Source organism: Chiroxiphia lanceolata, chromosome 6 (genome assembly GCF_009829145.1).
Source record: "Chiroxiphia lanceolata isolate bChiLan1 chromosome 6, bChiLan1.pri, whole genome shotgun sequence".
Taxonomy (NCBI): Eukaryota; Metazoa; Chordata; class Aves; order Passeriformes; family Pipridae; genus Chiroxiphia; species Chiroxiphia lanceolata.
Window position 1 is genome coordinate 54,867,925 of NC_045642.1, and position 131,286 is coordinate 54,999,210.

The following is a 131,286-nucleotide window of genomic DNA, read 5'->3' on the forward strand; positions in this document are numbered from 1 at the left end:
GTCCAATACCTGGTTCTGCACTGGACAACCTCAAAAGTCACACCACATGTCTGAGAGCATTGTCCAAATGCTTCTTGAACTTTGGCAGGCTTGATGCCACGACCACTTCCAAGGAAGCCTGTTCCAGCGCCCAACCTGAGTGAAGAACCTTTTCCTTATATCCAATCTAAACCTCCCCTGACACCCTTCATGCCATTCCCTCAGGTTCTATCACTAGTCACCAGAGAGAAGAGATCTGTGCCTACCCCTCCACTTCTCCTTGTGAGGAGACTGCAGACCATAATGCTCTCCCCTCAGTCTCCTCCAGGCTGAACAAGCCAAGTGACCTCAGCTGCTCTTCATACAACTTCCCCTCAATGCCCTTCACCATCTTTGTTGCCCTCCTTTGGATGCTCTCTAACAGCTTAAGGTCTTTCTTATGTTGTGTCACCCAGAACTGCACACAATATTCAAGGTGGGGTCGCATCAGTGCAGAGCAGAGTGGGACAATCCCCTCCCTCACCCACCTGGTGATGCTTTGCTTGATGCCCCCAGGACACAGTTGGCCCTCCTGGCCAAGTAACTCGCTGCCAGAGCACCGCTGACTCATATTCGACTTGCCATCGACCAGGACTCCCAGGTCCCTTTCCTCATTCCCCAGTCTGTACATTCGGGGTTGACCACCCCAGGTACAGAATATGGCATTTTCGGCGGCAGCTGCTCTGTCCCGAATGGAGAGTTTCCAAGCCTACAATGGGACACATCGCACAGACAAAGCCCTTGGGGCAGTGAGCCCAGGGTGCCCGTGCCCCATCCACCGGTCTGTCAGGACAGGGCGCTGGGGTTCAGTTCCTCTGCAGGGACCGACCCCGGGGCCAGCCACCCCCCGACCGTGTCACCTTCCCCGCCGGAGGGGATTTCTCAGCTCTCTTTGGCTCGACCCACGGGCCGAGGGGGGCGTAGCCGGGATTTCCCGGTCGGTCCCGCCCCGAGCCCTTATAGCCGGGCTGCCCCGGCGCCTCTGGCAGCTCCGGTGACAGTACTGGTGACTGCCCCGCATCCAGCCCCGCATCCAGCCCCGCATCCAGCCCCGCATCCAGCCCCGCATCCAGCCCCGCATCCAGCCCCGCATCCAGCCCCACATCCAGCCCCGCATCCAGGCCGCCGCCGCCCGGGAGCCGCCGCAGAGTAAGTCCTTCGTGCCAACTGCCCGGAGCTCGGGTCTTTCCCTTTACCCGTCTCTCCCGCTTTTCCCGAGCCGCCGCCCGACTCCCAGCTCGCCTGCTGCGAGTCTGGGGAGCTCAGGGGCTCTCTGCTGCTCCTGAGAGGGGGAAACAAGTGACAGGTGCTAAAGATTGGGTTCCCGGACACAGCAACAGGTTTGAGTCTCACCGGGTAATTATCAGAATGGAGAATAAGTCAGACCGCTGCGAGAAATACAGCAGCTTCAGGCACACCCCAGAGCTAGGCACCGCAAGGGTATGTGTCTGGCACTTCCATTTTGACAGCTGGGTCTGATTTCTGTTGCTTCTTCCCAAAATTTCAGGGTACAGGCTGCAAGCGGTGACTACTGTAAACCCCCTCACCCTCCAACTCTTTCCCCAAAATCCAGATGTAGGTCTTGGACACCAAGGCATCCTAAACCCAGATCAGGCGCTGGGATCCGAATCCAGCATAGCATTTCCTAGCCTCTCCTGTTTGTCTGATTTTCCCCCAAACCACAGAAAAGTAACTGGATTATGAGTCACTCAGCCTGGCTGCACTGGAAAAACACCATTTCAGTGCCTGGATCCTGGATGGTCCAGGGCAGCCTATGTGGTCTGTACCTTACCAGGGTCAGTGTGCTAAGCTGGCACATTTCTGCATTGCCATGCTTTCCATTTTGTGACTGTAGTTTTTCCTAGTCAGGGAAGTACTACTGCCCCTAGGACCCGTCCTTTCCTTGAGCACTGAAAATCCTGTCGAACTTCCCTTCTATCCTTAGGCAGGAGCCCCATATCCACTGTGTGAGCTCCTCTGGCACAAATTGAAAGGTTCAACCCCAGGGTTAGGATCCTTGATGTGCTTAAAGTAGGAGTTCTTTTTGAGGCTGCTGCAAAGTAAGGAAGAGACTTTCTGTGGTTGGAGCATATGGCTGATCTAGAAGCCATGGTCCCTTGCCATCACACCCAAGTTCAGAGCAGAAAACCTGAAGAAACCCTTGTTCTCCAAAGCACTCAGCTGCCTGTCCCCATCAAAGGACTTCGAGGCTTGCCAGATCCAATTGAACCAATCAAATGTGAGCAGAGAGCTTAGGAAAACTGAGGTTTGGGTTTGCTTCAGTCACGTTCTCTATAAAAAGATGCCTGAAAAGCCAAAGAATTTGGAAGTGCCAAGAGAGGCTCCCAGGGAATATGTGTGTTTCTTCTCAGTTGCTGTTAGCTCGAGCACTGAACTTTGCAAATTCCAGGGCTGAAAGCAGGATTTGGCTTTGGGAACAGTAATATGAAAACAAAATTCTAGACAGCAGCAGCTAGTTTCTCCTTCAGAAGCAACAGTTTAAAATGATGCTGCCCAGATTTGAAGCAAGAGGAAACAGTAACATATTACAGTGCATTCTCTCTGCTTCTTTCCAATAACAACATATATGTTTAATTTTCTCTTTCTGTGTTTGAAAAATTCTCTCTAATAGCAGGAGATACTGTTTTACAGGACTGTTTTCAGTTGTGCTTTAGTAATTTAGGGAAACAAAATTCTCATTTAAAAATTACTGAGGCACTGCACAGTTATATCTACACTATTCCCCAGACAGGTGATAACAGGTTTAATGCTGATTTAAAGCATCTCAGGCCAGATGAGATGCCGTGGGATCCTCTGGCAGCTCTGCCACTGCCATTTCCCTGAGTCCCTTGGGTCCCTCATCACCCCCAGCCCTATTGGGGTGCCCAGAGCTGCTGAGGCACATGGACCAAGTCCCCTGGGAAGGCTCTGCTGCTGCCTTAGCTTCTCTATTGGAGACATAAGTTTTATTCCCCCTCAGCTTTTGACTCCACCAAGAGCTGAGCTTGGCCAGCATCAGGATGCTGCTGGACTACATTGGGTGGTGGGTGTCTCACAGGGGTCTGCAGACAGGAGCATGGATGTGAGCAGCACAGTGAAGTGTCAAGGTGGGGCTCTGGGTGGCCCAGCTTGTCTATAGACTGCGATTGCCCAGGCAGAGCCAAGTGGAAGCCAGTGGTGTATCTACTCAATACTTAATCCAGTTACCCAAAACTGTAGGAAAAAAACCACACCTCCTAGGAGGGCTTCCCAACTTGCAAAGATTGGGGCTGGCATCTACATATACTCTTTGCTTTGATTAATTATCTGCTTTTTTAGGAGTCACCACATAGTCTGAGGTTCATTAAACTCAGAGTGTCTGCACTGCTCTACTGCTTCAAAAGACTGTTTGACCCAGTGCAAGTTTCTTGTGTGGGCAGGGATGACCCCACTTCCACAGGGAACAGGTGGGGGAGGAATGGCTGATGCAAATGCAGAGAACAAACTTTGCTAAATAAGTCTGGATTTCTGAGAGGCTCTCGGAGAGTGGGGAATTTCCACTAAAACGAGAGACAAACCCTTGTGACCTAGGATGTCAGTCCGCTTGAGAGGACCAAAAATCCAAACAAATGTTTGTTAATACTGGCAGCAGCTCAGGAAAAAGAAGTCAAAAAAAAAGATCAGCAAAAAATTTCAGAGTGGGGGTAATTAGTCAGTCTCTTCTCTGAGTCTCTCTAGCACGCCATGAGCTGCCCCTCATGAATGAGCTTGTTCCTGAGTGTGCTGCATGAAAGCTGCCTCATTTGAGGAGGAAAAGGAGAAAATGGGAAGCCACTGTGCCAAGAGTCTGGCCTGGGCCCTTCTGTGTCATGGCTGTGCTCCAAGAGTTTCCATTTTCCGTTCTGCCCACCCCCGAAGAGCCCCAGCACAGAGGTACATGCTGTGATCAGCATCATGGGGAGAGCTTGCTCTATCCTACTGCAGATACACCAGCAGTCACAGTACCACTGTCCTAATGCTGCAGGACCTCTGTACAGGGTGGCAAAGGATGCTGTGTGAGCTGTGCTACTCTTCTGTTTGGAAACTGTAAGCTGAATATACTATGTCAAAAACAATTGGAGCTAAAGACTCCCCTGGCACAAACCATACTGCCACACAACAATAATGAGAATGATGTTGATAACAGTAAATTAATAATAATAGTGAGTGGGGAACAATGTCAACTCTCGACCTTAAATCATTAAATTTCCCAAGACTGGAATTGGAGCTCCGTGCCTGGGAAGTGATTCAGCATTTCCCTGGTGTTAACTGCTAAAAGAGTTAGGAGCCTGCTGGAGTTTTAACAATCTCTGGTTTGAAAGCAGAATACAGGCATAGAGGAGCAGCCCATGGCCACCTAAGCCAGAGCCAAGTTCCTGGTGTGTCCTATCTGCCACAGAGAGCAGGAACAGATGCTGATGGAGGCAGAAGGTGCAGTGCTAGCACAGCATTTCCTGCCTGTGGTCCCCAGATGCAACAAGCACCACTTCCTTTTATCTGAGTATTTCTTCCAGAAAGTGTGAGGTTTTCTTCCATTAGGAAGCTTCTTATAGGAAGCTTCTTATAGGAAGCTTCTTATAGGAAGCTTCTTATAGGAAGTTTCCTATAGGAAGTTTCTTACAGTAAGTGCATGGCTATCTAACAATAAAGAGAAGAGATGGAGGGAGGAGTTTTTAATACCATTTGCCATTAAGGCTGAGGCTGCATTTCAAGGTAAAAGTGGGAGCTGGGATTTGCTGCTGGTGTTTCCTACTGCAGATACAAACATAGGCCAACCAGCAGTGGCACACTGATAATCACTGGGCAAGCATTCAAGCTGGCCAAATGTGAGTGAGCATGGTAGCTATTGCATCGACAGCCTTACTTAGATGCTTAAGGTTGTCTCTTTCAGATCATTACCAGGACAAAGTTTTGACATTTTAAAAGCTTTTATCTAGTTTAATCATTCTGTTATGGACTCTCTTATGTGTAGTGTCACTTAAAATGTTTTCAAAGTTACATTGCATTCACCTTGGTATTGAAGAAGAACCAAAGCTGTTTTGAAATCCTCCTTTCTGATCATCATTCATCAAAACAAAAGACCTTAGGCTTTTGGAAAGGGGGAGGTACTTTCTTTGGTTAGAAAACAAACAAACAAAAAAGAATAATAAATGCTTTGTATGAAATAATTGGAGACAGAGAACTCAGCTGAGTCTGTGCTTGAAAAACAGGAAGGAAGGGATTTGGCAAAAATAATCTAAACACAATTATATATTGGGAAATGCAGGCTGGGAAAAGAACCCTACAAAAACTAAGAAAGCCCAAATCACTTATAGAGCATCCTTCTTACCATGACAACTTTTTTTCCCCAGTGGAAATGTGAAAAAAGGAGCTCTTTTCCACTGTTTCTAGGATTCTAGTGGGGCATCCTGGAGTGAAACACAGGGGGTTTCCTCCCTCCTCCCCTTCTCAGCACATGTGTTGAGCACAGCTTCAGCCCTGGCACACTGTTGCTGGCACACTGAGATTAGCTCAATTGGTTAGAGTATGGTGCTAATCATGCCTTGGATGTGGTTCAATCACTCTATGGGCCATTCACTTAAAAATTGGAATTGATGACCTTTGTGGGTCCTTTCTAACCCAGAATATTCTGTAATTTGTCTCTGCTGAGCTCTGGTGCTCAGGCCCCCTCTCCTTGCTCATGCAACTGGCCCTGCAGCCCTGGGGCATGAGGGTTCTGCTGAGCAGCCACCTGACACCGAAACCTGATGCCTCTGGCAGCCCCTGTCATCCCACCTGTCCATAGCAGCACCTGAGGTTTAGTTTTTCACTCTGCCACAGGTCACAGACAACCAGTTTAGCTGAGAACCACCCAGATATTGCACACTACTCCCCCTTATCTTCTTCCCAAATGAGTTTTCATCTTCGTTGCATTTTAAAGGCAAGAGCATTACTAATCCTGAACATGAGCTGGTGTCCAAAGCAGGGAGAAGGGAAGCTCTCAGTGATGCCAGGCTCTAACTGCTCTCTGTACCATCCAGCTGCTACCACTAACTTGCTTTTTCAAAGCTCTACAAGCTGCTGGGAGCCAACAGGAGGAAAGAAAATTAAAATGAAAAGCCACAATCTTCCAACCAGTTTGCCCAGAAATAAGTATCATGGTTTGGATCAGCGTGATACGTATCAACAGTATGAACTTAACAAGGGTATTTGAAGATCACCACTTTGTGGCCTTACAACTGAAGCCAAATTCTTCCTTTATTTAAAGCCTAATTCTTCCGCCCTTACTCAGTACAAGTAAGCCAAAACTTTCTTGCCTGAGAGTTCTTCATACAGAAGTGTTCTGGTCTCCTAGAAAGACACTTTATTTAAAGTGTTATTAGAATAACGATTGGAAACTATGAGTCATTTTATTTATTTGCAATAATTACATAATTATAATCATTACACAAATTGTCATAGTTGTGCAAATAAGTATTTAGCAATACATTAAATTATACAGGAACATAAATAACTCTAATTATGAATTCTGAAAATATGTTGTAACAATAACAAATTCCTGTTATTACTTACTTGTAGTACAGAAGTGTTGGTGGTAGAGTAGGACAAAGCAGGATAATGTCTGTTTAAACAAGGCTAAACCACCCTGATCCTCATGCCTCGTTCCTGTTTTCCCTTAGCAGAAACAGGCCCTGAGGAAGGTGGGAATTGATCCCAATGCCATATAACAGTATGAGAGTTTTGTTGCTCTGAAGAGACACAGGACACTTGTCCCACCCATCCACATTCATGTGCAGTATCCATGCTCACGTCCATAGCTGTGGAAAGCTCTGCTCTCCTGTATCCGTACAAGCTCAAGGTCTCAGACCATCTGAATCACCCTTAAAATGACTCTTTGATTTTCTCTAGGTTCTTTTTTAGACCAGAGAGCTGCTTTCTTTCTCCCAGTTACCTGGGGTGACATTGCTCAGGAGCTCCCCTGCAGAGCTGTGCTCATTCCAGACGTGCAGCATTCTCCACGTTGCCTGCATGTATGCCTTGCCACATTTTTCCATGGTATTTTTCTGACTAACTGTTATAATCTGATCAATTCTTTTTCTGAAATTTACAGGCTAGAAGGAAAATGATGAAAATGTTACCCTTTCTCCAAAGTGGTCCTATTGGAATACGCAGTGGATCAGAGGGTTGCATTGGTCCCAACAGGCAGTTTGAAAACCCTTCGGCATCAGTAGCTGAGCAAGTGCCTGCCTGTTCTGAATCTTCTGTAGATGAGATCTGGTCCAGGAACCAGGAGAAGATGAGTGAAAGGCCAGCGGGAGCCTGCAGAGCTTCACGTGCCTCTTCCATCACAAGCAATGAGAGCTGCATCTCTGCTGGAGACAGCCCTGAAAAGGGCAGAGGAATAACGGGAATCCTTAGAAGTGCATTTAAGAAAATTAAAAAGACCAAGCCACCCAGTGGTAAGTGCTCTTCCATCCTCCTTGTACCACTTCAAGGGACATAGTTACTTCTAGAGGGGCTGCACAAGGTGGATAATTGCCCCCTAGAGAAGCAAGGGCACCAATAGATTGAAGTGACTTTTCCAAGAAGCCTGGGGAAACATGGGCTGAGGGAGACATGATCTCAAGTCATAGACCTTTAGTACCAAGGGCACAGTCTATTGGGAACTGTCAGTTTGCAGGTTTTCTGTCCAAAAGTTATTTCTACCTCTCATGGGGGCACAGAGTTCTGAGGGTGGGTGAGAAACCAAGGCATACCTCTCAACTCTGTTTCTCCATGAAACCACCACCCTGTGAAATCACCGAACCACAGAATGGTTTGAGTTGGAAGGGACCTTAAATATAATCTATTTCCAGCCCCTCTGCTCTCCCAGCCTCCTCTTCTTCCAGGAACAGGAGTAAGCACCACTTGTAGGTCTTTCCTGGGATTGATATATGAACATACAGCTTTTCCAGTCGCAGGCGCTGGTCCTGCAGGATGCTTGGGGAGGTAGAGAAATACTTGCTTAGAGAAACCCAGCACCAGAGAGGAAAGTGTCCCTTGTTACCTCATTCATAAACTTTGCAAGCTGTACCTTAAAATCGGTTCATTTTGTAGCACTGCCTCCTTTACTGTGGGGCTCTTACGAAGTCTTATTGTTTAAGTACAAATTATCTTATTTCCAGACAAGCCTCTACCTGTCCGACTGGTGTCTCCTCCTCCATGTGTCAAATGTTTTCCCTAACTGGTGGTTTTCCTTCTTGGCCTTGAATTTGCTGCTGAAAACAGGCCTTTTGTGCCTTTTTTCTTATCAGTGCATTGCCCCATTCCCAATATCTGCAACCAGAACTGCAGAAAATATTTCAGATGAGATACCACCAATGCCTGGTACAATATGTTACCATTTTTCTGTCTCACCTGGGCATTCCTCACTGAATTCATCCTGGGGTGATAACTGACATTTTCACCATCACTTCCCAGTAACGATTTACAAATTCTCCAGGCGTCTCTCTTCCTCCTCCGTCTCAAGCTGATTCACATCCAGCTTGAAGCAGAAAATCCTATTTGTTGCTAAGTAACTTTTGTTCTATTGAATTTGTATCTTGTATTTTGTGCTATTAAATTTCAGCCCATTTACTATTCAAGTTATCCCATTGTTCCTGTAAAATCCACCAAGCCCTCAGTTTCGATAATGTCTCTGAACTTTGTGTAATCAGCAGATGCCAGTAAGGCACTCCCAGCTTTAATGCCACAGCCTCTAATGAGAATATGAAGTATTATGAGTTTCATGGATAATGTAAACTTTCTCCAGCCAGGGTCCTCCATGCAAACATTACATACCTAACAAAACTTATTTTGGGATATAATTTCTTCAGTTTAACTAATAATTTCCCAGACTGCACTATCTCAAGCAACTGGCTGCAGTTCAGATAAGATAGTTCAATTGTATTTATCTTGCCTGCTAAATGTGTCCTTCAAAACAATTTCACAGGTCAGGTTGTGCTAATCTATTTCTGGAAACCCATGTGGTATTTCCTCTAGCACATCTTATTTAGCTACATCTTTCCATCTGCGTTTTTTCTAGAGCCATGCTTCTGACTGGAGATCATATTAATGGGAAAGGGATAATCAATCAATCAGTCAATCAATAAATATCTTCACAAGGCTAAATTCTGGAAAAAATTATATGTAGCTCATGAATACTTCTCCATATGCGACACACTGGTGATGGGTATTCAAATTGCCATTGCCCCAGTTTAAAGCAAGCTAGGAATAATCTGATCTTTAAATAAACACATTTTCTATATGGTGAAGGAGCCCAAGATCTAGCATTTTGGAAATATAAACATTTTTAAAAAATATTCCAGAACTGTCATTTTTTATAAAACAGAAATTTAAGTCTTCGATCTTGGGTAAAGAAAGGTTGTTCTTTTTTCTCCAGTCAAACAAGTCATGGTTCTCCTTGGAGAGCAAAAGCTTTGTGATGCCACTCAACATCTGATTGCCCTGGAGAAGAGCCTGTCTAGCAGAAGTGAGGAGGGACTGAACACCAGCCAGGAAGACATCGAATCTGTCTATGAAGTTCTGAAGCACAAAGTCTTCAGTGTCTTGAAAGACTCCATGCTGCTAGCGAAAACAAACCCAGACCTGCTGCAGCAGGCAGTGGAGGCTCTGAAAGAGCAGGAGAGAGAAGATCAGAACTACATGTCAGAGAATCCACCTGACCAAAATATGCAATTTAGACCTAGAAAATGGAAAGAGCTTTGGATTGCTACAGTAAAGGAGTCAGTAGAGGCTCGAATGAAGGACACAAGCCGTACTCCTATAAATGAGAACCTCTCTGCAGTTGGCCAAAACCTCCTGCACATGGGAAAGACAATGAAAGAAGATTTGACAGTGGTTGTAAAGTACATTAAAGAGCTTTATCCTCCTGAGTTTAATGTGTTCAGCATATATGCAGAATTCTACCATGATTGTTTTGCCTCCCAGGCAAAGAAAAGTGCTGAGTCTCATCTGGAAGACAAGGATATTTACCTTCTTCTCTCATGGGTGCACAACATTTATCCAAAGTAAGTGAGACTTTTACAAGTTTTTATCCCAATACAGGTTCACTGGCTGAAAAACAGGCATTTGCTTGATTTATGGATTAGTATCACTAGTCCAGTACCTGGCTAGGTTCTGGTACCACTGGTGATGTGCTGATTTACACTAGCAGGCCAGGACAGCTGGAAGGGGCACACTCAAGGCTGCTAGTCTGTAACTGAAGGGCTGATCCCACCATTCTGGCTTCTGGACAACAAACTCAGATGTTTAGAGCTTCACTTGTGGAGTAAATTGGTCAGGTTGATTGCCATGATATCTATTCCAGTTGCACATTTGAACTCACTCTTAGAAAATCTGGAAATTTCAGCTCTCTGGACCACAGGGGAGACAATAAATAGAACAACCTGAGATGCAATTATCCTGGGCACGGAGGATGTTGCTTAGGTGTTACCCACAGTCTATGCTCTCCTCCCAGTTAGGAGACCCAGGCGTGCACCCTTGAGAGAGGACATCATCAGCCAAGGGTCACCCTTCATCCTCACGAACCCTGTATGTCATAGAATTGAAAGCATTCCTTGTTGTGGCTTATAGTACTGGATTGAGAATTAAGGCCTCTCATTTCTTAGGTGGAAACCAGTAATGTTTTTTCTATTCTAAAGTCATTCAACCTTCACCTCCATTTTTTTCACTGATAGAATATAATGAGTCAGTGTTGATCCTGGGAGTTTTCCAGAGCCAGTGTTATGCTCTAGGTCAGGATATTCAGGCCTGAACCAGTATGTGTTTGGAAATCAGTAGCTGTGAGGAGGAGGGCTCAGCCAGAGCAGTGCAGCCCAGCACTGGGGACAGTGCTGGCCAGGGTAGCAGCTGCTTTGTAGGGTGTTCTCAGAGGTCACATCCAGGTGTTCACTGAGGGACCACCTCTCTCCATGGCCAGCAGCAAAGGGAGCAATGAGGAGAAGGAGGAGGGCTGCACAACAGCCTGGCCCCAGCTTCCAGTGTCGTACCAGAAAGAGCCCATGTGTGGGAAGCAGAGCAGTGCGCCCCTGTGGAGCTGGGTGATGTGCAAACATGGGGCTTGGGAGATGTTCAGGGTTATTCTCCTCAGGTCCAGAAGGACAGGTTGCTTCCACATCAGCTCCCACAAGTGTTGTCCTGAGCTCCCCAAGGCTTGCAGGACTGCTTCCTCACAGCTGCTCAGGAGGACCCGGCTCAGCCAGCACGTGGTGGGAACATGACAGCAGGGTATGAATCCACCCACTGTGTTCCCAACCAGCCACAAAACACCAGCTTTTCATCTTCTCACGTCTCTATATTGATGGAGAGAAGTCATGTCCAAGGGCTAGACCCTCCTGCTTGCTTCAGGTCCCCCATGCCCATCAGAGCACAGTGGCTGGTGCTCAGGAATTCAGAAGACCATGACTCCCTTCCCAGGGTTACTTGTGGTCCCACCCTCACAGGTCCCACCCCTGGCACATATTCATTTCCCCCAAGTCCTGCCCGGACTAAGGAAAATGTACATTTCCATCTGTTTTTTTCACTGAGATCCTCGAAAAGTGTTAGTGATTTGCATCAACAGCTGTCTTCAATTACACTGCCCTTGGAAAATGTGATTGTTTGGCTCTTTTCATTCCAGAGATATGAGAAAAGATCATGCTTTAGCCAAGGAGTTGGATAAAGTTAAGCTTGGAAGCCTTTTGCCATCAAGTCTGAGCAAAGAGCTTGAAAAGAAATACCTTGACAGTGAAGAGGTGAGAATCTGTTCAGTCACTCCCCTTCCCTTTACTGCTCCCCTATGACTTCCTGGAGAAGCTGTGACTTGTCCTGAACACACAGTTCTCACCTGTGAGCCATACACCCCACACAACCCTTCCAGGGAGAAGTAAAAGCTTTTGTTTGATTTTGGGACACAGGTCAGCTTTCTGCTAGATGGGACTTGCAGAGCAAACTTCTGCTTAGCCTTGGGAGCCATCAGAAAAGAACTGTTCTGTTCTTGAAAACTGCATGGTAGGAAGGGGAGGGGGGAAATCCAACAACTAATCTTCATGGGCAATTTTCCAGTTGCCTGTTAAATCTCCAGAGGGATTTGTAGTCCTTCTCATAGTAATATCGAAAGGATCCTAAATTACTCCTGGTCTCTGCAGAGGTCCCAGACCATGGGTGAGTGCAAAGCATGGAGAGCTGGTCTTGAAAAATCTGTTCATTTGATGGAGAATTTCTTGGTCTGCAGATGATAAAAGTGGCTCTGGTTTTTTTATCACTTAATAGAAACAAGAAGCAACTTTTACAGTACTCCCATAGCTCAGTGCTTTTGGCATTTGGGACTGGAGTTCCTGGAAAATGAGAAGACAAGTTCCAGGTTTAGATGTAGCTCTGATGGTTTGCATATGGGAGAGGTGGTGTGAGGTCTGCAAAGCCCATGAGTGAGGTACGGGGAGATCAGCAATATGTACCAGACACTGTACAGACCATTTCCAAAGCCTCACTGCAGTGTGCACTCAGAGGGGTCAGAGCAGAGAAAACCTGAGAGCATTTTGTTTCATTCTCCAGCTCTTGTAAGGCATCAGAAGTGCTCATGAAAAAGGATTGCAAAACCAAGTAGCACTGCGTGTGACACACGGGCAATGTGTGGTTGGGGGAACTTGGGCTCTGGCACATGCAGCTGCCTGCAACCTTCCTACTCAAGGCTCCCCTCCCTGCCCTCCTAATCCTTGTGGATGTGGTGGGGTGATGGGCGGGGACACAGAGTTTCATCTTCATTGCTACCTTGAAATACTCAGCTCACTGTTGCATTGGTGGATATTGTGAGGGGGTTGTCCTCGTTGTTGTGAAGTGGTGGGTTAAGCATCTTGTAACAAAGAGCCCTCCCAGCCAGAGCCAAGGAAAAAGTCTGCTGAGTCAGGCAAGAGGTGGATGGGCAAGTACAACCTGTGGAAGGCAGGAGCTGCTGCATCCATGTTGTGGTAAATGCTGTTGTTCTTCCTTCCTTAAAGGTTACTGTCAAAAATTCTCTGAGCAAGTGTTTAGATAAAGAAATCCAAAGATGGAAAGAAGACAAAGAACCAGAGAAGCTAAATGGGCATTTTCAGAGTGAACTCCTAGGAATATTTGTTATCCAGGTAATACAGAGCTATACTAAAAATAGGCAATCTCATCCTTCACTTACTTGGGATTTGAGACCAACCGTGGTCAGTATGGGAAAGCAAAAGGCTAAGTCACTTCTATGGGGCAGTAGCAGAGGTGGGTGGTACAGGGGAGCCAAATCCCCATGGTCTGTCATGGCCCTGGTACACCACATGCTGGAGGCAAACTCCTCTATAGGCAAAATGAGAAGGAATGCTGCCCTCATTCACCCCGTGCAGTCTCTCCTGCACCTGCAGCAGCAGAGAGACAAAAGGTTCCTTGCCAAGCAAGGAATCTGTTGCTTGCTCTCGGGGAGACTGTCACAGGCAGAGCTGCCCTTTTTCCAAGCTCAACGCTTTCCCTCCTCTGCCTGCAGAGAATTAGTCAAGCGTATTTTTCAAAAAATAAACCTTTCATATGATGAGATTGTTGTGATTAAATTGTATTTTAATGCCATCATATGACATTCAAAAAAGAAAAAAAAGAAAAGAACAAAACCAAGTGCCACTTTCGCTACTTCCTCAGCTATTTTACAGACTTTCTTTCATGCTTCTTTCTTCTTTGCCTCTTCCCATTTGAAAATGAAGTTCAAAACTGGCTTGAACCCACTAAATAAGTATAGCTGCTCTGTATGGTGCCTGGCTCAATCGCAGGGGGGGGTGCGGGAGAGCTGGGTACAGTTACCTCAGTTAAGGATCTGCAGCTAACCTGGCTTTTTCAGAGCAGGCAGCATTTAATATTGATCTTACTTTTTTGTTCGTTTTTTTAGAGCATCTACAGTGGCCAGAAGCGAGCCCAGGACATCAGCAGTGCTGTGGGGGAGGAGCTGTCGCAGCGCCTGTTGAAGGAGCTGCCTGCCTTCCTGAGGAGGTGCGGTAAGGCAGCCGCGGGCAGCGGGGCTGGCAGAGCCACCCGGGCGTGCACTCACCCACCTCTCCTCTTCCCATCTCCCCTCCAGCTACAGGGATGCTTTCGAAGACTTTAAGGAGAAAAGTAAGAAGCACACACACTACAAGCCTATACTGATTGCAAATATTAACAACTGCTGGAATTTTAGGTAAGGGTCCAAGAGAAAAAGTTTTCTCCTTCCTCTGCAGGCAACCTATAATAATGTGATAGAGGGGAGGTACTTCAGAGCGAGCAGAGATAGATCCATCTGCCTGCAGAGGAAAATTTGGAGACCTCTGAATTTCTCTCTCTATCATTTGAGGATAGACTATTCTGAGCTTGCTGATGTTTCCTTGCAGAGAATACACAGAGAAAAACATGGCAGAAAAGGACGACGGTAAAGCCGATATCCTCACCACTCTTGGCGATATTGAAAACAGCGGCTTTGATGTGCTGCTTCAACAGCTGTTTGCCCAGCTGAAGGTACTGTTCCCATGCCTCACACCCTCCTGCCCCACGGCTCAGCTGGTGCCAGGGCAGGGCATGTTCTCCTGCTCTGCTATCTGTAGCTCAAATCTCTGATTCAAATCAGCAAAGTTCAGAAGGGCTCTGGGCCAGGGCACAGCATCAGTCCTAACCCACACTACTGCCAGAAAACTCCCACTAACCTCTGCTTGAGCTGTTCCTCAAGCCTTAAGGGAAAATGGGTGCAGTGACACAGGCATGACTGTGCAGGTGACATAACTCGTGCTGATCGCATCTGAGACAACGGGCTGCAGGAGGGAGAGTCTCAGCCTGCAGCTGTTTACTCTTTTGGCTTCTTCATAAAGGTGACCTAAAGGGCAAATTAGGCTTCTTCCTTTTTTTTTTTTTTTTTTTTTTTTTAGTGTATGTAACACAAGCTTTTTAAGTTACACAATTTCGGTGGAGGGGAAGGAGGCTTAGGAGTTCGGAATGTTCAGCCACAATCTCTCCTGCTTTCTCTGTAGGGCCTTTTGGAATGCATGACAGAGCAGGGTTGCTTTTTTTTTTTTTTAAATTTTCCTGTTTATTTACTGTGGCTGAGAAAAATTGAAAACCTCTCATAATGATTCATTTTTTTCCTGCTGATGGTTCCATAATTCTCTAATCAGACAAGATGGTGTGAAAAAAACATTAAAAATGTGGAAATAAAAAATATGAACCTTTTGAGCTCTTGGTCTTCTCCATCATGAGGAACCAAGAAGGGGACATAGTCCCCTCTTTCCCCACCCCTGTAAGCCATTGTCACACACCCTTGCACAGGACTGTGTGCTGCCCTCTCGCTATATAGGATACTGTACATATAGCAATGCTAAATATAAACGTGCATAGGATTTACTTTGAGGCAACTTAGCAGATTTTCCTTTTTTTCAGCCAATGTATAAGAAGTTCACAGAAAATAAGTGGGACTCCAGCAACGAAATTATGAATGAGATCATTAAAACCACCAGCAAACATATTTCAGACTTCCGGACGTTAAGGGACCCTTTTTACCACGTAAGTCCAAGAGAAATATTGGAGAGATTCTGGGCTGCTGAGGCTGCATTTTCAGCTCTGATACTCTGTGACTCCAGCTGTCTTGACCAATACTGAGCTGGTGAGCTGGCCTGGCATGGCATCTGAGAGCTGCTCAGGCAGTGTGCAGTTTACCTAGATTAGGCATATAAATCTTACTCTTCTCTGACAGAAGCAGACTGCTGTAGCTCTGCTGCAGTGTTTGCAGAGGAAACTACCCCTGATGTAAAGAAAGTACTTTAGAGGCTACCCAATATATGGCTTTATTTGTGGATTTGGTTTAGCAGTCCTGAAACACAGATGCAGTTGCATGGTTCAGTCTCATTTCTCCTTTGATTGCCCTAAGGACTGGAGGATATGGATGCAACTGGGACAAATCCCAGATAACTGAGCCAGAACCACATCTTCACTGGTGAAACATCATTGTATAAAACAATATTTGATTTCCTGCCTTTGTCTTTTTAGTAGCCGAAACAAATTGATGATGTTTTGTGTATTAGAGAGAAGAACAGGAAGAGCAGCATGAATTCCTGTTTCTCTCTAATACTGCTGCTTCTCAAGCCCATGGAGATCTTTTCTTCACTTTAAACTCTTCCCAGAAGGAAACAACGTTTGGAAATTCCCATAGTTCACTAGAGTACAAAGAAATTCTCGGCATCTAGGATGTGGCGTAACCAGCCTTGGGAGGTTGGCAACCAGCACCGTTCTGACATGTAATCAGCAGCAGGCATTGGTGGGGCATGTCTTACAGCACCCAAGACGATTTTGTCTCCCATCCAGCCTCATGGTTTGTCTTGTCCCCAAGCAAAAGAGAGATGGATGATTCCCTCCTCTCCTTCCCAACAGGCTATTGTTGAGAAGATCCACACCCGTTTGGTTAAAGAGTACATCGTGAGGCTGCTGAAGAGGAAAGTCAGCCTGAAAACTCCAGCACAGCAGCAAACTCTAGCCCAGCAGATCTCCAAGAATGCTGCTGACTTGGAAGCCTTCTGCATGAGCAATGTATGTGAGTGCTTAACACAAGAGCACAGGGCACAGGCACACTAAAAAACAAGGAAATAAATTTTCTGGGGCCTCTCATTAACCTTTCCAACTCAGTTTAATTTCCTGGAAGGCAGAACCTTAGGCAGAAAGAGGTCTCCAAGTGTCTACAGGCAGGACGGCTCTCCTGCCACCACCCTGCCCCTCCCTGGTTGGAGAGACACGATTTCATCCTCCTTTGCCCCATAGGCAGTTTCCTTTTGAAGGTTTATATTAATAGGACCAGAGGACTTACACAATCTTTTCAGGTTTCAGTGCAACTTCCATGAAGTCTGGGTTTTGACTGTGTTATGGTCCAATTACTGAGATATGCCTCTGCCTGAATTAAGGTGCAAACAAGACCATATGCTGAAAACAATAATAAACAGTAAATGTGAGGTAGAGAAATAGAAAAAAATAGAAAAGAGCTGAGGGAGAGAGAGAGATAGACAGACAGATCAAGCAGAAGACAGTCACCACCCATGGATCCAGCTGTGTTCCACTGGCCCCTCTTCATCCTGGTCTTCTCAGTGGTTGGGGGTCCCAGAGTCATTCTTCTGGAGGTACCACCTTTATACAGTCCAAGTTCCAGGTATCCACAGGGTGGTCGCAGATGCTGTTCCCAAAACTTGGGATGATATATGTATGAACAGTTGCTTCCTTTCCCACACTTTGCCATAATGGGAGTTTTTGTCCAGACACGTTAGGCAGGATGTGCTAACCAGATCTCCCCTCTCAAGGCCTCAAATTAGCATCTTCCTGTCATAATTGTCTCCTTCTGTGCTTATCTCAAGTTCCTGCTCTGGTGGCTTATTTTATGGCAGATTCCTTCTGTGGCCTTGACAGTGTTTTGACACAGGCAACTGTGCTCTTTAAGTCCTTACAGATTTTTCCCTTCTCCCCTGTTTTCCCTCACTCTGCTGCTTTTAAGCCAGACAGAGGCTAAAGCAGGCAGCACAGGATCTCTGGTATACAAGGGATTCCTCCGCAGGAGCCATTGCTGAAACACCTCTCTTTGTCCTCTGAGATCACTTCCCTCCTTCCATGCTTCTAAATTTGCCGGAAAAAAAGCTAAAAGCTAAGCCAAACTCTGTCCTCTACTATCCCTTGAGCATTTGACTGGAGAAGGAACAAGCTTGAGTTTCACACAGTATGGATGGGAGGTCAGGCAGCTGCATCTTGGGAATTCGAATGGCCAGGAAAGAGGTCCAGTTGGGGCTTTTACCTGAGAGGGCAGGGAGTGGATTTTGGCAATGCCTGGAGATGCTAAAGTCAGGGTTGTGTGTGGAGCTGGGAGAAAGCAGCACATGGCAGTGCGTTACGTGGCCTGTCAGACCTTGTACACACACTGGGCAGTGGAGAAACACAAAGAAAAGAAAACGTGGCGGGAGGGAAGAGCAGAGGGAATCTGTCCAGGTGGATGTGGAAACCTCAGTCTTATAGCAAACTCCACACCTCTTGTGTAAGAGGATTAAAAACCATCAAAAAGCTAATCCAATTTTTCTGTGGCTGACCTAGACAGAAACACCACTGAAAAAAATTGAGACACCTCAAATCACTGACCTGTCCTTCCTTCTTCCCCAGAACCAGCCTCAGGAGCCAGCTCTTAGGCTGGGCAGAGATTTGCACCCCCAAGATGCTCTGCTAACCACTTTCTCTTCTGGCAGGGATCTCAAGCCACGTGGCTGAACTCAGTGCTCCCCAAACTGGCTGAAATAATCCGACTTCAGGATTTAGGTGCTATTAAAATTGAAGTTGCAACACTCGCCACAACATACCCAGATATCCGGTAAGAGATGATGAAACAGATTTGCTAATATTCATATGGAATTTTAATTGAGCCAAGAAACAATCAAACAGCCTGAGCCTATGGAAATGGGTGGGAGTTGCCTGCCAGGCTGTGGCCATCCCGGTGCCAAAAGGACAACAAAGGAAAATATGAATAAAAGCCTATTTTCTTATTCCAAATTCTGGCCTGATTTTCTCCTTTGCCTTGGAGATTCCCTTCCCCACCCCAAACGTCCCAGGACAGTGCTGGGTCCTGTGTAGGATCACCAGCTGCTGAACTGGCCCCCACCAGGGACCTCAGTGCCTGCTGTAGGGTGGGGGGCTGCATCCTGATGTGGAGATGTGTGGAAGGAGATAACATTTGCCCGTTTTTTTCTCTTTCACAGCAAAAGGCACCTGGAAGCATTCCTGCACATCAAAGCCAATTTGTCCCGAAGTGAACAAAAAAGCATCCTGGGCTACTTGGCAGACAACAAAGCTTCCACACCACCCAGGGCCATGCTCTTCTCCAACATCAATGTGTCCTAGGCCAAGGCACCCCTGGGCACCCCCTTGTGCTGGACTGTCAGGTGAGCCAGGGATGGAGACTGTTCCCCTGGACAAATACACAGCACACACTGCCACCTTTTCCTATGGAAAGTGCTTTGTCTTAATCTGGTGCTCAGCACCTCTATGGGACTTGTTGTTCTCTGTGTGAAGATAGGAGGAGAGGGCACCCACAAGATGCAGTGCCCGCAAGGACTGGGGCTGCTCCTCACACCAGCCATGGATTCCCCCACAGAGTCTCCTTGGTGCCACCACGTTCTCTGCCTGGACACTGCCCTGGTGCTCTGACTTCCATCTACCTCTCAGGGTGCCATGAAGGCCACGTCGCTGACTCCTCAGCTAGCCCAGACCAAGCAGGCACCTGCTGTGTAGATTTCTTTTGTCTTCTAAAGAAACGGAGAGAAACAAAACTCAAACCAGAATTCAGAGATGTTGGAAAAGTCCCATGTGAGCATGTTTGCTCCCCCTTTGCCTTTCTCAGAGCCATGCAGGGCAGCTGTGTTAGGCTAAAGGGAGAGGCCCCAGGTTTCTGGTGAGGAGGAGCTGTAGTTCAGCCATGGAGGGCTCTTGCCATCCCTCCACACTGCGGGACCCTGGACCCAGGACTTAGAGTGGCCACAGCTGCACACTCTGACTCAGCAGCAGCACTGCCCAGGGCCATCAGAGTTTCTGAACAGGCCCTGGAGAGCACGTGCTTCCTTCACCTCCATGAGGTGGGAGCACCTGACGCCCTGCCAGACAACCCCTCTGCAGTGACTCCATCCAGCGCATCTGCACAGAGTGGCACCCTGCTAACTGAGCTTGAGAGCAAGCTGCCTGTTGCAGTGGATTGTGTAGCATCTAGTAAAACCCTTTGGATATTACTGAAGCCCTTCCTTATCAAGGAGAGGACTTTTCCAGACCCTGTTAACCACACAGTCTTTGAATGGGGTGTAGAACTGGTCTCAAATGCCATCAAAATGTACTGAGCACCCTGTTTTGCATCACCATTCTCTTGCTTGCTCTTTCCCCTCTTGCTGTGAGGTAGATATGATGTGAAAACACAAATGGGTCTCTTGTGAAACTGTGTTTTGTTTCTTACAGCTCAGTCTTTCTGGGAAGCTAACCCCTTGCCAAAACAACACTGTGTTTTGTTGGAGACCTTTCCCTTCTGCTTTTTTTTCTGTTTCAACTTTTGTACCAGTCTGTGGAAAGTCACTCCAGAAGGAAGACACATGATGACTGTGCAAACTATATCATGTATTTATGTGCATATGCAGTATACCACTGGTGTATTTTTGCATCCAATTTTATTTTTTTCTCAGTTAGAGATATTAATTTACAATGTTTATATTTAAACAGTATTCAAATACGCTAGAAAACTGACTCATTTATTCTGTCTCTGGCTGTTGTTTACTGTGTTGCCAGATGTAGTCCTATGTCCTTCTTCGAAGGGCCAGTCCTTCCACTACTCTCAGCCTGCTCTGGTGAATATCACCCAATAGGGAGAGTCTTGCTGGACTATAGACAGGCTGGTAAAGTAGAGGCACCCTCTGTTTGTTCTGTGTATGGGTCTCATAGCCTGGCTTTCCTTGCTCTCCGGAGCAAGGACTGCCATGTACACCGTGTTTATGGTATCTGGTATAACAAGATCCAAAATGTCAGCCTCTAAGCACTACCACAGTCTCAGTGTTGAACAATAAAAAGATACACATTTGACATATGCATTTGCTCTAGCATTGCCTTCCTCCCTCTCTGTTGTCTCCTCTTGTTCATATGAGCCTTTAGGAGATGCAGCCCATCAGGATTTGTCCCCAGCTGGCCCTGCTCACCCCGTTTTACCCTCCTCACAGTTGGTGTTAGCCCCGTGGCATTGCTGCAGCCCCTGTGAGACAGACAGAGTGCTGCAGGCAGCTCACTAGCAGTGGCCAGTGCCACAAACTGGGAGAAGGAGTCCTTTGCCAACAGGTTTTGTGGCAAAATCGTAGCCTGAGTGAAGAACACTGCTTTGGTTTTAGTTTGCTGCCTGGCCATGGGCAGCACAAACCACCCTCTTCTTATGTAAGCACACTCACACAAAACTCATATAGACACATAATTTAAAAAATTATTATTTAAACACTTAGCTACAGTTTAAAGCCAAATGCCAAAATGACTTCTGACAGTGCTAAGCACTCAAGAGAACTGTCACCTATTGGGTAATATTTTCTTTCCCAATTAGTGAAAGGTCATTTTATTGCTACAAAAAATGGACTTTGATTTAGAGATCTGTTAAGGGTCTACAGAAATACATAATAGAAGTATTGTGCTGATCTTTAAAAAAAAAATATTCCAGCTAAGTAAGTACTTGAAGGAAAATAGTGTATCTATTTATGTATCATAATTAGGATGGGTAGGAGAAAATGGTTTTCATACACATTTCATAAGCCATATGGAACTGCATTGTGCAATTCTCCCCCTCTTGCTATAAACCCCCAGCTTTCAGCTCTAATAAGCCCAGGAAACTAATTTATTTATCTTCCCGTATGACTCGACATTTACAATGGCATTTGTTTATATTTGGCATATTACACAGAGCCTAATAGTTCCAGGACATTGCATAAATGTCTTCTGATAACAATGTTAGTTTAATATGATAAATAGCACTCCTATAAACTAAGTAAAATTTTCTGAGGTCGGTGTGGCTGGATTTTCTTTATCATGCAACCTCTGCTGATGCTGATGCCTGCCTCTCCTTGAAGGCACAGCAGATAGCCAAGATTAAAGAAAATAAAATCAATTTTATAGAACAGTTAAGGAAGCTGGTTGCTGGGCGCAGACAGCTCTCCCAGTTGACTGTCATCAGTGCCACCAGGGCATCAGCCTACAACAACCATTGAACTGGGCATGGGCTGAGCTCACACATGCACTCACACACACTCTTAGCTCCCTACCCAGCAGGCACTTCCATCATTTGGCAGGAGACTTGTAATTTTCAGTGCAAAAGACAAAAGGACACAAACCACAACAGGGGTGGATGGAGGCATTCTTCACCTCCTTTACTCCTGCAGGAGCCATCTGTGGCATGCCAAGTCTCCAGTGACACCTGGGGAACTTCTGCCCTTGCTGCAGGGGAAGCCAAAACATCCGGAGTGCGAGCAGGAGTGGTCTGTTAGAACCTCTCTTCTGAGAAATTTTGGGTTCTGATGATCTGAAAATGAAGCCTTAAGCAACCAGAATGCCTGCAATTCCTCCCTTTGAGCCTGGATCTTCTCTCCATAATCCCCTGAGAGATAACAGCACTGGACTAAAGGCCACAGTATTTCTTGATGCGCTGTTTTTGAGAGACACACTAAACCAAAGAGCTTTGGTAGTTGAGCCCTTGCAAGTTCTGCCTGCATCTCCAGGTGGACAGTCCTGGCTTCAGTGACATGCAGTGACATGCCTGGGTGACACAGTTGCTCACCTGCTAATTGTTGTAAAGCAGGAGGAGTATGTGCAGTAAAATCTTCACAAAGGATGTGGCAACAATTTGCCAACATCCATTTTCAAATCTCATATTTACCTTAGCTAGTATGAACTTTAATAGGAGAAACCCTGGAAACCTCAATCCACTGGGAAGAGACCTGAAGCCTGGCAATGCACAGAATGTCCCAAAGGAAAGGTGCACCTGCAGTGAGTGAGACAGTAGAGCCTCTTTCCCCAGGGGAATTAGGGCACACGAGCTGCAGGTCCTGAATCTCCCAGGATGGTTTCACTTGCTGCCCCATCACCTGCCCCTGCTTCACACAGCTTGGGTCAAAAGCCAGTGCTGGGGAACAAATGGGCATGAGACAACATCCCTGAGCATCAGGAAGGAAGGATATTTTGGGAATGGGCTAGAGGCCAGTGACCTTGATTGTGACACCAGCAAAATTGTGTTTTGCCATGCTGTAGATTGAAAACCATGAGAGTAATTTCTGCCTTCCTGCATGACTTATAAAGAGGAAGTGGCCAAACCACTCCTACCAATATTCTTGAAACACAAAATAGCTCTTCTGTAGCCACAATAATAAAGATGGAAGTAAATGTTGGGGGATTTCAAGAATTATTCATCAGTGCAGGAACCACAGATTTCCCCCTTAGCAAAGATGCAAATCCACACTGACAGGAACGGAGGTGAATCCTGCCTCCTGGGAGGAAACCAGAGGAAATGTGATGGAGCAGAGAAACATACCAGGCTGTTCAGGTGATGTTACTAAAGGAAAGTTAATTATGTTTTTCAAAGCAATACAAAGCTTTTAATGTTACCATGAAGGGAATGTTTGTACCTGCTGGATGCAATCTCTCCCTGCTACCAGGGCTTTCTCTTTTAGAAATAATATTTTAAAAAACCTTTTTGAACTGATCAGCTTGGAGACTTCCCTACAGAGCCATTTTTCTTTTCTCTGGGTCTTGTCCCCAAGTTTTCGGTTCCTTCTTTCACCTCTCCACAAGTCTCCTGATATCTCCCAACACTACCCAGTAGTCCCCTTGGACCATGTTCTCCCAATCTTCTCACCCTTCATCCAGCAGATGGGACACAAAAAGGCACATTATATACCAGCACCCAGAAAAACCACCATTTGAGGCAGAGGAATTCATTGCTATTTAGCCAAGCAGTTTTCATCCAAATAAGACAGAGCATTTGAGCTGTAATAACTCTCCTAATGGACTAATAAAAGAGGAAAACTTAACATTTAGCAGAAAAGCTGAGCTCTCAAAAGTACTCATTAATGTTGGAACGGATGTGAAGAGGAAAGATTAGGTCTGAAAGGGAGGAGATTATAACAAGCTCCTAGATAGAACAATATTGGTCCTGGAGTCTTCAAGAGATTTTGAGCCCTATCCCAAAGGCTGGAGGCCAACCCCCAAGTCCCACTGGCAAGAGCAGCGCAGCCTGAGAGTTCAACCAAGCACACAGTTTCGAGAAAATAGCAGGATAAAGTTAACAGTGGTATGTCCTGGCTAACAGAGAGCTGTTTCTGCTGTTTGGTTTCATTGCAGTCCCTTCTACTCTACACCAAGGCTGTAAGAAGTGGTGACAACCACCTGAGCTGTGGGGCAGGGACTGTTATTTTCCTACTTCTGCACAGCAGACCCCTTGTCTTTGGCAAGGTCTCAAATTCACTTATTGTGCCACATCCCCTCCAAAATCTGCATGGGGGCTATGCAGACCCAAAAAGGTTGGTTGAAGCTACCCACTCCCCCTGTGGGGAATGACAGAGGTATTTCCAATTCCCTAAAGGAAGCATTCAGCCCAGCAGGATCCCGGCAGCCACCTGCTTGTGACAAACTTGTGCAGACGCTCCCGGACCACACCAGCCTTGAGGTCAGTAGATGTGAAAGGAATGTCACCTGCAGAGGTCACACTTCATTCAGCAGTGTCATTGCTGTCCTACCTGGGCACAGGTAGTTGCAGAAATCGTCTCTGAGCAGCCTGGTGTCCATCCCTCAGAACACTCAGGAATCACAGAATCACAGAATATCTTGAACTGGAAGGGACCCATCAGGATTATCAAGTCCAACTCCCTGCTCCTCAGAGGACTACCTGAAACTAAACCTTTGACTAAGAATATCATCCAGGTGCTTCCTGAACTCTTGGCAGGCCTGGTGCTGTGATTACTTCCCTGGGGAGCCTGTTCAAGTGACCAACCACACTCAGTGAAGAATCTTCTCCTGACCTCCAACTCAAACATCCCCTGAACCAGATGAGGAAAGGGTACCCTATTCCACTTCTGAGGGATCACAGGTAAGTAAAGAGAGGCAGGTAGAACCCACAGACAACTCCTGTGATCTTGTAGGGCAAAAAGACCCATAAGAGTTACTGAAAAAGGGGGGAAAACTTTTGCACACGCTGGGTGAGCTACACCTGCTCCTGGAGGAACCTTGGCAGCTTGCAAAGATGTCACAGGTAAGATCTCCAGGTTAGTCCTTGACAAAACACAGCGTGAGTAGTAATCCAGATAACCTTTGCTGTGTATCAGTAAGAGAAACCTAGGAGGCTGCAGAAGTAGAGAGTGAAGTGGGAGAGCAGCATTCAGGTACCTGCCATGTGCTGTGCTCAAAAATCCTCTGTTGGTCTTTGTTTAACTGCCCAGCTCAGCCTCCCTTTTCAGATCCATTACAAATATCACCAGGACTAAAGTATTACTGTGGAATGCATGAACTGCCCAAGCTCTCATTTTTGTTTGATTTGATTTCTCTAAGAAGCTTCTCTTGAAGAGCTCAGATTGCATTTACTTGGGGAACATTTTGTCAGATCAGCACGTACAGCACGAAATCAATAGCAGCTTTTGAAGAAAGAGCAGATTCATCCGTCAATCAGAACAACTTCTTCAGCCAACTTTTCTTGGGCGGAAACCACATTGAAGAAAAGGAAAAGTTCTACCTTTCTTCCATCTACCTCAAAACCTCACCCTCCATGTTCCCTGTGGACAAGGAGTAAAACCCCATCCCTCCATGTAGCACCATCTCTGTACAAAAACCTATTTCTGTACAAAATAACACTATATCTATCCAGGTATGATTTCTACTGTCATTTTCTACTGTCTCATAAAAATAACTCTATACTGCAAGCTTCAGCTTATTACTCAAAATGATACTAATTGCCCGTTTTCATGCATTTCAATATAGCTTGACTTGAAAAGCAAATTTCTGCTTTCAGTAGTACACAAGCAGTGCTTCCATGTTAATGTGCAAATTATCATTGAGAGAATCAACGCACAGCAGACTTCTGCAATCTGTTTACCTTTCTATACACAGAAAAAATTCTTCATAGAGATGCTTTCCAGACAGAAATAGAGGCAATAAAATCTATAGGTTTTTGGGAGCGGGAGGTGTGATGAACATATAGATCATTTCTTAATCAAAGGCTCCCACATCACACATGCACACAGTGCCCCCACACAGATGCTACTATCATAACAACTATTTTTCTTACGGATATATCTGCATCCAGCCTTTTGCCCAGTTTCAGCCCTTCAAAGAATGGGTTTCTGGAAATTCAACATTTTTTCTCCACAGAAAGTGGGCAAATCAGGATATTTTTTTTGGCAACTCAAACCATGAAGTCTGGGACCTGAGAGCTGGCTGTTCTGATGTGTGAAACCCCCTTCCTCTTCCCATGCTCTGCCACAATGTGGGCTCAAATGGGTTTTGGTCATCATTCCTTCTGTTGACTTTCTCTGAAAGGAAAACATCAGAAAATTCAGGCCATGCAAGTTCACAGTGTTGTAGGAGCTTTAACATATTATGGCAGAAATACAAACAATGTGCAGAGGACTTCTCTGTCTTCTCCAGGTCTGTGAGCCTTAAACAACCTGTGTTTCAGTTGTGCAATTCCCACCTAATGTATAAAATAATTCAATAATGACAAATCATCAGTCCTGAAATTCTGAATTCTCTGCATTCTGAAGTTTTTGGTATACAAACATATGCAGGGTATGCCTGAAAGAACAGGGTGGGCATCAGCCCCTCAGAGGCTGATGCAACTGGTCTCATGAGCCAGTGACAACTACGTGGTTGTTTATTTTAGGTGTTTCAGCTGCATGTCATCAGGGCAGCCTGTGAGGTCTGGTGCAAGAGGTGTTCTTCCTCTCTAGGACAGGCTAAGGAGTCACCCCAGGGCCAGGGGCAGTGTCACCTCTCCTGGGAGCAGAGTTGTTTGTCAGCTGTTTGTTGCATGAGGGAAGTTCCTGCCTACATATGTAAGGATGGGAAACAACCAGTGCTGTAACCAAGTGGTTGTCCATCTCCTGGATAAGGAGGGAACAGGAAGAGTTCCCAGGAAGAAGGTGATGCATGTCTGCATGTCCTGGGACGATGTCAGAGGACAGCTGATCTGTGGAAGGGAAGGGTGATCTAGAACCAGCACCAGGAAGGGGACCTAGAGCTGGTCTGTGAGCAAAGCTCTTTAAATATTGCCTCTGTCAGAGGCTTCTGATGGGCACAAGCCAGAGAGCAGGAGCAGGAAGAGGCAGGAGGCCTTGCTGGTGGAGAATTCGTGCAGGTGGTGGCATTTTCCTGTTTTTCCTGCCTTCATTTACATCCCTCATGAGTACATGCCATGGTGTTCTCAGGTGTAACAACAGATGGTGCACACTTGACTGTGCTTTTTCTCCTACTTTCACCTGGCTTGGGTGACTGCAGCATGAGGTGACCGGGTAGCAATGGGCTATCCCCAACAGACTAGGGTATTCCATCTTCAAAAACACGATGAAACCACAGTCAGGGGCTGAAGCACCGTGACATAGTGGCCCAGCTCCCCCAAATACTCCTAGTCAAGGGCATGTGAGGTCTGCAAAGGCATCTCCTGAGGGCCCGGGGGGTGGATCTCATACACAGCATGAGTGGGGGCAACTGTCTGGACACAGGCAGAGTCACAGGAGGGACATTAGAAGAGTGAGTGAAAGCTAGAGAGACACAGTCTTCAAGGTCAGATGATGATCAGCCTAGGACATGTGGCAGTGACACAATTAGGTACATGCAAATATTCATTTTCCCTTGAACCACAGGCAAGGCAACGGCTGCCAAAACTAACATGAGCACCACTGGTGACAGATGAGATGTTGTCAATGTTCAGACCATCTGACTCTCCCGTGTTTCTGTGTTTCTGTTTCAGTTCTTTAATGCATTTTCATTTCTCTTGGAAAAAAAAACCAAATGGAGAATAGGTTATTTCCCTCCCCTTATGTAGTATCAAGTATGCCAAGAAATGGTGTGGTGTATTCACACCCTGAGGCAGAGGTTTCCTTTTCCAGAAAGGACTTCTTTGTCAACCTGAAACCCTTCAGTGCTCTCAGCCGCAGCTGTGTTGCACACAGAAGTCAGTCTGAGGCCAGAACTCTTTTGAGGGTAAAGATTCAGGCAGCAGTGTGTGCCAAGCCCAAATTTAACTAAACAGCAACAGGAACATGGAGGAAGGCATGCCCTACCCTGCCCTCCACTTGCCCTCTGCCACAGGAACCACAGCCCTGCAGATACACCTTCCAGTCCCCCTTCCAGTGACCAGTCCCACAAAGAGCATCTTGTCCTAAACCCAACCCCATCTTCAGTCACAGCATCCAGAAAACAGAGGCCCTTCTTGAGTTGCTTGGCCAAAGCTTTTTCCTAGTCCTGATTTTAGCTGCCATCTGCCCATACCAAAGTATTCTCTTTAAGGCAGAGGAGTGTGTTGCTCAGCATATGTCTGCTCTCCTGTCTTATCTGTCCTTCATCCAGTTGAATTAAAGTAATGTCATTAATAAAGATCATCAAACATCCCTTTTCACCTCTTACAGCCAGACCAAACTGTCTGAATGCTGCACATTATGAAGATCAGTTGAGGGGGGTGCGGGAAGGAGATGACCACAGAACAAGAGCCATGGGACAGAAAAGTCCCTGATTTACACCAAGCCAGAAATATGCTGAGCTGTGTCTGCTGGGATCCCAAGGCACTGCTCCCAGTGGGCATTGATCCTGCTCCAGCAGCTCTGCTGGCCACCAGGCACGGGCAACACCAGCACCAGCTGATGGAGTGGAGATCATGGGGATCAGCAACCTCCATCCCCACTGCATCCTGATGGATGCTGCTACCTTGCTAACTCTGACAACAACCCACCTAAGCCAGGAGAGAAAATGAGCTGAGGGGTGTGTTTGTTCAGTGCAGAGAGCTGGCCATAGGGAGCTCAGAGTATGCCCTGATGAGATCCCTGGTGGGATGAAGATCATGGGATCACTGCACGAAGCTGCCTCTTGCAGCCAGTGTCAGGGACACACAGTGTTGGTCTCAGCAGGGACTTCGTAGCTCTGGAAAGCAGATTGATCTTTTTCACTTATCACATGGAGGAGACAGGTAGTTCATCAATAGCGTGAATTTTTGAAGTCCTCAAAGTGGCTGCTCAGCTGTGAAGAGGAGGAAACCTCTGCAGTCTTAGCATAGGTAGCAATTGTATATTTGGCTAAAAACTTCTCCTCCCAAGTGCTACACAGAGAGATCGTGATGGACAAACAGAACACAGAGGTGCACAGGGAGCCCATGGCAGCTGAACATCCCTCACATCAGCAGCTGGGTAATTGCTGCCCTCAACCTCCCTCCAGCCTCCATGGCATCGTGGGTGCTGTGTTTACCCTGCACAGAAGCAAGACAGATGGCAATTTCATTAGCCCAGGAATGCACATGCCCTCTCAGTCCTCATTCTCATGTTTCCTCTGCTCTCTCACTTTCCCTTCCTGTCCAACAGGCACCTTCACCTATATCTCTTTGGGGAAGAGGCTACTGTGTGTGAGGCTGGCTTGGTCCCCAGACAAACCTGCTTTCCAAAACACTTTCCAAGTGGAGCTGTCAAGTGTCTCTGTCAGAGCAGTACACACAGATATTATCATGCTCTAGTCCAGCTGACACAGAAACAATTGTGTGTCCACTAGGTCAGCACACACCAAGCAAAAAATGAGGATATCAGGCATTATTTTTATTGGCTTTCCTCCACACAGTTGAATTGTGTTTGCTTCACTTCGGGTTTGTTTGCTTTAATTTGTCCCTCATTACAGGAAAGCATTGGCAGGAGAACTTTGAGCAATCTCAAGTCTCATTAATAATGGCTGGGACAAATAAAATGCAAACAGCCTGTATAGCTCAGCCAAAAACCTGCAAGTTTAGTTCATATAATATAGTCCATATTGCTACACTTATATTTGCTCTTAGTTACACAAGTGATTTTGTGTCATTTCTTTTTGCATAGATTTAAGCACATAGATAATCTGAAAAGGACCAGCCTCAACAGCCTTTGCTACAGTTTGCTGCCTGCTTTATACCTCTAGTGCAAAGCACTTGCCTGCTACCACTGAAATGTGCCTCAGTTGGCAATGTAAGTGGAATCAAGTCAAGTGAAAAAATTCTTCAAGAAGTGGACAACATTTTTTTTTCAGATCAAATACATAGCAATAGAAGAAATCACACTGTGCTCTGACTGACTCAAACCACACTGATGTTTCACTGGGAAAAGAGGTATTTGCCCTCATTTCTCCTTGGAACAAACATCTATCTAGATGGTCCCTTGTGCCCAGGATGACAGCTCAGTGATGAGTATTTATTCTCTCTGTGCACTGGGGGAAAGAGCTGTGCTGCATTTTACAGACCAGGAGATGAAACAGATGTGACCAGCCCTGGGACACATGTTGTGGTTTTGCAGCAGAATACATTCTGTGCATTCTTCGGCCATCAGACCAGCATAGATTTTCAATCAGGCTGAAGCAGTAAGTTTAGAAATGGAGAAAAGTCTCCCCCCCACCCTCCTTTCTGACATCTACTGTGCAATATTTAGGGCACTGCGATGCAAAAGTCACCAGCAAGGAGATGCAAGCTGGCTCAGGAAGTCCCTGTGTTGCACACTGCCGGGGGCTGGAATGGCAGAGAGCATCCCTGCAGGCATGCCTGGGTCTCACATTCCTTCCATGCCCACCATGAATGGCTGGGGTTTGTTTGGTTTTTCCTTTAACCTTTGCAAAACTGATGTGGCAGGGATAGTAGTGTGCATGAGAAATGGACACCTCATGAATAGTACAAACCAGTTTAATTACACTTCATGGGCAGTTTCAGCTGGAATATAGCCATTCCAGGACTTCCATCAGACAATGCTGTTACCATATATTGCCACCATCCCTATTTGTATCCTGTCCTCCCAGCACCTGTATCATCATCTGTGGCCAGATACATGATGGAACCTGCGTGTGAAATGAAGAGTCCACCTGAAAGAGCAGTTTGTGCTCTGGCATGATCAGCCTCACCTCACCGCCCTTGCAGGAGGACATACATTTCCTTCTGCACTTGCTGCCCCACGCCCCCCTGCATACCTGGGGCCAGTCTTCCCCCTTAGAAACAGTCATATCCAAGGAATAACATAAACAATGGACACAGGAGTCAGAGATGTAAAAAGGTCTTGCACTATCTCAGCAGAGCGAGTCCACAGCTCTGCCACAACAGCTCACTTCCCCTGTACTTTCCCTGTGTCACTGATTTCTCAGTGGACAACTCCAAGTTTTCCTCTTTGTTGCCCAGTCCAGTTTCACTTCTACTTCTTTATCTGAAAGTTTCCAGCCTTGAATGAAGTCAGTGAACTCTTATCACAGGATTTAACAGCGGATTTTCCATTTTCCCTGACCATGTCTGTTCACACCAAGTTGGGATGGCTGAGGTATCCCCTGTGCTGCCGGACACAAGCTCAATCTGCATCTCAATCAACGCAGGTTAATTGGCTACATGGGCCAGGAAATACACGCCAGCCTGTCTGTGCCTCTGTGCCGGGAAAGGACCAGGGTGTGGAAAGCCATTAGGACATGAAACACTGGACATTTTTCCTCAGAAGGTTAGCTCCAGGAAGTCAATGTTTTGGAACAGAATTTTCTTCTCAGAGCTCTTTGGTGTATTCCAGAAAGAGGTTAGTCTTGCTGAAGCTGGGTATCACAGCCCTACAGGTTTTACTTTATTTGTAAATTAGCTTTTGCAGACTGGAACAAGCAAGTTTTTAACTGCCCTTCAGAAAGGAAGGGATAGATAAAGTTCATCATATTCTTAGCCAAGGAGAACACACCAGCAAGCCAGGCTGGACAATATGTGGAGGGAATAACCCAAACTCCACCCCATACCTCAGTGCAGCTGCCCACCTCCACACCTGCCCAAGCCCCCATGTCCCTCATAAAGAAACTCTACAGCTTTGGAGCTATTTTATTTCTGGGGACTCCTGGAAATCCGACAATTTAAATCCCTTTCTTGTATCCAAAGTTGTCTGTGTCTTGCTCTGGAGAGTCTCCCTGGAACCTATGGACTTTGCACTGCTGTAAGCCAACAGCATTCAGGGGGCAGCCCCACGGGGGGCACACTAGGAGAGGATGACTGTCATGTGAAGGGCATCCCCAAACACATGCACTCCCTCCCAGTCACAAATGGGTCATTTCCCCATTAAAATGAAAATTACCATTTTTACCATTAAGTAACCCCAGAAAACAATCTGAGTAATTTCCTCAGTTGCCATCCATGTGTCCCTTCCACAGACTTTTCCTGTCTGCCACAACGCAGCCCTCATGTATTTACTTTCCAATTTGAAAAAAAGCATCTACAGGATCTACAGCTGGAGCCCCTCCCTGTTTTCCCAGCTTTAGCTTCAAATTCTGTTGGCTTGAAACTGAGTGAACAACCTCCAGAAGGAAGGAGGAATGCCGTTGTCATGGGTGCCATGAACTCTCCCAGACCACATCTGGGACATCCTCTGTGTAAGACAGCAGCCTCACCAGCAAGCCCCCATCTGCCTCTCTGTGGCTTTCATAAAGCAAAATACAAAACACTGGAGACAACAAGGAGGGACCCCTGTGCCTGAAATGCAAAGCTCAAATGTAATGTGTGGATGGAGAAAGAGCCGTGATATGCTTGGAGAGAAACGTGTTGAAGCCTCAGGAAACCCGGCAGATCTGTCTCTTTTTGCAGCAGATTCAAGTGGGAAGGACATAAAACTGTTGGGTGAGCCTTGGAGAAGCACAAAGCAATAGTATCCCCTTTGCACTGTGGCCCCATGCCCAGAAAGTGCCCTTCACTGGGGCAGGAACAAGCAAGCTCCCTCCAGCTCGGGGTCTTCAGAGTGATAGGCATGCACCCTACAGCAAGGGTAGCCCTGGGATGTCTTCAAATAACCTGGCAGACACTCACAGCTTCTGGGCCCCTCCCATCAGCTGTCACCAGCACTTGGCAGGCGCCTTTCTCGCCTGTCTCATGGTCATGCACCAGGGAAGAGCCAGCCCAGCTTTGGACCTTGCCAACCCAGAGGTGTTCTGGGAGGGGGTGAGCAAGAGAGCACAGGGGAGAGGCTATAACCTACTGAGGTTTCCAAATGGCATTTGGCAAGCTCTTGTCATGGGCTCAGAGAGAAACTGGGAAGAAATAGGAATAATGAGAAGTTCTCACAGTGACAAGTAACAGAGCAAAGATGAGACATAAGGAGCAACTTTCATATTGTAGGGCTGTCCTCCCATGCAGGGTTGTGATGGGATCTCTGCAGAAACCTGGGTAAGGTGGACAGGCAGGTGACAGCTGTTGCAAGTGACACCAAATGACTCATGGCAGTAAAGGTGACCTTATGGTACTGAACAAGCAGGTGTTCAATAGGCAGAAGAGATTTATGCAAAGGGCTGCAAAATTCTTGTTTTATGTACAAAACAGAGGAGGCAAGGGAGACCCGGGGCAGACAGCTCCGTAGAAATGTTACCTAATGCAAGGAAGAGAGAAAAAATCTCAAATTAAATGCAAGGAGTTGGTAAGAGGGGAAAAAAGTGAACAAATCAGGAACAGAAAATCATGCTATGATAAAAACTCTTGGCAGCCCCAGCTCAAGAACTGTGCACAGTTTGGGTCCCACCACCTTAAAGAGGTGCTAGCAGAGGAGGAGAATATCCAGAGCAGAGACGTGGCAGAGCTTCTGGGTCAACAGATTAGGACTCCTCAGGCTGGAAATGGGTCAAGTGGGGATGAGAGTTTGCAGAACAGTTGAGGACTAAAGGCAGTGGAAAGAGGAAAACCGTCTCTTCCCACACATGAGGTATCAGAGGAAGGCAGTAGATGCACAGTCCAAAAGTAGAAAACTGAAGCTTTTTTTGCACAAGGTGTAATTAGGCTGCAGCAGCTCCTGCTGTAGGATTCTGTGGTTACTAAAAGATCAGCTGTCCACAGAAAACAGCCGGTCAGGGAGGGAGAGGGGGCAAGAGAAACAAAACAACATCAAGGACTCTTAAATACAGACACTGCTCTGGATTAGGAGCTGTGTAAACCACAAAGTTTGGAGTCTGGAAGAGTATAAGGGAGTGGATCATGCCTCTCCAACCACTCCTGCTTTCCCTGGGCATCTACCCTTGCCACTGTTGCGGAGAGGACGCTGGGCTGGAGAGGTGTTTGGCTTGCCCCATGCAGATGTCCTACACCCACTCCCAGACCCCTCAAATGTTTGAGGTTTGTGGATTGGGTCATTTGGCTCCACACTATATGAATTTTGTGTTTATTTGAATAATTTTGATGTAGTTCCCAGAGGTTCGGGAGAAGCAGTCAGTGCTGCTATGAAAGGTCACACTCAGACTCTGCCAAACCTCAGTTGCACCAATTTTCAATTCAAAAAGCAGTGTGGGAAGTCAGATTGGTAAATCAGCCTTCTCATATTTCTTCCAAAAAAAATCTTCTGTTCTCTTTCTTCTTGTCACCCAGCAGAAAAACAAAACAAAGTTGATACTATGTTAAATATAGAAAATGTCTTTACAAGAGAGCATTTATAAATTCCATAAATTGTATTTTTAAATTCCAGTCAACTTTACCTCATAAAAAACTCCCTAATCTTTTAAATCTAGAGTTCTGATTTTATGGAAGCCTGGGGCTCTGCCTCACATCCTTGTGTGCAGCTGGGACATGTGTTTATGCTTCAGTCATGTCAACAAGAACAAACATCCCAAGCAAGCATCACTTCTTGGTTCAATGACTTGAGAAAACAGAGCCTTGTGGGAAATTCCACCCTTGTCACAGTCTCTTGGAAGGCCTTGCTTCCCAGGAAGCAATACAGAAATGTAGATCCTTGATGCCAACAGGCTTCAGAGTGGGAAGGATCATCCAGTGACCCAGGGAAATTCCCACTCTTCCAACTCTGATCTCATCTGGTCGCTGGCAGGGACTTTTTCTTTTCCATCTGGTCCCATCCTGGCATGGTATGTGGTGATGAAAAATACTTCTGCCTTTGAGGAGATGCAAACCCCTCTTGTCTACTCTTAATTATGTTTTCCATCTCTTTGTTTGCCCTTTCTCTTAGTACAATAGGTCAATGTCATAAAATTACAGATGAATAAGAGTGTTCCTCACCCCAACTCTCCACTCCATCAACTTCCCTGTTGCACCATGGTTGGGAACAAACTTTCCAGACGGAGTTCACAGAGCTTCCACCTCCTGTTTATTTTCAGGTAGGTGAGAAGTGATGCTCCATTACACATATGCACTCAGACAAGCTGTAAGTCAGTTTGGCCTGGCGACAGGGCTCACAGGATGACACCACTGCTAGAAGGGAGCTCTGGAGGCCTCCAGTTCACCTTCCCATTCAAAGCAGGACCACTGCCAACACTAAATCAGGTCATCCTATGGTTTGGCCTAGAGAAGTTTTGAAAAACCTCCAAGTGGAGAGTCTACCACCCCTCTGAGCTGCACTATCTCCTAAGGAAGAGGTTTTCCCTTGATGTTGAACCTGAACTTTCCAAACTACAACCTATGCTCATTTTCCCTTGGTCTATCCCCTGCTGATACTGAGAAAAGTTTGACTCTGTCACCATCGTAACCACCCTTCATGTAGCTTGCTATCAAACTGTCCTTTATCTTCCTCTTTGTCAGGTTAAGTAAGCCCAGCTTCTCCAACTTCTGTTCACTGCCACATGCTCTAGACCCATCCTCTGGATCCTCTACTGACCACACATCCATTACTGGGGCAAGTCTCTCCTGCCTGGAGGACTTCAGTGGAGATCCTTCCAGACAACAACTGTGTCTTTCCAAAACTGGTGGCTGTTAGAGGACAGTCTGCTGCCCCTGTCTCCAAGCCCCCTGACATCAGCTCCCAGCACAGTCCTGGTGCTGATGCTAGAGGTGTCAGCCCAGGCTGGAGGACAGCCTTTGCTTTCGGTGTCCAAGAGTCAGCACCCTGGTGCTGAGGCAGTGCTGCCCTGCCTGTGCTGGCAGAGACCAGCTGCCCCAGGAGAACCTGGCCAGCACAGGAATTGTCCCAAGCCCTCACTTATGGCTAGGAGAGAGGTACCCAGCAGCATCCTAGCTGAGGTGAAAGGGAAATTTCATCAGTACTGAAACCATAGGAGCCGAGCATTGTGCAAAACATTCGAGGCTAACATAAACATCTTTGCTTTTATGAAAATGGAAATCAGATGGTGTATAAATGAACCCAGAGTGTTGTTCCTTTGGGGCAGCACTCTGTCATTTCTCCATGGACGGAGGAGCTGCTTCTTTGGAAGCCGCTGGGATCTGGATTTGCCAACCAAATGAGTAAGGGCACGCTGTGCCTTTGTTGGTAGCTACAGCCCTGCTTTGACTCAGTCCTTAAAGCATGCTGAAATATGAGCTTGTGTCATGTCTGGCAGCCTAGACAGTTTCCCAAGCCTTGAATGGACACGTGATTTACCAGAATCACTTCTTTTCCTGCATCCTTACAGCCAGGTCAGCCCGCCCTGCCATTTTCCTGTTATATAGGAGAGGGAAAGCCCCAAACACACATCTCAACCCCAGTAGTTTGGCAGCTCAGTCTCTGCTGAAGAACAGGACACACACAAACCAGACACCAGCTTGGGCTTGCCTGCAGGACCTTGCAGTGAGACAGGACAGACAAACCCCCTGCACCTTCCCTCAGCTGGGACATGCCTGACAAAGCATGGCAGGGCTTGTAGCAGCAGCACCACAGCTTTAAAATGGAAACTGAGGCACAAGCATCGATGTGTGACAGCTCTTCTCTGGGCCATGTGCCTCAGTCTCCCCAGGCATTCTGCAGACTTTTCAGCCCAAAGCTCAGCTGCAGAAGTGATTTATCTGGAGTTCACCCACTCAGGGTGGTTCCCATTCCCAAAACGACCCTGTGCTGGGCAGAGGCTGGCAGCATAGGAGGCACCCACGTGTGTGAGGCAGCCTGGCTGCCGTCAGTCTCTGGGCTATCCACCTCCTCAAATCTCTTATATCCCCCCAACTGCTATTTTGGAGAGACCACATTTTTCTTCCAGGCTCCTCTGCTCTGCTGTCATCCCCTTGACTCCTTCCAGAGATGTTCAACCTAGGTGTACCTGTGGGCTGCCCTGCTTCAACTCCAAGGATGCCTCTTGTGAGCCTGAGCCTCCATGGATGCCTTGGGAAGTGCTCCTCACCCCTGCACTGAGTATACAGGGTGTAGTGCTGCTTTTCTGATCCCCCCCATCATGGGTGGGAGAAAGGATCCAGCTCTGGGCAGAGGAAGATAAGACCAGATATGGGGAGACCAGAGAAACACTGGTTCTCGGGACAGGAGGAACTGGAAAAATGAAGTCAGTGGGATAGGCTGCAGCAGACAGAGATACAACAGGAAAGACCCCAGGGCTGGTCAGTCTAAGGGGGAAGAGGAATTTAGAGGAGGAGGCAGCTCCTCAGGACATAATAATAAAGGCATGAAGAAACCTCCCAGTGCAGTAGGAGAATGCGCAGCATGATGGCTATTCAGCTGAATCATAAATTCCTTTCTCCCTTGAAATTCAAGAAGGAATTACAGAAAGAAAACAAGGTATTCGAATTTCCAGACATGAATATAAAACTGTGGCACAGGCATCTGGGGGAGAAACTGGAAAGCTGAAGCACAGATGCTGGTACCGAGGGGTGAGAAACACCAGGGGAACACAAGTGTAAGGCACATCTGCTCCAGCAGCAGCCTTGGCCAAGCAGCCTCTGTCACCCCCATCGCCACTTTCCCAGCCCCAAGAGCTGCATCAGCACCAGGGGGACACACACACATGTAGAGAGGCCTGCTTGTGATGGTGATGCTGCCAAAAACTAAATGAAATAAGATAATGCTAACAAACTGTGCATCCAACCGCAGCCTAAATAAACCAGAGACTTCCAGAGGTGGATTTCATCCACTCAACATGTCCCAGCATGTTTGGAAAATTGATCATCCTACAGCCACCCACCACAGTGGCCGAGGGGGAGGTGGCTCCCTGGGCAAGAGCAAGCAGTGCTGATCTTAAAAGAGAGGGAGGAATAAGACCTGGGCTTATTTGGTTTACATTGGTAGAATTAAAGAGTTTTAAGCATGAGACTGATACCAAGTCAATATACCAAGACTGTTTTAATCAAATTTTTTCTGCATAAATCTATTTGTTTTTCCTCCATGGCATGAGTTTCCCCTCCCTGAAAGCAGAGCAGCTGGAGGTCACAGAATCATGGAATGGATAAGGATGGAAGGGACCATGAGAGGTCATCTAGTCCAACCTCCCTGCTCATGCAGGGTCCCTGGGAGCATATTACTCAGGATTGTGTCCAGGTGGTTTTAGAAAATCTCCTGTGAAGGAGAATCCACAAACTCTCTGGGCAGCCTATTCCAGTGCTTAGTCACCCTCACGGTAAAGAGATTCTTGCTCGTGTTCAGGTGGGATGACTGAGACTGTTGACTTTAATAAGGCTCTTAACACTGTCTCGAGTACCTTTCGTGTAAATAAGTGAGGTAGAGATGGCTTCTGGCCATGGCTTGGCACAGGTCTGAGGAGCACTGCACCTCTCTCTGGGCGTACAGACCTCGACCTGGGGGTCTGCTCTTGCAAGGCTTCTAGGAGGCAGACACAAAACTGGGTAGAGATCCGTGACCAGAGCAAGACTGAGTGGGGTGTTGAGTACAAGTCCAAAGGAATCTGGTCAGAGGTAGCTTCACTAATGATTTGGATGCTGAAAAGCAAAGAATGCTGAAGAGAGATTCAGGGACCGAAAGCATGGTGGCCAGAGATAGGGGACAGGAAAGAACTGTACAAACACAGGGAGGAAATTGCCCATTCAGTAATGACTCTGCAAAAATTCAAACACTCTGGAGTATCAACAGGTCATGAACAAGTTGTGTCAGCACACTGCTATGAGAAAGGGAGCCTCTAGCTGGGACTTGCAAAAAGGGGTGACACTAGTGGACAACACAGAAAAAAACTCCTCTGCTCAAACTCTGCTGCTGTGCTAAGTCCAATCTTGGCATTCCAGAGTCCAAAAGACAAGGAGAATGACTGACAGACTAGAAATGTAATGTCTGAGTAAGCATTGAAGAAACCAAGACAGCTTAATTTAGGAAAGAAAGTAGGGCTAAACAAAATGTTTGCCCTCAAAGAGCTAAAAATTGGTTCTATAAAAGAAATACAGTAGTGGGAAGGGAAGGCAAGGGAAGGCAAGGCAAAGCATGAAGGCAAAGCAGTCTTCAGGGAAATTCAGCTCCACAATGGCTTTCATACCAAGTCCTGGTCTCATGACTAGGCAGTTCTTTCCTGATCAACCTCAGGAAACTGCTCACTCAATTCTTCCTCATATGTTGTGAATGCACAAGGTTTGCTGACAGCTCCACATTCCTCCAGGGCCCTATTTTTTAAATAGGCAATAGGGGAGATGATGCCAGAGCTCTGCTTCTCGATCCCCAGTCTGCCTCACAGGACATGGGCACTTGGCTCCTGCAGTCACTGTCACCTCTCTCCCCTCCCTGTGACAAATGTTGGACATGCAGAGATATTTCCCACTGTGCCCACAGTAATCTCAGTCCATGTGGCTATCAGGCAGTCTTGGGGAAAACATTTCAGGCGTGCCTATTTTTGATTATGATCTTGTAGCCTGAGCTCCACCTGCCCGGGCTTGTTTGGTTTCAGAAAGAGCCAAGAAGTAGCATCTGGTAAGGCAGTAATCAATGACCATGCAGGCCATAAAGCTGCAGGAAGATCCCCATTACAACCCCACCTGCCCGGGACAGCCTCTATAAAGAAATCACCATAGATTTGTGCTTCAACTCAGTGTACCCTGTTTCTCACTGCATTTCTCCCCTTACAGTGCAGACTCCTGCTAGAGGACTCCCCCCAGGACTGCAGCACCAGCAACATCTGCCGTGCACTGGGCACCGTGCTGAGCCAGGGCCAAGGGACAGCAAGGATAGCTGCAGCTCCAGGATGAGCAAACACTGCTGTGGCTGAGCATTTTGGCTGCAGGGCTTCCCCCAGGGCAGGGAAGGAAGAGGCTCCAGCTGGGAGCCTCTGGTGAGATTTGGCCCGCAGGTAGAGCAGGGATGGGGACAGACCTGGGGCAGCACTTTTGCCAGGCTGAGGTCCCAGGCAGGAAAGATGAGTGAGCTGGTGGAAATTTCATGGGAGACCTAAGTGCAAGCACGACAGGAGAAGGAAGCACATCCACATGGCCCCTCTGCCATGGCACAGAGCTGCTGCCGGTGCTCAGCCCTGCCCTGTATTACCCGGGCTGGAGGGAGTGGAGTGATCCTGCCAGCGAGGGGCTCTGCAGCCCCCAGGGCTGGGGGACCAGGGAGTCACCCCAGGGCCCAGCTGGTGTTAGGGCAGGACTCAAACACGTATTTGTCTGGCGGTGCCTGAAGAGGAGGCTGATCTGCCTCTGCAAGTGAGTCCAGCTCTTCTGTCCTCAGTTTTTAGGCTGAAAGTCGGCAGGACTGGGCTCAAGAACATCAGATACCAGTTGCCAACGGGCAACAGTCGGCACTGGTCCTGAGCCCGTGTTTGGGAGTAGACATCCTCCACATCTTAACCCCGGGTCACAGGCATCCCCCGCGGAGCACAACCCTGACCCCCCCGTCTCGCCCTCCCGGGGGGACCCGCCTGCTCGTCGCCGCCCCACGCGTGGGCTCGGGTGTTTACCCCCATCTAGTGGTGGACCCCGGCTCCACACGGGCGCTCGGCAGCAAGGAGAAGGTATCCCGGGGGTCCTCAGCTTGGCTCGGGCTGAGGCACTCAGACCCCCTCGCTGTTGAGGGGATGAGGTGACACAGGCAGGGCTGGGGCTGGGGGCTGCCCTGAGAGCGGCCCCTCTGCCAGGGCACCTGCTGCTGCAGGGCCAAGGGGTCACACCAGACCCTATTGACAGCTGGAATTAGTGACGGGGAGGGGAGGCAGCAGCACCCTCTGCCCAGGATCGCCTTGGCAGTGGAGGTCTCCATTTTTGCAATTTTCTTCGTGCTGCTGCTCCAAAGGAGACCTGGCAGAGCCCATCACCTGTGTATCCCAGCAAGCAGCCCAAGACCACGTCCCAGGCACCTGCACTACCTGCTATGGACCGTTCATCCTGGAAGAGCCATGAACCATGGCTATAATAAGGCCCCTGAGGCCATCACCTCATGAGTTTGGGCTGAGTCAGCCCTTCATCACCAGGGTACACACTCAGGGGTACACACTGTCAGGGAGGCCAGGAGATGTCCAGCTGCCCCAGCAGCTGAGGCATCTCTGAGGGCAGGCAGGTCACAGTACAGAGTGGAGGAATGGGCACTTTCCTGTCCCCTACTCTGCATAGGACCAAGCTGCAGACAAGTGTTGCACTTGTGGCTGTGTCCTGCCCGTTGCAGTGAGTGCTTCAGCCTCCTGCCCACATACCACCGCTACCACAGCAGCACCAGGGCAGGCAGCAGCCCCCAGACACCCATGTCCACTGACAGACCAGTCCCACACCAGCCCCTGGGTGTCTGGACCAAACAGCCCTGCCTGAAGCTGCAGAGGGGACACCCATGAGAAGCTCAGACCTGAGAGGATGAGGGTGCCCTTGGTGGCCATAGCTGCACAGTGGCTGCCACCCACATCAGGACACTCCTGGTATGTTGTCACCTGTGGAGCAAAGGCAAGGCCACAGATGTGTGTCAGGATTGCAAAATGCTGTCCTGTGCAGTATCAAATGTTCCCCACACTGATATCTACATGGATGCTTCACACCAGGCAGAGCACAGCCCTCAGCCTGTGCATAGGAGTGCTCTCCCCCTTCTCCCACAGAGCTTTTAATGAAGACCTCATGCTTAGCATCTACCCCAGCTCCTTCCTGAGCTGCAACACCTCAGCGTGGGCTCATCCTTCCCATTTTCAGACCCTCCTCTTTCTCTGAAAGTTCGGTTCATGCCAAATGAGAACCCAGCAGACATGAGCAAAGTGGCCCACAGACTATGTGGCAGCATCAGGAGCTGCAGCAAATGTCTGGGAACGGAGATCTGGATCTTTCTCAGCACTGGACAGTCTGGAAGGGAATAGAACTACATCATTCGTAATAGTACAAGCCCATTTTGTTAGGCACAAAAGATCAGCATGGAGAAGTTTAGAGGGTAGAATCCAGTGAAGGAAAAAATTTGATACTTGTTTGTAAATTAAGAGTTGCTTTATGTTTTTCCCAAGACCCTGTAAGGATGCATGATATAACAAACCACTCCAGACAGTCTGCTCTTGCAAATACTTTGTCCCAGCCCTGAAACAAGGGATTTTCCCAGCAGCTGCTTTAAACCCAGTCCATTTATTTTAATTGCTGGCAGACTGGCATCCCTTTTAGAACAGCCCATTGGGACAATATGCAATGCCTTTGTACAGGCTGTGTGAGCCAAGTTGGACAGGACAGGCAGGCAAAGGCAGCACCACAGCCCACGGGAGTGGGCAATGGGACAGCTTGGGGAGGACAGCTGGGATCAGGCTGAAAACCAGGATAGTGGTAGGAGACAGAGAGTCAGCAGATGTGGAGCTGGCAGCTGGAGCTTGGAGGGAGGTGATAGCACCAGAGCTCCTGAGAAGCAAAGAGGAGAGGCAAACCCATGCAGAACTCTTTATTTGGGCTGTTAATTTTCTGTCACACAGGTGGGGCTGACCCCAACAGCCAATGCAATGAAGGTGGTGGGGAGGCATCCAGGAGTGAGGGCAGAAACCTGTCTTCTGGTGCCCATATGGCCTTAGGTTAGATTCAGCCAACTAAAACCTTATCCTAAAGCCCTTTACTTCCCACAGCAGGAATCCTGGTTGCTGTGGAGTGGGAAGAAATTATGTCCTTGGGTCCTGGCTCTTCAGTGCTGCCTCCTGACCTCTCCTCTGCGCTCACAAGCTCCAGCTGTTTCTATAAAGCACAGGGTACATCCCAACAATTCTACTCATCACTGTCTTTTGCGATCTTCCCATAAAACTGCTGGTTGCTTGGCTGGAAGAAACATCTACATGCTCTGTGTATCCTACTTACACCAGAATTCCCAACTTTTTGTTGTCCTGCTAGTCTCACACCCTGGTAAGGGGCCTCTCACAGCCCACACGACTAATAGGTCACGCAGGCATATTCCCCTGTAATACCCCCTAATAATAACACAAGTAAGACAAATATAAGAGCCACAGCCCTTTCGGTGTCCCAGTGCCACTAGATGGCACCAGTTGTGTACCCTTCCCAGTCCGGATGTCCCCAGGGCGACTGAGGGAATCTGGGAGGATCCAGCCCAGCCCATGCTACAGAGCCAGAGGCTGCTGCACAGGCGGATGCCTCCACCTTTCCACATGGACCATGGTGTGCTGGGGTAAAGGAAGATATTTAAGGCTTAAAATCAAACCTTTGCGGTTGTGCTGGGGGGAGTTACCCATCATGGCTTTTGTCATGCTGCCTATCCCACACACAGCCTTCTCCACCCGTGGATCTCCCTGCTGGGTGCTGGAGAGGAAACTGTCAAAAGTGGGTGAAAGTTATTCTGATCAATATTGGGAGCAGTGATTGAGCTTCCAGCATTGACAGGCTCCCCTTGGGAGGAGGGAGGAAAGGGAATAAAACACAGTTTACTATATAATTTTGCAATTAGCAAGTGGCTTGCCTTCCCTGAGGTCTCATAGTTTTAGGGATTGATTCTCCTCATGCACATTTGATATCCAACAGAGCTCAGCATGTCCCAGAGTATTCATTACCTGTATTTTTCACCGTCAAGCCCTCCATTCCCTGTCACATCCTTGGCAAAGACACTAAGTAAACCACGAAAACGCAGGTGGCACCTCAGCAAATGTCAGGTCTTTCCTCAGACCTTGCAGCATAATTAAGGAGGATCTGTTTTCCACTGTCTTCAGCATCAAGCACTGAAGGTGACCCTTGGAGACAGGAGCTCAAATGACAGGAGTGGCTGGTGAGGCTCTGCTGCACTTCAAAGCAGCCAGACAAACCCTGGCCCCAAGCAGTGTGGGGTACATGGGTGACAAATCATTGCTCATCACACAACCAGCCCAATGCAGAGCCAGAAAGGTGATAGATGGAGCACAGCTCCCAAAAAAGCCAGAACGTTAAACCACCAAGAGCAGTGTGTAAGTCCCTGATGCCCACATCACCAGGGCTGGCACGTCTGGATGATTGGTGAGCATAGCAGTGGCATGACCCTTGTGCCAAGGGGATCCCAGCAAAACCCAAAGGAGTGGGAGGGGAACTTTATGGAGGGAGTCTCTGACTGCTGAGCTCTGAGTGATTCTGTCCTGCTCTCAGAGGTGGAGTCACTGGATGCAGGGCCAAATGGGAGATGTGCAGCACAGCTCCATGGTGGCCCTGGCAGGCTGATGGCAATGGCAGGGCTGCCCCTGCCCACCCCAAGGCCACAAGGTAATCCTGAGTGTGACCCTGCTTCCCAGCCCTCTGCAGAGAGGCACAAATCCCACACAAGCGCTTTAACCCCAGCCTAGGGTGAAGGCTAGAAAGTAGGAGGCTGGATCACTTGGGAAGGTCAGGTCACACAACACAGTGGGTTAAAATCCCCCCAAACAAGGAAAATCCCTCATCCTCCTTCCCCACAGCCTTTCCTCCCCTCCCTGATCACCTCAGACAGTCCTAGGGAGTGACCCAGCGTCCCCTTATCACAGCTTCCCCTCCTGGGGATCCACTAGGAGACTCCCCACACACCATCTGCTCCCCTCAGGCGACTTGCAGGTGGCAGAGGACATCCTTCCCACACCATCTGCCTCCACACCAGGCCACCTCTCACTGCCCATGCCCCACCCCAGCCAACTCTCTGAGCCCTCTGGCTCTGGAAAACTTCACATATGCCATCAGCACTAAGCCTCATGGACAAACTCAGGACTTCATTTGGTCTTTCCATGACTGGATGCTACACACAATGTGCATAAACTTGCTGCTACAAAGCCTCATTGAAAGGGGTGTTTCTCCACACACAGCAGTGGGGAGCCCTGCATCCCTCACAGCTCCCAGCTGCTGCTTCCAAGTGGAATATACCCTCGTCTGCCTGTGGATGTCAAATGGCAGAGACATACATAGACATTGACACGTACGTGGTCAGAGCCATCCACATGCTGTAGCATTATTTTTAGCCCAGTGGTGACTGAAATGTCAGAGGGGCTTTTATTTTTATTTATTTCCTCTGGAAGGCTTGTTGCTTGAAATTCCCATTGGCAGAGGCTGACCCTGACCCTGCTGTCACAACAGGGTCTGTCATGCAGGTCTGTCATCCCTTCCCACCCTTGAAAAAATGTGCAATTCGTCAGGAGGGGAGGGGACAGGTGCCCACTCAGCCCCACAGCCCAGCTGTGCCCACCTGTCCAGGCTGCAGCTGCCTCAACTCCCCCAGCCTTCCCACATCCCAGGAAAAGTCTCACTGAAGCTGCAATGCACAGCTCTGAAATGTGAGGGACACCAGGACTGAACTTTGGAGCAGCCGTGCAGTCAGGAAGGGCAGTCAGGCCATAGGATGCTCTCACTGCCCTTTAGTGACGTGAGGGACGCAGTGTAATGATGCCAAGGTCTCATGGGGCCCTGAAAGCACACAGAGGACTCCCTGGAGACGGAGCAGCTTGTTCCTTCCTGCTGCACTGCCACGCTCAGCACTGCACCAGGTGCAAAGCTAGTGACAATTACAAACCTACCTGACTCCTGAAGAGCTCACAGGACCCCATCTGCACTCAGGGCTCTGGGCAGAGAAGCTGCCCCTGAGCTGGGACAGCTGTGCCCCTGGGATGGTGGCACAGCACAGCAGAACGTGGCAGAACCCACCAGGTTCTGCCCAGGGTCTCAGGGCATGACACATCTGCTGCCTCACACATTGACAGGTTATGCACAAATTTTCCCCTTTACTTGTTAGGGAAGCAGATTCAAGTGAAAATTGCAGCTCAGAAAAGCACTGGCACATATGAGGCAGAGTTCTTTTGCTTGTTTATGCTGTCGGAGAGGAGCACTAATGGCCTGTTTTCACACAATAGCAAAGGAGGGCCTTGAACCACATCCAGCTTGGAGGTTATGACCAGTCCATAGATAACTGGGAAGAAAAGTCAGTGTTTTCCTGTCAGAAGTGCCTATTTACATCTGAAAACTAGCAGAGACCTTGCCCGGAGGCTCGGACAAACAGCTCCTTTCACTGCCTGCTTCCCATGAGGCTTTCCCCTCCCTCTCCAAGAGGAAATTTCCAGTAACCGAGGGATAAAAATGAATGCAAGACTATGCTCCAGAGCCAGCTGTAAAACTCATATGGGAAGCACTCCCCATCCCACAGCCCACCATGGCAGGCTACCCCTGAAGTGGGTCACAGCCTTTGTGAGTGAGGGAAGAGGCAGTTCTGTCTGCACCCCTCCTGGTGTGGGTCAGGCTTTGGGGGGGTGGATCAAGGTGCCCAGACCAGCAGGCACCCCCAGCACGATGGGCTAGGCAGGATTCCCTAAGAGGATCCTGGGTCCCTCAGGAGGTTGCAATGCTAGGACAACGTGTGGTGCAGCAGTCCCTGGTTTCACGTGAGATTGCAGGAAACAAGGGATAGAAACAGAGAGAAATTTGGTAAGGGTGAACCTTCCTCCTTCACACATGCCACCATGCCACATCCCGGGAATAACCACTAGGACTCAGCTAAGTGGCAATCTCTAGGAAAGTTTGGAGGAATGTCTTTCTGCCATGTCCCATCCATCTCCCTCCTGGATTTTGCATAGAAGATTAGGATTTCAGCCACGGGGTTTTCCTGCAAAATGCAGGAATTGTGCCTTCCATAGCTGACAGGCTTCTCCATATATCCAGCTGCATGGGTCCCTGATGCTTTCAAGGAGCTGTGATTGCAGGTGCTGCCACATGGGAGCAAGGCTTCACATTTCTCATAGCAGGCCTGAGGGAAGGCAAGAAAAAATCTGGGTAATAAAATAACACTTGTGAGAACACGTGCAAGAGTCAAACAGTTGAAACATCCCTCCTATGCACTGACTCTTGCATGAAGATGTATTGACATTCACCTGCTGAAACTCCCAGTTCCCGGACTACACAATCCATGGGTCCATAGTCATAGGCAGCATCCCTGCTGCCTGCCCTATCTAGACAAATCTTCTCACTCCTCTTCAGGAAGGACATTTCATGTAAACACGAAACAACCAAACCTAGCACTGTTTCCAAGTCCTCCCACTTCCATATACAGAGGGGACAAATGTGTTCCTGATGAGGAGAAAGCAGTTGATTCCCAAAGTACCTACAGGTCACACCCCAGAGCATGGCAGCAAAATCCCAGGGCTGCAATGGAAGAAAGAAGGTGGCACATCCCATAATTTCACCACTTCTAGTACCCCGAGCTCAGGTGAGCTGACCAACCTGTGCTACACATGTGCTTTCACTGCAGTGCAGACTCAGCCTGATCTGCTGGGATGTGGGAGCCTATTTGCCCAGGGGACTTCACAAAATAGGAGATTAAGTGACTCACATTGTTTTAAAAACATGTTCCTGGATATCTTTAATGAAGCAAAGGTGACACCATGGGTAATTTCTTTAAAGGAGGGTATAAAAATGGGTGGTTGATAGCCAGTTCATTATATCAGAATCAGTTTTCATTAAGAAGGGGAAGCTTGTGTGCTTATTAATTGTTTCTCTAATTGCTTTCTCTCCCTGCTGCCAGGACAGCCTGCTGTCTGCCTGTGCCTGGAGGCCCCAGGTCAGAGCCCTGCATAACTCATCCCTGATCTGCTAACATGGGTAACTATAAATAAACGGTGACACCTGAGAGCGCAGGAGGTGGAAAGGGACTGTGCTTCTCAACCTGAGATACTCAGACTAGTCAGCTTATCCAACAGAAGGTGACTGGTGACAATCTGTAGATATTAAAGGAGAGGGACTATTTCTGATAGCAAAGGGATCTGACCTGGCCAAGATAAAATAAAATTCTCTGGCTCTGAGCTGGATAAATTTGGACTAAAAAGAAGTTGCTGATTATTTAAAGTGAAGAAAATATCTGCATGTTCTCCACTAACAAGTATTTTAAAACCATGAGGAACTGCTCAGCTTCAAGATCTGCTTCAACTTACCCCCAAAAAAAAAAAAGCGCAGCTTGTGACTACGAAGGAGTCCCTTGGGAGACTGAAAGGCAATTGCAGGTGCTCCAAATGAGCATTGGCAACTCACGCCAGGAGATTTAACACCTCACAGTGACAGTCATCCCTCTGATTTAACTCTCCTCCCTTCTGCCACCAGCTGCTGCTGCCAGCATGGAGGAGGCACACTTCCCTCTGGTTTTCACAGCATGGCACAGTCACTTAAACAGGGCCAAGTCTGGTTCAATTAATGCAGCTGTCATGGAGGGGGCAGTGCTGGGGCTCCCATATCCCTCCCCTCGGCACCAGGGAAGCAGGAGGACCACTGAGAAGAAGATCCCTTGGTGTACCCTACCAGGAGGCAGGAGCACTTGCCTCGGAGACCCTGTCCATGCAGAGGGTAAGAGTTGGGAGGGAGAGGATGCTGCGGAGAGACCTTGCTGCAGGAACACACAGACAGGAGTGAAAGATGGGGAGGAAGAGCTCTGTCTTCTCCTCTGTCCCTTCTGTAACTTGAATCACACATCTAAGCATTCAGCACCCTGCACTGAACATGATCCTCCATGATGTGGAAGTCTAAAGGTGGAGAAAGGGAAGTAGAGCCAGTGTATAGAGCAATGAGGACCTTGGGGTGGTGATGTTACAGCCATCATTGCTCCACTTCCCTGTAAGCAGGAATGCCTGCACCTGTACAGGTATTCATGTTACACATAAGCACACACACACACACGTACCTTTGCTAACAGCAGAGGCAGCCACAGAGCCCATATTTTCTAGGTTTTACTTCTATATCTGCAAAAAGTAAGTTTGCTTCTGTTTCTGATTCCCTGCAATTATCTTCAAATGCCTTCAAGAGAGCAGTTCTGTCTTCTCGGCTGAGTGAGTCTTTGAGGTCCAGCACCGCGCTCAGATGTTCCTTCCTTTCCAAAAGGGTAAGAGGGCAGGTCAGCAAATGAGTGAAGGAAAAAAACCTTGCTTCCTATTACTCAGTTTTACTGGACGAGACCAAAGACTGGAACCTGCTGAGCTGCTTTCTGACACCTGCTGGCTACCTAAGAAGGAGGAGGCTGTATCACAAGGGTTGTGTGGGACGTGGCTGAGCTCATGGATCCCAAGTCCAGGGCACACAGCATCCCTGTGAAGTTGTGGAAACCTTCAACTCAGGTTATTCCGAGAAAAATACTTATATCTATCATAATAGGTTTCAGATAACTCTGCATTTGACCATTTGGAAGCAAAAAACCTCTTTTCTCCCCTCACTAATTCTTGTTCATCTGGAAGGTTATAGGATTTTTGCTCTACAGAGCATTGCTTCACTGAACAGCACCATATTAGATATAAGGTAAATGTATCCAAGCCAAACAGTTTTAAACACACAGAAATCTGTTGTAGTCAAGAACAGTGCATCCACTCACACCAGGATGACCTCCTCTGAGACCTGGGTCTTCTGAGTACTTCCTATGCCCATTTCCTATACTATATATATATTATTTATGTATGTATGTATATATGTATGTATATACATAGTAAGAGAGTAAGAATCACTATGCTGTATCAAATAAGCAGCTTTTTAGCTCAATAGCATCTTCAAAAGTAGTAAATGTTTAGGCAAAGAATACAGAAACCAGATGAAGCATAACAAGATCTCTCTTTGTCTTTTTTCTTTTCTTTGCTTCTGGCAGTCCACAATTCAGAGACTTCCCTTGCTGGGGGTTATATCATGGCTGTCATGTTGAATAGGCACTGAAATAATTATCTACCACAAATTGTCTGCTCCCCATTTGAAACTATACACACTTTTGGCTTTCACAGCATCCCATGACAGAGAGCTCTTCACTGCAGTCATGTTAGGTTGGAAAAACACAATCACTTGCACAGCACATCAGAACAAAAGATAGATGTAATAAACCACAGACCCTGGAACAAATGCAGTTAGCTAAGACCTCACCTTCCTAGTAAAAGTTGTGTTTCATTTCTGTTAACAGCTTCCTGTAAGAAATGGAAGTGTATATTCTTGTTGAATGCACCTGGAATTTTGTGGAAACAGTTATACAGGGATTGGTAAAGTATTGAAGCCAAAAGCCAAGTGCTTGGAAGTTATGAAATGCCTGAATTAAGAATATTTTTGAAACCTACACTTGACACATATTTGCCTGTAAATTCTCCATTCAGGTAGCATTTTCTAACAGCATTTCTGCTTTGTTTGCTGCCATTTCATCCATCATTCACCTTTACAGAAGTACATCTCAGCTCCAACAGTTCATATCTGGCAAAGTTATAAACTGTGTTAATCAGCACCTGCAAAGAGGCAGCACCGAGTACACTCAAAGGTGACCATTGTGCCTGGCCCAGCACACTGCAAGAAGTTATCACAGGACTAATACTGCTGTAGGTCTTCTGGTGTCAACTAATCATGTCAAAGTGCAGCAGACAGACAAACAAAAGACATTACCTGAGCTCAGGAAATTCTTTGAGAATGGGCAGAAGAGCTATTTCCATCCCCTCCGCGTCGGAAGCTTGAATAAGTTCTAAAATTGCTTTTATGGGATCCTTGAGGGGACCAGCTGCAGGACCCTGAGGAGAGAAGCAAAGGTGTGTTCAGGGCAAGGGAAACAGCACAGAGTGTTAAGAGCTGGACTCATATCAGACTGGGTATCTCTCTGTGTGAGTTAGGAATTTTGCTGGACTGTCTATGCATGTACAGAAATCTGGTTTGCCCCCAGGGTAGGAGAAGAGAAACTGGGGAGCAGTCATGGACTGCTTTCAGGCAACTACCTTCAGCAGTGCAGAATCCCCTCCTGCATTTACTTTGGCGAAGGAAATGTACCTCATTTTTCCCTAAATTGCCTGTCCTTCAAGACCATTTCACCCTTTGGGGAGCGTTTTGCTTCCAGAGGTAAGCACAGCTCTCTGCTTGGCCTACGTGAAAACAAGCTCTGTTGGCCAAACATGCTGGCATTTCTGCTGCCCCAAAGCAAGCCCAGGGATGGAAAAGAGACTTTAGAGAGAGGATGAGGGAACACAGATCCTCTAACAGAAAAAAGGGGAAGCAGGGCTGAAGAGTGTAAATAATATGACATGGTTGGTGGGTGCTGCATATGATCAGCTCCCTCTAATCTGGAGCACACAGGAGAAAAAAAAGCCTCATCAAAAAACACACAGCATTTTCAGCAAAGCTGGAGAAGCAGAATGCAGATGAACTGCCAAGAGAGAGCTTCAGGTCTCGCTCACATTTTTCGTCAGTGCCATAATACAGTTAAATTGCTTCCCTGAATTATTGATGCCACCACGTCAACAGAGACTCTGTGACAAAGCAAACCTGGAGAACGGGATGCCAAACTGGGGCAGGAGAAGCCCAGGTTCCCCTGATCTCCACGGGGCACTGGGAAGAGCAGGTCACATTCTCCATGCGGCACCTCCGCACTGAACATAAATTAAAAATAAGAGTAATATTTGAAGACAGCCTTCCCCCTCTTCCTCTGCACTGCAGACGCACAGCATGCCTAGCTCGGCTCAGTGCACAAGCTGTACTCAGCTCCTGGGGCACCAGTACTGTACAGCTTCATACTTGGCAAGCTTACTATTACAAAATGCTAATTAATTTGAAGGCGTCAGATTTGGTTAAGCACTATACAGACAAGCAAGGTCAGAGGTAAACAGCCTGCAGTCTAAAAGGAAAAAAAAGAGGTGTCTTGTCAGCAGTGTTTAAGTGCCTTTGACATGTACTGGTCTTAGGAGAGAAGGAAGGTATTTCCTAATGTGTTTTGAGGATGGAGGGGAAGGAAGAGCCTGAAGAGAGGTGATAGCAGGGCAGAGAGCAGGTGCAGCCTGTGCAGCAACTGCACAATAAATTCAGTCTGCAGTAGAGTACATATTTTGCATGCATAACTGTGTGCTTCATTCGACTGAGGATCAGGCTATCCCCTGCAAATCGCTCATGCATTTCATTCCCAAGGTTTTTGGTGCTCCCACCTCAAGTAAGAAAGTGCACAGACTGGGGACACAGGGCTAACTAGATGTAGACTTTTTTCACCCAAGCTAAATGTAGGGTCTTAATAGACAATTAGATTTCCTGTATTTCCTCTGCACTATAAAACCAGCTTTCTGTGCATATTGCAGCCAAAGCTAGTGCTGAGCAGAGCATTACTGGTAAACTTCAGAGTTAAGATTAGAGAACCCTCCTGATATTCCCCATGGCTTGATTGCTCAAAGCACTGACTCATTTGTGATTGATCACTACAGGAGAGGTGGGTCTTCAGCTAAAAGCACTGGCAGCTTCCAGCTTTCCACCATGAAACTGGTGCATTAATTGTAATAGCTCGGAGAGGTTTTTAGAGAAGCCTACAGACGATCATTTTGATTTCATTTTATTCGTTGGACAAAGTAAGAATTGCTGACAAATTACTTGCAGGGGACTCATCTGTGAGAAAATAGATTTTCAGTCCCTAGCACTTAAATTGACAAGTTGTGAGAATTAGTCAGAATTTGTGAAATTATTAAAACCAGTATAGCCAAGGGGGCTTATGAGCTCTGTCACATCTGAGTCCTGTTACCAGACTGACTTTGCAACCAGTACCACTGTGCTGCTCAGCCCAGCCTCTTACAAAGCACTGCGCCTGGGCACTCTCAGCCTGCACTTGCTAATGAGCCATGCCAGGGACATTGCACAGCAGTGATTCTCCAACTGGAGCAGCTGCAGGAGGGGATGCTGCTGCCATTGCAGTCCTTGCCCTTGGGTAATCAAGGGACCCATGTGACAGCCTGGTGGCATCCGCAGATGCCGTGTGTGGCACTGCCAATTACACCAGGTTATGAATTGAGCAAAGAGGCTTTTTTAAGCTTCCGAAGTTTTTTCTGCAAATCAGACCTAGCGCTTTGCCACAGGTTTACTTCAGAGGCGTGGCTCTGCTTTTACACCTAATCTATTCCTTCTGCAATGCACCTTTACCTTTTAGTGCTGTGAGGTGTTAACCCTGCAGGAAGACTCGTTCCTCCCCGCAGCTGTCACCAACCACAACAACATCAGCACGCTTTTGCCCGTGGGGAAACGCTGCAGCAGAGGGAAATGGCTCACACAGCCATCATCCCAGATCTGAGGGGCTGGGAAGGGCCTGCGGGGCAGGAGGAGGCTGGATGGATAACAATGCACACCCTGTGTCCGGGGAGGAGCAGCCATGAAGGGCGATCCACGGAGCAGGTGAAGATGTGGAGCAGTCAGTTTGGTTCACCCCTCAAGAGGCTTAAGGAAAGTGCTGCCCCTCCATGCCACGTATCCAAGGCTTGCTGGGGGGAGCTGACAGCTTTGGAGCTGTCTCACCAGCTCAGAGGAGCACGCCTCATGTTTTATGTCAGTGGTAGGAGTGTGAAACTTGCCTCCTCCAGTCACACATTTCAAAACCATGAACTAACAGCTTCTGGCAGATCAGAAGTGCCGTCAGCACATCTGACTGTCATTTCTGTGAAGCTGGATACCCCTGCAGTAAAAACTCTTAAGTTTCTTTGTTGCTTTCAGAGTCTTTTCTTCTGCTGGTACCATTCTTGATGACAAGAGAGCAAAACTGTAACCATATCAAAGACTTACTAAGCACTCTTTAAAGATGGCTTGCATCATCCTATGATCTTCTTCTATCTTGTTGACAACCCTCCTCCTCTGCACAGAAGATGGTTTCCTGGGAGTGGTCAGGAGAGCCTGCACATATTCTGTAATAACAATGGCATTGACAGCCTGGACGAGGGCCTGTTCCAGAGCAAAGACACCCAGATTAACTTCCCTGGACTAAGCAAGGACCAGACCATACCTACAGGACTCTGAGCAGTGCAGACAGTGGTATAGTGTCCATGCAGATGGCTTTCCCATTTCTTTACTTAAGTATCCCTTTAAAATGCTTGGTCTGACACATGGGGTAGCTCCAAGCTGCATGGGGATGATATAAACACTGATGATAAGTGTGGAGGCATCCAAGCAAAAGCAGTGGAACCAGTTACCTCAGCCAGAGGTCACTCACGCTCCAGAGCTGCAGGGATACTTGGCATGGCTAACAAACACATCACCTGGCAAGAGCTTGGAATACAGACAAAGCCAAATCCAGTCTCCCTGGAGTATCTACACTGGACACAGGGCCATACCCTTGGTACACAGCTGTGGCTGAGCATAGAGAAGTCACTTGGGTATCTCCCTCTGAGTCACCCTGAGAACTCCAGTGTGGAGGAACTCCAGTGGGCTGAGGAGCTACAGTGTGGAGCCCCTGAAAGGGCTGAAGAGCATTTCTAAGGGGAGAGGGGCTACTGCACAGAAGCCACACTTCATTAGCAATTGAAATGAGGGCAGTTTTAGACTGCAGTCCAAAGGTACAGGAAATCCCCAGCTCTGTCCAGAACAGACAAAGCAAGAGACAGAGAACTCTGGCACAGTGTTTTGCCACCAAGCTGCTGCTTGCCCCAGCACTAATGTGACATAATGTCCAGTGACAGGCTCTGAACAACAGCAGAATAGCTCCTATTTTTTTATCTTCTATTACCTTTTGCCACATTGCAAAATGCTAACTAAAATCACTGTCAAAGAGACTGCAGACCTGAGAGCCCTCTGCTTTAGAGGGACATATGTGGCACAGGTAGCAGCAGCAAATCCAGTCTGAATACAAAAGGGGGTTCCCTAGGTACCAAACTCATTGCTGAAGAGACTCAAAAGGTGTTGTAAGATTCTAACAAACTATTTAGGTTACTGTAAAGGTGAAAAATCTTGGGCTCTTTGTGAGGTTTTTCTTTGCCAACCCTCTGTATCCTTTAGGAATCTGGACATTTCACTCCTCTGTGTCCTCCCTCCATCAAAGGGACAAATATTCCTTACAAATAAGGTTGAAGCACATTAGAAGCTGAGAATTGCCAGTATAATGGTATTGTGGCAATGGTAGGATCAGAGATGGCCTAATGCTCCCCCTTTGTATTTAGGAGGTACATTCAGTTTCCACATTTCTTCACTTGCCGGTTTCTCTGCTGTGATAACAGAAAGATCTCAGATGTCACTATCCAACTCTGTTGGATAGAGGAACTGGACTGAGACCACTAGATAATTAAAAGCCCTTCTGACAACAGACAAAACTGCAGTTTGGGTTAATGTTCAAATACTGCACCGTCCAGAGGTTCAAGGACTAGTTTTAGTGATTTCCTAAGTAACATCCCTTTCTCACTTTCTTACTTATTTCTTACCTCATACATATCTGTTTTTTTCTTCCCAAAGGCCAAAAAGCTTTGCTTTAAGGATTCAAGAATGTGGCCAAAACCACTGTCACACTTTTTGAAGTGATCCTTCAGTGTTCCCTGAGGAAAAGGCACAAACAGAGTCAAAGGGTGCACATGTAGAGGCACCACACAGTCAGCAGACACAGATTATTGTGCGTTTGCTCTTTTTGCTCTCGGAAACAGACTCCTCCACAAGCTGCAGCATCCTGTGCCTTTACTTCAAAGAAAAGCAAAACATAAAAGAAAGACGCAATTCAAACTCAGGAAGGATGTACGAAGTTCTTAAGCCCAAACCTGGAAGACCGAAAACCTGAGCCCTAGCTCTCCTGTTTCTTCCCAGGGTTGTCCAGGCTCCCTGTCAGAACCACCCCCAGTTCCCATCTCAGTGTGTGGGTCCGTGGGACAAGCTGGCAATGAGCTCTGGCGACCAAAACTGCACAGTGTAGCCAGGGTTTCTTTTGCCATTTTCCTATTGCTGCCTCCAGCCTACTCGAGGGACCTTGTGTGATGAGCCTGAAGATGCTCAGGGGAGTTTCACAGGGAAACGCACAACACCACACACTGAGGAGCCTGCAATTGTGTGTTACCTAGACACAGAGCCCAGGACTGGAAGGGTGTCTGGGCTAATGGGCTGATACTGGCAAGTGTGAAGGGAGGGGAACTTATCTCAAGGGAGGGACACATTTCTGGTCAGTCTTTTCTGCCTCTTGACTACTCAGCACAGCCTTGGGCTCTGTGAGTTATCACTGCCCTGAGAAGATGCCTAGCTGCTAGGGATGAGCAGGTACTCGGTGAAATTCAGCCCTTGGGGTCTGGATTCCTAGAGGCACCATGGGGTGCCTACTTGGAGCACAACAGCAACACTACAAACAATGGAACCGGGATCCCAAAACTGGAAAAGTGAAGCTGTCCGTACACAGATTCTGACAAAGCAGAGAAGCACTTAGGACTGGAAGACCAAACTATGGTTTCACCCTTTCCAAAGCAGGACATGACACTGAAGTGCATATCTGCCCTACAGTCTGAAAATAGTCGGTGTTAAAACAGGTCTCCCCTACCTTGACTTTAGAAGTGACTGTCTGCAGAAAATGCTCTGTAATGTCATCTTCCATCCTGTCTAGAAATCCATTTACCTTAAGATCCTGGCCAGTGCTGGCACTGCAAATGTATGTTAGCTTAAGCCAGACAGTCCTGTTAAAAAAAAATATGAAAAGTATAGATCAGATCAAATCAGGCTATTCTCTCAGACCAAGACTCTTCCTACTGTAACCAACATGACTACCTGGGTAAGTGAATGGACATGTGCTCAGGTTCAGGGCTAGCTCAGTGACCCACATTTGTGCATCCATCTTTTGGATGGCTCTCATTAAGACACTGCAACAAGGACAGGAAAGCTCAATGCACACAAATGCCACTTGTACTCATCACTAGTGAGATCAGATCAGTAAAAAATTCTAGTATTTTCAAAAATGAGTAGGCATGAAGTGGCCTTGACAAACAGAGGCTGAATGAGCATTCTGTGTACTTCAGACAACCTACTAATACAAGACAATTATCTCCCATCATAACAGTCTTCAAATCAGCAAATCCTGGTTAAAATTATCACCAGCTTGAAACCAGACATTTTACAATCTGGAAAAGTTCAGTGTACAACTTCATTCTCAGGATCACTGTGAAGAATTACATAAAAGAGACTCATAAGTATGCAGTCTGGGATCCAGCACCAGCAACATGCAAATAAAACAAACAAAACAGCTACCGAGGCTCAATACAAGGCTCTGATGTCAAGTAATCACAGTGCATATGCTGGATTTTGGCATTTTGCTGACTCCAGAGATCCCCAGATAACTTTGCACTGGAAGAAGTGAAGCAACTTTGTTTTCTCCGTTGCTGCAAGTGCTTCTGAAATTAGCTCATAGGTGCAAACAGCCTCCTCCACCCTTCTGTGCTTTATTGCTTCCCTCCTTCCTAGCAACCCCAGGGAGAGCCTGGCATGGTCCATGGGGCTTCATTCAGCAGAGCACAGAAGCTTGTGCTTACCAAGTGCACTGGCACACACATCTCAGCACAATCTTTTTGAGGTTTTCGTGCTGAAAAATGATCAGGCCAGTGAAAGGAACCGCAGCACAACACAGGAGTAACCAGGATACTGTCTCCACATGTGACAGCACTGCTGCCAGCCTCCTGCTCAGTGCCATGGGCACCAGGAAGGTGGAGATGGCAGATCACCAGCTACAGCCCCTGCACCTGCAGGACCTGGGAGCTGGCAAGCAGTAGCAGCACAGTGCTGCCAGTGCAGCAGTCGTGGCCCTCTGGCCAAGGTCACAGCCCCCATCTGAGCCTCCCTCTCTCTGGGGCAGCCAGGGCAGCTCTGACAGGGTCTTGCTGGCAACAGGTGGTTCTCTCCATGCTTCAGGGTTGGTGTGCACAGGGTTGAATGCCCAGATCCAGCTGGAGGCAAGGTTGGCCTCAGAGCAGATTCAGGAGGAGATCAGACAGCAGAAAACTCATTTCACTCCCCAGACTCCGGTTTCTAACCTGAGAAGGCAGCAGTTCTCTAGGATTCGTAAGCTGCTGCAGATTGGTGGGCAGCCATCAAGCTGGAGAAAGCTTCTTACTTCATCTTCATAGCTAAATTAAAACAGGAAGACATATCTTAAATCTGGCATGCTCCATAATGCATCTGACAGCAGCAGCCTGTCAGCAAACCAGAGAAATACTCTGTGATTGTTTGTCTTTTCAATGTACAGTTTCACTCTGCAAGGTGGGATCTACAGCACGACAAAGGCAATCTCTGCCCTGCCCAGCTGGTGAGGAAGGAGAGCATAGGAATGGCACAGGGAGAGCCCTCAAGCTGCCTGAATGCCCCTGATACGGACCAAGAAGCAGGAGGTTCATTTTACAATTGTTGTTGCTGCAAAACCTGTTTCTGGGAAGCAACTCAGGCTTTGCCAATGGAGCTGTGGAACAAAGACTCAGCGTGTATGAATAACCCACAAGGTCTATCAACTGCTTTGTTGCAGCTTCCATCTCATGAGCGGCTCCTGGACAACCTTGTTTTATAGGAATTTCTTTCTCTCATCATGTGGAGGGCCAAGGATCTTAAATGAAACCTCCTTCTGAAACATTCACCTACAACCAGCATTTTCTGATGCAGGGTATACATAGAGTGAGAGATGCCCAAGTACAAAAAGAAGATAAAGGGAGTCAGAAGAAGTGGTGAGAGGACAGAAGATGAGAAAAAGACATTCATCCTCCTATGAAACCAGGACAAAGCAGAGCTCCTCATCGCCTCATGGAGCCAGCAGGAAGCACCGTGCCTGGGAAGAACAGCTAGGGTAGGAAGGGCCAAGCCTGGGCTCTGGCTACATGGCTGCCCCTCTTCCTGGCTGTGTTTAAGGTCTAAGTCTCTCCAGAACATCCCCCAAGGCTTTAAACTGTCCTGGTAAGTCCAGATGCACTTTGTCTCCTCAGCTTTAGCCCAACAGCAAATGCTGAGCACATGGAACAGCGGTGAAGAGCTGTCTATCCAGAAACAGCTTAGCAGGAAACATCCATCAAACTAAAGATCCACGTGAATACAGCATCCCCAGTTGCTACATAAGGATTTCTTTCTTTTGAGCATTAAGACTGTTATCAAGGAGGGAAAGAAGCATCCTTCTTACCTCTCCAGGAACCTCAGGCACTGCTCCAGGCACACAGCTTCCACCTTCTCACTCAGGCTCTCGCTGACACGCCTGGCAGCCTCTGTCTTCTCTGTTAGTATCTGTGGATTTCAATGTGTGAGAGAAGGGCAGGCCAAAGCCATTTTTTACCTGTGCAGTGAACAGGAATACATCCTACTGCTCACCTGATCCAAATCCCTCTGCCCTCTAGGCAGCAACTTCTGCTTAAGTTTTGAGAACCCTTACAGCTACAGTGGAAATAAAAGTATTTTTCAGGAGCCAAATTTTAATGCCTGACCCTACATTTTTGCTGCCACTGTTTTTGTTGTGGTCAGCAGGCTGGAGTCCAGGAGAAAGCCTGTCTCTGCAGATGTTCTCTGCTGGCAATGTCCAGCCTGGCAGCTCAGCTCAAACAAAGACCTGACATCTGCAGGATCATCTGTGCTCCTACCTGACTCACCCTCACAGATAAATCTGGGGGCAGCTACTAAAAAAGAGGTTAGACAGCTGTTACTGTGTGCCCTGCACCTCTGCCAGGGTCTCTACCAGGGATGTCTGAAGAGGGCATCTATCTTCTCACTTCTCACCACTGCTCACACCTGACACAGCAGTGTGTGTTAAACTCTATGGCGTTATGTCTTGCCCCACTGACCCCAGCTGGGTGGCCCAGGTGTCTGCAGGAGGTGGGCTGTGCCAGACAGCTCAAAATTCACCCCATATCAGGCAGGCTTGAGCAGGTGGCAACTTAATGCTGCCCATTAGTTGCTCTGTGGAAACAAAAGCTTGCAAGGGAAGGAGAGCCAGACGGATAAAAGGAGACAGATGGCCTCATAGGTTGTGCTCTCCCAGTGCTCATCATCCAGAGACAAAGGGTGGCTCACATCATGAATGGGTTTTTCCACTGCTCACAACAGATATAAAAGCTCACCCAAAGGGACAGGATAAAATATGCCACCCCAAAGTGTCAGGAAATCATGGCTGATGAGTTTCTATGACATGCTGTTCATTTTTTATCTGATCTTCAGTGTCAGCTAGTGAAAATTGAGGAGGCAGTAATTTCATAAGGGTTTCCTATTTATCCAGTCTTTTCCGTCACCCACCCCAAAGCATTCGAACCTGTCAGTTTCATACTCAACAGAGGAAACCACTCATGCTGAAGCACGGCCAGATGTTGCAGATATGAGGACCACAGGATTCAAACCAGGCTTTGTCCTAGTTCCTGTTAGAAACCTTTGCTCTGTGAGCCAGGACCAGGAAAACAAATCGTCTTGGTGGCTAAAAGTCACCCTAGAACAGATACATCACTGAGTACATCACTGCTCCACCACTCCAGTGGGCACAGGGCAGGGCAAGGAGCAAACAGTCCCTGCTGTGAGCTCTGCACTTGATTCCTGGGTTTGAGTTGGGCCAGAAAAGCTAGTTTTTGCAAGTTTAAGCTGTATCCTCATGAGGAAGGACAGCTGCAATGCCTCCAATAGAGTGCCTGAGGCTGTCTGCCATCCCAAAGGACCGTGGAGCTAATTTCTTCTTTCATGACCTGAAAGAGGACTGCCACTGGGGTGGTGGTAGTTGAGAAGAAAGATACAGTTGTGGCAGCCTGCATCCTGCCCCTGATCTCCAGCATCACTTGAGCCTACATGTGAGCTCCAGGATTTGTTTTAATCCTTCTGCAGGTCTTGATCCAAATGCCCTCTGGCTGTGGTATGTGCTGCTCATAAATCAGCGGAGTGTGCTTCTGCAATGCCCTTTGAGCGCTCACCTTTGCTGTACTCTACAGTATCCCCTCTCACCACCCAACCCATGAGGGTAGCAGTCACAGCTGTACCCAGCACAGGAGCAGGGAGCCTGTCTGCATTTGCACTGTCAGGTATGGGGCCCTGCCACAGCTTGGCAACCCTCACTGCTTTTGTAGAAGTGCTCTGCAGAACTCACAGAGAGCAGACTGGTTAACATACACCATGACTTTACAGAACATTACATAAACACCCAGGTGCATAAATGAAAATGCAAATTCAGTTTGAATTAGCTAATCTCAGGCTCATTTTTATTTTAGTTAGTTTTTTTTCTTTGTCTATGCACAGGACAAAAACAGGTCTGGGAGCAAACAGGCACAGTCTAAGTATGGCAGCTAACTGGCAAGCTTCTAACACATTGAGCTTAGCCTGAGACATGCAAAACTGGGTCTTGCCAAATACCCACATATTTGTGTGCAAAAACAGGACTGCCCCTAAGTGTGAGACCTTTTTGGTTCCGCCCCGTTTACCTGAATGACTGCGGCATCTGTACAAGGGGGTTTCCCAATATCAAAGGCTTCTTTCAGGGCTTTCCCTACTTCCTTCTAAACATTAAAAGAAAAGAAAAAAGAACAGTTGAGATACAATGGCATTCATAATGAGTTAGGTTTCCCAGCCTCTCATTATGCACTTGGGCTAGATGAATTTCTGCTTCTATTTTTTTGGCTGTCTCATTTAACCCAAAGCCTGGCTATTTTCCATCTGACCTAATAACATTGTTCTGTTTTGTTCTACATTGTTTGTTTGAGTTTAAATGATTTGCAGCTTCCTTTCATCCCAGTGTCAGCTTGGGTTATCTACAGTCTTCCCTAGTTAGCTTAGCTCAAATGAAGGCGCCCACACAGCAAAACAACGCTTAGACACACAACTCCATGCTGCCAGCTACTGTAGCTGAGATTTTCCACCCTTCCCAGCTCCAATCGGCACCCACATAAACGAGCCAGCGCTAATTAAAAGCATTCCCTCACTTGAGCCAGGGACTTGTGAGTGCAAAGAGGATTCGGGTTAGTGTTTAAAGCTACTGTCATGATGAGATGAGCCCCGTGAGGCCGCACAATGGGAAATTTCCCAAGACTTGGCTGGCTTACAGTAGTTTGAATGGGTTGTAAAAACAAAACTAACACTGCAGAGAAAGGGCTTGTTGCTTAAAACACGATCTGACCTTTATAGAAGCTTTAAACTCAAAAGCCTGGCTCGCTTATTTATTATTTCATTCCTGCATCTTCCTCCAAAGAATGTAAAGTCTGATCTGCCATTTTTTTTCTTTGTTCTTTTCTGGCTGATGAATTAGGAAATTTGTGGCTGTCAACTGAAGAATTTCATCAAAAGTATATTTAAAACAACTGCTCTCCCATACTCACTGAAAAGTGTTAATCAAAGGCAAATAAGCAGTTGTAAACAACCAGAGAAAAATTATTTTCCTTCGGAGTGTCATCACCTGACCGTGAGCAATTGTGTGAACACGATGTGCTGAGATAACACATCCCAGCCGAGCTGTACAAACACTTCCAGCCTGCCCCAGCTGCACACTAAAATGAGCCAGCTTAAGCCAACATGAAGGTCTTGCTCCCCAGTGGGATAAAGCATGGTTTAGTGAGGAACTGCAAGGCAATAACTTGTTGAGCCACGGTACTTAGTTGCTTGGGGTCAGATGATGTGTCTGAATTAACACGAGCTTGTTGTTTGTAGCTCTGCGTTGATACCAGCACCTCAGGCACCAAGGCTCTGAGCTGGAGAGAGGACCAGAATTTCTTCTGTAACAAACAGGCCCAGTTTCCTTCTTGTTCCTCCCTGTCTGGCCAAGATATGGCACCCCATGTTGCAAAGCCTCAGATCCATGGATGGTCAGTCCATCTGTGCTGACTGCCCAGCCAATTACTTCCTTTCAGAAAATGCAGACGGCTGAGCTGTAACTTGGGTCCCTCTTCTCTCTTGGTTGCTGTTTTAAAACATACAGGAACTTAACATCCTTGAGACCCCTACGTTGCTACCAAGTGTGGTCAAAATTGTCTAAGATGGGTGCGAGTGCACTGCTGACACATTGGCAGGAAAGTGGGCAGAATGACTGCACAACCTTATTCATTTGGGCAGCGGAAGGTCCTCAGCCTAAATTCTCCAAAGCACATGAACTACTCACTCCTCTTTTTGTCTGTTTGAAAAGATAGAGGTGTCAGGGGGGAAAAGGCACAGACCCGAGTGATCCTTTGCAGGTTAGTGTGAACCCTTCTCATTTTTTACCTCTCAGTATCAGAATGAACGCTGGCATCATGCTGGAAGGTTTGTCTTGCACTCATGTCAGATTCCCCAATACAGGGGCAGGGTGACAGACTGACCACCCAGTCGATGGCACCATCATTTTCTGTTCACCAACCTTGCAGTCTCAAAGGCACAAAGCTCCCTTGGCCCTAGACATGTCCAGGCTGAGGGAATGCATGCAGAGCTGACCAAGTTCCCCACAAAGGTGTTTGCAAGTGGTTTTGAACCCCACATGACACCTGAGCTCTCAGCACCTTCAGATGTGGTCATAGTTCTCGCCGCTCATTTCTGTTTAAAGTGCTTTTAGTATGCAGAGATATCAGGCTGGCACTCCCTGTGATAAGCCAGGTATTTATAGGTGAAGCAGGCCATGGCTTATTCTGGTCAGGCTCTTCTAATTTAGAAAAATTTAGTCATCCATTGAAGTGGCAAAACACACACCATGTGATTTAGTCACAATTATACATGACAATTGTTCAGACATAACTGACAGGAATTTTGCTCAATAGCAACTTCCTCTATATTTGGCATAATGAAGGGCTGAAGTATCCTGGAACCAGAAACAGAGGATAAAGCAGGTTTTATAAGCTATGCCATTGAGCTGAGTGAAGTGACATCCATAATTTTTCCATATGGAATCAGCTTATGTCCACTTAAGCTCATTAGCTTGAATCTGGAGCTGGTCCCAAGCTGGCTAGGTTTGAAACAAGCCAGGGTAGTGCTGTGCTACACTCCCCAGCACTTCCAGCTCTGCTCTCTATGTATAATGCAGCACTGTGTAGAGCTGCAATGCTTCCAGATCCAAGGTGGCATGAAAAAATACAGTCAACTCAGGGTAGCATGGCACAGGTGCTCGTAACCACTGCCAGGTTGAGGTGAACCTGCTCAGCACTTCGTGCATCACAAAAGCAGAAAGCCCATGGTTAAGCAAAAGCTTTCTCCAGCTACTATGTTAGAGGGAAGTTATAAAAAAAAAAAAAATTAAATTCTCCATCACTGTTAGTCAGCATCTTTGAGGGCTTGTCAATGACCCAGAGACGTGCCCTCAAATAACCTCAGTGGCATTACCCTGAGTAAAGTCATTTCCTTCATTGAAACAAGTGCTAAAAAAAGACCTTAAGAACATGTGGTCTTCCCCAGGGTAACAATGAGAAACAGCCCATAAAGATACCTAATGTTAAACACTGAAACCAGTAGGCTTTAAGCATATTGTCACCAGCTGGCACTTCTACTCCCATGTTTGTGACTACCTTTGTGTTCTCCCTCAGGGAATAGGTCTTGAGGAAAATCCCTGCAATGTAGAGTACTTTCCCTGGGATGATTCAGCAGTTTGCCATAGAATTTCCCCTCCTCTCCTCCCTAGGGGCTGGTGGAAATGGAAAGCCAGAGAGATGAGTGTGGTAACTCCTGCTGCTGCATTTCAGCTTTAGCTGAATATGAAAGGCCCCACTGAGTTTTGCAAACAACATCATTTCCTCTGGAATTCCCCTTTGCTACAACACATCTTCCCTGCTTCATTTGTATTCCTCATGTCTCAACAGAATTCTTCAAAGGGGGAGCTTTGCTGAGAAAAGAAAGAGGCACTGCAGCCCTAGGGCTGGGGTCACCTGTGGGATCACGTGGCAGGATGCCCTCCTCCGACCTTACAGAAGGGCTACTGGCTGTGCACCAGCTGCACATTTCCTTGTGCTGAACTCTGGAAATAGTCTTTGGTATAACCTCAGCAGTGTCAATCCAGCAGGCTGGAGAGGGCTGTGAGGGGTCCACATACAGGCAAACCCAGCAGCCTCAATATCCTACACAGCTGTAAAAACACCCAACCATTGCACACAATGGGCTCAGTAATAGAAGATTAACAGCACCTTGAAATGGCTCTCAATAAGGAAGTGGGTTTCACCCATAGCCTTCCTTTCCTCCAGATTCATGGGCTTCTAAGCAGAGCAGATTGCAGCTCTATGGAGGTGCAGCAATGGGTTAAGAGAGATTTGCAAATGTCCCGACGTTTTCCCTGCTAAGGAACAAGGACATGGTTGCATCCCTTTGGCAGCAGACAATCATGGATCTTCACATCTGCAATGAAACTTGGTCAGGACCTTGGGGCTTACTCACAGCTAAGCAGAGCTGGCTCAGCTTGCAAGGGAGCAGCTAATTTAATAAGGGCACTTAAAACCACAGGAATAGAACAGGCAGATTGGGGTAAAACCCTTGAGTTCTTACCCGTGTGACTGCAAGTAACTTTTCCTCAGTCTTCAAAATAATCCACACGAGATACTGTCCATCAAGGGAAAGGTTGTGCTGGGAGATCTGGCTGGATCTCAGACATGCCTTGCTGCCACTGCATACAGAAACAAGAGCTCAGCCAGAGGGGCAGCTTCCCATGGTCCACAGCCCATTGCCTGCCTGGCACCTCCTGCTTGGCACCACGGTCTCATAGTAAGAAAACAGAGTGCCCTGCAAGAACCCAACTGTATTTGCCATGTGTGGGTAGTCACAGCATGTAGATGATCTTTATCATGTCCTTTTGCCAGCTATTCTTCTATGCTGTTTCTTTTCCTTCTTCCTATATTTGCTGCCCAAATTACACTTTTTTTTGTTGTTTCCTTCTCCCTTTTCCTCATTGCTCCTGCTGAATTCCTTTCCACACTTGGGTAGAGTCACCTAAGCACACTTGCACAAATGCACAATTTTACAAGTGTCACATATTCTGTCTGAGTGGAATAAAAAGCAGCTATATACCAGGACAACTGCATTTATGCATGAGCTTTCATTGAGGTTATAACAGTATTCAGAGAGTAAAATTCAAATAGTTAAGGCTGGCATCTGTGCTCTTTTCATTTCCACTTTCTTCACTACCTCATGACTAATACAGTCATGTGCTGCTCTTGCTTGGTTGGTTTGCTTTTTGAAGGAATTCAGCATTTACATAATACATTTTTCCTATATTTGACTTTTCTTTATATATTAAATGTTTGTATTTTCTTTAGGAATTTAAATTACGTAATTTTTCACCTCCAATTTCATGTAAGTTTTCAATATTTTATCAATACATTACTGTAAAGCTTTACCATTTCAAAAGCGTCAGTCAAAGGGATGCATCCTAACCCCTTCTCCCATGTGTCTGACTATGGCCAATGTGTACCCACACACTGTTTCCCTCCTTTGGGAGCTGGCTGTGGGAAGAGCCCACCTGATGAACTGCTGATGAGCTAATCAAGGGTTTATAAGTGTAATTAATACAAGGATCAGAGAAGCTGTAGGCTTGGATGGAAGCAATCAAATAACCCCAAAGGGCTGAAAACTATTAGGGCATGAGTAGATTGGAGTTGTCAAGTAGCAATGAAACCATGGACACAGAGAATCAAACATCACATCTACCATACAAAAAGAAATCACAAGAAAACCTCAGGCTTTGATGGCACCCACAGGTTTCGAATTCACATTGGGCCAAAAGGTCCCAGATGTGCTGCTCTTCAGATCACAGGGAAAACCACATCTGTTTTCCCAAAGTTGGGCAGAAATTTAATGATCTGCTATATGTTTTTCCTGCGACATGAACACTAATGCAGGAAACATAGAAACAACTGAGCAAACTACAAGCCAGATAAAGCAGCATAAGAACCAAGGACAGAACAAGAGAAGCCCACAGAGCACCTTGCTGACAGAAAGGCTGGAGTAATTGAAGTATTATGGACCTTGCTAAAAAAGGCTTAATGCGAGGAAAGAAATTGTTCAATAAAGCAGAAAACTGTGCAGGTCTAACAGGAGTCCAGTGGAGAAATACCTGCCTGCCTCAGGTAAGCCCCTGAGCCTGCTACTAAGGATTTAGAAAAAGGCAGTACTGCAATGAAAAAAGGCTCTGATTCTGAGAGCACAGAAGATGAAAGAGGCAGTGGGCAAGCCTAAACTCAGCAAGAGCCCTGAGCATCGCTGTGCTATCAGGAAGCGGAGATTGTGCTCAGAACTGAAGAATAGAGACGTAAAAAAATGTAGAGAAAAAGTCCTTCAGACGTACCTTTTGTATATTTTAAGGCCCCATTCATAAATTAAAAGACATTGGCTGAAGCTGAAATGGTTACTGTCAGTAAGTGTGGAAAGGTGAGAACACAAAGAGGCATGACAGCAGCGGGCATAGGTGACGAGCAGTCCTGCTTCCTTGAAGACATCACTTCTGTGCTCCAGGCTGGGGAGAAATGTCGTTTCTAGATGACTCAGATGCTGTTTTAGTGCAGTATCATCTGTGTTAGCAGGGGAACCAAACAGGGGAATCTGGGCTGTCACGTACTGTATCAGTTTTTCCTCCAGATCTTTCCTCCAGAAGTTTGGACTCCAGGTGGAAACAGAATCCATTCCTTGGCTATTGCCAAGCCAGTCTGCTTCCTTCTGCTTCTCCCACTTCAGTGACTCCCCCACTGACTGCAATGGCTCCAGGAACGTCCTACCACTTCCACTGAGCGCTTCTTCCACCACAGTCCACATTCGTTCAGCCAGCAGCGCATAGAGTGATTCAGACTTTCGCACACCATCATTTCCAGAATGCTTCAGATTATGAATACGATCACAAGCTTCCAAAAATTTTCCTTGCTCAATGCATATGCAGATGGTTTCCTCTGCAACAGAGAAAGAACACAACTTGCTGTTTCTTCACTCGTCTATAGGACTCATCGCTTTAATATCCAAGTTATGAAGTATGTAGTTTATATATATGTATTTAAGATAAGCTCACTTAAGGGCTAGCACTAGTACCTCTCGGTTTCCTCAAGACAAGCACTTTTTTCCCTCTTTCTCTCTTTCATCCCTTCTCCTCCAGGCTAACCAAGCCTGCAGACTAATCTGCAGTTTTCTGGTCATCATCCCAGAGACCTCTTCATGTGGGCTATGCAGGTTCAATAATGGCAATCTTTCCTTAAGGAATGCACCTTCTGTCCAAAAGAAAAACATTATAGAAAGGACATCATCTGAACAAGTCAACAGCTGAAAGTCAAGCCTAGAAGGAATCCTCTGTTTTCTCTACAGAAAACCTTGGCAGGACCAAAGTGCTGCAAGCTCCCTTGGAAGGTCCCTCTCACCTGCTCAAGCCTGACACAGCTACACAGAGGGTGTCACTCCTGCCAGCGAGCTCTTGCCTTAGGCTGAGACTGCTCAGTGCAGTCCAGGGCCCTCTCTTTATCAGGATATTTTAACTAGGCCAAATGATTAGGCGTGTTATTTTGCCCAAAAGTGAAACTTAGAAGGGGATTCCCATAACAGCCCATGACCTCCATATCTGCAAGAAGCTGTGGTGACGGAGCCACTGCCCTAATCACCAGGCACCCTATCAAGGCATTATGAAATCTCTAAAGTTCAGAAGCTGGAAGGAGAAGTTTTTCACTGTTACTTGTTTCTAAAATGTCTTACCCATCACATCTAGCCCACTAACAAGGGTTAGATGTAATCTCACAACAGCTGCACAGAGCTGCAGGTTTTTTACTGTGCATTTTACAGATGACAAAATTGAGCAACAAAGAGTTGAAAATATTTGTCCAAAGGTATCTGGAGCAGAGTCCAGAGGAAAAATCAAACTTGATGAGATTTAGGGAAATTTAAACAAAGCCAGAAGTAATGGGACTCTGAAATAATTCAGGATACAGCTTTGGGTGTACAGTGAAGAATGAAAAAGTATGAGCTTCCATTATCTTTCACCTGAATCCTAACTTTCCTCTATGAAAAAAATCTCCTATGTGTAGTAAGAATTAAACCAAACAGGACTAAAGGGAGGAACATGAAAGGAACTGGAGAAGGGTTGATGCAAGGATCTTCAACAAAGCAATGGCCAAGCTGTTCAGGAGCAGTCTACAAGCTGCACTGGTCCTGCCTTGATACGTGAAACACATAGGAAATGCTTAATTGGCACAGCTAGCCCATGTACAACCCATTTGCCCCTCCCATCTGTGAAAGAACAACACAGTCACACCAACAGGGTGTCACTCACACATACATCATCTTTCTCACAAGACATATCAGGAGTCTTTGCAGGAATACAAATGAGAACAATAAAGAGAAACACTTGTGAGGCAAAGTGAAATACACAGCTCTCCAGAGGAGCAAGAGTACAGTCCAGAAAGGACAAGAATTCAGGAGAAGGATGGGGAGGAGGAGAGTGTAAAGCACCTAATCCAGAAGCTGATGAAAACAAGAGCCTGCAGGGCTGAGTGAGGCAGACAAGATCCAGGCCTGGACCCAAAGATAACTTCAAGTTTACCTGCAGGTGTCCCTCTCTCCGCTCCCTTCCTACTGGTTGGCATCTTTAGCAAATTCCCTGCCACATCCTCACCGCCAGCCTTCTTCATTGTCTCCTTCCCACCAACCACAGTCTTTAGCAATTTGCCTGCCAAGGTTTTCAACGTCCCTTTCCTCTTTGCCTCCTGCTTCTTTCTCTCCTCATGTGTGGCCTTGGGCAGTATTCTTGCATTTTCCTCGGCCGTTTTCTCCCCCTTGTTGCCTCTTCCTGCCACGGATGCCCAGGAATGCTTTGTCTTCCTCATGATCCAAGCAGATTCAGAGGCTTTCTGTCCAAATGGGAATACTGCCAGAAGAGCATTAGAAACACTTCTATGCAAGGTGATCTTAGCATCCGTCTCCCAGAAAAGTTCTCTCTTCTTCTGATTTATTTTTTTCCTGTGCAGCTACAGGCTTCAGCTGTCTTTGAAGAAGTCTAACCTGGTTCCTGTCCGTGCCAAGTGAGGACATTTTTATAGGCTGCCAGCCCTCTTATGTAATCCCTCTCTCTTCTAGGAAAATAATGTCAAAAACCTCATACATAATCTAACCACAAGCGCTAGGGGAAAGCCAGTGGAATTTTTGGAATTTTCTAAATGACTAAAACATCCCTGCGCTGCCAGTTATTTTGATGACAATCCTATCAGTGTAAGGGAGTTGATTATTAATAGTTTCTATGAAGAACACATCCTTTTCCACCCAGCCCACGTGCCCAGGCTGCACCTGAGCTTTTCTTTGGCAGAGAGATCACATCTGGGTTTGGAGCCAATTTTTTCCCCACCTCCCAGCAAGCCTCATGGTAGCCAACAGGGATGTAAAGCCCCAGAGAAAGGGCATTGGTTTTCGTGTTTTAACAGCACTATTCAGAGGAGACAAGAGTGATCTCAGCCTCCTGGAATGTGCAATATTCCAGCAACAATTATATATTGTTTTATATTTTTATACACACACATAGATATAAATGGCATAACCTTGCAGCAATCCACCATAAATGTGTGTGTGTGTCCACATGTGTAATACACACATATAGATCTGTTCACCAGCCAATGCCCACAGCGAAGAAAAAGGAGATGTATGTCTGCTTGGCTGCTAAAATGTCTGACCATAAACCTCAGGACAAATTCCTACACAGAAAGTATGCTTGAACTCCAGGAACTCGTGTTTAAAAGACTTTTTTGAAGTCTCTGCACTGCTGTGAGAAAGGCAGTGCACTTGGAGGGAAGCTGAAATGCTGTCCTTACCACTCTCCCCTTGCTAGACAGTTACAAACTGGGTTTAATTATCCATTCCATTATTACAAAAATTAAATTGAGAACTTGTGGATTTTCATCAGCTGAGGACAGTTTGTATTAGTCATTACAAGCTGTATTTATTCAAAACTATATAATATGCAGAAATTATTTTCAGGGTATGAATTTAAGGGGTAATTTTTCCACACAGCATCTAGATTATTCCAAATACGTGATATCATATTTCTGGGTTTAACGCCTGCAGTTTCTTCCAAGATTTTCTACATTTTCATGACAGTAAAATTGCACTGGTTTCCTACTTGGAAACCAAGTAAATGTTATGTGTTCTGGCTCTTTTACTCTGTGCTTAATTCCATCAGCATGTTATCACAGAGCCATTTGATTCATTAGTAACAATAGGGAGGAGGAAATAAATACATTTCATTTGGAAGAGCAAATAGAAATTCCAGCAGTGGTCATACATTTGAGCTGTTGCCAGTAGGAAATACTGAGGTTGCAAAACTCAGTGTTTTCCCAGGTTGTGAAAAAAGTTAAAAATTGAGAGACTTTACACACATTCCATTTTGACCTTAATTTTTAATCGGCTGAAGTTAAAAAGTTTTGTTTAGAATGTTATAGCTGTACAGTGTATGAATACAAGATGGAGTGAGGGGGTCAGTACTGCAGAGATGTATTCCAGTCATGCTGAAACCCTTCAGCAATATTTTCTCATGAAAATTCCAACACAATGTGTTTATGTTTCACTTCATCAGCATTTTTCCAACAAGCCTGACTCTAACAAAAAACATTTCCCTAGACTTTTCTGTAGAAGGAAACTGGATGTCAAAGTGCCAGCCCTAAAGGCAAGATTCTCTGCAGTATATAGATTTTGAACACACAACAGCTGCAGATCGCGCCCTAAACTGTGGCAACATGATGTGTGGGAATTGCTGTGTTTTCCCAGAAAGCTTCTTTCAAGGGAATACAGTATGAGCCTGAGGAAAGCAAGGAGTGAATGCACAGAGATGGACAAACTTCCTGAGGCTAGGAGCATCTCTTACTCTATGGACCACTGGATCGATCCACTCAATCAAGGCCATGGCAGACACTCCCTGAGATGAGAGTGCCCTCAGGTCACAGCCCACCCAAGCACTGCAGCACCAACAACCCAGAGGGCCCCTCTGTCCCACCTTCCCCTCGCTCACAAACCAGGACAACCAGCATGTGAAGGCAAAGCAGGCCATAGCCTTGGGGAGCATACAGCTGTGAGCACCCTGCAAAGGGACAGCAGGATGGGGATGGTCATTCTGACCAAGGGTACTGAGCCCATCAGCAGCAGGAGATGATTCCCCATCCCTCTGGCTACAGTGGGAGTGGCAGTCCATTGTCAGCTTCTCTGCACCCCCCTGCCCACAACTGCTTTGGGTTGAAGGATGGTGTCACTGAGGGGAATGCACTGCACCAGGAGAGGACATGCCACAAAGGAGCTGCCCAAAGGCTACCAAGCAGTCTGCTTTCCTGGGTCCATGTGCCTCAACAGGATGTGCCAGGTGCACAAGTCTCTCCCCTCTGTCTATAATGCTATTTTACTGCTCAGGCTGAAATTCTGCAGCTAAAACATGGGGACAATTTGAATCTCTAGTAACATCTTCTACACAGTGCTTCCATGAATGGTGTTATGCCTAAACAAGCAAAACTCCCTGGGAAGCTTCGCCTTTACAGCAGAGGAGCTGAAAAGTGTAAAGATCAAACTAGAACAAAGGTCTTTTCACAAAGAGTTAACATAATGCAAAGGGATTGTTTGCTGTCCAAACCTGTTGTTTTGGGCAGGGAAATTGAGGCACTGCCACGTTTTATCTGCCCTTTCCATGGGCTCTTGAGCTGCCCACCCGAGGGGAGCCGTTTCACGGAAAGAAGGGCAGTAGGAAACCACTAGGACACAGGACCAAGAACAAGCACAGTTCTGCTTCTGAACAAATTCCTTTGTCAGGTGTACCAAATGACTTCCTTCTTCCTCAAAAGCCACTTCTTGGAAGCCTGCCTCCTCCTTCTTCCTGGTGTTTCAATACCTCTATTTATCCACAGTGGGATGTTCCCTAGCTGGGTCATTCTTCTCCCTGCCCTGACCCTTGCTATGCTCGCTGTGAAAGAAGAGCAATTTGTCTCCTAGGGACATCCCCAGCATTCAGGAGTTTCCCTCATTGCCTGGAGCTTCTGGAAAAGCCCACAGCCTCTCCACATCCCTATGACTCTGTTTTCCTATCTCAGAAAAACTGTACCTCCTTTGTCTTTGGGATCTTTCATTAAATGAGTGAATATATTGGATAAATTTTTATATCGTTTCTCTGTTGACTTAACTCTTTATCTTGCTGTTTCCCATTTCTTTTGCCTGGATAGATAAAATCTCTTCATAATAAGTGGACTGTGTGCCTGACTTGGACAATAGCTGTTTGGTCTGGATGCTAATTGGATGAGGTCAGACTATTAGCACTACAAATTAAATGACTTTGCAAGAGTCCAATTACATTAATATTCCAATTCCAGCAATGCAGTGATGCCCCTGCTTGCTTTGCAGGGACACTACATGAACACAGTCAGTTATATACAATGGAAATTTTGTGCTCAGTAGCATCTGTTATAGGAAATACACTTGGTCCTAACAGGCAGGTGAATCTGCAGTATCTGGAGAGAGAGGTTTTTCATCTCCTTCTTTGTTTCCAGAACATGTTAGTACTCTCCACCACTTTGATCCAAAGGCATGAAAGATGGCAGAAAGGAATATTAATTATGATGATAAAACATGCAGAGTATGGCACAGAAAGATGTTGGTTCCCTAGGATATAAATCCATGCAAAACCACTCTGTGAAGCTAAGCTGTAGTCTGACAATGTGTTCCCCCACCCACGCAGAGCGTCTTTGATTTCATCAGCAATCAAAGAACAGCCAGTCTCCATTCCAAGCAAGGTAGGCTTTTTGGAGAGAGAGAAAACAAACCAACAAACAAAGAAACAAAACAAAACCACCTTCCCCTCTAGTTTGACATTGCAGCTGGCATTGCCATAATGGTCACATGCAAGAGGTGACTTTGTCAGTTGTGGACAATTAGCTGTTTATTATCCTGTGAAAGTATATATTTACTCTTTTTTTCTAAGGATAACCCCATTTCCTAAAGAAAAAAGACAATGTAGCCACAGGTTGCAGGTGTCTCTGTATTCATCTGATCCCCTGCCCTAAGGCACTTGAGTGGATTTTAAGTCAGTTTTAACTACTTTTAAAGCCAGTTTTAGCCAAACTGACAGAAGGTGGCTGACACAAAATAGTACATCCTTACACACTCCAAAGACACACACAGCTGAGGAGGGAGGGTAGACCTTCATTGCTCCTGCTGAGGAACAGAACATGGCATGAACTCAGCTTTTATTACTCATCAGACTCCACCTGGCAGCTCAATCTCAAGGTACACAAACATGGTTTCCTTGCCTCTGTTGCTCACCAAATCCGCTGTTTACTCTCCAGCTAAGCAATGTGTGTGCAAGAGCAAATAAAGCAGCACAAATATTTAATACAGGCAGCTTTTCCTACAAATGAAATGAAATTGCTTCCCTGTGGTGGCTCCTGGCAGCAGGCTGCATCCCCTCACCTCCCTGAGATCTGTGCTACCCCAAACAGGCCACAGGGCTATGATTTTGAAGGTAATTTGGAGCTGCCCTTCAGACGCAGCTGAAGAAAAAGGGAAAGAAGGAATCTTCTTCCTTTCTCTTCTCAAGTGTGCTCACTTGAGCAGCTCTTCTCTGCTCAGCCACTGATTTTTATCCCATTTTGCAGAAGTTAATCTGAGACTTCTCTGTCCTTCTCTGGATTTGTCTGAAACTGGAGGAATTCAGTGTATAAGGAGAGGATAGAAAGATGGATTGACAGAGAGGCTCCACGGTCCCAGTAGTTTCAGCAACCACACTAAAGTTCTAAGGACAAGAATTGAATACTGCCACCTCCCCTGCCCTGAACACTGAAACATGTTTGGGTGTGATAGAAAATTTTGTACTGCCTCTGTTCTCCTTCTGATTGTGAGAACCCCACTCTGAAATGACCTCAATTTTCATTTAATTAGTAACCTACTTTGCTGTTCCTTTAGACCATTTTTAGCTAACTCCTGGGGGGTTTGCTGAATTCTGTTTTTTCTTTTCAGCATTGCTTTAAGGAAGATGCTTCCCCTTTTCACAACAACAGCAATAGTAGTAATAATAAATAAATAAATCATGCAACCCCCAAGATTTTAAAGATGAACTGTAGAGAGTAAAGCAATAGGGATCTTTGAAGTGACCCTAAAAATCCCTGCATTGAGAATATCCTAATCCACATAGTAAGAGAAAAATAAAGTGAAACTTCCTGGAGTAGCAACTAGGTTTCAGTAAAGAAACTGGTACCACGCTGGGAATTCCCACTCCCTGGGTTTGCCCTCAGACCTCCAGCAAGGACTGAGGATACTGTATTAGTTGCAACTTCCTTCTGGTTTCCTTCGGCATCAGTGGAAGAGGGAGAAAAATTTATCCACCAGACAGAGTATGTAGCACACAATACAGATTGCTTTAAAAAAAGTTTCTCCAGAACAAAAAAACGGGCAATTAGGTTCAGTCAAATGATGAAGTAATAGAATACTTCAAAGCAAATTCGTTAGTTTTTACGTATTCTATGGACCTGAGGCCGTGTTTGGAGATAGATTGTATTTATCTGTGGGGAGGCACAGCAAGAGCCGCCAGCAGGAGGAGCGGGAGGCAGTGTCCGTGCCCCTTCAGCTCTGTCGGCAGGCCAGCAGCTGGGATTGCATTATTGGTGTGGAGCGGCGGGGGCTGCAGCCCTCAGCATGGCACTGGCACCTGAAGGGAAAAGAGGGAGAAGAGAGGGCCCACAGACTCAGGTGGGAGAGAGGATGGAGCCGACAGGCTTGTCCCATGCACCATGATTTGGTAAAAGCCTGCCGCTGCTTGCAACGGTGTGGACCGGGCATGACGTCGAGATTCTGTGAAGGTTTGAAGGCTGTTTTCCAATTTCTCCATAGACAATAAGTTACCAGGGAAAGCAGCCAGCATGGAAAACATGAGGGCTGTGAAGTGAGGGAAGCTGCTGAAATCTTTGTTTGCCCAGGGCCTCCAGAGTCCTGCATGGGCAGCATCTGAAGAAGAGATACTGCCTGACCTTGTTCCCCCTCCGTGTATAACTCTGTGTAAACAATATAGGCAATATAATACCCCATGCCAAACTGCAGAGTATGCTCTGCCACGAAGGGGTTTGAACGACAGGCGACCTGGCCTCTCTGCCCCAAAGGGGATCAGGGAAACATGAAGACAAAATATCCCAGAGGCAGTTCTTCACACCTTATCTCCTATTACTCAGGATCCACCCTTGTCACTTTAGCACTCAGAAAGCCCAAATCCTGAACAGCAGCTGAGGGCAGTGCTTCTGCCACAGAAAACATCACAGTGCTGCAGGCTGCCACTCTAGTCATGTCCCTACAAGAGCAGCCACTCAACAGCTCGGTTTCTAATACTACAAGCTCTCCGAAGAATTATCCAAGGAAGGATCAAAGGGCTGGTTTGCCAGAGGAAATCTACAACTTCAATGCTGCTTGCTCTCCTAGGGATGGAAAGAGCTTTTAAAAAAGTATATTATGGATATTGTTTGCTAGTGTGGTGAGGAATGCATTACCTCAACCACTACCATGTCTCATTTCAAGATGCTCCACGATTTTATCCAGATGGGTTTTTTCTGGGAAGCTTGTATTATGAATATTCCATCTCCAGTTGGACAGACAAGCCTAAAATTTTGTTTGAGTCCTTTCATTTGGCTTAGATTGACAGGATTCCTCTGTGCATTTTTACATTGATTCTTTCCAGCAGTAAAAACTGAAGGTTCAACTTTGCAGGAAACTTCCTACACACATCTGTACCCACAACCCTGCACGGAGCAGCATATGCAGAGATTTGGGACTGAAAATCCACATGACATCATTTGCATGTTTTTTCTGTTGCCACAAGAGGCCAGCGATTGTGTAATTTCCAGTCTCCAGTGTTTCACTTCCCCTGTACTCCACAGGCACATCTGCCAGACACCATCTGGAGGCTAAAAGTCATAACTACAGATTGGCTGCTGGGACATCCCGAGACCTCTCTGGCAGTAGCCAGGAATGTTTAAATATTAACACAAAATCAAAGCTCAAACATTTCTCCTCTTAACATTGACCACAGGTATCTCTGGCTACAAACTAAGGCAGGAATGTCCCATGCACCTGAAACTGGAGCTACTGGATGGGGCATATTGATATATGAGTATAGATAAATAAATACTCATATATTAATGTATTGATATTAACATATCAATATATTCATCTATAATGTGGTAATATATTGATATATTGATATATTAATATATATTAATATAAATAAACAACACAACTCAGGGCCCTTATCTTCATTTCTGAACAGGTTATTTAGGAGAGGAGGTAGGAGAAAAGAGATCAGCTTTTGTATACACACCTAATCTTCAGAAATGCTCAGCACCAAGCATCTCCTGTTGTCACTCCTGGACAATCTGAGCAAGAACTCCATTCCCATCCCACAGTTAGCAAGAATCTGATTCAGCCACTAGCCCTAGTAAAGTTCAGGATATCCAAGAAGATGCCAAATCACACTGTTAAAAGGTCAGTTTTAAAAGAGTATTGCAATCTCTAAACACTGGAGCTAGATAACTACAGTGAAGGACTTGCTACAGCAAGAGAAACCCAAAAGGGTCCTACAAGAGAGCTAATCATCCTCTGAAATTGTTTCAGAAAAATACCTGGGGGAGGAACTCTGTATGAGCACAAAGAGAAACATTAAATTTTTATCAGCATCAGTTCAGGCTGAGTAAAGCAGGCCTCCCAAATACATGGTGATAAAACATTTACACTGCATCACTGTGTTTTCTTCCAAAACCAGAAAAGCATTTACAAGAGACATGGCACTAGAAAATTCATCACTGCTACATGATGTGGAAACTCCTTGAGAGTCTTCAACATTTTCTGACCCATTCTTGTCTTGCAGGAATGAAAGAAATACCAAGAAAGCAAGAGGTGGGCAAAAGCTTGGGGAGGGAGGCATTGGGAACAGGCAAGGTAAAGGAAAAGGAAGAGTATTTGCAATGCATTCATCTGCTGCCAGTATCAGGATGTATCTCATCTTTTCATTGCTTCCCACTTCTCAGCAAAGTGGAGGGAGTGCTATATAAAGATTCAGAGACACTAATCCAGGTCCTGAGAGCTGCACAGCACCGACTGCCAGCACATTGGCAGAGTTCCTCTGCCGCCTCCATCGCAACCACTCTGTTCATCTCTCACATCAAATTTTTCCCTGCAAAGGAGAAAGATGTGGTCCTCAAGGAACCAAAATTAGGTAATTTCTAAGGATGTCTCTAAATTATCAAGTAAATTAAAAAAGGAATCACTATTTTTTTCCCATCCTGAACAAGCATGTTATCTGCACTGTTATGAACTTAGATCTCCAGCACATGTTATTTACTGGCTGTCAAGAGCCAAGACCCTTGAAAATTAATAAAAAAGAGCATTAAGGCCACATTTCAACAAAGGATTTAAGTAAGTGACTATTTCCTTTAGTTTCAAAGAGAATATTCAGCCCCTTAACTGTACACATCTGTTTAGTGAGCAGGAAATAGTGGTGGATGGTGGTGTTTGTTATTGCTCCACACTACATGACATCAAATGCCTTGGAGTCAACAACATCTGAAAATCACACAAACTGCAAACCAAGTTAATACAGCTGATCTTGACACAGCACAGAATCACTGGATTTTAGGGCAGCTGCCTTGGAGCTTGTTTGTTTGAATGAATGGGTCATTAATTATATTTTCTGCACAAGGTTTTAATGTGGAGCTTCTAAGCCAATAACAGTTAAATGTTCACTGAGGTCTCCTTGGCTGTTACCACACTCTTCACAGTTCAGTATAGCTTAGGTGGGCAAAATGGGTCACATGGCAGCAAAAATATAAGTTTTCATGCACAAAACCTGTTTTACATCAGGAAAAATATGACTGCACTGATTTTTTTGATGAGGATAATAAGATGAACTGGGCACTCCCTAGCCCTGATTCCTACTATACTTGCCCTGTGTAACTGTTTAGGTCTACACAGAGGGAAGGCCAGAGAGCTGTGAAATACCTGCTGGATAAAAAAATCTATGGATTTGTGCAAGTGGGACCTGAGTGCTCCATGTCAGCAACTGCCTTCCCCCACCGTTTGCATGTGTAAACTGAGAAAAAGCATATTAACATTTTCTTTCCTCTTCCTTCCCAGTCTCGGGGGGGCCATCACACCCCAATAAACCAGGAACTCCAGGCTAGACTGTCATTTTATATAAAATATACAACACAACAGATCTTCCGTGGTACAATTAGTTCCAAGAAGAAGCAGATGCATTTTGTGATTATTAATTTATTCTAATATTTTTGAAGGAAAGAGATGGGGAGAGGTATTGATATGTATGGCAGGTACTGACTGATATTTAAAACCTTTGGCATTACCATATGTGCCTGGAAATAACTGCCAGTGCTATTAGTTGCTGTCACTGATGACAGCATGTAAATGACTATCTAATCTGCATATACAATTAAATAATTAGGTGCCATATGTAAGAGCAGTTATTTATAGGTCTGGAATCAGAGAAAAAGTTTAAGTCCCTTCTTTATAATGTATGTTCTCATGAATCAGATCCTCTTGGCCATAAATACAGATCTTCATTACTGAGTGCCTTATCTTAGGTTAAAAAAAAAAAATTGAAAAATCACAATTAATATCTCATAATATTGATTTTCCCCTGGGATACGCTGCATCTAGCCTGCTGGCAAAATGTTATAGCTGCTGTCCACAAAATGCCTGGCAACTTTTGGAGCTCACTACGAACAAAACAAGCCAGGAAAAAACCCGTCCCGCTGAAGGTCCATCCACTGCATTCAATGAAGGCTTGATCTATTCTTACAAACAGCTGACCTAGATTCTCTGCCTGAATGAGAGCATTTCCCAGCATCAAGGCTTCTCAGAGAGTCAGAAACTCATGTATCGCTTATCATGAGAGACAGGGGAAAAAAGCAGGAGGATATAATCTTAAGGGAAAGCAATGGCATACGTTTGTCATAAAAGCTTTATCCCCACAAAGCACTTCCCTGACACACTTCTGCTCTCATTTTGGAGTCTGGAAAGGATTTCAGCCCTTCTTTCAGCACACACAGCAGGCCAGGCAGCCCCGGCTCCATGGAGAGGCTGAGCTGTGCCAAAGCTGTGGGGGACACGGCCGCACAGCGGGGTGGCCAGCTTGCCGCTCCGGAGCCACCCGCAGCTTTCCGGCAGCTCGGAGGCAGCTCCTGCCCCTGGGCTGCCGGCAGCGAGGCTGTGCTGGATCAAGGACTGCCTATTCCTGCCATGCCAGGAGGAAATGAGCCAGCGAGGTCTGCTGAGCCCTGCAGTGCCAGGTTGTGGTGGGATCCAGCTGCAGACACAGTGCACATCCATTGCCTCTGGGAAGCTAGGGGGGCCTCAACGAGGCTATGCTATGTCCTAGTGGTGAGCCATGCAGGACACTTCTCCACCTGCCAGTTCTCCAAGAGATGGGAAGTGCATCCCGTGGCACTCAGTAACACAAAGATGGTGGTATGTGGTTCAGAAGGACAGAAAGGTGGGTCAGCCCAGGAGCTTTTCTTCCTGCCTCTGCTACTGACGCATTTTGCTCTCAGCTCCCTAAGATCCTATCAGGCCCATCCATATACCCAGCTCAGTAACCTTGCATATTAACCAGTAATGCTCACAAGACCAGTGATCTCCAAGGATGATCTCCAGGAAATCCAAGGATGTCCATCACTGTGAGGGATGCCAGCTTGACACTAGCCCTTGATGGCTGCTGTCACTGTTGTCACTGGTGCTGAGTTGCCCACAGAGAGCAGCTCCAGGTCAAGGGCAGTGACACCTGAGCAATATCCCCTCAGGCAGGATGAGAAGGAGCTGGTAGGCAGGGGCAACTCGCTCATGTCCCCCAAGGTACAGCTCCTACTCCAGGGCTATGCTGCAGTTCTGGCCACAGGGACAAGGACAGGGACACAGAGTCCCTGGCATGGGCAGGAGCTGGGCTCTCAAGAGTGATTTCTGCCAATACCAAAATGTTTTGATCTGCCCCACAGCTGAAGACAGAAAGCTAAATTCATATACACAAATACAGGTCCACTGATCATAGAGATATCCTACCCATTATCCAGACATGAACATCCCGAACTGAGGCTACAGAAGAGGATTTCTGTTCATGAGGACCCTCACTGGCTGTACCACACAGGCATAACCCACACATCCAGCCCATGCAGATGGCAAGCAACTGCTGCAGGCCACGCTGCCAGCGAGCATTCCCCTATCCCCCCTCCTCTGAAACCTGAAGAGGGGGCTACCAAGAAGAGACTATAAGATATGTTTAACCACCTCTCAACTCAGATCTGGTTCAGTAAATGCAAACACTGCATCAGGACTCAGGGTTTTCCTAAACAAATTTTTTTTTTTGCATGTGGGCAACATGCAAACTTGGTCAGTATTATTCCTACCAAAACACTTGCTACGGGTGTTATTTTTAGGAAACCATGTGATGGTCTGACTTTTATTTATGAGCACATGGAAAGATCCACTGTATATTTTCCTGTCTGTCTTGTTTGGGGTAGTTTGTTTTTTTAGTTCTTTGGGTAGGTTGCTGAGATCTCGGGCTTCTTTTTAAAAGGCAAAGTTAGACTCAATCAGAAGACCTTGCAGGTCACATTCCTTCGCAGTCAACAAAGCAAAGCATGGGCAGCAGTGAGCAAATCAAACCAGACATGGGCATAGAGAGACTATGAAAAGGCAAGACAGTGATACAGGTAACAAGGGACAAGGATATGGAGCACAGAAGATGCCAGGTGGCTATAGGAGATGGGAAATCAGGCAGAGTTTGAAGGATGATAGAAAACACAGATATTCACAACTCCTTAAAGGGTAAACCCAAGACCACAGCAACCAGAAAAAAGTCAGCAGAAAAGCCCAGTTAAGCAACAGAAAACTTGTCCAGAAATTCAAGTTTATTTTCTGAGACCTCTTTTTAACTCTTTGACACAAACAAAATAAATGAAGGCAATGCAATTCTGTACCACAACCTTAATGGATATCCATGGGATAAACGAGTCAGGTTGGATCCCTGTGACAGGGGGAGGCCCCTACAGTCAGGATCGAGCAGAGACCCTTTGTATAGAGGTCTCTACCTTCTTGGCTTTCACCTGGCCTATCTGGGGAATCCAATCTTTGCCCAGTGCTCAAGTTAAGAGGCTCTTTGAGTTGTGGGGATGTGAATCCTTTCACTAGCTGTACATGGCCAGTATGAAGTAGTTTACATCTCTGTGGATAACCCAGACAGCTTTTATAAGCAGAAAAAAGACACAGACACAGGCAGTGCCCTTCCTCTCAAGTGAATGCAGACATCTAAAATAGGCTAGTCAAGCAGCATACCAGCATTGCCTAATTCTCTCCATCAGTAATAGAAGGAATTCAGAATGAGTAGCTCAGACATAGATATATCTATGTCAGAGCAGCGAGCCACAGCCTTAATCTCTGGAAATTAATGACAACAAAGAGTGTCAGAAACTGGTCTCCAGGCCTACGGGTCTTCTAGCTTTCCACTCACATGAAAAAAAACAGATGTATGTGATCTGTGGGGGCACAGGGTCAGCTGTGTGGCTGATGAATCACTTGCAGTGATGGGCTGCATATCCGGCAATGGAACCAGCAAAAGTTGCTTGTTAGGGCAGGTTATCTCAGCAGGAAGGAAGTTCCACATGGCAATCCTGCTTGCCCACCTCCCCAGGACCCCACCACTAGCCCAAGGCTTCTGCACATCTGGGAAACACCTCTGTCTCTTGGCTTCAAAACAGAGCAGGAACATCAGAGTTTGATGCTGAGAGGATGAAAGCATGGAGACAGGCTGCTCCTGCCACAGGGAAAGGGAGGGGGTTGAGCTGGCTAGGAGAGCCTGGTGTTTGCTGACAACTCTTCTGACTCTGTCTCATGCCTCTGCCCAGGACTAGGGTCTTTTTGGGGTCTCAAGAGCCTCTTTGGCAATCCACTTACACATTGGAGACACTCAAATTCAGAAAAGTTGTTTTCATCTCTCCTTTGTAATTGATCTCAAGCCCTGAAGCTCCCATGCCAGGATCTGGCCTCCCTGAGCTAACTGCTGATATCGTCTAGATATCTGCAAAAAGAAATAAGAACTTCAAAAGAAACAACACAGGTAGAGGCAAAGACAACTGGACCAGACCCAACTCAACTTCCAAACTACAAATAACATTGCTTTCCCCAGCAAGACCATGCTGCCACAGAGCATTAGGTACACACTTCAGATGGAGCTACACAAACTACATCCTCCATGCAGGGCAGGCAACTGCAGATTCTCCTGCAAACAGAAACAGCACAAATGAACAGGGAGAGGGTAGGGCCTCTTACACATGGCACAGCATGAGAACTCAGCTCTGTTTAAGAGGGAGAGAGTGAGAATGATATTCAGAGATGTCCAGAAGTGTTTTAAGAACATGGGACATATCCTGCAATCTTGCTTGAATGGTGTGGGTGATGCAAGCTGCCTGGAGGGTTAGCCATGTGTCACTGTGTCATCATCTAACATTGATATGCCACACGATTCTAAGATTGCTCTCAGGAAAACCAGTGGTACGTAATAAACATCATGAAGACAGCTTCTTATACCCCAAATTTTCCTTTTTTCTTTTCCATCCCCCATGTAATACTCACGCACAGGTCACTTCCGTTACCTATAACTTGCAACACCTTGCATGTGATGTTGCACTGAATTTTCTGTAACTATATTTTTTTGGATCAATTAATGCACAAATAAAGCATACTTTGTCAGTCACTGACACATGCACTTTCTATCTCATTTTTTAAAAGCAGCAAGCTAATACTGCCTCAAAAAAGAACTGAAAGCAGCAATTATTCACTGTACTCCTTAGCCAAAAAAAGGATTTCCAACCATTTCAGTTACCCTCCTGAAATTATGCAGTTAGGAGTTGGTGCCATTTAGCTCAATTCCCATTTAGCTCAATAGTCTTTTGTAACAGCAACAAACAATAGCATCTTCTTCATTTACCGGGCTTCCCATAAGAGGAAGAACTCATGTTACAAAGGAAGGGCTACACAATCATGCCTTACTAGCTCAAGGTACACGGGACTTTCACAAGTCCGTTAGAAATGTCAGTATACACAACACCCAGGAAACTTATGAGTGGCCCAAGAAAAACAGTCTGCTCTCAGTAACAGAAGAAGTACTAATGAGTGCAGGACAATAGGCACAGGCAGGCAGGCCAACAGAAAGCAGAAAGAGAAGTGTAATGGGAGCCAGGTTATCAGCTGAGCTGTAACACAAGAGCTGGTGCAGGTCTGCTCTGTTGTCCACCAGCACCATGCACTGTATCACAGAAGCTCATCGAGCCACCACAGAGGCTGAGGCTGCTGCAGAGGTGAGAAATGCAACTCCTCTGCTCCCACTAAACAGAAAGCACCAGCCCTCACCTCCTCTCACGAATGTGATGTTCCCCTCCTGCTACATTTCCTCATGGGAATGTGCACGTGTCATTCCAGTGCAAAGTTGCTGGGAGAGCAAATTCAAGGTCACATCAGACTCATTCTTTAAATATCCCTTCTTTTTTTTTCTTTCCCTTTTTTTTACAAGCATGAAAGACTTTGTGTCTTTTTCAGAGAGGGTAATGTTTTATTTAAAAGGGCCTGCCAGTATCATGAATTTTACATGACAGAAGCTCCATCCCACATCTTTATCCTTTCCTCGTTAGTCATCAGAGCTCTGATCCTTCATCCAGGAGATATGGCACATCCCACCAGGAGCCCTGGCACAGGGTCTGACTCATGTTGTTCACAGGCTTATCCCTTCTCCCTACTGACCACCCCTGAAACACAGCCTGCCCTGAAGCATCGCCTTGGAGGAGGCAGATCTGCTGCATCAGCTCCTCCCCACAATGTGTCCCACAGAAATCCACCCCACGCAGGCTGTTTGGAGATACACAGATGTGAGCAGAGAGCTGGCAGGTCTAGTAGAGCATCTTATCTGCTGAAAGGCCTCTGCAGGTCACAGATAAGCAAACTCAGGCAAGGGCAATGCTAAGGCCATAGATATGCAAGCAAAACAAGACAGGCAGCAGATCAGACATATCTTCCCATGATTTTGGGTCTAGGGCAGGACTCACTTGATGTCTGTGGTAATGAGTGTTCAGTAAGGCCAGCTTTTGCAGTAAACCAAATGTATTCAACTCTCAATTAGCCATGGAAGATTACTGGGGTTGGGGATTAACCAGACACTCCCTCCTCGTAGCAACCACGGCTACACAACCACACCACCACACATGGGGAACATGTTCTGGGCTGTGCCCCACTTTCACCCCAGTATGTTAAAGCTATCCCTGCTCAGCACAGAAACTGGCAGGTTTCTTACATTCCTTTCACATGCAGAAAACCCGAACAAGTTCTTATCCCCTGACTGACATATAGCCTGTAACAGCCAGGATCCAGTTTTATCCAGGTTACCCCATCCCACCTTTTCTTCAATGGCTGAAAGCTGACGATATTTAAGTGAACCAGCCAACACTAAAACAAGAACACACCACGTAGCCTGCAAAAGCTGTCCCAAGCGTTAGGCAGCTGGTGTGCTGACACCGTTGCCTATGTGCTGAGTAATGATATCTCTCTATTTCTTTGTGCTCCCTTACCCATCTCTTTCCATCTGTTGTTCTTGGCATCCACTTGGATCATATGCTGCTCAAAGCAGGGCTTTCTGTTAGTGCCTAGGAGATAATCTGTGACAGGGCACCGCAAAATCAGTCTGATCAATTCACACGAGGAATTAGTGAACTGGAGTCGACATTGTACAGGGACATGTGTATGAATGGGTTAATGATGGTGCGTCTGGATGGAAAACGTGACTCAGAAGTGTTACTAACACTATTCTTTCTCGTGTCCATAAACCTAAGTAAGAAATGGGAGATGTGGAGTGGGTAGAAAAAGACAGCAGGCTGGCGGGCAAGCATCTCTCATATACAAATGCACTAAATTACGGGTATGCAGATCAGATGCTGAGAAGAGCAAAGCATTTATAACTCCTACACACATTCCCATTTCTTCTCTTATAGCTATTAACTTTGCATGCTTCTCTGTTTTGTTTTTGCCTCATTTTTCACACACATAGCCCAAGACTTGGATCTTATCTTCATGTATCCCAGCGACTTCCTGGCATATCATGCGCATGCACAGCTACACCCACACGTTAAGGCATCTCTTTCCCTGCCTTCTGTACACAATGATAGTGCAACTACACCGGTCACCAGGACAACAGTCACAGCCTGTCAAATTGATAAGAAGTTGGTTGGTTGGGTTCATGCTCTGAAAGAGAGCAAGACGGGGGCAACAGTTGTAATACATGGCAGTGAACTGCAAATGACATTTGGGTTTCCCCTTAGGGAGCCAGAATAAGAACGAACATGAGAATAACAAAGAAAGAAGAGAGTCTGAAGAGGCTTGCTGGTTAACTTTTAAAGCTGTACAGTTAATGGGAAATGGGAAAGATTCAAGTAAGACACAGGTTTGGAGCTCAGACATGGGGCTTATCTCTGCCCTCCCATGTAAAGGGAGCAGTTTTGAACATACAGAGTCCAAATTTCCAAAAGTGACCAAAACCAATGGGCTCAGAGGTTGTCACTGTGTGACACCAGAACAGTGGGCAAGTAAAAGAAATAAGCATTTCTTAATTGCTAGAAAGGCCTCTCACTAACAGCAGCCAGGACTGCTAAAGGACTGTACTACCTCAGGACAACACCCAGTATATCTTTTGGCTGGACATGAACTCACTGCAAAACAGCCCCACCAAACAGCACCAAGCTGAATCCAGAATCAGGGCATGCCACTCAGGAAAACTATTTTGCCAAGCAGGCATTTGGTAGATAGGGAAGTCAGGTTGTAATCCAAACTTTTGAATGTTGCCAAAGTTCAGGGAAGCACAGACCTTGTATCTCTCATGTTCAGTCTTACAGCTTCAAGGTCTACAGTCTAACCATTTTGCCAGTGCAGAAATAGATATGAAAGACAGTCTGAAAAGAAAACCAGCGGTAACTGCAATTGAAGTCCATTTTATCGTGTTATCTATAGCCTATGGTAGGATTAATGGTACAGACAGAATTAATCAGAGTGGTAAAGCCCTGTCAGAACAAAAAGGAACTGTGCATATCCAGGTGAAACAAGAACTCTGATAAGACTATCTCTCTAAAACTGATAAGAAACACTGTCCTGTCTTTTTGAGAGATACTCACGGACACAGCAGGGCTTCCACCAGAGCAAGACTTGCATTAGCTGTGTTCAAACAAAGGTCTGGAAACACAGGTCACATTGGTCAATCTCTAATCTAAATGGGAACAGGGAAGCAATACAAACACTGTCATGTTGTATGACATGGGATCAGGCAGACAACAGCCAGTGATAAAGGGGTAAGTGATGGTTAAAGGTCTCCTCCCCACCTTTGCTCCCCACTCCTTCCCAAACAGAGCTTGGGCCTCTGTATCCTGTGTCTCAGCTGTGATTCAGCAGTGAATTCTCTTGATAAAAAGGTGCCCCAGCATTGAGACATCCTCTCCATCCCCTTGCCTGCACATTAGGGAGAGGGGAACTGCAAGCCAGCTGCACAAATATCTCTGTTTGGCTGGGGATGAGATACACACTGTTGGCCGACACATTCAAGGTCTTTCTAAGCACAACAAAGCAATGTCAAAAAACCAGAAAAATGTCATCAAGGCCATACAGTTGGATTTCTTGCATTTGTTCTGCATCTCACTCAAATTGGGCAGGCATAATGCAGGGAGACAAAGAGGCCTTTCTCAGCAAGCAGCGTGGCGTGCACTGCTGGGTCACCTCAGGCGGCTGTCTGTCTGCCCAGTCCCCTTTACCCTGTTTTGATTGTAGCTGCATCCTTTCTGTATCAAGATGTGGATACTTAATGCATGCTCACCTCTGCCCCCAGCTACACACTGTTTCTGCTTAGCTAATGTTTTTCTTGGCAGGCTCAGCCAGGCAAGTCAGAGTTCAGCTTGCACCCCGGTCAGCTGAAGCGCAGATGACTGGCTCTGGGAAATGCTGCAGAGACATGGCCAAAATGAACTGAAGTCACTTACAAGGAACTGCAAATTGCCCTGTGTTGGTACTCAGCCAGTTTGATTCTGGCCCATGACTGGGCATTCAGCCACAGCCAAAGGACAAATCAACAGGAGTTTCTGCTGGGACATATTATGAGGAGATTTTTCAAAGCAAGATTTAAGAACAGAATACTGTCTGTTCATGCCTTAGCAGCATGGAAGCACAATGACAGGCCCTCCAAAAACCTTTAAATGTAGTTAGTGTAAGTGAGAAACGGACAAGATAAAAGATACAGAACAAGGGTTAAGACATACGGCTTTTCACAGCTCTGGCACAGCTCTCCCATCAAGTGATGCATGCCAAGCTTTCAAAAGTGCTCAGAGCAAATGGCTGAAGCTTAGTTGGTCCTGAGTAAAGGCTTACAAATTTGACTCATTTTATCTGATATTTTATTTATCTGTTGAGAAGCAGTCATTAATTATCGCCCTATGAAAGAGACCATTGTGGGAAACCCATGATTAGTAACTCTCCTTTGTTTGGTGTGCTCTTATTAGCAGGTGTTTTGGAAGAATATATTGCACAGCCTCTTGTGCAACAGTCCTGTGCAGAGTTCAGAGATGCAGGGAGACAGACCTCCCCAACACTGATCACGTAGGTTGGAATCACTACAGCAAACACAGCACTATTTGCAGACCTGGAGCACAAACAGGCAAAAATCAGGCAAATCTGCCACAACCCAAAGTTAAACTACCTCTTTAAAACCTCTGCCAGGGTAAGAGAAGACCTGAGTGGTTTACTCCATAGCAGGAGACAAGGAGGTTTGTGCTGACTCTCGAGCAACCCAGCTAGCAGGCTGGGACTTAGCCCACCACGACTTTGCCTGCTTCCCGGCTGCTCCAGGAACAGAGTAAGCTGGGAGTGATCTGCCTGCACACACCACAGCATATGCCTCCCATGCACCCAAATTAGCACAGTGCCAACAAGGGGCAGGGGCCAAATCATTCACCCTCCTGCCCACCTGAACATTTTTCAGTGTGCAGAATGCAGTGGCTCAGGACTCTCTGCAGAGGAAGCAGTGGGACTCCCTCGCATCTAGGAGAGGAGGAATTTCAGGCTTCATCTCTGTGACTCAGCTGTTTACTGTAAGTCTCTCTGGGAGCAGCGGTGGCACTGAGATTCACAATTCACTATCAATAAAATAAAAAGAAGTTTTTTCTAGCTTGTGCTAGTAAGCATCCTTCAGAGCACATAGACTCACACAGAGACTTACCCTCACAGCAGACAGAATAAACTATCAAAACCCCTTGTCGCAGCATTCCTTGTCTCAGTGCACCAGGAAAAAAAAAAGGCAAGCAGGGAAAATAAGAGCTTTCTTCAGCCACAGTAGATGCAACTCATCAAAAGAATTGGATATCTGCAAATTAAAAATAACTATTTATAAGCTATCTTTGAAGACAGAACTATTATATCTATATGGCCATAATCAGGGATAAGTGCACAGAGCCACTACCAGGAAAGGTGCCTCAGAAGTAAAGTCTCTGAGTTAAACTGGCACATTATCCACTGGTATAAAGTACTGCATCTCCATGGACTTTAATGAGCTCACATACATTTACATATGACCTTCTAGATCCCACCTGCACCCACACACCCTCCCTAACTTCGTCTAGAACAGAGAATTCATCCATCACCTGGTCATCCATTAATCTGTCAAATGTGCAAACAATCAGAAACGAGAGGAGCTGTGTATTTATTACGCATTTCTGAATAAGTCATGCCAAATATCTAGGACAAACAATACATTAAGCCCTAAAGAACCCTCTGAAAGCTTTTTGCCTGCTGGAGGCAACAATGAAAAAGTAACATGATAGAAAGGGAACAGTAAATCATTCATGAGAATGATTAAAAACAAACTGTGGGTGAGGTGCAGCAAAACACTAAAACCAGCCAGCATATTCTTCGAGTATCTCATCTTTTAGAGGATCAAGTGGTTGTGAGGAACTTTTAGAAGTACTACTTTGTGTTCTTTACTGCAAAGAAGACATACCAGATATAAAATCCATGGAGAACTGTACAACCACAACTTACAGCTTATTCAGATGCCCCATGACTACAGCAGGCACTGAAGCAAAAATGCTACTCTACTTGAAATTACTTGTGCAAACAAGGCTTAAGAAAAAGGCATGTTAAGGACACTGGTGAAATAAGTATAAATTAGACTCCCAAGTGCTGAATAATGCTTTGTACCAGTGAATCTCACATGCACACAATCATTTTGGAATCCTAAAGACAAGTTCTGAAAGAATTACAGCACCAAAATATTTACAGCTACCACATAATGTAATTCAGTTGTTGGTGCCATAGTTTCCTATATGAGTGTGGTAGCCACAAATCATGTCATCATTAACATTTCTTTTACATCAATTCAACTCTATGAAAAGGCTTGTTTCAAGAAAGCTTGTTTCCTAAGACTATCTCAAGTAAAATTTCAAAAACAATTAATGTGGATAAGATTTTTTTTCTTCAAATAACACCCTTGAGCTTCAAGGAAAAATTCAGCCTACATTATGCCTTTGAGCCTTCATTGGCCCAACTTGGTGTCTTAGAACTTTTGAAAAAAATGTTCTGGAAATAGTTCAAGGCAGTAAAATCCTTGTCAGAAAGTTCTGCCTTCAGTGTTTCCTGAGTCGTTCTCAAAAACAGAAATCTACATTAGGTCAATAAAATCATGCCAGAATTTACAGTCAACACCATGCTTGGCCTGGATTCATATTTGAGAATATTTTTAGCCTCGTTTCTTAAACAAGTAAGATTCATGCAATGGTGGAGTGTGTGTTCATGTGTGTGCATGCACGTGCCTGTCTCTTCAGCCCCATTTATCTGTTCCTGAACCCACTAGATAATTCCAAATACAGTGACATTCATGGGTAGAGTGAGACATTATTAGTTCTTCTAGCCAGCTTTTATTAGGCATCAAAGAATCCCCATGGGTCAAAACCAGACTTAATTTATTACACCACCCTTGGAAACCATGTGTGTTATCAGCTATTTTAACGTTGCTACTAGTCTATGTACTACCCTAAGCATACATAACACTTGGCATGTGCAAACCATAGGACAAAGTTTCTGCCTCTATTTTCATATTTTAAGTACCACTCCCCCTGCTTTGTTTTTCAGTTTGGCAAATAATTTACTTTAGGAATATAAATATTTGAGCTGCAAACCACCAGAGCATTCAAAGACTTTGGCACTGCATCCCAGTCATGTATTATTTGCTTCATTACAAAAGGTAATCCCTGTGTTTTTATTAGGAAGCTCACACCAGCTGTTCTCGGGCTGATGACAAAATATACCAAACAAGCAGCAAATTCTCAACCATGATGTACAAATTCAACACTACCCACTACAAGACCTGTAGTTTCCTGAAAAATACCTTCAATGTTGCAAGAGAGGCAACTCTCTAAGGATTTAAAATTAGACTTTGGAGGTAAAAAACCTATGTTTTCTATAATGTGCTGTCTGTTTCTAAAAGCACAGCTCTGCCCTTCCAGGCAAGCAGCACCTTCAAAGGTTTTGTTTTGGAGAATACAAAGATTTTCCTTTGCCTTCAAAATAGCCTTTTCTTTTGCTTTCAGCACAAGCATCAGGGATACCTTCTCCTCTTCTAGATCTGCCAGCAGAAGCACAAACATCATGCCTGGCTGGGCCTCAGTACTGCCTCCAAACGCCATCCCTCCCAGCAATGCCCTTGTATTGCTCTAAAGCAAAGAAACTCCTCCATGCTCGAATGAGTAGAACAGATGAGCTAAATATGCTGCAACCAGCAGTGCAGACCCCTAGAAACAAGCTCAGCAGCCACATTTATGCTCACAGGAGAAGGGCTTTGAGAGCACTTAAGATCTTCAAGGTCTCCCCAGACTGGGAGGAAGTTTGGAGATAGAGTCTCAGTACCAGGGGCTACCACACCTTCATCTTAGAAAAAGTAGAAAGCCAACAGGCAACTCTAAAACCTCATTACTGTTTGTTACTACTTAGAGTTCACATCTGCTGAGAAATCAATACTGATAATCACAGCACTGGTTGCCAGACAATCAGAAGCCAAAGGAAAAGGATGAAAGAGGATTAATCTGTGAAGGTGTTGGCAAAGCACATGACAGCTGCAGAGGACCTGAGCAATTTCTGTAATGAAATGGAAATGAAAGTGTAAATTGCTAAAACGGTACTGGAAGAGAGATTTAACTCAATGCACAGGCAGATTCTGAAAGCCTGTGCTATGACACAGGTTATTCTGAAGCCTGGCTATGACAAGTAGCAGGGAAATGTAAATGCAGTGGGTACTAATGGGCATAATGAACAGGCAGGTAGCTTTGACAGCATGTTCTCAGCTGGAAGCTATATTCCCAGGGACTCCTTATCTTCCACATCCACTTCTTTCAGCAACCATATAAATGTAGCAGGCAGATTTGTCAACCACAAGCATGCGAGTGCTGCATAATGCTATTGGCTGCCAGTTAGGCCCGTAGCCAAAGCTGCTGTCTGGACAAACTGAGAAACCTGGCTTCCCTGATTCCTATCGCCAGCACATCCACCTACTTCTGAGACACACAAAGAAAAGACAGGTCTCCAAGGCAGGGACTTCGCTGCTATCAAATACTAGTTTATATTCTGCAGAGAAGCTGTTTGCCTCCCCTTGCTGAGGTGACTCCCTTACATAGGCAGATATACAGGGAGGGCAGAGGGAACCTCACTGTGTCTATTGAGGACAACAAGAGATTTGGAGCAGAGCTTGCCTCGTGCTGTCAGCTGACACTGAGCACATTCAGAGCACTCACTCCCAAACACTAGCTGGGAGATTTTAGCATTTCTGCATAGTAAAAGAAGCAACAAAAACAACTATCTTAAATAATGGCTACCTGTGTGTCTAACGTCATACACTTGCTCTCTTCTTTTTCTCTGTTTACTAACTCCTGAACTACTACTAATAGCTAACAAGAATGATGGTGTTACAGAGCATGGAAAGGAGAGCATTTCACAAAGTGAGTCTCCCCAGGATGACCAGTGAGGTGCTGAACAGCAGTGACTGTGGAGCTCCTGAACAGTAAAACCAGCATTAACCTCTGCCCCTGTGACTGATCAATGTCTAGTGTAAATCCCGATGGATTTTGGACCCACTCTTCCCCAAACGTTGCATATTCCAACCTGGCATGTAAATAATTAAACTTTCTCTACACATTGCCAAGATAGGAAGAAGAAAGGCTATTTCTATTCCACTTAACTATAGATAATCTTGACCCTCCTTCCATCTCCTGAAATTACTGAAATTACAGCCAAAACTGTGAAGATGGCACAACAGGGAATCCCTTACTCAGATGCTCAGGGTTCCTGCCTTCACTGGGCAAAACAAGAGCTCTGAACCAGCCCCTGGGAGATAACACATACAGCTTAGAGCAGAGACAAAGCATTCTCCAAGGCCAAGGTTACTGAATGGGTACTGAATTAGCCAGCCACGTCACTGCAGAGGACAAACTCAAGGAGTAAACCACAGACAGGACAAAAAGTTGCCAATCAGAGGTACAAAGACATGTGATTACAACACCAATTTTTTTGGATTTTAAATATATTAAGATCTTTGATAGAATTTTATTTTGCTTCGTTACCACAGGCATTGATTTTTTGTTATTTCCAATAAAAACTGACTAAGGTAACATAGAACAAACTTAGATTATTCAAGGCTGAATGGAGCAATAACAAAACATTTCTGTGATAAGGAAATGCACCCTAAGGTCCACCGTGGAAAACTTTCTATTCTCAGACATTAAACCACTTGCAAAACCTGATTTACTAACGCCATTTCAAACATCATGATTATGAAAGTATATCTAAAACCTGCTTAGTTTCCACCAAAAAAATGCAAAACACACAAGTGGTCTGTATTTTGAAGATCATACAAGCAATGTAAACTATGAACTTCAGGATTCATAAACCCATGATATTTTAAAGTGGGAAGAGAGAAAAGATTTTTCTGTCTTGTCCAAGCCATGAAATATTTAAATGAGCAAACTGCAAATATTAAGATTCAGTAAAAAATATTTGAGATCTGACATTTAATACTAATGAATTTTCTATTGAGAAAAAAATCAACAACTAGGCACCAAGAAGTCATTAATCCACAATTTTAGTCTCGTTTGTATAATCCAGGAGAATGTCATATGACTTCACTGGGATGGAGCCTGCTTTTTGCAGAAGAAATACCATCTTAAAAGGTACCTCTTTAACTAAATTATGTCAATTTATATACTATATATTTTAAAAAAATCTTTATTTATGCTACTAATTGTAACTGTTCAGAGTTATTCATTATGTAAAATAGCACCAAATCCAGGGTCTCCTTTCTCTTTAGTAGCTCACTAAAGTGGTGTTGGCAGCAATAGGCTTTAACACTTGTAATTTATTAACCCCCTAGGTGTTGTAAAATGGAGCTAAAGCCACAGACAGGAGGCATTTAGCAAGTTATTTGTGCAGCATATTTTCACAGCAAAGGATTTCCTGCTGTGCTTTTCTTGCCTCCCACTTTTTTTATGACTTTTTTCCCCTCGAGACATTTTTGGAGATGCTTCAATATTTTGCCCTAACGCTCTTGCTCACATTTCAGAAAGTGTTGTGTGTTTATCAAGGAGATAAATAACATATCCTGAAGAATTTTTTAACTTTTTCGAATGCAGACAGTGAAGTCCAAGACAAACTCGCAAGGGGGACTCTGCATCCCTGGAAGTTTTCAACTCCAGGCTGGATGGGGCTTTGAGCAACTTGGTCTAGTGGAAGGTGTCTCTGCCCATAGAGGGGGGATGGAACGGGATGATCTTTAAGGTCCCTTCCAACCCAAATTATTCTATGATGTTTTACAGGACAGTGTCCTGGCTACAAAGACCAGCTATTCTGAACGCTGAAAGGAGACATGTAACGAGGGCAGCTGCCATCACATAAGAGGGTCTTGTTAGAAAGCACTGAGATGAGCACATTTTCCTCTGTTGCTCCAGCTGAGAGAACAAGATCTTTTATTGTTGTGTGCCACCAGAAGTGTCCAGAACGATAGCCCAGCTTTTATGATTTCTGTTTATGTCACTTTCATATTTGAATGCAGTTCTTCTGCATATCAGACCAAAAATGTTCCAAGATGAACTTGAACAGGAGGGGTGTTTCCTGTGACCACATCGATGTGATATCAAAGTCAGCCAGGAAACCTATGCTTCAAAACTAACTTCAGGCAGGAAGAGATTTAGAGTATATAACATTATCTAATGTCACTACTAGTTTTATTGTTGCTCCCTCTCTTTTCCTCTATACACCCACAGAGCCATCAAAAATCTTTACAACATTATTCAGTAAGACAGTGACAGGAACCGAGGAGCATTGTTCTGCTGGGGAGTGTTTAAAGAGGCGAGAGAGCTGCTTCACCAATCAATTCATAAAGTCAGGAAAAAGTTCTTTGCCACTTGAACGTTATTGACAATCTAAAATACCCAAAATACGTAGTTCTTGGGATACTGCAAGAGGGCAGATGGAAGAAGATGGGAAAGGGTAACAGGGAAGAAAGGACCAAAGTTTCCTGCTTTTTACATGAATGTAAATCCAAAAATGCATTTCACCCAGGGTCCCAATTCAGCTACATAGGGCTGGCAACACTTTTATATAAAGAATAGGGTATGTGCATACGACAATTGTGTCATCCTTTGTGAGGCAGCCCAGGCACTGAGAGCCACCCATCGCCGAGTCTTTATGACACTGAAGTTAAATAACAGGCTCTTCCCTGCACCCTGAAAGCCGGATGTACAGGAAAAACACAACTTATTCAGAAGTTTAATTGCTTTAAATCATTTGTGACATAGTTACAGTGATGTCAAGCATTCAGTCACTGCCCTCCAGGCAGCCGGTCGCCTCCCCGGCAGGGAGGGCAGCCCTGAGGGGCAGCCGAGGACGGCGAAGTCTCTCCGCACACGGGGCAGTGCGGTGGGGCTGGAGGGGGCTCGGGGCCCCCTAGGAGCCCCCTTAGTCCCTCAGAGTCCCCTCAGCCTCTCGAAGCCTCCTCAGAACGTCCACAGCCCCTCAGAGCCCTCGCAGAGGCCCCCAAACCCCCCCGACCCTTCAACCGCGGCTCCTCCGCACTGACTCAGCCTACGCAGCTCCCGCCCCCCCAGCCCGTCCAGCGCTCTCTCGCGAGACTCGGTCGCTGTAGACGCGATGTCCTTTGGGGCACAGGCAGGGGGGAGGGCGAAGGGGGCGGGAGGTGAAGCCAGGGCTGCCTTGATTGATGGCAGTCTTCACCAATAGACGGTGGGAGCTGCGAGGTTCCGGCCAATAGCTCCGCTCCGAGGCGAGCGGGGAGCCAATGGCGGCGTCGGTGGGCGGGGCGCGCCGCTGGCTGATTGATCCCAGCTCTGGCGTTGTTCAGTCGGAGCGAGAACATTCTAGAGGTGAGTACGGGGCAGCCATTGCCGGGTCCCGTCCGCCGCCCCCTCCTGCCTCGGCTGCGCGCCGCCGCCGCCTCTCCCTCCCCCCTTTCCCTCTTCTCCCCCCTCCTCCTCCTCCCTTTCCCTCACAGGTGCCGCCGCTAACGATGCCCCTGATTGTGTCTTGCCCGCAGATTGCCCGGCGCCGCTCTCTCTGCTGATACCGCCAGCCCCAGGACGCCGGGACCCGGAGGTTGCGGCGTCCGCCTCCGCTTCCCTCTCCGCCTGGATATAAGCGCCCCCTCGGCCCTGTTCTCCTTGCACAATCGGCTTCGTCGCAGCCCGGGGCGAGCAGCGTTGGGTTTATGTCTTTATTGGACGAAAACGGTGAGTGTTAGTACTGGGGTAGGGCGGGCGAGGGCAGCGGGGTGAGGCTGTGGGGAGCGGTTTGGGCTGGGCTGGGGCCTTGGCTTGTCGGTAAACGGCGGATAATGGGAAGAGGCTTTTGTGTAACGAAGCGTCCCGGACCTTGAGGAGAGGGGGGAGAGAAGAGACGGCGGGGGGGGAACAATTAAAATAAAAATAAAACCGCTAGAGCTTCACTTGCCGGGTTTTTGCTGGTTGGTTGGTTTTTCTTTTTGGTGAGGCTTCTTTGGGGTTTGCTTCCCCCCCCCCCCCCCCCAGTTATTTATTTATTTTCATGCCGCCGCCATGCGACGAGACAAGATGGCGGCGGCGGGGCCGCGCCTCCCGCGCTGTGGGGAGGGGGGGGGGGGCGGTGGCGCAGTTCCCGCGCATCGCGGGGGGGGCGCTCGGCCCCCGCCCCCGGGGGGACACTCGGGGGGCGGCCCTGGGGTGGAGGGGGGGGGCGGCCCTGTGATGAGCGCATGCGCGGCTGGGGGTGCCCCCCTCCGCCCCCCCCCCCCGCAATCTCTCGCAGCGCTGACTCAGTGCTTTAATTGCTGCATTTATGACTCATCACGAGCGGGGCGGGGACGCGGCGCTGTGCGGCAGGGAGCGGGTCTCGCCTTCCCGCTCTTTCCTCCGTGCGAGGCGTATGGGGGAAGGTGGTACTTGGGATGAGGTGTCCTAAGGACCAGGAGAGGGAGCTTCAGCCTGCGGCAGACAAAAGCGGTAATCTGGAAGGAGGGGAAGCGCCGCGCTCGTTCTGGGTGCTCGGTCACCGATATAGCTGCTGCCGCAAACGCGTGGTCAGGCTGCGCGGTGGTTCTTTTTAGTCATCCCTGGGGAGGGAAACCTCGTGTTCGAAACAGAGTCCGCGGTGTACTTTTTGCTGAGGAAGGGTAAAACTGCGTCTGTGCTAATGTAGAACACAAGGCTTATACAAGTCTTAACTGCTTCTGTGTAAGAATTTGTAAACCTGACCAGAGGGACTCGGATCATGTTGCATCATAGATGTGCTCTTACGTGTAAATACTAAGAAGGCTACTTTAATGTGTCAGCGCTTCTGCCATTAATGATAACATGATGACGTGTCAGAGTAGCCATGCTCTGTAGTCAGGGTTGCCTGTGTAGTCAGCCAGTTGTGGCTTAAGTACTTAGATCTGATTATAGAGGCACATGTTAATTTAAATATGTAAATACTGCTGAAGGCAACATTAATAATAGGATTCATCCTCCTTCCCCTTCCTCCCCCTCCCCTTCCCACAAGAAAAAAAATCATCTGGAAAAGCTGCTGCACTGCTCTGTACCTCTGCATTGCTAGGCTTTCTACAGTGAAGCAACTTCTGTCAGACTTTATCAGGCTTACTGTTAAGTCAGAACTCAACAGAAGCTGCTATGAGAATCCATAAGTGAGAGGGAGAATTACGTAATTTTCAACTCTTTTCCACTCCGATCCAAAAGCTGGTAAGCCATGTAAAAACTATGTTGGGCTACAGATTGCTGCTGCTTCATCTTACTGATATTTCTCAACATTGTGATAGACTTCCGTTTGTGTGATAGGTTCATCCTGTGGTGTGGAATTTGAATCTGATTTCCAGATCTTTCTCCTGATTTCTTCTGCCCTGCCACATGACCCTTATGGTGCAAGATTCATGGGTCTCCGTAATAAAACAAGCGGTGTGCCCTTCCTTACTGATCCCAGAACTCCTGCAGGGGTTAATTGTACAGAAAATAGTCTTAAGCTGTTCATTAGGTTTTGGATAGTAAGAGAGGGTGGAAAGCTTTGTAGGTGTAGTTAAGGATAAATTCATTAGCAGTACAATCCAAGGTTGCGATTTTCAGTTCCATAGGTTGAAGAAAGTTATAGCATAAAGAACATACTTCCTTTTTTTTTTTTTTACCCTTTTTTTCACCCCAAATATAATCCCTTACGTAGCTTTGTAGCAAGAGCGGATCGATGCGCGTTAAGCTAAAATGAATTTTTTGTTCTCTTTCTTAATTCTTGCAGAGCTGTTGCGCAGCCACTGGTACCTGTATTGGGGAAACATAGCATACAAGCAAGAACCTTACAGCCTCAGTGGCGAAAATTTTTTCATGTCAGAGACCGAGAACTCTTGCAGTCGTTTATGTCATCCCGTCTTCTCCAGACAGAAGATACCAAAAAACTGCAATCAAAGATCTCTTCATCTTATTGATAAAGCTACTAATAAGGCAAAATGTCTGTCAACGTCAACCGCAGTGTTTCAGATCAGTTCTATCGCTACAAAATGCCCCGTCTGATTGCCAAGGTAACTTCCTAAGCATTGGTGGGAAGCACTCCACTTGCTCTCCCAAGAGGAGAAAGAGGTGTGAGATAATGATAATACTTGGCCACTCAAAAGGCAGGGACGGTGTCTGCTTGTTTCTGTCCAGACTAAGGAGCTGCAATTCTCAGCAGAATTCTGGTGTAGTTAAATGGGGAGGAATACACACTGGGTTTGACTGTTGCAGTCACTTGACTTGGAATACTATTTGTTTTCTTTAGGTGGAGGGCAAAGGAAATGGAATAAAGACGGTTATAGTCAACATGGTTGACGTTGCAAAGGCGCTTAATCGGCCTCCAACGTGTAAGTAGTGTGGAGTGACACAGCATTTTTAATGCTTTTGTGTTTGAAGTGGTAGTGTTACATAGCTAATAAAGCATTAATACCATTCTTTAAAGATTGGTAAGAAAGAAATGTGATTATCTCAGGATGAAATAATGAACAGAAAGAAGCAATAGCGTATTTACTGGCTGTTTAAAAATCAGATCGAAGATACAAGGGAGTTGGTGTTTACTGTGCTTTCTCTACAGATCCTACCAAATTTTTTGGTTGTGAGCTGGGAGCACAGACCCAGTTTGATGTTAAGAATGACCGTTACATTGTCAATGGATCTCATGAGGCGAATAAGCTGCAAGACATGTTGGATGGATTCATTAAAAAATTTGTTCTCTGTCCTGAGTGTGAGAATCCTGAAACTGATCTGGTGAGTGCTCTCTTCTCTTATTAATGGTGACACTATGGAAACACTTCATTAGATGTTTGTGCAAGTGGTGCAAAGTTTAAAGCTGACTTGAATATGAAAAGAAAACCCAGTACACATGCTTGTGCTCTTTGGGAAAGTTTTAAATCTATAACAGTTCAAAACTACTGAGCTAAATTGCTACTACTTAACTTCCTCTGTGTTAATCCTGTGGAGATGATAATGTAAAAGTCAGGTTTAGGCTTTAATGCATAATTGTTTTGTAAATGAAATGTTAACTGAAGATTGTTCTCTCTTGCAGCATGTCAATCCTAAGAAACAAACTATAGGTAACTCTTGCAAAGCCTGTGGCTATCGAGGCATGCTTGACACAAACCATAAACTCTGCACGTTCATTCTCAAAAACCCACCTGGTAAGTGCCTTTCCTTACTTGCTGGGAGTAAAGAGAACTTCTGTATGAGTGCTGTTAGTGAAAAAGAAAAATAATTAGCTCACAGCTAGTTGAAGTGTAAAAAGGCTCCAGCCTACTCCTAGAGTATGTTTGGGGATCAGGATGGAGGAGCTGTGCTCTGTCTTTTTCCTCGTCATGCTGTGTCCTCCCAGGTAGAACTATTTGTGAAGAGCTGGATTTACCCGTGCAGGACAGCTTAGGAGGAGGAAAGGTAGTTAGCAGTAGCTCTTGGCAGTTCCTTAGAATCGGTGTGAAGTAAAAGAGTAGGAAGTAAAAACGGTAATGTTCTGTGCAAGCAACACTCTGTAGTAAGCATCTAAGTTGCCTGCTGCAATTTAAGCTTGCTAGAATAGAAAAGTCTAACCTATTCCAGGGGTCTCTGCTTTGTGAGGTCACCTGTTATATAGACTTGGACAATGTTGGTGAGAATAAGACTGTGACTGGAACCAGGAGTTTCCCTGCCAGATGTACATCTGCCCTGAATGTATTTGGGGATTGGTACTACACATAACTTGCTGCTAATGAAAGCATCCAGACCCGCATAGGGATTTGGCAGAGGTGCAGGGATTTTGTAGCCTGCTCTAGTTCATAGAACAAACATTAAAATTCACTTGCAGAAAGTGGTGACACTGGTACAGGAAAGAAAGAAAAGGAGAAGAAGAACAGAAAAGGCAAGGACAAAGAGAATGGTTCTGTGTCCAGCAATGAGACACTTCCACCCCCACCACCAGAGGAGATTACTCCTCCACAGGTTGTGGTAAGTAGAAGGGAAAGTGGGGAGATAAGGGTGTGGTGTCTTGTTCTGATTTAAAACTTAAAAATTACTGGCATTCCCTACTGGTCAACATTGCACCAAAAGCTCTTACTGTCTCCAAAACTTAAATGTTGGAATATATAGAGAGAGGTAAAACTGCACTTGAAGTAACCTTACAGAGGGTTATAAACTAATGTCTAGCTTCAAGTTTCCATTACTTCTTTCCCTTTTTCTGTGGCCTTTGACTTGCAAATTGTACTGTAAACCTTTCTTTAGGTTTTTAAAAATGCTCTGAAGTTGGTATCATTTCTACTCTTGCCTATTACTAAAACTGCAGTAACACTGTGAATCTCTCGGTTTGCTTTTGTGTTTTAGGAGGAGGAGGATGATGATGACTGGGGTGAGGACACAACAGAAGAAGCCCAGAGGCGTAGAATGGATGAAATCAGTGACCATGCAAAGAACCTCACGCTTAGTGAAGACTTGGAAAGAACTGTGGAGGAGAGAGTCAACATACTGTTTGATTTTGTGAAGGTAACTATTCTCTGGTTGTTTGCTTTAGTGGTATAAAGTGTTTGTAAGGAAACTAAAAGCAGCATCTCTAAGCTTCTGTCAAAACACTGGTTTTGCCAGCAGTGGGAGGGGAAGGGTGCAAAGGGCGCAGACCTCAAGTGGCATTAAAATGTTTCTCTCTGTACCCGTTTCCCTGTAGAAAAAGAAGGAAGAAGGTGTCATTGATACTTCAGACAAAGACATTGTAGCAGAAGCAGAGAGACTGGATGTAAAGGCCATGGGCCCGCTAGTTCTCACTGAAGTCCTTTTTGACGAAAAGATTCGTGAACAAATAAGAAAATACAGACGTCACTTCCTTCGTGTAAGCAATTCCTTCTTCTGCACTCACTGTTCTGAGCGTTTTATAGCAATGGCTTGGCACTGTGAGGAAGAAGACTTACTGTAGTGTTTTGCTTTTAAACTGCTCCTTACTTAGGGAGAACTGCTGGGAGGGATAGTGTGAACTGCTGTAAACCTTGTAATTCAAGGTTCAAAGAATTCAAAAAGCTAATTGAATCCCTTTTGTGTTTATCACAACTCTAGTTCTGCCACAACAACAAGAAAGCCCAGAGGTACCTTCTCCATGGCTTCGAGTGTGTGGTAGCCATGCATCAGTCTCAGCTTATTTCGAAAATACCACATATTTTGAAGGAAATGTATGATGCAGATCTTCTGGAAGAAGAAGTCATCCTTAGCTGGGCAGAAAAGGTAAAGGGTAGTGTGTTATGTACCTGAATGTAGTCTGTTGCATCTGGCTTCTGTGTTCTGGTGTGATAGCTTGTACTGAGAGAAACCTTTCCAAAAACGGGCTGTTCAAGGCAGCGGGTGAGTTTGGAGGTCCAAGTTGGGTTCTTGCTGTGTTTGGGTATGGTCTGGTGTAAACTCTTCAGCATTCAACCAAAGTCTGTGTCTTTCAGGCCTCAAAGAAATACGTTTCAAAGGAGCTTGCCAAAGAAATCCGTGTTAAAGCAGAACCATTTATTAAATGGCTAAAGGAAGCTGAAGAAGAATCTTCCGGTAATGAAGAAGAGGATGAAGATGAAAATATAGAGGTAGGAAAGGCTAGTTCATTGTCAGCTCCAAGGCTGCACTGTTTCCTGCATGTTTAAGTCTTGTAACCTGGTGCAATTTGAAACAGCTTCCTTGGTGTATTACTGTGACCGTTGGGAACTGGAGGAACACTATTCCTAGGGCTTGATCAGAGTGTTCTTGCTACACTACACTAAATGTAAGAGCATTTGGATAGCCCAAGACTGTCACTCTGGAATGGTACAGTCTCTTGCACAGTAGCAGCTCATGTAGTAGTAGAAGGTTGATGGGAGGTATCATGCAAAAAACTGCATGTTCTAAATGAGTTAGTGGGAGGATGTTTGTTAAAACAGATGATGAAAGAGTAACTGACCATTTCCCTCACAGTTTAGCCCTAGATAAAGTCTGTGAGTTACACTCCAGGTGGCTGTGGCTGGAACAAGTTTTGCATGTGGGTGATTTGGTTGCTCTCCTGCCAGTACTGTACACTTCTCTTCTTGGGTATGAGATCCTGCTTCCTGCAGATGCACATGCACAGCTCTGCCTTACAAAGCAGCATGTTAAGTGGGTCATGGACATGGCCAGGAGGGTGGTTGGGCGGGTAGGTGTTGCACTTAGTCCAGTGCTTAGTGTCAGTCAGTGCTGTAGTAAAAGCAAGTGTCTTGTCTCCACAGGTGGTGTACTCTTCAACTGCCAGTGTACCTAAAGTTGAAACTGTGAAGCCTGCAAACAATAAAGATGACGATATTGATATTGATGCCATTTAAAGTGATGCAACATAGCTTCCAGCACAGTAATGCGAACTTCTCTGCATTTTCTGCCAGAAGTGTGATTTGTATGTGCACAAACTGAAATGGCTTAACATCCTGCTACTCTTTGTACTCTAAAATGTATCTTTTTACTGTGACTGGTCTTGTGTAACTAAGCCTAATACCAAGGAGTCAGCACGTCAGTGAACTGATCTAGTTTGCAACTGGCATGTTCTATTTTGTTTTTCTAACTTGTGTTGGACACATACTTGGAGCACATTTATACAGTTGTGGAAATAAAGGATTTGGTTTTGGTCAATCTTCATTTGTGACTCAACCCCCTTATTGCTTTTCCAAGTAAGTATTTACACAGCTCATTGAAATCTGCGAAGTTGAAGACGCAACGACACTCTTGAATGAGACAGGAAAAAAAGCCTTAGCCTGGAGGCTGTTCCAGCACTGGAGATTTGAAACCTGGGCAAGAAGCAGGTGTTGAGTAATCTACAGTGTGTGGCTGCCAGCTTCTTAAAACAGAAGTCAGCTGTCTGCGTTCTGATCCTTGCCTGCTTTTTCCTTAAATATTTCCACTGGTGTTCACTGCAGAAGTTGGGTTTTGGTTTGGTGGGGTTTTTTCCTTCCCTGGAGTTTTCAACAGCTCCAGATACGGGACTAGAGCTGTGGAGCAGGTACTGCTGTAGTTGGTGTCAGGGTTGCTGCAGCACAGACATGTCCCACTCTAGTGTGATTTGGGGAGGGGGTGAGATCTGGTGCCTTGAGTGCAGGAGTCCCCAAAGCTGACCTGCTTATCTCTGGAAGTGAGTGTCCTGAAGGCCAGTGTTGAGGAATCGAATTCTTTGAGAAACAGGACAGAGAGAAAGCTGGTCCACTGAAATCAGAAAACAAGTGTGATATGGCAGGTGACAGGTAACTTCAGATCGGACAAAGGTGAAGATTGTGTTTGGATGGTTACATCGGGGTGGCTTGAGCGGCAGGTTCTGTTCTATGGTGGGGGTGTGAGTCTAGGAACTTGTGTGTGGCCCTAGCAGTGAGCTGTCACTTAGCACTAGCATATGTGGTGAACAGTATCAGAAGGATAGGGTGAAACCATTTGAAAGTGCCCTTTCATTTAAGGTGGAGGTTTATTGCAATAGTACGAAACCACGATTACAGGTTTTATTCTTGGCTTCTTCTGTTTAAAAGAAAATGTGTTCACCCCTGTGTTTAAACTGGGTTTGCATTTCCAAGGTGTCAATTCTCATGCGTGTTGGAAACATGGAAGGCATATTACTAGTCCCTGTCCTGTCTACCCTCTGAGGAATACACCTCTTCCTCCTCAGGCAGGCACACACCTCCTTCACGTAACTGTTGCAAGCACATCATGGCAAATGTTCGCCTGCCAGGTTGGAAGGTTGAGATCTTCTGAAAAAAATCCCAGCTGAACACAGCATGTCTGTTAAAAAGCTGATGATTTTGCCTGGTACTGCTATAGAAAACTCTATGGGCTGGGTTTTAGTCACATGGTAGCAGGGTGGGTTGGTGATATGGGTATAAAATATCTCGAATTGTGCCTCTCTGATACCTGCTGCAGTGGGAGGTGGGTGCTTGTATATTAGAATCGTTTTATAGGTAGGGGTTTGAGTTGTCTTTGCCTTTCTAAGCAGAGTTCTTCCTTTCGAGGGAATAATGGGAAGCCTTGCTCTTTCCTGGGAGCGTGTCACAGCCACCATGCTGAGAAAGGCTGTGGCTGTTACCTGACTGCCCCAGGGAGCTCTGCAGTGTGGGCAGAACCTCTCCCGGCTCTCTGAGCCTGGCTCTGAGCTAGTCTAGGTCAGCTCAGCTCTCTGACAGCATCAGTTGCTCTGTGCCGATGGCCTGCAGGTGTGGCTTTGTGGATCCGGGTTGGTGCTGTCTCAAGGACGTGACTGGAAGGTTTCTGTCTGAGGTACCTGTTGTGTGGTGGCTGCTCCCAGCTGTGACACAGTGAGGTACCATTTCAGGGGTGGTCAGTCCCATTTTAGAGCAGACTTGATCATAATTGCGGGCTGCCACCAATGGGGATAATCTCTGGGTTGTTTTTTTTTTCCCCAAGATGTAGGGACTAGCAAGACAGACCTGTTTTTTCCAGTAGGGAAACTAGGAAATAAATCCACCCAAAAATGTTTTTCATAGGATCAGTGAACTGGTGATGCCATAGCAAAGCTATATGGTCAGGGACTGAAAGCATTCTTGTGTGTAGTAGGCCACAGGTGGATCAGATTAAGTGCATTACAAAGTGGTGCCCTAATTTCAGACACAGTGGAGGCTTCTAAGAGCACCAAGGCCACCACTATGAAATTCCTAGTGCTGAGTTACACTTCTCACCCTATTTTCACATGCACATTGCTGTTTCTGTCTCAGATCATTAACTGATGATTCCACCAGCAAATAAAAATTGAGTGTTTGTCTTGTATTTCTTTAGAGAAGGAAGAAGCCTGACTTAGAAGTTTCACGAGCCTTTAAATGTATTGCCACTGCTATCTGATTAAAAGTAACAAGTGCATCTTCAAAAGGCAGCTTGGATTTTGGATGCACTCTGCTCCAAGCTTCAAAGAGACTCCTGGCACCCAGAAAGGAAACAGCATTGGGTGATTTCCCTCACTTTGTGTTGTACAGTCTGTTTGAGAAGCTCAGTGTGAGTGCTGCCATTTGGCAGGTGGAGGGTCTAGTGGCAGGTCCATTACCCTTGGCTTTACAAACCCTCATCTCCCTGCAGGAGCCTGCAGTTCAGCAGCGGCTCCTCGTCATCCAGTGTGACAGGAGCTGCTCAGCTGACAGCTTTGCTCGGGACAGCATCATGAGTGGATGAAAGGGGCTCAGAGGCTTCAAATGGAGTTTGAAATCCTGACTGTTGTGCACGTAAGGAGTAAAGTTGCCTGGTTTTACTTTTATCAATGAAAGCCTAAAAGTTGTCATTAGGCCAGTTCTTCCCCAGCTGGATGTGGTAGGACACGTATTATATAAAAGTATGCTCTTTGCTCCTGAGAGTGCACAGCTCAAGCTTGGAGCGAGGCACTGAGTAAAGATAAGGAAAAGGGATTTGAAGGCATTGCAACAGGAAGAACGAATGTGCTGAATGCTTTCTGTTTCCCTCACTGTGGTAGCAGCTTCCCCCACCAGCATAACCACAATGTGATGCTCCCAGAGATTGACTCTGCAGGATCACTTGTGTGAGGCATTACCATGAGTCTGTCATTCCTCTCTGCTAAGATCTTCCCATTCCTTGGGTTAAGAGGGTTGCCAGAAGATCCAAATCTCCACCCAAATCAAACAGCTCGGTTGATTTGTTGCTGTCCAGATGTACCACAGAGTTAAAAGAATTGATTTATAACTCTAATAAACAATGCTTAGCGTGTGGGTGTATTCAGTTGTGCAAGTTCTGAACCTTAGTGTCTGAAAAGAAGAGGTGCCGCTGAAAAGTACTTAAGGTAGCAATCTGTAACGAAGCTATGCTTTCATTTGTGGGCTGCTACAGGGTAGTAATGAAGGTCACAGGAACTCTGGGCTCCCAGTGAAAGCAGTGAAGGGAAATGGCAAGGAGAGATGGAACAAAAGTAGCTGACTCACCGATTAGTCTTCCAGCTGTTTTCTTCTCAAACTAATAACTCCAAAAAGCCTCAGAGGGCTGTTGCTGAGGATTGGCTCCTTGGCATTCGGTCACACCACTGAACCATGAAGATGTGGATCAGAAAATCCAGAAGTGAAGACAACAAAAAGCAGCTTGAAAACAATGCTCTTTTAAGCCTTGTATGTGAAATACTGTTTGCATGCTTAAATTTCAGCTTAAGGTTTATAAAGCTGTTGGAGCCACTGAGATTGCTTACATGCTCGACAGGCTGCTGACAGTGTCTGTGTTTTTCACTTCGAAGACGATCATCTTGCTGCCACGGAAGTGTCAGAGTTCGTCTTTGGACCTGGAATTGGAGAAGAGCTGTTCTGGGGCCACCGAGCAGCTTTCCCAGGATGTCACTTCCTTACCTAGTTCAGATCAGCACCGGGGTATCTCCCACAGCTTCCTTAGAGCTGTTGCAGCTGACATCCATCAAGGACATGGCCCCAGCACTCAGGTGATGGTGCTTTTAATTCAGTGAAATTCTAAAACTCCTCAATTTTTTTCAGAGCAAAAGAAAAAAACATGTTCGGTGTTTTGGGTTAGGAACGCAAGAAACAGGTTCACCTCATCATTTTAAGTGTAACAGAGGGAACTGTTCTTCCTATTGTAGTTAGTGTCTGGCAAATCCAATAAATGCTAAGCCACCTTTTCCAAATGTCAGTTTTTCTACTTGCACGTGCCTCAAAGTCGTTGCTTGCTCAATGGCTGAGGCTCTTCAGTATTTTAGCAAACAGCAGAGTCCTGTATTTCTGTGAGTGGGATGCCATTAGCTTCCAATGCTGGCCATGCAGCTCACTTGTGAAGGGACAGGTCTAGGGTGAAGCCAGGAAGTCAGGTCAGTAAGGCAAGGCTGGGATCAGCAAGGCCCATGGTTGGGCAGGGTTGCACAAGCTTTATGAGGGCCCCCACATAAGAGCTGAGGTGGGGAGGCCCCAGCTGGCTTCTCTCAGGGCTTTGTCACACTGCTCCTTCCACACTGCTCAGCTCCAAGGTCACTTGGCTGCGCCACATCGGAACTGACCTTGAACACAGGCAGCCTCACACCTGCGAGGAGGGGAAAGAGGTTGCAGAGCTTATTCCTGCTCCCCGGACACTGACATCTTCTGAGGCTGGAGCTGGAGAGTGCTGTTTTTTCTAGTGGTAATCTCACCCCATTACCGTGGTGTTAGGGCTATTTTCTGCACAGTGTTTTCTTTCTCAAGGGGGAAAGAGGTGACACAAAGGAGAGCTTTGGTCCAAGAACTGTAGCCACTTCGGCCATACATTGCAAGTAAGTGAAGTACCCACCACCAGGAACAACTCAGCAGGAGGTTTGTGTGGGTGTTTTATTATTCTCTGTGAATTTTTGCTTGATACTGTTTTTTATATTTATCCGATATTAATAAAACCCAGATAACTGCACTGACGTCAATGGAGTTTGCCTTTGTATCTGTGCAATTAAGGTAGACATCTGACATCTTTAAAAGAAACATGAGGAAAGTATATTTCCCCCAGAGAATCCCATCCCTGTGTTGTCAGGGAATTGTTAATAAATTATTTATTAATTAATAGTCACTCTTATGGACAAAATCACAGGCGTACAATTGCGAACAGAGTATTTCACATAGGAAAAGACTAAATAAAGAAGAAAAATGCTAAATGAAGAGACTAAAGGATTTTTCATATGGTCTCTGAGGCTGGGAAGTTTGGATTTTGAGGCTTCCATCTCCTGCTTCCTTTGTTTCTTCAGCATGTGCTCATATTCTCTATTGCAAGTCAGAAAAGCTGGTAGTCCCAGCTGAATGTGCTGTGGGGCTTGGGGTGGTTGGAGGTGGTAGGCAGGCACACTCAGGGGGGAAGCAGGAGCACAGTTGCAATGACAGGAAAATACTTCTCTGTGTGGGGGAAGTAATAGGATTTTAAACAATCTTTTTTAGATTCTTATTTATCAGCTGACAGGAGTTTAATACACGAGTTTGCATTCTCCGTGCCTTCTCCATGAACAGGATTGGCTAGATTTTGGTTTCTGTTTGTTCTGCTGAAAGGCTCCTATACAAGATCCAGAATGCAGAAGGGACAATTTTAAGCAAAAAATAGTCCTTGACTATCAGGTGGACTGTTACCAAAATACAAAGAACCAGTTTAGACAAGATGAATGGTGTCAGTAGCTGCATCCACTGAGGCTGCTGTCAGGAGCACACCACCTCCAGAAGAGCAAAACCCCTGCTTAGGTGGAGCGGTATGGAAAAATGGAAGGGAAACCCCTTTGTAAGGAAAGTAGGGTGGATCCTATCCAGTGGAGGTCCCCATGAACACCTTCACCTTGCAGCCAAATGGAGGTGCCAAAGTTTTTAGCAAGTAGCAAAACTTGCTGAAGTCGAGTCTGGGGATGAAAAAACCACCATAAGAACAGTAAATATGTAGGCAGAACTAATCAACTGTGCGTTCCTCACGCTGACTAAAAATAAAGGGGATGGAGGGGTGATGAGTCCTCCTAATCAGCTTCTGGTCAATACTGATGCCAGAAGATTGGAGCAATGAATTTGACTTTGGCAAAAAAAAAATGCCATAGGAAGTAAGAGGTGCTCATGAAGCCCCTGGAGCTGTGCAGATGGGTAACCAGCCTCAGTGAACCCCCTCACTCGTGTGGACCTGGAGGTGCTCTCAGTTTTGCATGGCCAGGTTTGGGTGCCTGGGTGAAACATCTGCTCTGGACCCATCCCTTGGGGAGGGCAGGAGAGAGAGACACAAGGAAGGTCAGGCTCAGCACCACGGGCATGGCTGGCTGCATCCTGCTCCAGGTCAGGGAGAGGGAAGCCAGGAAGCGGATGTGGCTGTGGCGTGTGGGTGGTGAGGAGTGAGAGGTGATCAGTGAGGCCTTCCTGTTTGGTAACACCAACAGGCTTGTCCTGGGCAAGGGGGTGGTTTTATCTGAATCATCGAAGAGGAACTGAGTGTTCCCGGTGGGAGGAAAAGTGGGAGAGCAGGTACCTGTCTGTTGTGAGAGCCTTTCTGGGGGCGTTCAGGGATGTGCACTGAGGAACTGTGGAGCTTCACAAGCGCAAGGCAATAACTGCTGCAATTTCTTTTTTTTTTTTTTTACAGTCTTTTATGATATTGTCGTTGCCTTTGTTCCTTTTTCTTTTTTTTTCAGCACTGTGGGGTGGGACTGGGAGAAAGAAGCAGCAGTATCACTAATACCAGAAAACCTGTTCTGCAGGAAAACCTGCAGATGTGTGCAGGACGGGGAAGGAGCGGCTGCACTCATGACCCAACCTGTCCTGCACACAGCAGGCCGGAGGGTGATGGGGGATGACAGGCTCCTTCCTCTGTCCTCCCCCTTTCCCATGCACCTATTCTCAGCCCTGGATCAGAGAGGCCGGCTGCTGTTCAGGGCTGACTTGGTGTAACCTGCAAGGAGCTGCTGGAGGGGGGGTCTCCTCCTGGACCGCTCTCCCTTTCCTGCTCCGCGGGACTTGCTCTGCTTCAGTGTTAAAAATCCTCTGCCTTGGTGCAGGGCTGTTCAGAGGTGGGGGTTCGGTGCCTGTCACAGAGACGCCTGCAAGCTGTCAGAGGGTTGACATCGTGGAGAGGTCCGTGCCCTGCGGACCTTCTCTGGGCGTCAGACAAGCCGCCAGTGCTGGGAATTTTCCATGACCCACTTTCCCTCCCTGAATTCTGTTTCTTGACAGCAGCAAATACTCATTTCCCATGACCGTCCCCAGGCTTCAGGAGACATCGCAGCCGGGACTGGCCCTGCTCCCTCCAACGGGAGAACACACGTGCACGGCCCCTGGGACACAGCCCGGGCGGGCGATGGGAAGGGCAGAGGGGCAGGTTGTGACCCGCCACAAAGCCTCGATGCCACCCTATGACCCCGAGCACCCGCCACCCCCAGCCCAGGGCAGGAACGGCTGCGGGGTCCCGGTGGGGAACTGCGGGATCGGGCTGGGGGAGCTGGAGCTGGGCGCTGGATAAGCGCAGGGATCCGTTCGGGAATGAGGGGGTCCCGGGAATGCGGGGTCCCGGGAATGCGGGGTCCCGGCGAGGAACCCCAAAGTGGCCGCCGGGGGGAGCCCGTGCGCCGGCGGCACCGCCCGGCCCGGCCCGGAGCGGCCCCGAGGAGGGGATGGGGACGAGGGGAACGGGAGGGAGAGAAAAGCGGGGCGTGGGGGGGGGGGGGGGGAGATAAAAAAAAAAAAAAAAGGCATAAAACAAACACACACACACACCCAAAAATAAAAGCAAAGGAAAAAAAAAAAAAAAAGAAAAGAAAAACTGGGGGCTGGAGAGGGAAGAAAGAGTTAAAAAAAGGAAAAGGAAGGAAAGGAAAGGAAAGGAAAGGAAAGGAAAGGAAAGGAAAGGAAAGGAAAGGAAAGGAAAGGAAAGGAAAGGAAAGGAAAGGAAAGGAAAGGAAAGGAAAGGAAAGGAAAGGAAAGGAAAGGAAAGGAAAGGAAAGGAAAGGAAAGGAAAGGAAAGGAAAGGAAAGGAAAGGAAAGGAAAGGAAAGGAAAGGAAAGGAAAGGAAAGGAAAGGAAAGGAAAGGAAAGGAAAAAAGAAAAGATAAAAAAAGGAAAAACCACCAAAATCCCCTCCCCTCTCTCCAATTTTCACACTCCTGAATACTGTCTGATACTGTCTGGCTACAGACCTAACAGGATTGGTCTTCTCTCTTCCAACACCCACTGAGTTTGCGTTGCCTTTTGCATATTTTTTCAGGAATAAGTGTAAGATTTTCTGTGTTGAATGGAAAGGGGATTCCCAGCCCCAGCCTCACACCTGCCCAGATGGCAGCTGCCATGGGAAACAGGATCACATCTGCCCCGCAGTGGGACTCCTGTGGTTCCAAGAGACCTTGAGGAGCCTTGGGACAGGGAGGTGGCACAGTGGCCGCCTTGTCACCCTCCAACCTAAGGTGGCCCAGTCATTGCAGTGGTGGAGGTGTCTCTCTAAAAGGAAACAGCAGGGAGTCGTGTGATAGGGTAGGGAGGTGAGAGTGGTGGCAAAAATGCTGTTCTGAAACTACTGTCAAGAAAACGTTTGAGAGAGAGAGATGGAGAGCTGCAGTTGCCTCTCCTTCACACACAGTCCATAGGTATGTAGTAAATCCATGTTACACCCAGGGAGGACTTGCTTTTTTATATCCTCCAACCTGTGTCATCAGGACATTCTTAAAACCCTGGTCCGTGTAATCTCAGTGCACTTTCTTTGAGGGCAAAATGATGCCCTTGGTGGTGGAGGAAATATTGAGGCCATACATAGCCTGCTTACCCTCGGCAGCACTTTTACCTGCAGGAACAACTACCTCATCTCCACACCTCTGTGTTACCTGACTCTGTTCCCAGGTAACACATCTTTTGAATGAGCCATTTCACCAGCTGCACTCACCCAAATGTCATGTGAGGAGATCCTGCACACTCAGCCAGGTGCTGCTTTGGCCAAACTGATGCCTGCCCTGTCCTGCTGATGATCTTGGGTGTTCACCCTTCCTCCTCCAGCACGGGATGTGTGCTGGGAGGAAGAAGGTCCCCTCTTATGCACCAGTGACTCACCAGGCAGCACCCTGCTGCTCCATAGTCTCCCCTCCATCTGCATTCCTGGTACCCAGGATGCTGTAATTAAACACCTCTGAAGAGCTGTGTAAACTCCCAGAGCCACAGGGAGCCCTGGGGAAAACAAAACTAATGGCAATACCATCCAGCTCCCACCAAGCAGTGTGACAGGATGAATAGGAGAGTCTATTTTTTGGTTTTCTTCATTTTCCTGTGATGTTATTTTTCTGTGATCATGTTGCTCACAGCAAAACTTAAATGAAAAGCACAATGGCAACAGCATCAACCCTGCAGGAAGAGAGAGCTCCCTACATGATCCTGCCTGAAACTGCTCCTGGGAAGCAGGGTTGAGCATCTTGCCTCTGCCTGGGTAGTGAGGGGGGCGGTGCAGGGTGGTGGGATGGGTTGATGGAGGCTGAGTTGTCCAAAATCTTGCTGCTGGCATCTGGCTGCATCCATGTAGCTCTGCCAGGCACAGTGGAGGGGCTGAGCAAGCTGCTACCCAAAAAGCAGCTGCAAAACATCAGCAGATGCAAATCCACTTTTCCTGATAAATGAAGATACCACAGGGGTTTGGGTGTTTTTATGAAAGACTTTTTTTCCCCTAGTCTTTCTAACTTCTTGAAAGACAAGCATAGACTGCTTGTGGGAAAGCTTTAAGGTGACTGCCACGCAAGGGAACTTATGGTCTTGCAGGTGTCAGAGAAGCAAAAAACTGATTGTCTCGCTCAGATTTGGGAAATTTTAACGTATTTTGAGCTCCTCTTGCTTGACACCTGTAAGATCAGGTGCCTGGGGAAAGGATGCTTGGGCCCAAGTCTCTCCATGGGACCAGCTGGACACCAAAGGAAAAAGACAGGTGAGTCATCATCCTGGACCGGTGCTCCAGGACTCTCTGTCACACTCTGTCACACTGCCCCAGGAGGGGCCAGCCAGACCATACAAATCTCAAGGTGGCCCTCATGTTTCTAAGAAGTAGATTTTTTTTTTTTGCCAAAGGGTCAGTATGATGAGAGCTGGGTCTCTGCCTCCCTATTTTCTTGTTTGTCTCTGAAACATTAAACCCAGGTCAGGACATTAAACTACCCTTTGTTCAGGCTTTCCCAGGCAGGTATTTCTCTGTGTTGGGCTGCTGATGGAGATGACAGATTCCCCCGCCCTGCTTTTTCCCCCACCTCCCCAGTCTTTGATCCCAGCAGCTCTGGAAACCAAGCTTTGAAAATACAGTCATTTCATGGATGTGTTGATTAGGAAATGAAATTCCAAGTAGCAAATGACAACGCAGCTGCACTGCCTGACTCTGCAAGGCTGGAGCTCCCCACCAGGAAATGTATTCTCATATTTTTTTGACACATCCAGGGTGTTGTATCATTAATAAAAAATGCAGAGAGAACTTCTTAAGAGAAAATTACTTCCAAAGAAACTGCCTTTTTTTTTTCCTAGTTTTTCCTGTGAATCTGTAGGCTTCCTTGAAGACAGCTCTGTTGTTTCTGATTTTTGCAGAGCAAAATGAAGCATAGGTTTACCCTGGAACGGTGTCTTCTGGGCATACAGAAAGACCCCAGGGATTTGTCTCCCCTAGCAGGCTGTTAATCAAGGTTTCCAGTTTCATAGGAAAATGGTTTTTATGGGGGACAGATGGAGGGATGTGGGCCTTCATGTTTAATTCTACAGAAAAACAACCCCAGCCTTGCAGTCCTGTCAGGACTGGATTCTGCCTAGTCTATCCAACTGGGATGGGGAGAGGTCTAGCTGGTGTGGCTGCCTCCACAGCAGCTGCAATGCCATACAGGGCAAGTAAGTCTTTCTCATTTAAACACCCCAAAATCCATCTCTGAAAAACAATCTTTTCCCCTTCTCTTTTGCATCAATAGCACTGTACTTTTTTTGAGTGTTCCTTGCACTATTCAGTGTATATTAGCCCAGGGTGGGAGGGTGTTTTGGGACTGATTCATCTCATTTTTGGTGCTGAGAAAGCAGAGATTGCCCTCAGCAGGGAATAAGCTTGGGCAGTCTTGTACTCCAAGCTTAGGACAAGTGGGATGCCAAATGCACCCTGCTTGGCTAGTTCCCACTGCAGCAGCTGGAACCTGCCAGCCCTCTCTGGACAATAATCTGGTCCACATCAGGGAGAACAAAATTTGGAGGTAAGTTCTCATTTCTGGAAACTGCCATTTCCTTGAAGGCTTGATGTCTCAGCATCAACCTGAAGACATCTGTGGGGTGGGTCAGAGTCCTCTGTGCATTGCTGTGGGGTCATTGATCCCTTGGGAATCAGGGAGCCCCAGCATGGCCCCAGCAGAGCTCCTCACAGTTCAGTCATCACACCCAGCAGAGCCCCAGGCTGCTGTGTAGGCACCCACCTGTGCAAGGAAACAAACCCAGAAATGTTTGGCTGGTGGATGCAGGCAAGGCGAGCTCAGCAGCTTAGTGGAGCACCTTGGGAAAGCCCAGGACAGCCAACAAGGGTGAGGGTAGAGACTCAGATGATTTGGTTTCAAAGGAGGTTCAAAGAGCTCCTTGGGGCTCCTCAAGGCTCACAGAACTGCTGCAGGAGGGGAAAACCTGAAAGGGGCTATGCCTGTGTGGAGCAGCCATGGATGGGGCTGAGGGAGGGTTCAGACCCGCTGGAGGGTCACAGCTGCAGCAGCAGGTGGGACTCCATGGGTACCTTAATGTGTTTAATGTTTAAAGTTTAGTAGGAAGGTTGTTAAAGAAGGCTTGAAGAGGAGATATTTGGAATAACCTTTCTTCACGGTAGAAATACCTCTGTAGGAGAAAGATTTGCTGGAAAACTCGGCAAGTCTCTACCAAAGGAGCAATCAGCCTCTGGTTGGCACTGCGATTGAAAATGTTGTAAAGGGCCTCCCCGTAAAAGGCAGATCACTTTTTCCTGGATGTAAGGAGGGAAGAAGAGCCAGGGAAGTGATTCAAAGAAAACCTGTCAAAGCAACAAGCCAGGAAAAGCTTTACAGAAGTGCTTTGAATGGCTGCACATGCTATGACAGGAGGATGTATCAGAGCCAGAGAGGTTAGAGCATGCAAGATGAGAGACAATGCTGGCCTAGACACGAAGGATCTTATCCCACTCTTCTATAGCCTGCATACCTAGAAATACCCAAGCAGACAGGGTCTGACTTCCAACCACTAGGAACAGAGGTAGACACCAACAGCCTTTATCCCTGTAGATTTTCTTTCCCCCCAGCACAGAATGGGTAAAACTATTTCTCTCTCAATGAGTTGCCTCTCTTCCCTGGGTGCTGTTTAAAAGTCACTCAAGAAAGCATTAAAAATGCATCAGACCCTACATCTGTAGCTCGTTCTGTACAAGACACCCCGTTGGGAAGGGAGTTTTCCTGGAGACCGAGGAAACCCATTTTGTGCTCCCCAGCCCCTGTGCTGCAGCAGCCCCTCTCCCTCCTACTCCTCCTGGGTGTGGAGGCACTCCTGCAACGCCAGGGGCTCACACCCCCTGCACTGGGGGGGAGATACAGGCATTAGTGGGGTGGGAGGTGGGGATGCAGTGTGGGCATAGGGTGAAAGAAGGCTGAGCAGCCCCAGCCATGATTGTGGTATGAGGCTGCTCTGTGGTATGAGGCTGCTCTGATCCCTCCAGCTGGTTGCTCTCACCCATTCCCATCCCCATCCTGTCCCCATCCCCACAAAGAGCAGCTTGCAGGTGACATCCTTGACACCTCCAGCTGTCTCTCTGCACATCGCAGCTTTTCATCTCTGGCAGCTAATAGCAGAGCGCTGGGGGAAGGGAACATATGCCAGAGCAGCTCATCTAAGGCACCTTTCTACTAATCACATTACCTGCCCCCCTAGCAAGAGAGAGGGTTTGACATGTGGCCAGAGTGGTGACCAGAATTATCTCCCCTCTCTCCACGTTCCAGGGATGCTTTTGCCTCTGTGGGGGCGGCAGGAGATAGCTCTACAACAGGACCAGGGATGGAGAACCTCTGTTTGGAGGGATACCACAGAAGACACAGACCGGAGGAAGACAGGAGCATGTGTTTCTGCCAGAAGTCCATACAGGAGTACACAGGGCAGGCAGCTTCTGTGCAGTGTGACAGTGCTGGAACAAAGGTAGAGGCTGAATTGACCTGCAGAAAGAACCAGCTTCCATCAGTGCTGCCTGCAGGGTGTTTGCTGCAAGTAACAACAGAACCACAACAGCCTGGAGCAATTAGAGGGTATGAAGCCCGGGCTCAGTTCAGCTGCAGGGAATCTCCGTCCCTTCCTTCCAAAGGACACTGCTTGTAGCCCTGAGGAGCTCTGGTGCTGTCCTGTTAATGGCTGACCCTACACAGTGAATGCAGGTGTCAGTGATGTGTGATTCACACAGCAGCAGCAAGGTGATGGCTTTGCCCTTCAGAGCAGAGAGGGTGTCCCGGTACCCTAGTCCTCTTCCAGAGGAGGGGAGTAGCTCAAATGAGGGTTAGAATCTGAGCTGCCTGGTGATGCTGCCATTATCTTCAGGTCCTGTCTACTCCCCACTGCTTCCTCCAGGAGCTCAACTGCATCCTATCACAGCTGTGATTTCAAATGGAGCTTGCTGCATGTCTGGAGCTGGTGTCCAGAGCCTGGCTGCAGGGATGTAGCAGTGACAGGCCCTGAAGAGAAGTGATGGGGGTACCCGTGGGGGTTGGGTTTTTATGTCCGGGATTCCTGAAACCCCTGCCAAAGTGAATGCTCTCACCTTTGCATGCTTGGAGCTCTCTGGGGACTGTGTCTCACCAGACCAGTTATTACAGGTTTTCCAGGGGCTGTCCCCTTCCCTGCTCTCCTTGCCACTACCCCATTCATTGGCCAGAGAGGAGGAACAGGCACGCACATGTTTCAATATGTGTCTCTTTTCAATGCACTTATTTTTAGCTTGTTTTTGTGGCCTGTAGAGGATTCCACAGGAAATCCTGCAGCCATGGGATCATGAAAAGCTCAGGTTCCCGATTGTGTTACATACGTTAACAGAGATGTGATCTATACAGGGTTTTTTAAAAAGCAGCTATAAATACTTCCTCCAGCTGCACCAATATCCCCTCGTCCCTCTTCCCTCCATGGCACCTGTTGACACTCATGTACCCAGTTAAGATTAGCTACTTCACAGGGAAGGGAAGCCCGGAGCCATCCCTCCCTGCCCTGCTGCAGCAGCACCTGGCCAGCCCGTTTTGGGACACGCCTTGGGCTGTCAAAATTTGCACAACCCCGAAAGGCCAGTTCCATTGACAGGTTCTGCTTGGCCCAGCGTGGGGCAAGACATCCAGGAACCAGATCCATGTGATGTGGTGGCACTTTGCCATCTGAGCCTCAGGCAGCTCCAGCCTCCTGACCAGGCAACCCCACCACTGGGAGGAGGTTGTCAGTCCTCAGCCCTGCTTCCTTCCTAAGCCCAGGCTGGCCCAGGAAGGAGGGATGCTCAGGGCTGGTGTGCACAAGCACATTTCTTTTTGCAGCCGTGGGGTGCGCTGCCAAGCGCATCATTTCCCTCCAGCTGTGGAAGCAGATGGCTCTTTTGCAGCACCCCTTTGGGCTCATCAGAATGAGAAATGCCTGCAGGGTTGGCCTGTGTTTGTGGAATATGGAGATATGCATGTATGGATCTGGGTTCACAGCATGCAAGTGTGGGGGAGATGTTTGGGTTCTTTTGGCTAGAAGAGGGATTTTTCACCTGTGAGAGGTGGCTCTCGGTCTCCTCACTATCTTTGAGCATTGTGGGGGAAAGATGCTGCTCAGGGTGCCCCAGTCTGAGCTTGCACACTCCTGGAGGAAGCACCCACTGGGAACATATCCCATGCATTATATGATGTATGCAGCCTCCAAGCTCAATCCTGAAAAGCTCTTCCATGGAGAGAACACCCCAGCAAGGTGAGAGGGAGCTGTGCCAGGGGCTGGTCCCTTCTTCCCTGCAAAGATGCCAGCCCCTGCTGGTGTCCACGGTGGACGCTGCTCAGCACTGTCCAACTCTGAGCTGTGCCCCTGCTCTTCCCAGCCCATGTGTTGTCACTCCTGGCTGCTAGAGTCAGTCCCTGGCAGTGCTGGTTGCCTCCATAGCAGCCAAGCTCCGCTGCTCCGCAGGAAGCCTCAGCCCGCCCGGGGAGCCTCAGCTGTAATGTAACAGTTGCAGGCAGCGCTCCCCTTCTGCATTGGGAGGGAGCCAAGACTTCCTTAGCAGTTTGTTTATGCAGAAATTATCTGAATCATAATGAGAGATTCCTTCATTTGCCCCTTTCTCCCCTATGCAAGAAGCGCCCTGTCCTGCTCTCCTGCCCCTCTCCCAACCTCCACTGACACAATTCAACCTTGGCAGGGACAGGACTTGGACCCAGGCTTTCTGCTCCCTTGGAGAGCTGGAATCATGATGCAAAAGGTTGCATTTCTGCTGGTGGAGAAGTGTGACCAGCCCAGCAAGAGCTGTTCAGACACCTTGCATCTGTTTAGCCTGCCAGTTTGGGATCTGGGAGCTGATGGGAGCTGGCATCCTGCTGGTCCAGGTGAATGCCATAACCCTTCACATTCCTCTGGTCCTGGATTTGCCTGAAAATTCCATCCTGGAGCCAGAAGAGCCGTCTGATTAAACTTTAGCTGAACTTGAAACATGAAACATCGTCTGCACCATGTGAGAAGATGCAGGAAATAGAAGATGCATTCATTTCAAAGTTAAAGCAATCAGAAATTTACCCCATCACTTGGAAACTCTTCTGATCCCCACCTACACTCTCCTAAACTACACCTCTGAGTGTGCCACACTCCCAGGCTGGAAGCTGGGTTGTGTTACATCCCTCTTTGCCAGTATGCAGGATGGACCATGAGCTAAGTGAAGCCCTTCTGCCCAGGTAGACCCTCCTGACTTCCTGACATGGGTCCTGTACAATGGGTTTTCAGATGCATGTTCTCAGCCCTGGTGTTGCTGTACTCCAGTAGACCCAGCAGTTTGTACAGATGGGATGGCAGAAATCCAAGGAAAGGCTCATGATACCAGCTCAGAGAAGAGCACAGAGGGAGAAGTGGGATTACGCAGGCTCAGCTGATGAAGGAGAAGACGAAGTCCTGGGTCAGAGGCAGCAGATAGGGGGTTTGAAGGTAAATTCACTCTATTTCTGGAGATCTCAAGTTCAAACCCAAAACAGCACAGTGAAGCCCGTCCTGGAGGAGCTGTTGTCACACACCACAGGACATGTCAGAGCTGCTCTGGTCCTACAACTGCCCAGGACCTTCTGGATCTGGACAAAGTCTTGGCAGAAGGATCAAATGTAAGGAGGGGAGGCAAAGGAATGGCAGTATTTTCTTTCTTCTGCCCTGCTCCTCCCAGGCTGTCGCTTTTGTCAGGGCTCCTGACAGCCCTTTCAGATGAAGTGCACTCCAAAAATGTATGCTGGAGTTATGTAAGACTCCGGTACCTTTGGTGACTCACACGTCTTGTCCTAACATGCCGTTCCCCGCAGCCATTGTGTAACCTCACTGGGAAAGCACAGGGTGGCCAGGCCTGGGGATGGGGGGCTGACATGGGGATGGGGAGCCACAGCCCTGGGTGTCTTCCCAGTGAATCCACTGAAGGACCATCCCATACTCCTTGCACTGGAAGAGGAAGGAGTTCTGCCGCAGTGTTGGTCCTGCAACTGGAGGGATGGCCAGGGAAATGAAAAATACAAGATTCGTCAAGACTAGAAAATTTGTGGTTGGCATCCAAACCTATGGTTTTCCCTGATGTGTGCTTGTAGTGAAAGGACTGCTAGTGCTTGTAATGAAAGGGCTCATTGGTAAGGGCAGGAAAGAGGATATCTTCTTCTCTCGGCCAGGAAGCCATCGTCTCCCAGTGAAGGAGCCTGAGTTTTCTCTTGTTTAAGCATGGAAACATTGGGGTAGAATTTGCAGCCAGCAGTGGAAGTACTGGCTCTGACACAAAAGGAGGATCAGGCCTTTGAGGAGCTCCTGGATCTTACAGTGGATGTGTGAGCAGGGCAAGAGGCAGCGAGGGGTGCAAGCACCCAGGGGCAGCAGCACTGGGAGTGGGGGCAACATTCTGGCAGTGGGGTGGGAACAGAACAGTCCAAGGGTGTCAGGATGGATAAGCCCATGAGAACAAATGGTATGTGGCTCTGTCTCAGTGCAAGAGGCTGCAAAGGTGAGGGGGTGTGCCTGTGTACTGGTGAGAGGTCTGGCCTGGGCTCCTTGCAGACAGGTCCAATCTGCCACGTTTTGCCATCTCCTGGGACAGCATTCCAGTGGCACAGAGCACAGCAAGGGCCAGCAGAGCAGAGGGACCTCATGCAGGCCTCATCTTCCCTCCTATTTAGAGTCTGCAGCTGCTGGAAGGACACAAGTCTCATCTGGGTAGCTGTACCTCGGCATTTTGTGTGGCTATGGTTTGGTTTGGTTTTTCACCCTGCCCATATTCTGTGCTTCAATGTGTGTGCAATGAATCAGGCTCAAATATCTTAGCCCCTCAAGGCAGTGGAGTTGCTGTAGGTGTGGGCATGTTGGAGGAAGACAAAAAATTGCCAAGTCAGCAGCAAATGTCCGCTTCTCTGAACTCACACTGCTGAGGAGGTTTGGACCTCATCCTGCCTTGCACGCGTGTCTCTCAAAATCAGAGGCAATGAATAGCATACTGCAGGTTTGGGAGCTGCCTTGTGACTTCAGGGCCAGCTCATCAGTTGGGACAAGTCAGGGTAGCTGTACTGAGGCAGTCCAGATGAGCAGATATTTTCCTGACATCTTGCCAGTCCTTGATTTCTGTCCAGGACTCCACACCTACCCCAGCCTACCTTCTGGTGCAAAAGTGCTGGGTTTGAATCATGCAAAGGATTTCAAGCCTGGCTCATTAGCTGAACTGAAAAATAGAGTTAATGAAACTCTTCTTGTTCAGCCAAGGATCTAGTTCCCACTGTTTTGTAGGAGCTCTGCAACGGAGCGATAACATATTGGGACTGAGTCTTGGCTTCAGGACTCCACTTTTAGACTTGTATAAAATCACAGTAACACAGGCATCAGACTCATTATTTATGACACAGTTATAAATTATACAATTTTGCCCCCTCAGTCCATAGCTAGAAATCACCACTTCCCACGTGCAGCATATGCAATGCTTTATTTTTAAAAAATAACTTCCATCTTTCTAAAGAGTAAAGGTAGAGCAAAAAGACAAATTAATGTGACCTATCGTTAAGTTACAAAATGCTCACAAAATCATGCATGGATTCAGCTTCCTCGGGAAAGAGGGCAACTGTAAGGAATTTCAGAGCCAGCACCTTGCCTGGTGGAAAGCAGAAGCTCCTGACTTCAGCAGGAATGTCTGTTCCCAAATGCAGAGCTGCTTCCCAGAACCAGCTCACCATGAAGCCCAGCACTGGTGGTGCTGAAGGACACTCATGAGAAGCAAGCCAATTATTTTCCCAGATTAATAAGGCAGAATGATCCACAAGTTGTGTTCTAATAGCCACCAGGAATCAAGCCTGCAGGAACATGCCCTGCCTTTGCCAGCCAGCCTTGCAGGCTGCTCGGGCACAGGATGTCTCTGCCGACTGGCAGCACTTCCTGCTGTCACCATGGCCTGGCAGTTCCTACTGTAAAACCTGTTCCAGACTTATTTTGCCAGGCTCTAACCACCTGGGCAGGCCTCGGATGTGCCAGCTGCCTGCCATGCCAGGAGATCTCGGTCAAGGTAGTTTGGCAAGGGGGAGGCTGTGAGATGACAAGGTTTGTCTCTGACCTTTCGGGAAAGCTCTGGGGTGAAGAGGTAAAGAGAAGAGATGTCGGTATCCTGGGGACAGAGGGGGAGAGTCTGAGATGGGGTGGGATGGATGAGGAGGGGCAAGTTGGGATAAGGAGCTGGGGGAAAGGAAGGGATGGACCTCAGAGGACAGGGGACAGAAGGAAAGGAGTCCCTCCTCCCCTTTAGGATGTATACCCTAGATTGTCTCAGATGAACAACATATTCCCATCTGTGTTTCTCCTCCATCATCAGTTAAAACCTTCTGGTCCTATGTCTCACATAATTTGCCACATTGTGGATGGCAGCCTTCCACTGGGACAAATGCTTTGTTAGATCCCGTCACATTTCTACCTGGTGGCCTCTGCACTCGGGCTCTGCTGCTGTCCCTGTCACCAAGGCATGGTGGCCCCACTGGGGACCTCCAGTGTGAGCTTTGCTGGAACCCGGGTGCGCCCCTGAAGAACTGAGCATGTGTGCAAGTGACCTTTCAAGAGGTGACATTACACAGCTCCAGGGTCAGGAGATGCCGAGCAAAGGCTGCCTCTGCAGGTTTCCCATTTCCCTGTTTCCTCAAGGCTCCCCACCCAGGCTCGTCTCCATGCACAACATGGATGGTTCCCACTGGCAGAACAACACCTAAGCAACAATCCTGCTTGGAGAGATACCTGAGGCAGCCCTGCACAAGCCCTAAAGCAGCTTAGCTGCTGAGCTTAGGGGAAACCAGCCCGCTCTGCTGCGCTAATATTGCTCTTGGTAGAGGTACCTGCTCTAACCCAGCTAACCCAGCAAAGGGGATTCCTCTCCCACGCACAGCTCTGCTCCCGGGGCAGGTCCTGTACACAGGGGCCTCTGGAAAGGCAGCATGCAGTGCTGTAATTAAAGCCTGGATCCTAAAGTGCAAGTACAGGGAGGCCACATGCTGGCTGATTTTCTCTGTAGCTTGAATAGCGTTTCTTTAATGTAGGTGGGTTGTTTTTTTGGTTGGAGGGGTTTTTTTCTGTGAGTGTGAGAAACATAAATAGGCCTTCATCTTTTATGCATTTTCTTGTGCCTTCCAGACCCAGAGCTCCTCTCCATCATTTGACATCGTTCCTTGTTTTGAAAGACGCACTTACTAGAAAAAGATATAAGGGTGTTTTCATTGCAGTACATCACATTCACATGCATAAAATATTAAAATCGATATAGCTGAACCCAAAAACAATGCAACACTTTAGAAAATAGTATTAGTCTTTTCCCTAGGTGTTAGAGAATGCAATAAATCCTACTCTGTTAGACATCTCAGCCCCCCATGGATTCCCAAGGGGTGCGTATGCCACACTTAGAGTCACTGGGAGGGTCTGTTATGAGGGGAGCAGAAGGATTCCTGCTATATGTATGCACACACAGAGGGATATAAATACATTTGTGTGTGTGTGTGTCTGCTTACATACCATTTGTCAGCATTGCCAAGGTGCATTGGCTGTGCCTACCCCACTCCACTGTCTCTAGAGGAGAGTGCATTTCCCAAGTCCTCTCCCAGTCTGTGCTGGGTCTTTTCAGAGAAGCCCTGAGATCCTGAAGTCCAAGGGCACAGTGTCATGGAGGAGGCTATGGGACATGGCAGCAAATGGCAAAATGTAGCTCAGTGGAAACAACATGTTTTCCTCTAACAGGTAGCCCCATTAAAGGAGCCCTGTAATGTCCTCCAAGCACCCTCGCTCAGCTCACTGTGGTCAGACTTTGGCCCAGGTGAGCCCAGGCTGCAGGTGATGCCGCAGACCTTCAGCAGTGTCCCCTGGGAACTAGTGCCCTATCAGGTCATCTGTCTTATATAAGAAGGTAGAATGAGTTTTCTTCTCTTAAAGGGTGTCCTAGAGGCTCAACTCCACAATAACTGAGCACAATATTCACTGAAGCCAGGTAGTATCATGAAAAAACAACTCAAACCATCCAGGATCACAACCAGCATGGGACCTAATGTGTCCTCTCAGCTTGCTCCTCCTTGTGAGAGGAGCAGATTTACTCAAAAGAAAAATTCTCCCATGTTTAGTGTCTGTATGTTTTTCCAGCCACTAGCTCTTTCCCCATCCCTCACATCCATGTGCTTTTCCAGTCTGTCAAATCTTCCTTCATGTCCACATACATGTTCCCTTTCTCCTCTCTCCCTGAGAAGACTCACACAGCCCACTCAGCCCCTCTTTCACTTCCCGTCCTGGGGCAAGGCATCAGGAACCAGCACTGTTCCCATCTCCCTGCTTCCTAGGATTGAAACCATATCATCTGCTAATGTAGACACACAGACACGCTTTCAGCAAAAGCCATTTGAAAAACAGGAGCAAGCATTTACTGAACCTTTAAAAATCTGCAAAGTCCTCTCCGTTCTGTTACTCTCCAGAGGGAGAAATCTTCCCTTTTTTCAATCTGCCCTTTTTTCTTTCTCTTTTTTTCCCTTTCAAGTAATAGAAAAGTTTTATATTAATAATTATTGGTGGCTCCTTTTCATGGGTATTTGATTCCATATTGCTGCTGGAAAAAAAAGCATAAATTTAAAAGGTTCCCAAAGCATTCAACGTCATACACCCACATTCCTCACCAATATTATCCTGCTTTTCAAAATGAGACAGAAAAATCTATAATTATTGTTAAAGTTTTAAAACAAATTTAAAGAGCCCGCTCCTTGAAGTTCAGGTGGTTCAAGCTTCAGTAGCCACCAAAGAAAGTAAAACCAGAACCAACAGAAAATATGAAAATCCTTTCAAGGGCAGAAAATGTTAATGGGAGAAATGTTAAAGGTGTTAATAGTACCAATGCCATATTCAGCATCTCCTATAAATGGAGAAGGGAATGTTACTGTTGGCAACCCTAGGCAATGACAGGAAGTATTTATTAGCTCAACGGGATCCTATATTTGCAAGGGTAGATCCTGTCAGCAAGAATTATCGCTCTGTTGACAGACTAGCTAAGGGGCCAGGGAGAAGGTAGGTGGCAAAGTGGGCATTCACTGAGGGCAGGGGATTGGTGCAGCGCCCCTGAAAAGCAGCATTCCCCGGGCCAGAGGGCTCCTTGGAGCCTCCACTGCTCCGAGCAGCTCTGTTCGGATGGCATTTTTATGAATGGTGAAAGGAGACTTTGGTTCAACAAGTCCCAGGAGAAGTAGCAGGCTAAAAGAGAGAAGGGCAAAAGGGAATAAAAGCAATGAATGGTGATTAGTGTCATATAGTTGCAGCTAGATGTTTGCCTGTAAATCATGTGATGCTGTGTAACGTGTGAAAAGAAAACCAATGCAAGCTATTCAAAGGGAAACTCTGTGACACATGGAGAAAACTCTTCAGCTGTAGGCTGCAGGCTCAGTTTTCCCCACAGAGAATACCTGCAGCATGCATGGACTTCACTGCCAATGGGGACTGCTCATTTATTATGTTTATACAGCGCCAGGCACCTGAAGCAGATCCTACAGAGCTCTGTGGTTCACACAGACCGCAGACCTAATCCCGAAAAGTTCATTGTCATCAGTGAGGAAAAGGCTAAGCTGTGACTGGCACTCTTGGCCAGGAAGAAGTAGAGTTGGTGCCCTGACTATTTTGGGAGAAAGACATCGTGTTCCTCCAACGCCTGAGCTGGGAGTACATCTTTCCCACCAGGAAGCGCCAGCCAGGCTGGCTGCAGGGGTAGTCAGGGGGAACCTGACCCTCACCAGTAACTTCAGATACCTGTTCAGATAAATACAAATGCAGATGAATAAAGGACTTGAGTTTATTATTTGTGTGTGTTTGAAATTATGGAAGTTCTAATTACTGCTTTTTTGATAATATTAAAACATTCCTTCTAAATAATTTTGCTCTTCTATGCATCTTGAAAACTGTCCTGTGCTTAGATGATAAAACATGCCCTCTCTCTCCAAATGTGTTTTTATCTTCTTATGTGAGGTGAATCATAATCAGGATTGGGGCAACAGCATTAATTTGATATTTTTCCAGTTCAATTTGAAGCTATTGACCTTCTAGCCTTTGTAGCCAAAATACTAAGCTGTGATATAAAAACTCAGGACAAACATGCAAACAAAATATTTCTTCACATGCTTTTGCAAATGTGGCTTATGATTGTAGAATTCTTTGTTCAATCCCCCCTTGTTTCAGTAGCACATATAATGTGGCTGAGTTTGTCTGGGTAATTATCAAGGATGCCTTCAACACATAAGCATAGCACTACAGCTGCTTGTGATATCCAGTAACTTTTTGGACAGTGGGAAGCTCCAAAGGAAAGCAGATGTTGGGAAAGGTTTTGGAAAAGGTAGAGAGAAGGATCTAAGTATTTATAGGCCTGTCTCCTGACAGGAGTCCCAGCAGTATAATGGGATGACTCATATGGATCTAGATTAACAAAGAATTAAGGGAAGAAAACATAATTAATGGCCAATCGACAGGAGTTTGTTGGAAGAGACCCTTTCAAACTGACTTGTTATCTTTCACCAAGGAGATTGTAAGGTTGAGTGATAACTGTAAGAGCTGATGTAAAACAGACTTCTTTGAGGCCTTCAACTTGTTGCAGCAGGACGTGCTGATTAAGAAACTGGAACAATACAAATCCAACGTGACACCTATAAATTAGGTTGTCTACCTAATCATCCCTTAGACACCACTGTGGGGTTCCTGGAAGGGTGCTTGGGGCACTGTGAGCAACAGGCACTGCTCCCTGGGTGCCGCCCTGGGACCTTTGGCTCAGTGTCCCACTCCAACCATTTATTCAGCCCTCAGTCCTCTCACCCCTTCCCTTTCCTTGCTGGCAGACCTCAGTAATCGGTTGGTTTTGTTCTCAGAGTTCTTTTTTTTCTCAGAGTTGGTTTTTTTCCCTCTAGCCCTTTCCCATCCTCGGATGGCTCACACGTTGTGTGAATTTTCAAGGTGGCAATTACTTATCAACAATTTTCTAACATCAGAAAAACACAATATGGTCCTGTAAGCCTGCACAATCAGTTCTTCATCTTTACCAATTGATATTTTATCGAGAACTATAAAGAAACGAAAGGATTACTGACAAAATTTTCAGATGACACCAAGACGGAGGGAAAAGGTTGAAAATTAAAAGGAGGCGCCACCAGTGCAGAGAAAACCAGTTTTCAAAATTGCATTCAGGTGAACAGTACACATTTGAGTATGACCAAAGTTAAAAATCATACTTGTAGGAACAATAATAAATGGTAATTTCGAGATAGGAGATATGCATGTACAGGGGAAGGGGCAGAGATACTGAAAAGGGCACATGAGACACAGCTGAACATGAGTTTCCAGAGTTCAGAGTTATAGTATCTGAGAGGGCTAAACAGATTCTTAGGCTGTGGAATCGGCAACATAAGCTACGTCATGTCTGTATTTGGGTTTCATGTTATTACAGCTGGAAAACCATGTTCACATCTGGTATCCACAGCAGAAACCAATAGATAAGGTAGAGATGAATCAGAGAAAACATGCACACTAGTGCCCTACAAATTGGAGTAGGATGCCTTTTGATGACAGATCCCGAGATTTCAATCTCTTCAGTCTCTTAAAGAGATGGATGTGGGCTGAGTGAGTCCTGGCTGAGAGTAAAAGTCTGATCATCCAAGACACAAAAGCAGGAAAGATCCCATAGCTGGAAGATGTCATTAGCAGGCATATCCAGAGCAGAAGCAAACGTTTCTAAAAGTGTGGGGAAACAATCACATGGACAGTCTTTCTGGATTGCTCACAGATCCTTGCCTCTGGCAATGTTTAGATGAAAGATACAATCTAAATCAAATACAAGTTACTTCAGGAAAATCCACACACAGGGACTTAAGGGCTTGGTTTTGCCAAAGTTTTGGAGACCATATGAGCAACAACCTCGGTCTTCACCAAAAGTGCATTCAGAGACTACTGAGGCTCAGCCCAAGTTTGACCTTAACACACACTCTTGTATTAATTAAGTGGATTTACATGTGGATTTGGTGTACACCGACACACTTGGAGGTCTCTGGAGAATGCAGGATTCTTCTCAGAGAAGCTCAGGGAAGGTTATAACCAATAGGAATGGCAAAAGGTGCAAATGGTTGTTAAAGGCAGGAGCTGCCAGTTGCATGCCAGATGCTCCAGGGCTGGAGACAGAGAAGGAAGCTCTCTCTAACAACTCCTTGGCAAATGTCTCCAAGCAAAATCTAGCTTTCAGGGCTTATCATGGGCCCTGGGAGTTTCAACCAAGCTGTGTACTTTTCATTAATTAGCCTGTTGACAATTTTAGATGTTCCTTTTTTGAACAAGTGTGGGCTATACCATTTTTAGATAACCTGTGCCCAAAATACCTGGAATTTATCTCACTGCTACAAAACAATTACTTCCCGCTAACACTTGGGCACACCAATTATTAATTTGTACTTGAAAACACTGTGTGTGCTAGTCATCTATTCTTTTCTCATCATTGTGAATGGAGTCTTTGATTCAGCACCAACCACACAGGAAATGGTGTAGGAGCCACAGTAACATGCCTGACTTAAGATGGCAAAGACGCTGCTTTGTTGGGGTCATGCACCAGTAGGGATGGAAGAGGCTTGCTATAAAACACCTATTTTAGTGTCCAACACAGGGAGTCAAATTCAGAGCTAGGAATACCACAACTGGCTCCTTGACCTTTGCACTGCCTTTGTAACCCACGTGGCATCAGGGTTATGGAAAGCTAAGGAGGTATTTTCAATTCTCTCACCTCTCTAAACAGTGACCTTGTGCCAACCCATGAGAGCAATGCTCTCACCCGGCTCTCCGGAGCGCTGTGATTCTGTCCCGGAGCTATGATCCATACAGGCATTTGCGTCAAATGGTGGTGGAATTAGTGCAGTTCAGGCACTTGATAGCGATCCCATCATGAAGGTTCACGTGTCATGCACCACACCATGCGGCTCTGCAGGCAAAGCACAGCGTGCTTGGCCTTACAGGCAAGGAATTAAATGAGGCGTGCAGCTCAGGAACCACCACTGCTCACTCCTGTTTGCTCACGTCCCAGCCCAGAGCCCGAACCTCTCCCATACCTGAGCACTGCAGAACAGCTGCACTGCCACGGCCACTCTGCTGTCCCCGGGGACTTGCCCTTCTCCTCTATGGATCATACGAAGAAGTCAACACACCCAAAATCTTCTCCCACCTTTCAGATCTGGACACGAAGCTGAGGAGGAAGATCTTTTTTCTTTCCATTGTTTTCTCTGCCACCACCACCACATTTCGCCCTGGCTTTGCAGCAAGTTGCACTTGGGCCTCATTATAACTGAGCATGGACTATTGATTCAGGTTGCAGACAGTAATCATTCCTTTTCTATCAATAGCTTTATCACTGACATTTTAAAAATCACACTTCTTCCTACCATAAAACACTGTTAAGATTAGGTATTCTCTGGAAGCTAAGATTTTTAAACCAAGTACAAGTAATTATTTCAAACACAAAGAATTACTTCAGTTTTAAAGACAACGCTGATGATGAACCAGTCCTGGAAATCTTTCACTGCATGGGATTACCTTCGAATAAGAAAAAAACCAAGGCATTGGAAGAAGAATGAATAACACTGGTTACTTCCCTGTGGATGTAACATATTTTGGGACGTCTTTCGCTTAAGGAGAAAAAACAAAAATTCCATCAGGGCTAACGATTATCAGTCTACACTGGAATTTTTGTGTAAACTAAAATGGTTTAATATCTGGGCAGAGTCTTAGATGGTAATTACTGTCATAGCTGCAGTGTACAACAGGGCAGCTGTAACAATTACATTAGCTGATTCTCTACTTGCCTCTACCAACTCATTTCTTTCAGTCCCCAGCCTTTAAGGTGAGATGAGAGGAATACAAATTCCTCAGTCAGTTCTGCACTTGTAATCCTTCTTCCAGAATTAAGACTCAAAACCTGTGCATATGAATACATTAAAATTAATCCTCAAGTTTTGTCCAGCAATTATAATCAATTCCAACGTGTTTTGCTCTGATCACAAATGCTGTTAAAGTTAGGGTCTACTCTGTCTGTGCAGTGCAGTGTTAAGAGGTTCTTTGTGGGGGTTTTAATGCCTGGAAGAAAAAAAATTCTAAACTCTTCACCATGATGATGTCGTTCTGTATCATATTGTTTTCTGTGTGTGGTGACAGCCAAAAGAGTGACACAAAAAAGGCACCTTAACTAGCAGATCTGCTTCCTGTATGTCTTTGAGTCATACTCTCCAACTCTACCGGCAAAAACAAGTTTTTTCTACTGTTAGCACTGTAGCCAGAACAGCTCAAAGCACAAATTGCAGCCTACTCCGGATAACATACAAACATTGTCATTTAAGTTCCCCTTATGAAATCACTGTCACTATCACAAGAACCAGAAAGCATAATATGATTATCAGACTGCTTTCTGAGTTTTCAGAACATTTAGATAGGAAAAAAAAAATCACCTTCTGATTTGTGAATGCCACTTAAGTAGTACCTGATAATATGCAGAATATTTATGGGCAACAAAGAAATAGGAAACCCATGCAATCAGCTTTTTTATTATGGCCCAATGAATACACTTTGAAATTAACTCATCTGTTTAAATGGGAGAAACAGAATATAGCAACAAAGAAATATAGAAGAAAGTACCTGCTATGCTGTTTGTCATTCCCTGTGCAAGTTTTGCAACAGAAAAAAATAGAAAAACCAGCCCTAATCAATGTTTCCAGTTAATGGCAATAAAATAGCAAAATCAGCTACTGTTGTTTTTGTGGTCTCAAGCATTTATTCAAAAGTTCTTATTTCAAAATCACTTTGCCAATCAGAAACATGACTCTGAAAGACACACAGTCCTTCCCTACAACTCCCCTTCCCCCTGCACCCTTTCCCCAGCCCCTTTTAATTTGGACTGCAAGTATTAAATGTTGGCTTTATCAAGGGTGATAGCAGAACTCCTGCTGTACCAACAGGCCCAGGATTTTCACCTGACTATCCACCACTATACATTTCAGGTTTCATTGGAGTGACTACTGCTTCCGTGGGGCAGCAATGCAAGTACATAAAACACAATGCTTAGCTAAGTTTAACACCTCTTCATGCCTGTGCACAGAACTTCCACAGATCTGTTTTGCCAAGGCTCAGGACAGGCACACTCATAGGTGCAAACAACATTACAGAGCTCAGTGTGCTGCTCACATGCTGTGAATCACTCCCTGGCCCCAACACGGGCAGGGAGTTCAGTTCAGCCTTCTTGTGCTGGCTGGAGTGCCCACGAGTGCAGGGTGAAAGCACTGGGTAACAACCCAAGTAAACATCTACCTATTTTTTGCCCTTTTTCTGACTCCGCTGTAAGTCAGTTACAATTTTTTACAAACACATTCTACTGGCAACAGAAAAGAAAAAGATGAAGCAGCAGCCCCACGGCAAAGGCAGAATCAGGAGATCTAGATATGGACAAATCCCACTCCCCACTGGGTCTTGCCTGCTTCCCAGGGAGAGCAACTCTACTACAAGTATGTATCACCTGAGCAAACAGGCACATGGATGTGCACGTGCACACAGAAATACTGATCATTTGCACAAGAGGTGAGTCCTCAAATCCAAAATTCCAGTCATTAACACAGACCAAGGCATTAGCTTAATGTGAGAGCAAGGAAGGAAGA

General features: G+C 46.5%; 3 protein-coding genes and 1 non-coding gene across 8 annotated transcripts; 3 read left to right on the forward strand and 1 right to left on the reverse strand.

Annotated features, from left to right (window-relative positions):
* The first annotated feature begins 1,110 nt into the window (after positions 1–1,110).
* On the forward strand, positions 1,111–20,639 carry TNFAIP2 (TNF alpha induced protein 2). Its single transcript, XM_032692133.1, has 12 exons — positions 1,111–1,167; positions 7,127–7,475; positions 9,437–10,064; positions 11,675–11,789; positions 13,032–13,157; positions 13,931–14,031; positions 14,120–14,218; positions 14,409–14,532; positions 15,445–15,567; positions 16,432–16,587; positions 18,273–18,394; positions 18,780–20,639. The coding sequence occupies exons 2-12, from the start codon at positions 7,139–7,141 to the stop codon at positions 18,919–18,921; spliced, it is 2,073 nt and encodes a 690-aa protein (XP_032548024.1). The 5' UTR covers positions 1,111–1,167; positions 7,127–7,138; the 3' UTR covers positions 18,922–20,639.
* A 24,308-nt stretch (positions 20,640–44,947) lies between these two features.
* Positions 44,948–86,909, reverse strand: LOC116788966 (exocyst complex component 3-like protein). Of its 4 annotated transcripts, XM_032692240.1 has the most exons (14): positions 86,785–86,909; positions 86,581–86,672; positions 68,910–69,233; positions 66,684–67,278; positions 64,889–65,006; positions 60,886–60,960; positions 58,623–58,723; positions 57,496–57,588; positions 56,016–56,148; positions 54,925–55,035; positions 53,300–53,455; positions 50,171–50,292; positions 48,453–48,638; positions 44,948–46,532 (listed from the first exon to the last, which is right to left on the reverse strand). In XM_032692240.1, exons 2-13 carry the CDS (start codon positions 86,615–86,617, stop codon positions 48,458–48,460), a joined length of 2,046 nt encoding a protein of 681 aa, XP_032548131.1. In that variant the 5' UTR covers positions 86,618–86,672; positions 86,785–86,909; the 3' UTR covers positions 44,948–46,532; positions 48,453–48,457. The 4 variants fall into 4 exon arrangements, with proteins under 4 accessions (XP_032548131.1, XP_032548130.1, XP_032548129.1 ...); XM_032692239.1 differs by lacking the exon at positions 86,785–86,909 and having other exon boundaries at positions 86,581–86,702; XM_032692238.1 differs by lacking the exons at positions 86,581–86,672; positions 86,785–86,909 and adding an exon at positions 84,988–85,611.
* An 8,836-nt stretch (positions 86,910–95,745) lies between these two features.
* EIF5 (eukaryotic translation initiation factor 5) lies at positions 95,746–103,113 on the forward strand. 2 transcript variants are annotated; one of them, XM_032690393.1, is made up of 13 exons: positions 95,746–95,868; positions 96,039–96,231; positions 97,517–97,713; positions 98,258–98,537; positions 98,774–98,855; positions 99,083–99,255; positions 99,554–99,665; positions 100,322–100,461; positions 100,834–100,992; positions 101,171–101,332; positions 101,554–101,718; positions 101,928–102,062; positions 102,714–103,113. In XM_032690393.1, the coding sequence occupies exons 4-13, from the start codon at positions 98,466–98,468 to the stop codon at positions 102,804–102,806; spliced, it is 1,293 nt and encodes a 430-aa protein (XP_032546284.1). In that variant the 5' UTR covers positions 95,746–95,868; positions 96,039–96,231; positions 97,517–97,713; positions 98,258–98,465; the 3' UTR covers positions 102,807–103,113. The 2 variants fall into 2 exon arrangements, with proteins under 2 accessions (XP_032546284.1, XP_032546283.1); XM_032690392.1 differs by lacking the exon at positions 97,517–97,713.
* On the forward strand, positions 99,998–100,122 carry LOC116789112. The gene has a single exon (XR_004357895.1). It is a non-coding gene; the product is annotated as a small nucleolar RNA SNORA28 (small nucleolar RNA).
* Positions 103,114–131,286: the final 28,173 nt, after the last annotated feature.

What these genes read in the sequence shown, in the direction of transcription:
- LOC116788966 (XM_032692238.1), bottom strand. Translation starts at nt 85,030, where the DNA reads ATGATCCAAGTGGATGCCAAGAACAACAGATGGAAAGAGATGG. An exon ending in AGTTACTTGCAGTCACACGG is followed by an intron (nt 60,961 to 64,888) that starts GTAAGAACTCAA and finishes TTTAATGTTTAG; the next exon opens with AAGGAAGTAGGGAAAGCCCT. An exon ending in AAAAAACAGATATGTATGAG is followed by an intron (nt 53,456 to 54,924) that starts GTAAGAAATAAG and finishes GCTCTGGAACAG; the next exon opens with GCCCTCGTCCAGGCTGTCAA.
- TNFAIP2 (XM_032692133.1), top strand. Translation starts at nt 7,139, where the DNA reads ATGATGAAAATGTTACCCTTTCTCCAAAGTGGTCCTATTGGAATACGC. An exon ending in AAAGACCAAGCCACCCAGTG is followed by an intron (nt 7,476 to 9,436) that starts GTAAGTGCTCTT and finishes TTTTTTCTCCAG; the next exon opens with TCAAACAAGTCATGGTTCTC. An exon ending in GTGCACAACATTTATCCAAA is followed by an intron (nt 10,065 to 11,674) that starts GTAAGTGAGACT and finishes TTTTCATTCCAG; the next exon opens with AGATATGAGAAAAGATCATG.
- EIF5 (XM_032690393.1), top strand. Translation starts at nt 98,466, where the DNA reads ATGTCTGTCAACGTCAACCGCAGTGTTTCAGATCAGTTCTATCGCTAC. An exon ending in TACTGTTTGATTTTGTGAAG is followed by an intron (nt 100,993 to 101,170) that starts GTAACTATTCTC and finishes GTTTCCCTGTAG; the next exon opens with AAAAAGAAGGAAGAAGGTGT. An exon ending in TCCTTAGCTGGGCAGAAAAG is followed by an intron (nt 101,719 to 101,927) that starts GTAAAGGGTAGT and finishes TGTGTCTTTCAG; the next exon opens with GCCTCAAAGAAATACGTTTC.